General features: G+C 39.6%; 3 protein-coding genes across 3 annotated transcripts; 1 reads left to right on the top strand and 2 right to left on the bottom strand.

The window, feature by feature from the left end:
- Window positions 1–16,772: 16,772 nt before the first annotated feature.
- On the bottom strand, window positions 16,773–48,936 carry LOC138852766 (uncharacterized). The gene is made up of 3 exons (XM_070085469.1): window positions 48,800–48,936; window positions 19,664–19,859; window positions 16,773–17,459 (listed from the first exon to the last, which is right to left on the bottom strand). The coding sequence occupies exons 1-3, from the start codon at window positions 48,809–48,811 to the stop codon at window positions 17,140–17,142; spliced, it is 528 nt and encodes a 175-aa protein (XP_069941570.1). The 5' UTR covers window positions 48,812–48,936; the 3' UTR covers window positions 16,773–17,139.
- A 12,386-nt stretch (window positions 48,937–61,322) lies between these two features.
- On the top strand, window positions 61,323–86,717 carry LOC128688898 (protein O-glucosyltransferase 2). The gene is made up of 10 exons (XM_053776926.2): window positions 61,323–61,578; window positions 63,358–63,477; window positions 65,804–65,892; window positions 66,134–66,345; window positions 66,927–67,067; window positions 75,716–75,822; window positions 77,676–77,913; window positions 78,939–79,118; window positions 82,812–82,931; window positions 84,889–86,717. Exons 1-10 carry the CDS (start codon window positions 61,340–61,342, stop codon window positions 85,015–85,017), a joined length of 1,575 nt encoding a protein of 524 aa, XP_053632901.1. The 5' UTR covers window positions 61,323–61,339; the 3' UTR covers window positions 85,018–86,717.
- Window positions 86,718–90,941: 4,224 nt separating this feature from the next.
- Acat2 (Acetyl-CoA acetyltransferase 2) lies at window positions 90,942–119,255 on the bottom strand (the record flags this gene model as incomplete). Its single annotated transcript, XM_070085468.1, is given in 6 exon segments — window positions 90,942–101,414; window positions 105,598–105,760; window positions 109,548–109,739; window positions 111,647–111,876; window positions 117,017–117,216; window positions 119,143–119,255. Coding segments are annotated over 6 exon segments (1,017 nt in total), but the record flags the coding sequence as incomplete, so codon positions are not given.
- Between the last annotated feature and the right edge of the window lie 2,417 nt (window positions 119,256–121,672).

The raw sequence follows: 121,672 nt of genomic DNA on the forward strand, positions 1-121,672 counted from the left end.
ATCTGAGTATTATATATTATAATTATATTGCAGTCTATCATAATTTTTAAATAATTATCCATAATAATTGTCAAATAATCATATAGTAAGATTAACTTCGTTTTTGTCAAGATTAAACATTAATTTTTTACTGTTAATAGTTCTTGTTTAGTGTTATTGATAATGTACAAGACTCATCAAGTTTTGTGTGTACGTACTAGAAGAGTACTGTACTGATGTACAGGTGTGTACTGATGTACAGGTGTGTACTGATGTACAGGTGTATGCATGTATGGGTTAGTACAAACATCCAATTGATTGTTCCCACGTTCACAACCTTCAAAGAACTCACTAGGAAACCGTCCAGTGCCTGAGTTCCACGATACTATGTGGCCATTATCCATTAGGATAATAATAATAATAATAATAATTATTATTATTATTATTATTATTATTATTATTATTATTATTTTTATTATAATTATTATTATTATTATTATTATTATTATTATTATTATTATTATTATTATTATATTTTGTGAAGCGCAAACCCCGTGTGGGTCATTCAGCTAAAGGAGGGATGGATCCATTAGGATAAATGAACACAAAAATAAGTGCAATAGAGACAAAATGGATAACGTACGTGGTCCACATTATTATTATAATCAAAAAGAAGCGCTTAGCCACAAGGGCTATAAACGTGGTCCACAGAAACACGAAGGGACACCTGATGAGTTAGACTGGGATACAGATGATCTTCATGGAGCCAGACCTCATGTGGAAAATTGCATTTATCTGAATGTAACTAATTATGTACATAACAGTAAATGATAACAAAGATAATTATTATTTATCAATGTTACATAGACAAGTAGGAATTTGGGACACCTAGGTCGCAAAAAATGTCCCCCTTCGATAGCTACCACTGTCATCATCACTTACACCAGAAGGTGCTAAATTTACATTATGTGAAAGTCTTTCTGTAGCTTTACTAAGCCCTACTGTAGATATTTTCTCTGGAAGTCTATCTACAATTACTGCATTAACACGTTTTTTCTCATTGCCCAACCTGACAGTTACATAAACAGTGTCATACAATTGAGCTCTTTTATCTGAGAGAAAACCAGATAATTTTAAAGTTGTGGGATCTCCCATCTGTACTTTCATACCATCAAGACATTTACGTTTTATGAAAGTACAATGGGATCCCTGGTCCAATAATGCAGTTACGTTTTTTGATTTATGCCTTTTATCATCAATTTTTACCTGTAATACAGGTAAGGCTACTTCAGCAAAACCATCATTATTAACATTAGCAGCAATTTTTACATTAGCTACTGTTGTGTCAGGATTGTCAACACTATCATTATTATCAACATTATCATATAGACCCTTACACATGACTATATGGTGTCTTCCTTTGTGACATTGATAACAGAAGTTTAATTTGGCATAACAATCCTTTACATTGTGATTACCTAAACATCTGATACATCTGTCAAGTTCCTCCAATCTTTCAACTTTATCATTCCATGAATTGTATGCATTGCAATTCTTAGAAAAATGAGTACCCTTGCAGAAAAGACAATCTCTCCTTTCTTTGACTGGTTTCTTATTAACTGGGCTATTCTTAGGAAGGTACTTATTCTTCTTACTTAGTGGAGAATCATTATTTCTGATTCCTGTTCCTTGATACAAATTCTGGCCACAAAATAGAGCGAAACACCAACGTCAAAGACCTGGGAGTGATCATGTCGGAGGATCTCACCTTCAAGGACCATAACATTGTATCGATCGCATCTGCTAGAAAAATGACAGGATGGATAATGAGAACCTTCAAAACGAGGGATGCCAAGCCCATGATGACACTCTTCAGGTCACTTGTTCTATCTAGGCTGGAATATTGCTGCACACTAACAGCACCTTTCAAGGCAGGTGAAATTGCTGACCTAGAAAATGTACAGAGAACCTTCACGGCGCGCATAACGGAGATAAAACACCTCAATTACTGGGAGCGCTTGAGGTTCCTGAACCTGTATTCCCTGGAACGCAGGAGGGAGAGATACATGATTATATACACCTGGAAAATCCTAGAGGGACTAGTACCAACAGAATCTTTTCCTCTAATTCATAATACTGATTAATCATGAGATCTATTTCAGTCTCATCTACAGAGTTTACTAATAAATCTCCTTCGTATTTGTTGTAATATAATTTGTATGAATCATATCTATTACCTAAAGCATCTAAATACAATTTTCAATCATCAGTATTCACAGTTTCTTGATTCATTAATTCCAAACATTTATTATATGCCTTGGTTACATGACCCTTTCTAGCTTGCAATGATGCTTTCTTTGCTCTATATTCCATATGTTTGTCTTCTATATTAATTTCCTCATTTTCAGCCATGATGCAATGTATTAAATAAAACTTAATAACACTGATTATGTACTAAATTATGCACTTTATAAAGGTAAATAGTACAACTTACCTTTAAATAAATTCTAGCTACTTGAGCTTAGCAATTACATGTAAAAATTGTAATATAAATTTTAAATACACAATAATAATGTTAGCTAAACTTGAGCTTAGCAATTACACATGTAAGAAATTTATATATAAATTTTAAATGTACATTAATACAAACCTTTAGCCAGCCTTGGCTTATAAAAATTATTATACAAATTAATATAAATCCTTGCCAGAATTTCGCATAGCAAAATTAATATTATACACATTAATATAATTAGCAACACTTGCCTTATCAATTTCACATACATTGATATAAATCTTGGCCAGAATTATCTTATCAAATTAATATTGTAATAATTATAATCCACTACATATTAAGTAAAATTAATATTATACACATTAATATAATTAGCAACACCTGGCTTATCAATTACACATACACTGATATAAATCTTGGCCAGAATTGTCTTATCAAATTAATATTATACAAATTAATATAAACTTAGCCAGACTTGACTTATCAAAATTAATATTGTAATAATTATAATCCACAACACATTAAATAAATTTGTGAACTTAACATCCACCTCCTTCTGTCATTTCACATATAATTATTAAGTAATTAACTAATTAATGACTTCACTAATTACATCCGGTTCAAGAAGGACCAACGGGCAAATTAAATGTGGAAAATTGCATTTATCTGAATGTAACTAATTATGTACATAACAGTAAATGATAACAAACATAATTATTATTTATCAATGTTACATAGACAAGTAGGAATTTGAGACACCTAGGTCGCAAAAAATGTCCCCCTTCGATACCTACCACTGTCATAACCACAAGTTGCTCTGGACCTATTAATTAAATGAAATATACATACACCAGGAATACTGGTAAATATATAAATTTGTGGATTGTATATTAAAAAATGATTATATATAAATTCACATATACATAACAGAAGGAAAATATATCTTAATATCACTCACCAATTTGACTGGATATTAAGTTGTATCATACTCAGAAAAACCTCACTAACTAAATTTATGAAAACACTGGCCAGAATTATACACAAATCTAGAGAGCTTATCTGAGGTTCCTGGAGCTGTCTTGTCCAGTCGTCTGATATCTCAAGTTATGCAGGAATGCACATCCAACAATTTCGCCTCCTATTTGAGAGGTGTCAGCCCAATTTTAACCTCTAGAGCACGAAAAATTCTTCCCATTATATTAACGTTGTATCCAATTCAAAACCAAGATGGCGAGTCTCGTCTGCGCAGACGCAGGCTTTCCGTTTTCTATGACATAAATATTATTAAATACAGTATGGCCATCTATTTACATATAAATACTGAATTTCTGGAAAATATATACAGTATTTTCCACACCTCAACAGACGCCGATATTTAGAAATGTTGTCACACAAAAAGTAGGAAATTACAGTTTTGCTATTCTCATAATCGAACAAGCATCGCCCAACCCACCAACAGATAGGGTCATTAGAAGATTCACGTAAGGACACAAGAATGAGAAGGCAGTGCAGCAGACCTGGTGGCCCATGCTAAGCAAGTGCCTCTCTAATTCAACCCTTCTCGCTCACATATTTATCTAACGTATTTTCAAAGCTACTCAAGATTTTTCACCCAGTTAACCTCACTGCCACTCAGGTACCTTCCTGACTATTAAGGTAATGTCTTCCTATCCACGTGTACATTTGGAGTGAACACGGTCTCATGACTGCAATGCTTCCAATAAAATGTCCCAGGGTTTGCATTTTGTGTCTTCCAAATGAGCTAGAATACTCCAGTAGGACGATAAGTAGCACTCCACTATGGGTTCAATCACTACGGCAGCTTTAAATACTCCAGCATAGTTGGAGCTAATTACGTGGAGACTACCCTTTTGGATGGCATATCACAGTCACTGGACAAAATGTAACCACTGAAATATGAAAAAAATAGATGTGTTTCGGTCGTTTGGCGATCCCAGAATGATAACCCAGGTATCCTATAACCAAACCATACCCCGGCCGGGATTGAACCCACGGTCAGAGAGTCTCAAAACTCAAGTCAAGTATCCTATAACCCCAGCACCCTCTACCTCAACGCACGCAGGAGGCGCAGCAGGTCTTCCTCAAAATTCTCAAGAGGAAGAGGAGCTGTAGTTTAACTACCTTAAGAAAACTAGTAGCTATTGCTCAATCTTCCCAAGAGATCCAAGAGCAAAAGGTTTTTTAGCTCACTACACTCAAGAAGGCCAGGAAGCTGTAAATCAACACCCTCAAGAAGGCCAGGAGCTTTAGATCAACACCATCAAGGTGGTCAGGAACTGGAGATCAACACCCTCAAGAAGGCCAGGAACTGCAGATCAACAAAGTTAAACATTAAATATACTTATGCAGCAACACACTCAGAGAATCAAGACAACACAATACAAATAAGGTGTATAATATCGACAAATGTATAAAAGAGACACTAGAGCAACGTGAAGTTACTTTATTGTGGAAACTTTTCGCCCGCTGGGGGTTTTGTCAGTCAAATACATAGACATAAAGATCAGGGAAAGTATATATTAGCTTGGAGGTCAGGTGTTGTGTAGATGGAGGACATAAACTTCTCAGTGACGTCACCTGACAGCTGTCTTGATGGCCTGTAATTAATTTGGCCAGAACTTTGAGATTTTAACGCTTATCCCGTTCTGTAGAATTGTATTTAAGATAGATGACCGCAGATCCATAGCATCTGCGTTTCATTTAATCTTCTTCCTTGTTGATAAGCCTCGTCTCATTCCACCTTGTCGTAGCTATTCTTGTGAATAACATAGGTAAGATGAATAAGACACGTGTACAACACAGGCATTTTTTATGTTGCCTGTATGGCAAGTGAGTTTTTCATTGTTTCTTCCACATATTTCTTCTCATCCTCCACCTGGAGTTCATTACCTTTGTAAATTGTGAGTTCATTACCTTTGTAAATTGTGAGTTCATTACCTCTGTAACTTGCTCAGCTATCAAAACTTTGGAGTCCAGTCCCTGGACCAATTATGTACCTCTGTAATCTTTTGACTACCGCCCACAGGATGGGTATGGGGTGCATAATAAACATATTAAACTAACTAACTCCGCATGGTATTACGCATACCCTGGTTTTGGTTTCCGCAGATTCGCAGGCTTCCTGCTCTGTAGTTTAGTTCTGATTGTAATAATAATAATCCTACACTGTAAATGCATGAAACCTGGGAATATTAAAGCAGCCTCGTCTACCAGCACTGCAATTAGGGACTTAGCCAGCAGGAATCCTCCTTTGGGAAGGGTTTTCTGAGCAATAGTTGGAGAGTGCCTCTTCTGATCGAGTTCACACGTTGGAGTGATTTTGGGCTGTGTGGCTGTATGACCCTTGTAAGGTTAAGCGCTTGTCTTTGATTGTAATAATAATAATTTGGGCTGTATAGGAACCCATTTGCCTATTTCGTTGAAGAAATTGTTAAATTTAAATACGTACTAGGTTTCATGATATAATTTGTATAAGTTTATTCAGGTACAGGTACACATAAATACAGTTACGTAAATTATCATATATAGCAGCACATGTGTGGATTACCTAGGATAACCCAAGAAAGTCAGACAAAATGATTTATTTCCATTCGAGTCCTTGGTATTTCCATTGCGAGCGCCTTATATGATCGACATTCAAACATCTTCAAATCAGGTAAAATGTAAGTGCTGGCGCATTTGGGGGATATTGGTCTCTGTGATAAAACTAGGGACTATTTTTCTAATTATCTTTAAAATTTCAAAACAGGAGCATACCTAATGGAAGGCTGGAATTGGTTTTGGGCTGTGTGAGTGCCAATTTGCTATTTTTATTGTAGAAATTTTGAGTTTTCTTGTGATAACTTCTAAATGCCTCTTCTGGTTAGGTTCAGATCTTCTATGCTGATGTTTAACCGCTTTAGAAACTTATGCTGCACTCTGTAATAACATTTTGGGTGAAGTGAGGTAAAGGGGCCTGAGCTGATAGGACACGAGGGATACCTTCAAGGATCATTGAGGTAGAGAGAGCTAAGCTTATAGGACAAGGGGAATACCTTTCAATGATCATTGAGGCAGAGAGAGCTAAGCTTATAGGACACGGGGAATACCTTTCAAGGATCATTGAGGTAGAGAGAGCTAAGCTTATAGGACACGGGGAATACCTTTCAAGGATCATTGAGGTAGAGAGAGCTAAGCTTATAGGACACGGGGGATACCTTTCAAGGATCATTGAGGTAGAGAGAGCTAAGCTTGTAGGACGCGGGGAATACCTTTCAAGGATCATTGAGGTAGAGAGAGCTAAGCTTATAGGACACGGGGGATACCTTTCAAGGATCATTGAGGTAGAGAGAGCTAAGCTTATAGGACACGGGGAATACCTTTCAAGGATCATTGAGGTAGAGAGAGCTAAGCTTATAGGACACGGGGAATACCTTTCAAGGATCATTGAGGTAGAGAGAGCTAAGCTTATAGGACACGGGGAATACCTTTCAAGGATCATTGAGGTAGAGAGAGCTAAGCTTATAGGACACGGGAGATACCTTTCAAGGATCATTGAGGTAGAGAGAGCTAAGCTTGTAGGACGCGGGGAATACCTTTCAAGGATCATTGAGGTAGAGAGAGCTAAGCTTATAGGACACGGGGGATACCTTTCAAGGATCATTGAGGTAGAGAGAGCTAAGCTTATAGGACACGGGGAATACCTTTCAAGGATCATTGAGGTAGAGAGAGCTAAGCTTATAGGACACGGGGGATACCTTTCAAGGATCATTGAGGTAGAGAGAGCTAAGCTTATAGGACACGAGGGATACCTTTCAAGGATCATTGAGGTAGAGAGAGCTAAGCTTATAGGACACGAGGAATACCTTTCAAGGATCATTGAGGTAGAGAGAGCTAAGCTTATAGGACACGAGGGATACCTTTCAAGGATCATTGAGGTAGAGAGAGCTAAGCTTATAGGACACGGGGGATACCTTTCAAGGATCATTGAGGTAGAGAGAGCTAAGCTTATAGGACACGGGGAATACCTTTCAAGGATCATTGAGGTAGAGAGAGCTAAGCTTATAGGACACGAGGGATACCTTTCAAGGATCATTGAGGTAGAGAGAGCTAAGCTTATAGGACACGAGGAATACCTTTCAAGGATCATTGAGGTAGAGAGAGCTAAGCTTATAGGACACGAGGGATACCTTTCAAGGATCATTGAGGTAGAGAGAGCTAAGCTTATAGGACACGGGGGATACCTTTCAAGGATCATTGAGGTAGAGAGAGCTAAGCTTATAGGACACGGGGAATACCTTTCAAGGATCATTGAGGTAGAGAGAGCTAAGCTTATAGGACACGGGGGATACCTTTCAAGGATCATTGAGGTATAGAGAGCTAAGCTTATAGGACACGGGGGATACCTTTCAAGGATCATTGAGGTAGAGACAGCTAAGCTTATAGGACACGGGGGATACCTTTCAAGGATCATTGAGGTAGAGAGAGCTAAGCTTATAGGACACGGGGAATACCTTTCAAGGATCATTGAGGTAGAGAGAGCTAAGCTTATAGGACACGGGGAATACTTTTCAAGGATCATTGAGGTAGAGAGAGCTAAGCTTATAGGACACGGGGGATACCTTTCAAGGATCATTGAGGTAGAGAGAGCTAAGCTTATAGGACACGGGGAATACCTTTCAAGGATCATTGAGATATAGAGAGCTAAGCTTATAGGACACGGGGGATACCTTTCAAGGATCCTTGAGGTAGAGAGAGCTAAGCTTATAGGACACGGGGGATACCTTTCATGGATCATTGAGGTAGAGAGAGCTAAGCTTATAGGACACGGGGAATACCTTTCAAGGATCATTGAGGTAGAGAGAGCTAAGCTTATAGGACACGGGGGATACCTTTCAAGGATCATTGAGGTAGAGAGAGCTAAGCTTATAGGACACGGGGGATACCTTTCAAGGATCATTGAGGTAGAGAGAGCTAAGCTTATAGGACACGGGGGATACCTTTCAAGGATCATTGAGGTATAGAGAGCTAAGCTTATAGGACACGGGGGATACCTTTCAAGGATCATTTAGGTAAAGAGAGCTAAGCTTATAGGACACGGGGGATACCTTTCAAGGATCACTGAGGTAGAGAGAGCTAAGCTTATAGGACACGAGGGATACCTTTCAAGGATCACTGAGGTAGAGAGAGCTAAGCTTATAGGACACGGGGAATACCTTTCAAGGATCATTGAGATATAGAGAGCTAAGCTTATAGGACACGGGGGATACCTTTCAAGGATCCTTGAGGTAGAGAGAGCTAAGCTTATAGGACACGGGGGATACCTTTCAAGGATCATTGAGGTAGAGAGAGCTAAGCTTATAGGACACGAGGGATACCTTTCAAGGATCATTGAGGTAGAGAGAGCTAAGCTTATAGGACACGGGGGATACCTTTCAAGGATCATTGAGGTAGAGAGAGCTAAGCTTATAGGACACGGGGAATACCTTTCAAGGATCATTGAGGTAGAGAGAGCTAAGCTTATAGGACACGAGGGATACCTTTCAAGGATCATTGAGGTAGAGAGAGCTAAGCTTATAGGACACGAGGAATACCTTTCAAGGATCATTGAGGTAGAGAGAGCTAAGCTTATAGGACACGAGGGATACCTTTCAAGGATCATTGAGGTAGAGAGAGCTAAGCTTATAGGACACGGGGGATACCTTTCAAGGATCATTGAGGTAGAGAGAGCTAAGCTTATAGGACACGGGGAATACCTTTCAAGGATCATTGAGGTAGAGAGAGCTAAGCTTATAGGACACGGGGGATACCTTTCAAGGATCATTGAGGTATAGAGAGCTAAGCTTATAGGACACGGGGGATACCTTTCAAGGATCATTGAGGTAGAGAGAGCTAAGCTTATAGGACACGGGGAATACCTTTCAAGGATCATTGAGATATAGAGAGCTAAGCTTATAGGACACGGGGGATACCTTTCAAGGATCCTTGAGGTAGAGAGAGCTAAGCTTATAGGACACGGGGGATACCTTTCATGGATCATTGAGGTAGAGAGAGCTAAGCTTATAGGACACGGGGAATACCTTTCAAGGATCATTGAGGTAGAGAGAGCTAAGCTTATAGGACACGGGGGATACCTTTCAAGGATCATTGAGGTAGAGAGAGCTAAGCTTATAGGACACGGGGGATACCTTTCAAGGATCATTGAGGTAGAGAGAGCTAAGCTTATAGGACACGGGGGATACCTTTCAAGGATCATTGAGGTATAGAGAGCTAAGCTTATAGGACACGGGGGATACCTTTCAAGGATCATTTAGGTAAAGAGAGCTAAGCTTATAGGACACGGGGGATACCTTTCAAGGATCACTGAGGTAGAGAGAGCTAAGCTTATAGGACACGAGGGATACCTTTCAAGGATCACTGAGGTAGAGAGAGCTAAGCTTATAGGACACGGGGAATACCTTTCAAGGATCATTGAGATATAGAGAGCTAAGCTTATAGGACACGGGGGATACCTTTCAAGGATCCTTGAGGTAGAGAGAGCTAAGCTTATAGGACACGGGGGATACCTTTCAAGGATCATTGAGGTAGAGAGAGCTAAGCTTATAGGACACGAGGGATACCTTTCAAGGATCATTGAGGTAGAGAGAGCTAAGCTTATAGGACACGGGGGATACCTTTCAAGGATCATTGAGGTAGAGAGAGCTAAGCTTATAGGACACGGGGAATACCTTTCAAGGATCATTGAGGTAGAGAGAGCTAAGCTTATAGGACACGAGGGATACCTTTCAAGGATCATTGAGGTAGAGAGAGCTAAGCTTATAGGACACGAGGAATACCTTTCAAGGATCATTGAGGTAGAGAGAGCTAAGCTTATAGGACACGAGGGATACCTTTCAAGGATCATTGAGGTAGAGAGAGCTAAGCTTATAGGACACGGGGGATACCTTTCAAGGATCATTGAGGTAGAGAGAGCTAAGCTTATAGGACACGGGGAATACCTTTCAAGGATCATTGAGGTAGAGAGAGCTAAGCTTATAGGACACGGGGGATACCTTTCAAGGATCATTGAGGTATAGAGAGCTAAGCTTATAGGACACGGGGGATACCTTTCAAGGATCATTGAGGTAGAGAGAGCTAAGCTTATAGGACACGGGGAATACCTTTCAAGGATCATTGAGATATAGAGAGCTAAGCTTATAGGACACGGGGGATACCTTTCAAGGATCCTTGAGGTAGAGAGAGCTAAGCTTATAGGACACGGGGGATACCTTTCATGGATCATTGAGGTAGAGAGAGCTAAGCTTATAGGACACGGGGAATACCTTTCAAGGATCATTGAGGTAGAGAGAGCTAAGCTTATAGGACACGGGGGATACCTTTCAAGGATCATTGAGGTAGAGAGAGCTAAGCTTATAGGATACGGGGGATACCTTTCAAGGATCATTGAGGTAGAGAGAGCTAAGCTTATAGGACACGGGGGATACCTTTCAAGGATCATTGAGGTATAGAGAGCTAAGCTTATAGGACACGGGGGATACCTTTCAAGGATCATTTAGGTAAAGAGAGCTAAGCTTATAGGACACGGGGGATACCTTTCAAGGATCACTGAGGTAGAGAGAGCTAAGCTTATAGGACACGAGGGATACCTTTCAAGGATCACTGAGGTAGAGAGAGCTAAGCTTATAGGACACGGGGAATACCTTTCAAGGATCATTGAGATATAGAGAGCTAAGCTTATAGGACACGAGGGATACCTTTCAAGGATCCTTGAGGTAGAGAGAGCTAAGCTTATAGGACACGGGGGATACCTTTCATGGATCATTGAGGTAGAGAGAGCTAAGCTTATAGGACACGGGGAATACCTTTCAAGGATCATTGAGGTAGAGAGAGCTAAGCTTATAGGACACGGGGGATACCTTTCAAGGATCATTGAGGTAGAGAGAGCTAAGCTTATAGGACACGGGGGATACCTTTCAAGGATCATTGAGGTAGAGAGAGCTAAGCTTATAGGACACGGGGAATACCTTTCAAGGATCATTGAGGTAGAGAGAGCTAAGCTTATAGGACACGGGGAATACTTTTCAAGGATCATTGAGGTAGAGAGAGCTAAGCTTATAGGACACGGGGGATACCTTTCAAGGATCATTGAGGTAGAGAGAGCTAAGCTTATAGGACACGGGGAATACCTTTCAAGGATCATTGAGATATAGACAGCTAAGCTTATAGGACACGGGGGATACCTTTCAAGGATCCTTGAGGTAGAGAGAGCTAAGCTTATAGGACACGGGGGATACCTTTCATGGATCATTGAGGTAGAGAGAGCTAAGCTTATAGGACACGGGGAATACCTTTCAAGGATCATTGAGGTAGAGAGAGCTAAGCTTATAGGACACGGGGGATACCTTTCAAGGATCATTGAGGTAGAGAGAGCTAAGCTTATAGGACACGGGGGATACCTTTCAAGGATCATTGAGGTAGAGAGAGCCAAGCTGATAGGACACGGGGGATACCTTTCAAGGATCATTGAGGTATAGAGAGCTAAGCTTATAGGACACGGGGGATACCTTTCAAGGATCATTTAGGTAAAGAGAGCTAAGCTTATAGGACACGGGGGATACCTTTCAAGGATCACTGAGGTAGAGAGAGCTAAGCTTATAGGACACGAGGGATACCTTTCAAGGATCACTGAGGTAGAGAGAGCTAAGCTTATAGGACACGGGGAATACCTTTCAAGGATCATTGAGATATAGAGAGCTAAGCTTATAGGACACGGGGGATACCTTTCAAGGATCCTTGAGGTAGAGAGAGCTAAGCTTATAGGACACGGGGGATACCTTTCATGGATCATTGAGGTAGAGAGAGCTAAGCTTATAGGACACGGGGAATACCTTTCAAGGATCATTGAGGTAGAGAGAGCTAAGCTTATAGGACACGGGGGATACCTTTCAAGGATCATTGAGGTAGAGAGAGCTAAGCTTATAGGACACGGGGGATACCTTTCAAGGATCATTGAGGTAGAGAGAGCTAAGCTTATAGGACACGGGGGATACCTTTCAAGGATCATTGAGGTATAGAGAGCTAAGCTTATAGGACACGGGGGATACCTTTCAAGGATCATTTAGGTAAAGAGAGCTAAGCTTATAGGACACGGGGGATACCTTTCAAGGATCACTGAGGTAGAGAGAGCTAAGCTTATAGGACACGAGGGATACCTTTCAAGGATCACTGAGGTAGAGAGAGCTAAGCTTATAGGACACGGGGGATACCTTTCAAGGATCACTGAGGTAGAGAGAGCTAAGCTTATAGGACACGAGGGATACCTTTCAAGGATCACTGAGGTAGAGAGGACTGAACTCATGGAACACGGGATATACTTATCGAAGACTCAACAACAGACACACACACAATCATCAACAACAGACACACACACAATCATTACAACAGACACACACACAATCATCAACAACAGACACACACACAACCATCAGCAACAGACACACACACAATCATCAACAACAGACACACACACAACCATCAGCAACAGACACACATACAATCATCAACAACAGACACACACACAATCATCAACAACAGACACACACACAATCATCAGCAACAGACACACACACACAATCATCAACAACAGACACATACACACACACACAATCATCAACAACAGACACATACACACACACACAACCATCAACAACAGACACACACACAATCATCAACAACAGACACATACACACACACACAACCATCAACAACAGACACACACACAATCATCAACAACAGACACACACATAATCATCAACAACAGACACACACACAACCATCAACAACAGACACACACACAATCATCAACAACAGACACACACACAATCATCAACAACAGACACACACACAATCATCAACAACAGACACACACACAATCATCAACAACAGACACACACACAATCATCAACAACAGACACACACACAATCATCAACAACAGACACACACACAATCATCAACAACAGACACACACACAATCATCAACAACAGACACACACACAATCATCAACAACAGACACACACACACAACCATCAACAACAGACACACACACAATCATCAACAACAGACACACACACAATCATCAACAACAGACACACACACAATCATCAACAACAGACACACACACAACCATCAACAACAGACACACACACAATCATCAACAGACACACACACAATCATCAACAACAGACACACACACAATCATCAACAACAGACACACACACAATCATCAACAACAGACACACACACAATCATCAACAACAGACACACACACAATCATCAGCAACAGACACACACACAATCATCAACAACAGACACACACACAATCATCAACAACAGACACACACACAATCATCAACAACAGACACACACACAATCATCAACAACAGACACACACACAATCATCAACAATAGACACACACACAATCATCAACAACAGACACACACACAATCATCAACAATAGACACACACACAATCATCAACAACAGACACACACACAATCATCAACAGACACACACACAATCATCAACAACAGACACACACACAATCATCAACAACAGACACACACACAATCATCAGCAACAGACACACACACAATCATCAACAACAGACACACACACAATCATCAACAATAGACACACACACAATCATCAACAACAGACACACACACAATCATCAACAATAGACACACACACAATCATCAACAATAGACACACACACAATCATCAACAACAGAGAGCTGGTGTCGTGGGAGCCTCAATATACACACAGTTTTATGTAAATAAATCTTTATACAAACGGACAGGCAGTACAGTGTAATAGCATAACATTAACAGTAATAATATACATATTAATGAATAATATATGTGCTAGAAAGCATATAAAAAACTAGCGTTGACTAGTTTACAAACACAGTATAATACAAATGAGAGTGGGGGGAGTTCAACATAAATCTTGGAATATTATACAAGATATATATATATATATATATATATATATATATATATATATATATCTATATATATATATATATATATATATATATATATATATATATATATATATATGTCGTGCCGAATAGGCAGAACTTGCGATCTTGGCTTAAATAGCAACGCTCATCTTGCCATATAGGGCAAGTGAAAATTTGTGTATGCAATAATTTCGCCAAAATCATTCTGAACCTAACGAAAAAAAATATATTTCACTGTTTGTTTAGTGTTAAATTATTGTAAACAACTCTCAAATATATTTAGTTTGGTTAGGCTAAAACAAATTGTTCTTCTTATAATAAGGTTAGGTAAGTTTTCTAAGATTCTTTTGGAGCAAAATTAAAAAAAATTACATTAACATTAATGAAAAAAATGTATCTTTAAACGTATAAGAGAAAATTTTAGAAAGGACTTAATTTTAAATGAGTTCTTGCTAATTGACCAGTTTTGCATATTCGGCACGACATATATATAAATATATATGTATATATATATATATATATATATATATATATATATATATATATATATATATATATATATATATATATATATATATATATATATATATATATATATGTGTGTGTGTGTGTGTGTGTGTGTGTGTGTGTGTGTGTGTGTGTGTGTGTGTGTGTGTGTGTGTGTGTGTGTGTCTGTGTGTGGTGCCGAAGAGGTAAAACTTGCTATTTTGGCTTAAATAGCGACGCTCCTCTTGCCGAAAAAGGCAAGCGAAAATTTGCATATGCAATAATTTAGAGAAAATCATTCTGAACCTAACGAAAAAATATATTTCATTGTCTTTGTTTATTATTAAACTATTGTAAACTTATCTAAAATATACTTAGCTGGATTATGCTAAATTAAGTTGCGCTTGTTATAATAAGGTTAGGCAAGTTTTCTAATGTTCTTTTGGTAAAAAATTATTAATTTTTACATTAACATATATGAAAAAATATATCTTTAAAAGTATAAGATCATTCTTTTTAGAAAGGACTTAATTTTAAATAAGTTCTTGCTAACTGACCAGTTTTACCTATTTGCCACAACATATATATATATATATATATATATATATATATATATATATATATATATATATATATATATATTTTCAACAAGTCGGCCGTCTCCCACCGAGGCAGGGTGACCCAAAAGAAAGAAAATCCTCAAAAAGAAAATACTTTCATCATTCAACACTTTCACCACACTCACACATTATCACTGTTTTTGCAGAGGTGCTCAGAATACAACAGTTTAGAAGCATATACGTATAAAGATACACAACATATCCCTCCGTATATATATATATATATATATATATATATATATATATATATATATATATATATATATATATGTCGTGCGAATATGTAAAACTGGTCAATTAGCAAGAACTCATTTAAAATTAAGTTCTTTCTGAAATTTTCTCTTATACGTTTAAATATATATTTTTTTCATTAATGTTGATGTAAATTTTTTTAATTTTGCACCAAAAGAATCTTAGAAAACTTACCTAACCTTATTATAACAAGAACAATTTATTTTAGCCTAACCCAGCTAAATATATTTTAGATTTGTTTACAATAATTTAATACTAAACAAACACAGTGAAATATATTTTTTTTCGTTAGGTTCAGAACGATTTTGGCGAAATTATTGCATACACAAATTTTCACTTTTCCTATATGGCAAGATGAGCGTTGCTATTTAAGCCAAGATCGCAAGTTCTGCCTATTCGGCACGACATATATATATATATATATATATATATATATATATATATATATATATATATATATATATATATATATATATATATATATATATGTCGTGCCGAATATGTAAAACTGGTCAATTAGCAAGAACTCATTTATAATTAAGTCCTTTCTAAAATTTTCTCTTATACGTTTAAAGATATGTTTTTTTCATTAATGTTGATGTAAAAATTTATTATTTTGCACCAAAAATAACTTAGAAAACTTACCTAACCTTATTATAACAAGAACAATTTATTTTAGCCTAACCCAACCAAATATATTTTAGATTTGTTTACAGTAATTTAATACTAAATAAACACACTGAAATATATTTTTTTCGTTAGGTTCAGAATGATTTTGGAGAAATTATTGCATACACAAATTTTCACTTGTCCTATATGGCAAGATGAACGTTGCTATTTAAGCCAAGATCGCAAGTTCTGCCTATTCGGCACGACATATATATATATATATATATATATATATATATATATATATATATATATATATATATATATATATATATATATATATATATATATATAAATTATGAGAAAACTGGCTGCACAGATAAGGAAGATGTCTGCGAGTAGTATGGCAACCTTCAAGAGGACGCCTTGACGCCAGTGGAGGGCTCTTGGTCCAAGGAACTGGAGCTACTTTTGACATCCACAGATCAAACTTGCTTACCCTTCTATTTCCTAGTATGAGCAGAAGTAATTTCATATATTTTATCAATTTTGTGGCTATCACCAATAACCTGACTAGTCAAAGATTGGGCCGTTGTTACCAGACGGAGACTCGAGCCTCCACCACTCCTCGCTCTGAATAAAATACATTACAATTTTTAGTCTAGTGTGAAGAAAGGGAAGTAAGGACGCAAGCTCTTGAGCTTGTGTAGAGGAAGATTATACTGCTTGCGTCTCTCCTGAAGCCCCAGGATGATCTTGCCATGGTTCACAGTGTCGAAGAAAGGTTCCTTATAGACCAGTAGGTGCGCATGGGGCGGAGTTTGTACTCTGTAGTCTGAGAAGTAAGAGCGAGTCCTCTCCTCCTTAGAGGCTGGTCTAGGTGGCTTAAACCTTCTCAATGTCTCACTTGGTATCTCGTTCTGCTGCTGCTGCTGCTGCTGCTGCTGCTGCTGCACGCTCACACCTCCAGCTAAGTCTGCAGACAAGGAATTTATAAGAAAGTTGCGAAGATAGAAATTATTATGACAGACTTTAATCCCTTCAAGAGATGTGACTTGATGCTAGTGAAAGATTCTTGATCCAAGATTAACATTATAGGAGTCCTAACTTTCTTGGGATAAAACTTGGTTACTTCCCATTCCTCTGACACTGTATGACTCTACTGTTTTATTGTTTTCCCTTAACTATATAACAAAGTTTCTTCCTTAAGCTTCATGTAACTGTACAGGTTCATGAAGCCAGAGTGTGTGTGTGCAGGTTCATGAAGCCAGAGTGTGTGTGCAGGTACATGAAGCCAGAGTGTGTGTGTGCAGGTTCATGAAGCCAGAGTGTGTGTGCAGGTACATGAAGCCAGAGTGTGTGTGTGCAGGTACATGAAGCCAGAGTGTGTGTGTGCAGGTACATGAAGCCAGAGTGTGTGCAGGTTCATGAAGCTAGATTGTGTGCAGGTTCATGAAGCCAGAGTGTGTGCAGGTTCATGAAGCCAGAGTGTGTGCAGGTTAATGAAACCAGAGTGTGTGCAGGTTTATGAAGCTAAATTGTGTACAGGTTTATGAAGCCAGAGTGTGTGCAGGTTCATGAAGCTAGATTGTGTACAGGTTTATGAAGCCAGAGTGTGTGCAGGTTCATGAAACCAGAGTGTGTGCAGGTTCATGAAGCCAGAGTGTGTGCAGGTTCATGAAGCTAGATTGTGTACAGGTTCATGAAGCCAGAGTGTGTGCAGGTTCATGAAGCTAGATTGTGTACAGGTTCATGAAGCCAGAGTGTGTGCAGGTTCATGAAGCTAGATTGTGTACAGGTTCATGAAGCCAGAGTGTGTGCAGGTTCATGATGCTAGTGTGCAGGTTCATGAAACCAGAGTGTGTGCAGGTTCATGATGCTAGTGTGCAGGTTCATGAAACCAGAGTGTGTGCAGGTTCATGAAGCCAGAGTGTGTGCAGGTTCATGAAGCCAGAGTGTGTGCAGGTTCATGAAGCTAGATTGTGTACAGGTTCATGAAGCCAGAGTGTGTGCAGGTTCATGAAGCCAGAGTGTGTGCAGGTTCATGAAGCCAGAGTGTGTGCAGGTTCATGAAACCAGAGTGTGTGCAGGTTCATGAAGCTAGTGTGTGCAAGTTCATGAAGCCAGAGTGTGTGCAGGTTCATGAAGCTAGTGTGTGCAGGTTCATGAAGCCAGAGTGTGTGCAGGTTCATGAAGCCAGAGTGTGTGCAGGTTCATGAAGCCAGAGTGTGTGCAAGTTCATGAAGCCAGAGTGTGTGCAGGTTCATGAAGCTAGTGTGTGCAGGTTCATGAAGCCAGAGTGTGTGCAGGTTCATGAAGCCAGAGTGTGTGCAGGTTCATGAAGCCAGAGTGTGTGCAGGTTCATGAAGCTAGTGTGTGCAGGTTCATGAAGCTAGTGTGTGCAGGTTCATGAAGCTAGTGTGTGCAGGTTCATGAAGCTAGTGTGTGCAGGTTCATGAAGCTAGTGTGTGCAGGTTCATGAAGCTAGTGTGTGCAGGTTCATGAAGCTAGTGTGTGCAGGTTCATGAAGCTAGTGTGTGCAGGTTCATGAAGCTAGTGTGTGCAGGTTCATGAAGCTAGTGTGTGCAGGTTCATGAAGCTAGTGTGTGCAGGTTCATGAAGCTAGTGTATGCAGGTTCATGAAGCTAGTGTGTGCAGGTTCATGAAGCTAGTGTGTTTATACAGGTTCATGAAAAAAATATTCATTGATTGGTGTACACAGCATTGTCTAATGTTAGTTTGATAATTTCATTATGCACCTCATACTAGTCCTGTGAAGGGTAGTCATACCATGCCCAACCTCTAGACGATTGTCACCCCTACCCACACTATAGACAGTAGTCACCACATACTCATCCCGTGCAGGGTAGACACCTCATACTCACTTAAATGCGGCAATCAACACATTACAGAGAATAATAAAGGGGTGATACTTCTGAAGTTGTCTCGTTCACACTCGTTGTAGCTGCGATTAATATCCGGAGAGTCGATAGTATGAACAAGCGTCCTTAAACTAGTTGACTATTTGCCTCTCAATTCGTACGTACCTGAATGCTAGTAGACTACTGTAGGTCGCATTCTGGGAGTAGAATATCTTAGATTTTAAAATGAGCTGAGATATATATATCAGTCCTTAGCTCGTAAAGACATCGGTGCTAAAAAAAAAAAAAGTAGACTTACCAATAACTTGAGAGCTGGGGCCCCTTGCGAAATGATTTAGAGACCCAGTTAATAGTTCTCTGTTGAGGTCCGAGGAAGTGGTCTCTGTGGGCCTCGCCTGCAGCCTGGGCTGTGTGTTGGTTGTGGGAACAACCTGAGCAGCAGGTCGGCACATCACCGTTGGTACCACCATCACCACCACCACTCCTAACAACCTCTGAAAACATGCACAGAGATTACTGTCTGTAACATTAGTTAGTTACTTGGAGAATATGAGGTACAGTACCGTGGTTGCAGGGTACTACAAGGGACGTTATACAGCTGCAACAGTCAGAGTTTTAGAGATGATGGTTTACAAGTAAATCAGACACAGGTAAATCGCAGGTAAAAATCCCTTAGGGTGCGACCCTAAGTGTAGACAAATAATCATAGGTGAATATAGGCAGAAGCTACGTGAAGATTTACCCATAAAGAAATTGGAGCACGCATCAATAATTGGGCCTCTACCCTTCAGACAGAACTGTTTGCCATACTCCTTGCACTGAAATGCATCTATGTATCAAAGATTGACAGTTTAATTGTAACTGATTCTCTGTCATCCATAAATGCTCTCAACTCATTAAGCATAAATTGTGGCATGCTTGTGTCAGAAGCCAGACACAGGTATGGTAGGATTGTGGACAGTTGAGTCAGAGTGCACATGCTGTGGATTCCATCTCACATTGGTCTTCAGATGCATGATAGAACTGATAAATTGGCTAAGCTGTATGCTTTCAAAGAGGGAGTAGATTACAATCTTGGCTTGTCAGGTAGTAGTTTGAGAACAATAATACGAAAAGAACTTCAGCTGAATTTTATGGACTTAAGGCTCAGGGAGATTGACACCAGTGAGTCCATCTATCATCATTCTATCATGCAGGAGGAGCCACATGTCTATGGTGCATCCAACAAAATAAGCAGACTCTTGGATGTCACTACCGCCCGGCTCCGGCTGGGTTACAAGTATCTTTGGAAGGTTAAATCACCACCACCAGATGTAGACCAAACGAAATGTAAACTTTGCCAGATGGATTATTGTCACACCCTGCGTCATTATGTACTGGAGTGCGATAAAATTAATGAATTTAGAAACAACTCACTCAGAAGTGTTCAAGAAATGGCTAAGTATTTTATCCACAGTGGTACATTACAGACCATTCTGGAGAAATACCCTGACTTTGCTAGCTGTAAATAAAGCATTACCACATATGTGCATGTGTGTGTGTGTGTGTGTGTGTGTGTGTGTGTGTGTGTGTGTGTGTGTGTGTGTGTGTGTGTGTGTGTGTTTGTGTGTTTGTGTGTGAGTGTGTGTGTGTGTGTGTGTGTGTGTGTGTGTGTGTGTGTGTGTGTGTGTGTGTGTGTGTGTGAGTATGAGTGTGTGTGTGTGTATGAGTGTGTGTGTGTGTATGAGTGTGTGTGTGTGTATGAGTGTGTGTGCGTGTGTGTGTATGAGTTTGTGTGTGTGTGTGTGTGTGTGTGTGTGTGTGTGTGTGTGTGTGTGTGTGTGTGTGTGTGTGTGTGTGTGTGTTTATGTGTGTGTGTGTATGAATTTGTATGTGTGTGTGTGTGTGTGTGTGAGAGAGAGAGACTCAGCAATCAACATTTGCACCAATAACTCACTACAGTTGTGACCGGGTGTGGAAGTGTGAATTGCTCATTACTCTAAAATTTGTTCATGATTGCAGCCATGTATAAACGTAAGTAACCATTCTTACAGTATTCATTACCTTTGTAACTTGTGAGTTCATTACCTTTGTAACTTGTGAGTTCATTACCTTGTACCTAGTTCAGCCATCAAAACTTTGGAGCCCGGTCCCTGGACCCATTGTGTACCTCTGTAATCTGTAAATACCTTTGTAACTTGTAATGATTGTGACTAGACCTACCTGGAGTTCATTACATTTGTAAATTGTGAGTTCATTACCTTTGTAAATTGTGAATTCATTACCTCTGTAACTTGCTCAGCTATCAAAACTTTGAGGCCCAGTCCCTGGACCCATTATGTACCTCTGTAATCTTTTGACTACCGCAAACAGGATGGGTATGGGGTGCATAATAAACATATTAAACTAACTAACTTCTCGCCACATGGAAGAAACGAAGCTGGGTCCTTGCCACTGAGGTAGGTGCCACTTAGGGTAAGAGATTGTATTAATATTGGTAGAATTACAGACAATATGTTAAGTAGAAGGACACAAATGTAACTAATTTGACATTTTATTGTGGCAACGTTTCGCTCTCCAGGAGCTTTATCAAGCTGCAACGGCTTGATAAAGCTTCTGGAGAGCGAAACGTTGCCACAATAAAATGTAAAATTAGTTGCATTTGTGTCCTTTTACTTAACAGGGTGAGAGATGTCGCACTGTGAGGTCTCGGGTTACGTCTGAGATTTTCACCACTGTCTTAGTTTCAGTGGTGGCAGAGTAACGTGACCCCCGTAGTCACTAGTAGCGCCAAGGAAGAAATGTTTGGAAAGAGTGACCTGTATTTCACTGTTCCAGCTTTCCCCTCGCAAGTGAAAGCACATATAGGAGGTACAGTACATTATACCCACAGATTCATGAAACAGATGCATGGACAACGTTAAGAAACTTTTGTTAGGATGAGTTTGGCTTACCAATGTTTCGCTCACCAGGAGCTTTATCAATGAGCCTTGACTGGCTGACACACACACACACACACATATATATATATGTGTATATATATATATATATATATATATATATATATATATATATATATATATATATATATATATATATATATATATATATAATTGATAAATCTTTTAAAGTTGCTAGAAATACTTTTTACAATCTAAAAAGGGACAACCAGCCTTATTCAACTAAAAATATGTTGGTTCTCCCTTACCATGAAAACTTGGTTGATATGACTTCTCTTCTTAAGATTTTTAATATTAAAGTTGTATTCAAAAATCTTGATACAGTAAAAAACTTTTGATAAAGAATTCCCCCCAAAATGTTGATGGATGTGTCTATAAGATTCCTTGTAAAATTTGCGATAAAGTTTATTACGGTCAAACTGGTAAAAATCTCGAACTAAGATTAAAACATAAATATAGCATTAGAACTGGACAAGATTCCAATGCTCTATTTATTCATGTAAGAGATTTTAACCATCCAATTGATTTTCAAAAAGTTGAGAAAGTAGTATCAAGCAAGTCCATGGTCGACAGGAATATAATTGAATCTTGTTTCATAAAAAGCAGTTTTGACACTAATATGAATATTTCCTTTGGTTTATATAAATTAGATCCATTTATAATTAATTTGGGAAGAATTTAATAATACACCGGACAAATAATAATTTTTAAATTTTCTTGGGTAGAATAGTTTGTTGGTGAGTTGTGCAAAGGACCTGTCCAGTTGGGCCGGCGCGCGTCAGGTGTTTAACCGTTGTGGGATCTGATAGTGAGGTGTTGGCCAGACCCCTTATATAGCTTCCTTGGATGCTTTACTTTCATAGTTCCTTGATAATGTGAGTAGTCAAGAAAGCGCTTGGAATTTCTCTATTCTTTCAGAGTGGTTGTTTTGCAATATATATATATATATATATATATATATATATATATATATATATATATATATATAATATATATATATATATATATATATATATATATATATATTGTGTGTGTGTGTGAGCAAGCCTTCTTACGCTTGCTGTTCTTGTTCACCAAGCAGTAAATGTTCTTGTTCACCAAGCAGTAAATCGGTACCTAGGTGTTAGTTGACTGTCACGAGTCACATCCTGGGCTGGGTCAGGAACGAATAAAGTCACACTGCATGGCTTTCCTGGTTTATCCTGAGGTTAAATAATCATAAGCATGTCTTCTTTAACTAAGAATGTGGAACAGAATGAGGAATATACACAAAGATTTGGAAATAATATAGAAAAGTACATGTTTGACGCTGGAATTGTACACGAGTGGAACAAGTTGTCAAATGGTGTTAAGGGTTAGAAAAGTGTACGAGAAAAATTGCTTAGTCAGGTCTGCTGCAATCTCCTATCATATGTCCATCACCAGTGTACCTGGTAATGCTTTCCAGGATTATGGCCTTCCCTGACCAGGTCTCTGGTCAGGTCTCTCACCAGGTCCCTGACAGGGTGTCCCGGTTAATAAGTCAGCCTGTTGGTGCCTGCATACTGCTTGAAGCTCCATGTAAGCACATTATTATTATTATTATTATTATTATTATTATTATTATTATTATTATTATTATTATTATTATTATAACGAAGTGCTAACCAGTAAGGGTCGTAAGGACCTTAGTCCCGTTGAGGATTAACTATTGAGAGAAATGCGAAACTGACTCGTAAAACCTCTTAGCTGTCTTTGAGTAATTTCTGTCATATATGAAGTATGTTAGGAAGCCTTGAACCCCGTATGTTAAGTTAAGTGAGTTGTTCCAGTGTGTGCTAGTTGTACCCAAGCTTTGTACTGACGTTCGTCTAAGACCCTCGCTTGTGTAAGGAGTCCTCGTAGGCATAAATTGTTATGTACTTTTCTCTCCCTCTCTCCAGAAAGATTTTGAAAGATTTGGGGCGTTTCCAGTATATTTTTTTTTTTACTGAACAGGTGCAGTCAGTGAAAACTGTCTGAGCTATTTAGAGAATTGTTGTTTCGTCAGGTTTAAACTGAGTTCTTCATATAAGGTAACATTCCAGTAGACAGATTAGACAAAATATACATTGAAGATGATATTAAGACACCGTCACAATTTTTTAATAACTTCTGCTCAAAATTTAAAAGGGATGATATGATTTATACACAACAGCCTGGCTGGTCAAAGACTCAGCAGTAACTAGTGACCGAAGGATCGAGCCTCCTCCACCACCCTCACTCCTCGCCATGAATAACTCACACGGGTTTAGCGTTTCGTGAGATACAATACAATGAAATTCTGGTTATTTGACCTAGCCTCCTTGCACAATTGTACAAATTTTTTTATTTTATTTATATTTGTAAATTAGTTGTCTTTCTCTGTATATATATATATATATATATATATATATATATATATATATATATATATATATATATATATTACAAGGGGCAGTAGGACGTATATGTACATAGAAAGCTGGTGTTGGAAGGGAAAGGGCAGTGAGAGGTATTACGTGGTGTTAGTTGCATGACCAGTGAAGGTCCAGCGTGAATTAAACAAAGAAGTGAAGGATGTTAAACTAAAGATGCCGAAAAGTCGTCTAAATAAAATATATTAATACTTGGAATCGATCTTCAGATGAATGTTTACCGAAGATTCAGACGAATCAGAAATATATATAGTACCGAAGTAGACAGAAGATTTTGAAAAAAAAAATAGTAAATGAAAGATAGGTTGCAGAAGAGGCTTTTATTGTGCCAATGTTTCGCTCCGTAGAACTTTATGATGTCAAGCATTATTGAGCAGTCAAGTTCTGTAGAATTGAGGTGTTTGCAGCAGCAATAATAACAACAACAACAACAATAACAAGCAACAACAACCAGCCACACGAGATAATAAAACTATGATAAACACTTACAAACTCTACCTAAGATATTTTTACTCTAAGTTTTCCCTTCTGCCTCCTCTTCCTCCTTTCACCCTCTCTTCTACCATCACAAACCCTTCCCCATTCCTCTTTCTCCTCTTTTCCTTCAACTAATCCGTCCCTTCTCTCCCACCACACGCATTTCCACACACAAGCAACAAACAGACTTAAGACAAAACAGGTTGGGGGAACTCCCACAAGGTATTTCCATGCAAAAAGCTCTCCTGGCTTGCCTCAGGTAACGGGAAACCCAGTGATAAGTCAGCCTAGTGGTCCCTCACTGCTTCACACGACTAATGCTTTAACAAATTTACCGATTGCGGTTGCAAGAAAACGTTGTTACTAAGGTATACCCTCCAGGTATACCTTAGTAATCTCGGAGGGGTAACAATCCAAGACAACCCAAGAAACCCAAGCAGTATGGCTAAATTTCCATTTGCGTTCTTTCTAACTTAACTTGACCTAACGTAGACTAATATATGTGTATGATGCTTAGATCATTTAAAAACTGATGTACCCAAACACGTTAGAAAACCAATAATGCATTACTAAACAACAAAAAGGCACAATACAATGACTGGAACAATACTTAAATAACCCGCACACGGGAGAGAGAAGCTTACCACGACGTTTAGGTCCGACTTAAACCGAAAAGTCATAAGAATCAGAGGTAATAAATTACCAACGCTGCTCCAAGACATATTCTCTAAGGGAATGCTGTTAACTTTTCTGTCTGCCTGGGTACTAGCAGTACCATGCTGTTACTGTATTGGTCTCGCATGATACCTCCAGATACCAAAGTGGTCTCTTAATACAGGTCTACTGGTCTTATTGCTTGGCTGTGACTATCTGGAGATTCAATTAATATTTCCCCTTCATTCGATCTTGTTGTGGTTTGCCTATTGTACCTCCGCAAGCCATCTACAATTTCCCTCTCACTCTCTCTCACCTCAGATTTCACTTGTGACTCACGTCTCTCACTTGACCTCTTACTCATGATTCACCATTTCACCTATGCATTATTTATACTCATCCTCTAAGTCACAGTTCCTCAAAACTTTTACTTTAAGTCATCTTTAAGATAGCAACAGTGTAATAAAACCTGTCGTGATGATTGAGGAATTAGATACATGCAAGACCTCGCCTGGGTATCTTTACTGGAAGACGTATCACCAGCCACACTCTTATCTACCTTCTTATGCTTCAGATGCGTCAGCACTAAGGTATCGATTCACGAAATCGTAATGACACGATTGCAAACAAACCATACCACTGATCGCGGGTTCTATTCCCGCCCGTGGTATGGTTTTTTCACTAAGGTATTGAACACCAGCCTCCAGGCTGAAATGGATTGTCTCGTCTTTCACTGTCTTCTGTGTATAGTTCAGCAGTACCAAGAGACTGATTGCCTCATCTACTCTCTTTGTGCATCATCCCTCTACTGAACTGATCAAGACATTAGCTTGCGAAGCGTCTTTAAATAAAGATGCCCGGGGGTTGCATAAACATGTAATACCTAAGTTTATCGGTATTCTGTACCAAGTGGCATGTCGAATGCCACTTGAAAGTGTAATTAAGAGTACTGTTGTCACCTGAATGAACAATATGGCACAGGGAGAGGAACATTGGAGCACTGACTACCACATAAACATTAGTCCTCCATACTTGTTTACCCGCACTTTATGTGTAAACTTACCACACTTTATCGAAGTTATCCTGCGACCTTTATTATATACCTCGTACCCGTCCTGTAAACGGTAGCTGCTTTATACCCATGCTGAGGACGGTAGCTGCTTCATACCCATATTGTGGATGGTAGCTCCTTCATACCCATACTGTGAACGGTAGCTGCTTCATACCCATATTGTGGATGGTAGCTCCTTCATACCCATACTGTGGACGGTAGCTGCTTCATACCCATGCTGAGGATGGTAGCTGCTTCATACCCATGCTGAGGATGGTAGCTGCTTCATACCCATGCTGAGGACGGTAGCTACTTCATACCCATGCTGAGGATGGTAGCTGCTTCATACCCATACTGTGGACGGTAGCTACTTCATACCCATGCTGAGGATGGTAGCTACTTCATACCCATGCTGAGGATGGTAGCTACTTCATACCCATGCTTAGGATGGTAGCTGCTTCATACCCATGCTGAGGATGGTAGCTGCTTCATACCCATGCTGAGGATGGTAGCTGCTTCATACCCATGCTGAGGATGGCAGCTACTTCATACCTATGCTGAGGACGGTAGCTGCTTCATACCCATGCTGAGGATGGTAGCTGCTTCATACCCATGCTGAGGATGGTAGCTGCTTCATACCCATGCTGAGGATGGTAGCTGCTTCATACCCATGCTGTGGGTGGTAGCTGCTTCATACCCATGCTGAGGACGGTAGCTGCTTCATACCCATGCTGAGGATGGTAGCTACTTCATACCCATGCTGAGGATGGTAGCTGCTTCATACCCATGCAGAGGATGGTAGCTGCTTCATACCCATGCTGAGGATGGTAGCTGCTTCATACCCATGCTGTGGGTGGTAGCTGCTTCATACCCATGCTGAGGACGGTAGCTGCTTCATACCCATACTGAGGATGGTAGCTGCTTCATACCCATGCTTAGGATGGCAGCTACTTCATACCCATGCTGAGGACGGTAGCTGCTTCATACCCATGCTGTGGACGGTAGCTACTTCATACCCATGCTGAGGATGGTAGCTGCTTCATACCCATGCTGAGGACGGTAGCTACTTCATACCCATGCTGAGGACGGTAGCTACTTCATACCCATGCTGTGGATGGTAGCTACTTTATACCCATGCTGAGGACGGTAGCTACTTCATACCCATGCTGTGGACGGTAGCTACTTCATACCCATGCTGAGGACGGTAGCTACTTCATACCCATGCTGAGGATGGTAGCTGCTTCATACCCATGCTTAGGATGGCAGCTACTTCATACCCATGCTGAGGACGGTAGCTGCTTCATACCCATGCTGTGGACGGTAGCTACTTCATACCCATGCTGAGGATGGTAGCTGCTTCATACCCATGCTGAGGATGGTAGCTACTTCATACCCATGCTGAGGACGGTAGCTACTTCATACCCATGCTGTGGATGGTAGCTACTTTATACCCATGCTGAGGACGGTAGCTACTTCATACCCATGCTGTGGACGGTAGCTACTTCATACCCATGCTGAGGACGGTAGCTACTTCATACCCATGCTGAGGATGGTAGCTACTTCATACCCATGCTGTGGACGGTAGCTGCTTCATACCCATGCTGTGGATGGTAGCTACTTCATACCCATGCTGAGGACGGTAGCTACTTCATACCCATGCTGAGGATGGTAGCTGCTTCATACCCATGCTGTGGATGGTAGCTACTTCATACCCATGCTGAGGACGGTAGCTACTTCATACCCATGCTGAGGACGGTAGCTACTTCATACCCATGCTGAGGACGGTAGCTACTTCATACCCATGCTGTGGATGGTAGCTGCTTCATACCCATGTTGAGGACGGTAGCTACTTCATACCCATGCTGAGGATGGTAGCTGCTTCATACCCATACTGAGGACGGTAGCTACTTCATACCCATGCTGAGGATGGTAGCTACTTCATACCCATGCTGAGGATAGTAGCTGCTTCATACCCATGCTGTGGATGGTAGCTACTTCATACCCATGCTGTGGACGGTAGCTACTTCATACCCATGCTGTGGACGGTAGCTGCTTCATACCCATGCTGAGGATGGTAGCTGCTTCATACCCATGCTGTGGATGGTAGCTACTTCATACCCATGCTGTGGACGGTAGCTACTTCATACCCATGCTGAGGACGGTAGCTGCTTCATACCCATGCTGTGGACGGTAGCTACTTCATACCCATGCTGTGGACGGTAGCTACTTCATACCCATGCTGAGGACGGTAGCTGCTTCATACCCATGCTGAGGATGGTAGCTACTTCATACCCATGCTGAGGATGGTAGCTACTTCATACCCATGCTGAGGACGGTAGCTGCTTCATACCCATGCTGAGGATGGTAGCTACTTCATACCCATGCTGAGGACGGTAGCTGCTTCATACCCATGCTGTGGACGGTAGCTGCTTCATACCCATGCTGAGGACGGTAGCTGCTTCATACCCATGCTGAGGACGGTAGCTACTTCATACCCATGCTGAGGACGGTAGCTGCTTCATACCCATGCTGAGGATGGTAGCTGCTTCATACCCATGCTGTGGATGGTAGCTGCTTCATACCCATTCTGAGGACGGTAGCTACTTCATACCCATGCTGAGGATGGTAGCTACTTCATACCCATGCTGAGGATGGTAGCTGCTTCATACCCATGCTGAGGATGGTAGCTACTTCATACCCATGCTGAGGATGGTAGCTGCTTCATACCCATTCTGAGGACGGTAGCTGCTTCATACCCATACTGTGGACGGTAGCTGCTTCATACCCATGCTGAGGATGGTAGCTACTTCATACCCATGCTGAGGATGGTAGCTACTTCATACCCATGCTGAGGATGGTAGCTCCTTCATACCCATGCTGAGGATGGTAGCTGCTTCATACCCATACTGAGGACGGTAGCTACTTCATACCCATGCTGTGGACGGTAGCTGCTTCATACCCATGCTGAGGATGGTAGCTCCTTCATACCCATACTGTGGACGGTATCTCCTTCATACCCATGCTGAGGATGGTAGCTCCTTCATACCCATACTGTGGACGGTAGCTCCTTCATACCCATGCTGAGGATGGTAGCTCCTTCATACCCATGCTGAGGATGGTAGCTGCTTCATACCCATGCTGAGGACGATAGCTGCTTCATACCCATGCTGAGGATGGTAGCTCCTTCATACCCATGCTGAGGATGGTAGCTGCTTCATACCCATGCTGAGGATGGTAGCTGCTTCATACCCATGCTGAGGATGGTAGCTGCTTCATACCCATGCTGAGGATGGTAGCTGCTTCATACCCATGCTGAGGATTTTAGCTGCTTCATACCCATGCTGTGGACGGTAGCTGCTTCATACCCATGCTGTGGACGGTAGCTACTTCATACCCATGCTGAGGATGGTAGCTGCTTCATACCCATGCTGATGCTGAGGATGGTAGCTGCTTCATACCCATGCTGTGGACGGTAGCTGCTTCATACCCATGCTGAGGATGGTAGCTGCTTCATTCCCATGCTGTGGACGGTAGCTGCTTCATACCCATGCTGAGGACGGTAGCTGCTTCATACCCATACTGTGGACGGTAGCTGCTTCATACCCATACTGTGGACGGTAGCTGCTTCATACCCATGCTGAGGATGGTAGCTGCTTCATACCCATGCTGTGGACGGTAGCTGCTTCATACCCATGCTGAGGATGGTAGCTGTTTCATACCCATGCTGAGGATGGTAGCTGCTTCATACCCATGCTGAGGACGGTAGCTGCTTCATATCCATGCTGAGGGTGGTAGCTGCTTCATACCCATGCTGAGGATGGTAGCTGCTTCATATCCATGCTGAGGATGGTAGCTGCTTCATACCCATGCTTAGGATGGTAGCTGCTTCATACCCATGCTGAGGATGGTAGCTGCTTCATACCCATGCTGAGGATGGTAGCTGCTTCATACCCATGTCTCAGTAGTAGTACCAGTTCCTAGTAACCAGTTACAAGTAACCAGTGTACCAGTAGATGACTCACTACCAACCGTCTCTGCGTGAATCACTGAGTGTTTTCATATTGCTGCTGACCATAGCAGGATTTCAAACACCCCCTCACCCATAGTCACTCATGGGTCAGTCAGGCTAGGGAGCAAAGAGAGGCAGGACGGCTGTTGGCGCTTTCCCATACTTTCCGTTATATTATACGTACTACCAGCCTACGTGAGTATTCTTACCCTATCCACGTATCGAAAACCCACATGATAAATGGTGGCACCGGTGTGAGCATGGATTTAAGGGTATTTCAGACGTTAGAAGACTGTTTGTGGGTTGCCGGCAGGTCAGAGGTGCACCGTCTCAGCCACCACCCTGTGTACTCCAGCCTGCAGGCCTGTTGCAGCCGTTTTTCAAGCTTCCTGGCTTAGTTCATGTGCTAATTGCTTCAATCTCCGAGGGGTTGACCCGGATTTTGCAATTAAGCCAACCAAGCCAGACTGTGGAAGTGAACAACAGTCAGCCTATCATCCAGCCTGTCTCTTGTCATCCACCTGCTCCTTCATGCTGTGTGCATCGTTACACGTCTTCCAGTCAGCCATTCTCTTGGGTTAAGCCAGTCAGCCAGCCCAGCTTCCTAACCCAGCTGAGAGAGAGAAGTAAGCCACGCAAGTTCCTCTGAAGTATTGTTTCATATATCGCTTGTGCTTGGACGCTGGTAAGAGTGGTCTTCATCATCCCTGTGGCATTGTGGTTTAGTTAAGCCACCTTGTGCATGGTGAGAAGTGCGTGGCAGTGAGAGCGCACAGGGCCAGCTTGTTCCGCTGCCCCCACCATCTGCCACCCACCCGCCACACACTCTTCACTCATCTACCTGTGGCTGTTTGCACCCTTGTACCGGGTCCTAATACTGTTTTGGCTCACATAATTGGTCAAGAGATTGTAGCTGAGTGCCAACGATAAAGCCAGTTATGTGAGTTCACCTAGAAAGCGCATTTCTTCCGACGACAGTGTGAGTGTAGGCGTCATCTCCTGCATAGGACAAGCTTCACCTCATCACTCGTCACCATCACTTCTACCACTACAGACTTCAGTGATAATTTTCTGTTTAGAGACATTTTCTTGCATTTAAAGACATTTGCGTGTGTGAGACATTTACAGTGAATTTCTTGTGTACTCTAAGCCTTGTGTTTTCAGTGTAGACTCAGTGTTTCTTTGACTCATTAATTATTTTTGCAATATTTTTCAGTGTTATCGCTCATCTCATATTTTTTTATCTGTGTTTTTATGCTACTCTCTGTCTGTAGTAAGTATTATTGTGTAGTGTACCAGTCAGTCACTCCGTGTGAAGTAATTCATTTTTTTTTTATCTTGTATTCTTTCAGCATTGTATTCTCCAGTATTTGTCATTGTAGTTCATGCAGTGATATCCACCCCAGTATACCAAATTATCCATTTATTTCTGTATACCTTTTTTTCGTATGCCAGCAGTGTCTCATTCCTCTAATTTTTTCGCAGACTTGTGTACCATTATTTTTGCCAGCAATTTTTGTCGTATCAGTCACAGCAAGATTTTGTTGTAAGAATATACTAAAAAAAAAAAAAGAAAATGAATACGTGAATATGTGTGTGTGCCCTGCCACTTGTAAGTGTTGTGTGCCCCGCCACTTGTAAGTGTTGTGTGCCCCACCACTTGTAAGTGTTGTGTGTCCCACCACTTGTAAGTGTTGTGTGCCCTGCCACTTGTAAGTGTTGTGTGCCCCGCCACTTGTAAGTGTTGTGTGCCCCGCCACTTGTAAGTGTTGTGTGCCCCACCACTTGTAAGTGTTGTGTGCCCCACCACTTGTAAGTGTTGTGTGTCCCACCACTTGTAAGTGTTGTGTGCCCCGCCACTTGTAAGTGTTGTGTGCCCCGCCACTTGTAAGTGTTGTGTGCCCTGCCACTTGTAAGTGTTGTGTGTCCTGCCACTTGTAAGTGTTGTGTGCCCTGCCACTTGTAAGTGTTGTGTGTCCCGCCACTTGTAAATGTTACACTTCCAGTTTTGTTTCTTGTTTTATTTTTATTCATATTTTTCATATTTCTTTGAACAAATTCACTCTTAGTGTAATTTCAATTTCTTTTTTAACGTAAAGTGTTTTCTTTACTCTGAGTAAATTGTTTTGTCTAATTTACAATTAAGAGTTAAAGTGTTCAATCAGTTTTTCTTCATATTTTTATTTTATTATTTAATCAACATTTTCCCAGTGTAACTTTTATTACTGCATTGATTATTTCTGCGTCTTATTTTGTTGCACTTGTTCTGCAGTGAATTATTTTGTTGCACTTGTTCTGCAGTGAATTATTTTGTTGCACTTGTTCTGCAGTGAATTATTTTGTTGCACTTGTTCTGCAGTGAATTATTTTGTTGCACTTGTTCTGCAGTGAATTATTTTCTTTTATTGTTTTTATGCATTATTATTCTCAGTTCATTATTGTTTGAGTCTTGTTTTTCATTTTATTATTTTTCCTGTCATTGTCTTTGTATTATATTTTAATTTTGTTTATGCATTCTTAGAAAATATTTAAACTTCCCAGTTATCTCTCTTTGCATACAATTTAGTGATTTTATTTTATACTTTTTATATTGAATTACAATTTTATTAGTTAATTCCTTTATTAGCAAGAGTACAGACAGCTCATTTTGCATTTAATTCAGTCTCCAGTAATATTTTTTTACTTGTAAATGTAAATGTAATTTTTTTATCTTGTCCAGCAGTCCTTTACATTGAGTTGTTCTTCCTCTTGCAGTGTATCTTAGACATTTTTTTTTATTACTTCTGCAGAATTAGTTGCATCTCTTTTATTTCAATTTTAACATTTTATATCATTTTTTATTGTTCATTATTTTTGCCTTATTTGTTCTTGTGCAACTTCTTTGCCATTATGTCTCACATACCGTCAAGTGATACTTTAGTGAATGTCGACACTCAGACCTCTCAGGCTACTGCTGCTGTCATCATTCCTCACAGTTCCTTATCGACTGACAGACCAACCCAGACACTGAGACACTACACTTTTACTCGTGATTCCCTTGATGCGTTACCTTTATTCAATGGCCATGTACATAGTCTTGAAGCATGGTTTACTGTCATTCGTTCTCGTGCTAATGCTCTAGTTGAAGGTCCTCCTTCAGAGGAAAGTCTTATCAGACTTGCGAAAGAAGCTCTTCATCGATCCCCTGCTGCTGTTCACGTTGTTGATCTCCTTGATATGCGAGACTTCAGGAATCTTACTAAGTGGTCACAATATGAGGAACTGATTCGTTCTTTCCTTGTACCAGTAAAAACAGATGATCCATATGTCGTTTTTAGGGAACTAGTGAATGCTACACCCATGAATGAATCGTTGAGTGCATTTGCTGTTAGATTAGACAAACTTTTATCATCATTTATCAATGCTGTCCAGTCCTCAGCTTTTGTCCCTGACGAGGATAAACCATCCACAGCATCGTTTGCTAAAATAGCAGCTTTTGGAGCAATCAAAGAACTAATGCCGCCTGCTTACATGTGTGCTTATGAGGCTAATCCTCCAACTGTGACGATGGAACCCCTTACAGCCCTAAATCATGTACGTTCCTTGTGCCCCCAGGGTACTTTCCCATGTATCAAAAGTAATTTCACACCTATGCCTCAGTCTGCACCACCTCTTGTTTGCGCCACAGCGACAAATCGTGGTCGTCAACCATCTCAGCGATCACCAAGGACCAGTGTACAGAGTCATTATAAACCTCGTAGTATTCATAGTACATTCAGTAACCATAGTCAGCGGACTTGTTACAGCTGTGGTTTCCGTGGCCATATTGAAATTAATTGTCCTGATAGTCACCCTAAGAGGCGTCGTACTGATGATGAGTACCAGTCAGATCTTCCCTACTGTACTTATCATAGAATACATGGACATGCCACATCTGAGTGCAATGCTCTTTACAACCTTCAGTACTCTAGGTCTTTCCGTGGCCGTTCCAACCGCAGAACCCGTAGAGGAAACAGACATCGTGGTTCTCAAACCAGAACCAGGCTCATTCTTCCAATTCGGGGGAATTCGAGCGCCCCAGTCAAACCGTCCCATGGTGACAGTATGTGATAATGAGTGCACCATCCCCGTTCACAATTCCTTTGAAGCCTTAAGCAGTCTCGAGAATGAGAATCCTGCTGATGATGTTGCTTCACATTTCTCTGATGTAGATGATTTTGGGGATGAAGTGGAACAAATCTTTGCTGATGACAATCCACCTTTTTGTTTGCACATAACTTCCAATGCAACCATAGGCCCTATAGTGCAAGCATCGGTTCATAATGCGCCCATTCATTTGTTCATGGACTCTGGTGCGCAAGTCAATATTATCAGGTCTAGTTTGTTTAGGGATAAGCAGTTACGACATGTCCTTCTCGTAGAACCGACTCATGTGTCCTCCCTTAGTGGAGTAGCTGGTTCTCACCTGCGTGTCCGCGGTCGGACTTCCCTCATTTTTTCTATCCAAGGTAGAGACTTCACTGCTTCCTTCCTTGTTGTCGACCAGATTACTTTCCCTGGTGACCTTCTGTTGGGTTTTGCTTCCATGCGAGACTTGCGCATTGTGCTCGACCCTTATCGATGGCATGCCCAAATTGATGACTTGATCGTACCATTTTGGGGTTACCAGCTTGGATCCGAGATCTGCCATACTGCCGCAGAGTACGACATTCGAATTAAGTCCTTACAGGCCAGTGCATTTTCCAGTAGCGTACCCAAGCGGTCAGGCACTGGTGATCCTGTCACTCCTGTCTGTGTTCCTGCAACTTCAGACTTGCAAGATAGTGTCCAGTTACCTCAAGTGTCCGAGGACGCTCTGACTACCTTGAGTGCTGAGCCTATCCCTGCAATGTCTGCTAGTTCAAGTAGTAGTTTCTCCACAGGGGACGCCTTGTCGGAAAACAATTACTTGCAACTAGTAATGCCATCTCTTGTTGATGTCACATGCCGTCTGCAGAAAGACGTTTCTGTCGTAGCTAGTGCCCTTACTAGAGTGTCTGTTGTTGTTCCTAGTGTTCCAGATGGTGATAACGTCCTCGTTGACAGTGATTCCTGCAAAGTAAAAGGTCTATTTGTTGAACCATCCTTACATGTTGTAAGAGATAGTAAGATCCATTTCTTCCTAGCTAACACTTCTGGTCACAGTGTTCGTCTCAGAGCAAATACCAATCTTGTTGACCTTTCACTATCCTTACCCTGTTCAGGTAGAGGATGAGTTGTCACCTGACCAGTGGGTCGGTGCTATTTCTACCGGGGAGACCTCATCCACTTCACTGGATCAATCTGTTCCACCAGTTGAGGAGAAAGACTTAGCTCCCACTGACTTCCCAGATGAAGTCAAGCATTTGTTGACTCTGTTGAACAAACGTCGTAAAGCCATTGCCTTACCAGGTGAGAAGATGGGTATAACGAACTTATTGTCCCATCGTATTCCACTTGAACCTGGTACTAGACCTATCTATATACCTGCGTACAGAATGCCTCATTCACAAGTTGCTGTCGCAGAAGAATTGATCAATCAAATGCTTGATGATGGAGTTATTGCACCTAGCAATTCACCTTGGAATGCGCCCTTGATCCTAGTACCTAAGAAGGATGGTACTTGGCGCCCAGTGATTGACTTTAGGAAGTTAAATGCGAAAACTATTCCAGATCACTTCCCACTTCCTGTACTTGGTGTTCTTTTACGTAACATCGGAGATAACAAAGTCTTTTCAACCCTGGATTTGTTACAAGGGTTTTGGCAAGTCCCTCTTCACGAGGACAGCCAAGAGCTAACTGCATTCTCCACTCCTACAGGTCATTATCACTTCCTCCATATGGCGTTTGGATTATGATCCTCCCCTATCACGTTCTCAAGGCTCATGACTAATATTTTTAGAGGTCTCATAGGTAATGCACTTATGGTGTACTTAGATGACGTAATCGTCATGTCTAAAGACGTGGATACACACTTGAAAAGACTTGAGGTAGTACTTGGTAAGCTTGAAGAAGCCAATTTAAAGATCAAACTGTCTAAATGTCAATTTTTCAGATCAGAAATTAAGTTTCTTGGTCACGTAGTCACTCCTAGAGGGGTTACGACTGACCAAAGTAAAGTAACTGCAGTACTAAATTTTCCAACTCCCAAAACTGCTGATGCCGTAAGATCCTTCGTGGGCTTAGCAGGTTTTTATAGATCTTTCATTGCCAATTTTTCTTCCATAGCTGCTCCTCTAACTGAGTTGCTTAAGAAAGATGCTCCTTTTGTTTGGACCTTCCGTCAAGAAAGAGCATTCCAAACTCTAAAAGAAAAGCTAACATCTGCTCCAATTTTGAAATTTCCAGATTTTTCTAAGCCCTTCTATCTGACAACTGATGCTAGTTCAATTGGCATAGGTGCCGTACTAGCTCAGAAGACCGATGGCAAGTACAACGCAGTTGCATTTGCTAGCTGAGTCCTTACGAAGGCTGAACGTAATTATACAGTAACTGAACAAGAAGCTTTAGCAATAGTATGGTCTTTAAAGCACTTCCGAGACATTATTTATCAGTACTCTGTTCATGTCTTGACAGACCACCCTCCACTGATACCTTTATTCCAGAACAAACAACCTACTGGAAGGTTAGCCAGATGGACCTTGACTATCCAAGAGTTCAATCCCACCTTTGAACACTTACCTGGCAAGTCAAATGTAGTCGCAGATGCCTTATCGCGATATGTTAGTGTAGTAACTGCAGACCCTCCATTTAGTGCTGAAGATGTCAAGAATGCTCAACGAACAGATCCCATGTGGTCTGGTGTGATTCGATTCCTGCTCCAGGAAGATCTTATTCTGACTGTGAAGCCACCAGCACCCATCAGTGACTTTGTCATGAACCAAGATTTACTGTATCGAACAGCCGAGTTGGGTACTCCTAGCAGAAGAGTTTACCAGTTAGTAATTCCACAGTCACTAGTGAATGTAGCCTTACAGCTAGTTCACGATGTACCAGGTGTTGCGCACCCTGGTATGGATCGTTCAGTAAAACAAGCCAGATTGAAATACTTTTGGCCTCGTATGGCAACTGATATTTCTGAGTATGTTAAGAAATGTAGTGTCTGCATGCAACATAAAGGTAATGCTAATGGCCCTAATCCAATCCAAGTGTATCCAACCACTAGCAAACCGTGGGAAAGAGTTGCGCTAGATTTGTTAACTAATTTCCAATGTTCCCTCCAGGGCAACAAACATCTATGTGTTATGGTAGACCATTTCACCAGATATTGTGAGTTAGTTCCTATTGCAGATAAGACTGCCAAGACAGTAGCTAAAGCATTTAAAGAACGCATTATCTGCAGGCATACCACCCCTAAGTCCCTAGTAACAGATAATGGAGGTGAATTCTGTAATGAGATTCTTGAAAATTTGTGCACCTTGTACAAGATCTCTAAATCCACTATTGTTCCTCATCATCCTGCCAGCAATGGGTTAGCGGAACGTACCAATAAGAAAGTACTTGATGTCTTGAGAGCCACTATCAATCCCAACAGTGAAACTTGGGATGAAGTTATACCTGATGTGCAGTGTGCTATAAATTCTGCTTACAATGTTTCCATAGGTGACACTCCACATTATGCATTGTACGGTGTAGATAAACGTTTGCCTTATGAGCTGCTATATTCTAATCCGAAACCAAATTACAACCCTGATGATTTCATAGCAAATCGTACCAGCTTAGCTCAAAGTGTTTTTAGAAGAATCCGTGAAACACTTCATAAATCAACAGCAGAATTTACAAGAGTCGCAAACACTCGAGCAAAGCCATCCAAAATCAAAGTAGGTTCGAGAGTTATGCTGACTAACTTTAACAAAACGTCTGCAATGCCTAAGCTTGATCAAAAGTTTGTTGGTCCTTATCGAGTAGCTGAACATATCACTGGTAATAAGTATAAGGTTAGAGAAATTAGTACTGGTCAGTATAAAGAATCGCATTTAGATCATATGAAGTTAGTATGTGATGATAATGATGTTCCAACCCAGACTAATGTGACAGACTCTGACAATCCTCCTGATCCTGTACTCTCTACCTCTGATACTCAGTCAGACGATCAACCTGAATGTCATTATTCCCTACGTACACGACAGGTATTGAGAAATCCTCAAGTATCATTTGTAACTACCAATTCAGATTTGCCTCAAATACAGCATGAGTTAGCCAGTGAAACAGAGTTTGATCCTCCCAGAGATGACACCCATTCTGCATATATCAATCTCACCCTAGCAGAGTTGGGGTTAAATGTAAATAACCTGTATAGATGAATAATTACAGTATCAACTTATCAGTATTCAAGAATTTTTTTTTGTGTTCACGTTCTCTCTGAATTCTGAGAGTTAACAGTCTAGATTTGAGTGCACTGAATCTGCCTTTCTGTTAAACACTTCTTTCTTTGTATATATTCCTTCCTCAGAATCCGTAGATCACATGAATACAGATCGATCGATCAAATTCTTTTTATAACTTCTATTGTGTAATCTCAACGTTGAGTTTCATTCGATGAGTTGTGCTATATTAAAACCTGTATTGCATTACAGTTTCAGTTACGTAAGCTTCCATTCCAATATTCTACTTATGTATGTTATAATGTTCAATTGTTGTGTACTTTGACATTGTATAGAATCAGCCCAAGCCGTACACCTGCCGTCTCTAAGTTGTATTAGTTGTATGTCGGGATGACATACATTAGCGTCGCCGAGCTCTCAGTAGTAGTACCAGTTCCTAGTAAACAGTTACCAGTAACCAGTGTACCAGTAGATGACTCACTACCAACCGTCTCTGCGTGAATCACTGAGTGTATTCATATTGCTGCTGACCATAGCAGGATTTCAAACACCCCCTCACCCAAAGGCACTCATGGGTCAGTCAGGCTAGGGAGCAAAGAGAGGCAGGACGGCTGTTGGCGCTTTCCCATACTTTCCGTTATATTATACGTACTACCAGCCTACGTGAGTATTCTTACCCTATCCACGTATCGAAAACCCACATGACACATGCTGAGGATGGTAGCTGCTTCATACCCATGCTGAGGACGGTAGCTGCTTCATATCCATGCTGAGGATGGTAGCTGCTTCACACCCATGCTGAGAATGGTAGCTGCTTCATATCCATGCTGAGGATGGTACCTGCTTCATACCCATGCTGTGGACGGTAGCTGCTTCATACCCATGCTGTGGACGGTAGCTGCTTCATATCCATGCTGTGGACGGTAGCTGCTTCATATCCATGCTGAGGATGGTAGCTGCTTCATATCCATGCTGAGGATGGTAGCTGCTTCATACCCATGCTGAGGATGGTAGCTGCTTCATATCCATGCTGAGGATGGTAGCTGCTTCATATCCATGCTGAGGATGGTAGCTGCTTCATATCCATGCTGAGGATGGTAGCTGCTTCATACCCATGCTGAGGATGGTAGCTGCTTCATATCCATGCTGAGGACGGTAGCTGCTTCATATCCATGCTGAGGATGGTAGCTGCTTCATACCCATGCTGAGGATGGTAGCTGCTTCATATCCATGCTGAGGATGGTAGCTGCTTCATATCCATGCTGAGGATGGTAGCTGCTTCATATCCATGCTGAGGATGGTAGCTGCTTCATACCCATGCTGAGGATGGTAGCTGCTTCATATCCATGCTGAGGACGGTAGCTGCTTCATATCCATGCTGAGGATGGTAGCTGCTTCATACCCATGCTGAGGATGGTAGCTGCTTCATATCCATGCTGAGGATCGTAGCTGCTTCATATCCATGCTGAGGATGGTAGCTGCTTCATATCCATGCTGAGGATGGTAGCTGCTTCATATCCATGCTGTGGACGGTAGCTGCTTCATACCCATGCTGAGGATGGTAGCTGCTTCATATCCATGCTGAGGATGGTAGCTACTTCATATCCATGCTGAGGATGGTAGCTGCTTCATACCCATGCTGAGGATGGTAGCTGCTTCATATCCATGCTGAGGATGGTAGCTGCTTCATATCCATGCTGAGGATGGTAGCTGCTTCATATCCATGCTGAGGATGGTAGCTGCTTCATATCCATGCTGAGGATGGTAGCTACTTCATATCCATGCTGAGGATGGTAGCTGCTTCATATCCATGCTGAGGATGGTAGCTGCTTCATATCCATGCTGAGGATGGTAGCTACTTCATATCCATGCTGAGGATGGTAGCTGCTTCATATCCATGCTGAGGATGGTAGCTGCTTCATACCCATGCTGAGGATGGTAGCTGCTTCATACCCATGCTGAGGATGGTAGCTGCTTCATACCCATGCTGAGGATGGTAGCTGCTTCATACCCATGCTGAGGATGGTAGCTGCTTCATACCCATGCTGAGGATGGTAGCTGCTTCATATCCATGCTGTGGACGGTAGCTGCTTCATACCCATGCTGAGGATGGTAGCTACTTCATACCCATGCTGAGGATGGTAGCTACTTCATACCCATGCTGTGGACGGTAGCTGCTTCATACCCATGCTGTGGACGGTAGCTGCTTCATACCCATGCTGAGGATGGTAGCTGCTTCATACCCATGCTGTGGACGGTAGCTGCTTCATACCCATGCTGAGGATGGTAGCTGCTTCATACCCATGCTGTGGACGGTAGCTGCTTCATACCCATGCTGAGGATGGTAGCTGCTTCATATCCATGCTGAGGACGGTAGCTGCTTCATACCCATGCTGAGGATGGTAGCTGCTTCATATCCATGCTGAGGACGGTAGCTGCTTCATACCCATGCTGAGGATGGTAGCTGCTTCATATCCATGCTGAGGATGGTAGCTGCTTCATATCCATGCTGAGGATGGTAGCTGCTTCATATCCATGCTGAGGATGGTAGCTGCTTCATATCCATGCTGAGGATGGTAGCTGCTTCATATCCATGCTGAGGATGGTAGCTGCTTCATATCCATGCTGAGGATGGTAGCTGCTTCATGTCCATGCTGAGGATGGTAGCTGCTTCATATCCATGCTGAGGATGGTAGCTGCTTCATATCCATGCTGTGGACGGTAGCTGCTTCATACCCATGCTGAGGATGGTAGCTGCTTCATATCCATGCTGTGGACGGTAGCTGCTTCATACCCATGCTGAGGATGGTAGCTGCTTCATACCCATGCTGAGGATGGTAGCTGCTTCATACCCATGCTGTGGATGGTAGCTGCTTCATACCCATGCTTAGGATGGTAGCTGCTTCATACCCATGCTGTGGATGGTAGCTGCTTCATACCCATGCTGAGGATGGTAGCTGCTTCATACCCATTCTGTGGATGGTAGCTGCTTCATACCCATGCTTAGGATGGTAGCTGCTTCATACCCATGCTGAGGATGGTAGCTGCTTCATACCCATGCTGAGGATGGTAGCTGCTTCATACCCATGCTGAGGATGGTAGCTGCTTCATACCCATGCTTAGGATGGTAGCTGCTTCATATCCATGCTGAGAATGGTAGCTGCTTCATACCCATGCTGAGGATGGTAGCTGCTTCATACCCATGCTGAGGATGGTAGCTGCTTCATACCCATGCTGAGGATGGTAGCTGCTTCATACCCATGCTGAGGATGGTAGCTGCTTCATACCCATGCTGAGGATGGTAGCTGCTTCATACCCATGCTGAGGATGGTAGCTGCTTCATACCCATGCTGTGGGTGGTAGCTGCTTCATACCCATGCTGAGGATGGTAGCTGCTTCATACCCATTCTGTGGATGGTAGCTGCTTCATACCCATGCTAAGGATGGTAGCTGCTTCATACCCATGCTGAGGATGGTAGCTGCTTCATACCCATGCTGTGGACGGTAGCTGCTTCATACCCATGCTGAGGATGGTAGCTGCTTCATACCCATGCTAAGGATGGTAGCTGCTTCATACCCATGCTGAGGATGGTAGCTGCTTCATACCCATTCTGTGGATGGTAGCTGCTTCATACCCATGCTGAGGATGGTAGCTGCTTCATACCCATGCTGAGGATGGTAGCTGCTTCATACCCATGCTGAGGATGGTAGCTGCTTCATACCCATGCTAAGGATGGTAGCTGCTTCATACCCATGCTGAGGATGGTAGCTGCTTCATACCCATTCTGTGGATGGTAGCTGCTTCATACCCATGCTGAGGATGGTAGCTGCTTCATACCCATGCTGAGGATGGTAGCTGCTTCATACCCATTCTGTGGACGGTAGCTACTTCATACCCATGCTGAGGATGGTAGCTGCTTCATACCCATGCTGAGGATGGTAGCTGCTTCATACCCATGCTGAGGATGGTAGCTGCTTCATACCCATGCTGAGGATGGTAGCTGCTTCATACCCATGCTGAGGATGGTAGCTGCTTCATATCCATGCTGAGGATGGTAGCTGCTTCATACCCGTGCTGAGGATGGTAGCTGCTTCATACCCATTCTGTGGACGGTAGCTACTTCATACCCATGCTGAGGATGGTAGCTGCTTCATACCCATGCTGAGGATGGTAGCTGCTTCATACCCATGCTGAGGATGGTAGCTGCTTCATACCCATGCTGAGGATGGTAGCTGCTTCATACCCATGCTGAGGATGGTAGCTGCTTCATATCCATGCTGAGGATGGTAGCTGCTTCATACCCATGCTGAGGATGGTAGCTGCTTCATACCCATGCTGAGGATGGTAGCTGCTATTACTCTTAAGTTATTCCTCTCACATTAACGTGGGTCAGTCGCGAGGTGTTCTTCACAAGTTCTTCAGATCTTTAATATCTTGTCAGTAACAAGTAATATCTAGTAGATAATTAGTAATATCTAGTCAATAATAAGTAAGATTAGTCAATAATAAGTAAGATCTAGTCAATAATAAGTAAGATCTAGTCAATAATAAGTAAGATCTAGTCAATAATAAGTAAGATCTAGTCAATAATAAGTAAGATCTAGTCAATAATAAGTAAGATCTAGTCAATAATAAGTAAGATCTAGTCAATAATAAGTAAGATCTAGTCAATAATAAGTAAGATCTAATCAATTATAAGTAACATCTAGTCAATAATAAGTAAGATCTAGTCAATAATAAGTAACATCTAGTCAACAATAAGATCTAGTCAACAATAAGTAAGATCTAGTTAACAGCAATACAAACGTTAACTCGAGCCTTGAAGAAATGGCATAAATTCGCTGTTAAAAATACGGGACTCTATGGGTGGGGGATAATACATTTTCGAGCAAATCTGAATGATCTTGGCTACCTGGGGTATACCTGGGTTAGTAAACAAACTTGCTGGACGTGATCCTACCTGCCTAGGATCACTTATTTCTAAGTCATATATGAAAATTAAATATGTATACTCTCAGATCGATAGAGCAACTTCAAACCCCTAGATAAAATATTAATGTCTAACCAATTTTTAATCATGACCTATTTTTCGGACATATAGGTCTAATAACCCATTAATACACAGATAATACTTAATTTGTTTTACGCAACTCGTCAAGGCAGCCCATTTACACAAAACGTATACCTGGAGAGGGTTCCGGGGGTCAACGCCCCCGCGGCCCGGTCTGTGGCCGGGCCGCGGTCACAGGCTGTTATTGTTGGCCGCACTCAACCCGACGTACGAACCACAGCCCGGCTGGTCAGGTATACTGACTTTAGGTGCTTGTCCAGTGCCAGCTTGAAGACAGCCAGGGGTCTATTGGTAATCCCCCTTTTGTATGCTGGGAGGCAGTTAAACAGTCTTGGGTCCCTGACACTTATTGTGTTGTCTCTTTTCGTGCTAGTGACACCCCTGCTTTTCATTGGGGGGGGATGTTGCATCGTCTGCCGAGTCTTTTGCTTTCATAGGGAGTGATTTTTGTGTCAAGTCATTTACACAACGCGTCAAGAACAAGTCAGTTACACAACGTGTCAAATCAAAGCAATTAAAACCATTTTACTGTACATTTTGAAAGCTCGATATTCTCCTTACCATGTTATCATATTAATATGTATATAGTCTCTCAAGGAGATAGTTTAGTTACTGGAGTCACTCATTTTATTACTCATAAATTGTTGTATTGTTTTAATACTTTATGTAACTGGTAATAATCCCTGAGTGTACCAATAACTTAGCACTGAATTATGTATCAGAAGTAAATTGACCTTCCTACATATTAAAATTTTGATCTGGCGCAATGTCAGTTCAGAACTTAATATTTTAATAATTCAGGATATTTTAAGAGACAAGCAGTGTGGTTTGTTATCAACAAGTTGATGAATAAAGCGCATTTGTAACACTTTAGTAGTTTTTTTGCCTGATCTTTTTACCTACACAACAGGCGTCTTCAGGGGAAATGCTTTTGCAGTAACCATACCCATGTGTTGCAGGTTTTTGTAATTCTGATATTGTATACCATCAATTATAGAATCAGTAATAAGGACTGGTAAATGTTGATGCACGGAGGAGACGGCTGTCGATCCCGTCTCTTTGCTCTAGTCACTGTTAAAACACTCGATCACTCTCACAGTGCAAGACTTATTGCTTCACCCGAGGGCATAACACTGAACACTCGCACCACCAGACCATGGAACAATGTTTGGCTACACGCTGGCTGAGTGGGAATACTATGCAACCAATGTTCCTCAGCGTAAATGATTTACCCAGTCATTCTATACATATTGAAATATTGTTAATATTCACAAATATCATTCGAAGGAATAGTTTGGTAACAAGCTGGGTGAGTGGAAATACCATTCAACCAACGTCCCTCAGTCGTTCTATATATCAGAGATCGTCTTCTAGCAATATTTGTACACCGCTCACAATGCACGTTAACCTACTCACACTGTATACCCTCACCAGGAATAACATACTTTTAAAATGGAAAGCTGGCAAATGGCAGATGTCATCATAGTATTCAAACAAGGGAAAAGATGGGTAGCATTAAACTGTAACCTGGTTGCTGTTGCGTGCTTACTGCTGAAGGTTAGTTTAATAGGTTTATAAATACACCCCATACCCATCCTGTGGGTGGTAGTCAAAATATTAGAGGTACATAATGGGTCCAGGGACTGGGCCCCAAAGTTTTCATAGCTGAACAAGGTACAAAGGTAATGAATCATGTAACTAAATGTTGAAGGTAATGGGGAAAATAAGAGTGGTGTGACTTAAACAGCACAGGAAAGAGAGATGAGTGGGCTGCATGTATATGGTCTATTAATAAACCGTCTTTGACATTACGTCACACGAGAGTAATTCACAAACTGGAAGAACAGGCAGAGATAACGGGAAAGGCACTTGGCTGGATTCAGTAATACGTATAGAAAAGAAAACAGTGTCATGGCCCAGGTGGCATGAGGATCGACCAGTTTGACTAATGGTGTTTCACATGGAGGATCGATCCTATATAACTCTTTGTGTTTAATTATCCACACGATATTAACGCAAAACAAATATAATACTCCTTACCTGAACAAGCATATCCAGAATCTATAAAAAAAAAAAGTTCCAAAGATAGGTGGCCCGGTGGCCTGGTGGCTACAGCTCCCGCTTCACACGGAGGGTCCGGGTTCGATTCCCGGCGGGTGGAAACATTTCGACACGTTTCCTTACACCTGTTGTCCTGTTCACCTAGCAGCAAATAGGTACCTGGGTGTTAGTCGACTGGTGTGGGTCGCATCCTGGGGGACAAGATTAAGGACCCCAATGGAAATAAGTTAGACAGTCCTTGATGACGCACTGACTTTCTTGGGTTATCCTGGGTGGCTAACCCTCCGGGGTTAAAAATCCGAACGAAATCTTATCTTATCTTGCCACAAGACTAGTCCCTGAGCTAAGAGGAATGTTCTGCGAACCAAGACAAAAGGCTTTCTTACCTTACAACTCTACATGAGAGAAAATAATTAGAAAAGACATGATCATAACGTACAAGATACCGGCAATACTCTTAAAACACACACAGTTTGAAAATAACCGTGGACAAGGTTATAAATGAAGCTGAATATGTATTTTTTTTTTTCAGTAAGACTAGGTTAGGAAATGGAACGATCCAGATGAGGACGCGCTGGAAACAGATTCCATAAAAAATTGCTGGCCTATGAAACCGAAGATTGTATGGCCGTCTGTAATTAAGACGTGGGGGCGGGCCAGGAACTGAGACTCAACCTTCGCAGCCACGAATAGGTGAATACACACACACACATACGGGGAGATGTAAAAAGAAGTTAAAAACAGCATTTACATTAGTTTTGTAAGGTTATGAAGAGGATTTCGTCGACGCCTCCCCTTCCCTCTCTTCATCCCGAATCGAAGGAAGGGGGATACGGGAGTGAGGAAAGGGAATGTGGGAGGGAAGGGAAGGAAGGGCGGAGAAGGCAGTGTTCCACCTCAGCTACACTGTTAATTTGTAGTGTTGCATGAAGCTACGCAAGTTTTTGAGCGCTAAAAATATTGATGATTAATGCTACTTCTAATAATAATAGTAATAAATTTAATAATCTACAATAACGTCAAAATATAATGATGGAAGCGCTAAGCCCGTAGGTGGTCATGAAGTGCCTGGGGAGATGGGAGGCGATCAGGTTTAAGTCATAGGAAATGGGATAAGGTAGCTCAATCTCTTTGGATCAAGAGCCCTTCACAAGTAATCAAGGCAACACTCCTCCCGCCCCTTTCCCTTTTGGAACCATCGCCACGGCGAGGCGTAACCTGATGTCAACTGATCTGACTACCACCAGTAACCTGGCTGTCAAACGTTTTTACAGAGAGTACCACTAACACAGGCTCGCATTTTGCCTTGAAATTAAACTGACCTTCGAACCCATTAAAATTCTGAACTGGCGGAATGTCAGTTGAAAAGAATGAATTTGTAAATAATTTGTAAGTTAGGTACGTAGTGTGGCTAATGTAAGTTTATTCAGGTACAGGTACACATAAATACAGTTACATAAATTATCATACAAAGCAGCATATACATATATTACCTAGGATAACCCAAAAAAAAGATAGGCTGGGTCATTAGGTCTTATGCCTAGGAAGCGACTCACAACTGCCGAGTCAAGATATATAACAGGTGTATGAGACTAACACCCAGGTATCCTTGTATATCAAATCACAGAACGGGTGGGACTCAAACCCATGGCAGGGAAAGTCTTAAAACTCACAGTCCAGTGTGAGTTTAAGACTCGCCTGCCATGGTTTAAGCCACACCCGTTCTGTGGTTTTATTTGCAATCGTGTTATTACGATTTCGTGAGTCATTATGTGCATGTATATCAGTGCTAGCATACACCCATAAATAAGACACACTATGCAGTTTACAGCATTTTTGAGTAGGCTTTTCGTCCGCTGGGACTAGTTGAACATGGGTAGCAGGAGTAAAGTGCTTTGTTCATCATTATTCCCTCGCCTGAAGTTTGAACGCGGGTCCTTTTGGTTGTGAGAATGCTTCTAGGTCAGAAATATGTTAATTTTCCATTATAATACAAATTATTAAGGAATTCTTCACAAAAGTGTAAATTTTATTTCGCATGTCTGCCGCAGATGCAACATTCCCCCAGCGAAAAGCAGGGGCGCCACTAGTACACTGAGAGAAAATACAATAAGTGTCAGGGGCCCAAGACTGTTCAACTGTCTCCCAGCATACATAAGGAGGATTACCTATAGGCCCCTGGCTGTCTTCAAGAAGGCACTGGACAGTCGCCTAAAGTCAGTACCTGAACAGCCGGGCTGTGGTTCGTGCGTAAGTTCGCGTGCGGCCAACAGTAACAGCCTGGTTGATCAGAGCCGATCCACCACGAGGCCTGGTCTCAGACTGAGCTGCAGGGGCGTTGACTCCCGAAGCCCTCTCCAGGTATACTCTAGATATAATACTGCAGTGAATCCCTTCAAGTGGGTGTTTACTCACCGTAGCGAGCATGGCTGGCTGGCTGGTGTCCACTCCTGTACGGTGGAAAGCTCGGGTTAAACTACTCCCTGAAGTGTGCCCTGCACACCACCAAGAGAAAGGCCCTGAAGACGCTCCCTGTCACCCTGGATCATCATGAACTGGTTGGTGTACGTCATGGCTCTCACACGCTCATTGGTCCACTACTTCTCAAACACCACCCACTACCATTACAAACTATTATTCCCAGTATTAATTCGTACATCAGAGGCCCCTCACACACAAGGAAAAAAAATCATGGGTATTGAAATATAATGGACAACAAACTTCTGTTTAGACGACACGTTGTTCAGTTTTATTAAATATGTAGAAAACCCCTAAATTACTCCTTAAATATATATTCTGGAATGCACATTAAGGAGTATTTTTGGATTTGTACATTTAATAGAGGTGGATCCTGAGCGGTAAGTAATCTAAATTAGAGGCCTACTGCGTCTGATGGGTCTCTGTACCCATTAGCGTATGATCCCAACGGGTTTAGGGCTTTCCCTGGTGATGATGATGATGATAATAATAATAATAATAATATGGATCCCGATGATAAAAAATCATTCTGGTTAGTTTGTTGGCTCTGAAGGAGCGGATACAGGAAGGTCGTTAAGGCTACATATATATACATTGTTCTTTCATCATCAATAAACAATGATTAATTCCTAAAATAGATATTAAGTAAGCTTTTAGTGTATATACAGTGAGAAGGGGCAGAGGGGGAGGGGGGGTTGCTCTGCTCGTAAAAAACAGATGGAAACTTGAGAAAATGGAAGGCATAGACGAGACGGGAGAAAGAGACTACATAGCAGGTACACTTCAGTCTGGGGAACACAAAGTGGTCATTGCAGTAATGTATAATCCACCACAGAACCGCAGGAGGCCAAGAGAGGAATATGAAGAGAGCAACAGAGCAATGGTGGACACACTTGCTGAGGTGGCAAGAAGAGCTCACTCCAGCAGAGCAAAGTTGCTGGTTATGGGGGATTTCAACCACAGGGAGATTGACTGGGAAAACCTGGAGCCACATGGGGGTCCCGAAACATGGAGAGCCAAGATATTGGACGTGGTGCTGGAAAACCTCATGCACCAACATGTTAAGGACACTACCAGATTGAGAGGGGAGGATGAACCAGCAAGATTGGCCCTTGTGTTCACCCTGGGCAGTTCAGACATTAAGGACATCACGTATGAGAGTCCCCTAGGAGCTAGCGACCACGTGGTTCTATGCTTTGAATACATAGTAGAGTTGCAAGTGGAGAGAGTAACAGGAGTGGAATGGGAAAAGCCTGACTATAAAAGAGGGGACTACATAGGGTTGAGGAACTTCCTGCGGGAGGTTCCGTGGGACAGAGAACTGGCAGGAAAGTCAGTAAACGAAATGATGGAATATGTAACAACAAAATGCAAGGAGGCAGTGGAAAGGTTTATTCTCAAGGGCAACAGAAACAATGGGAAGACCAGAACGAGCCCCTGGTTTACCCGACGGTGTAAGGAGGCAAAAACAAAGTGCAATAGAGAATGGAAAAAGTACAGAAGGCAGAGAACACACGAAAATAGGGAGATCAGTCGCAGAGCCAGGAACGAGTATGCACAGGTAAGGAGGGAGGCCCAGCGGCAGTATGAAAATGACATAGCATCGAAAATCAAGACAGACCCGAAACTGTTGTATAGCCACATCAGGAGGAAGACAACAGTCAAAGACCAGGTGATCAGATTGAGGACAGAAGGTGGAGAACTCACAAGAAATGATCAGGAGGTATGTGAGGAGCTAAACAGGAGATTTAAGGAAGTTTTTGCAGTAGAGACAGGAAGGGCTGTGGGAAGACAGCACAGAAGGGAACATCAAGAGGGAATATACCAACAAGTGTTGGATGACATACGAACAATCGAGGAGGAGGTGCAGAAACTGCTAAGTGACCTTGATACCTCAAAGGCGATGGGACTGGACATCTCCCCATGGGTCCTTAGAGAAGGAGCAGAGATGCTGTGCGTGCCCCTAACCACAATCTTCAACACATCCCTTGAAACTGGGCAACTACCTGAGAAATGGAAGACAGCAAACGTAGTCCCCATATTTAAGAAAGGAAACAGAAATGAGGCACTAAACTACAGACCTGTGTCTCTGACATGTATTGTGTGCAAAGTCATGGAGAAGATTATCAGGAGGAGAGTGGTGGAACACCTGGAACGGAACAAGATTATAAATGAAAACCAGCATGGGTTCATGGAAGGCAAATCCTGTGTCACAAACCTTCTGGAGTTTTATGACAAGGTAACAGAAGTAAGACGAGAGAGAGGGGTGGGTTGATTGCGTTTTCCTAGACTGCAGGAAGGCCTTTGACACAGTTTCCCACAAGAGATTAGTGCAGAAGCTGGAGGATCAGGCGCATATAACAAGGAGGGCACTGCAATGGATCAGGGAATACCTGACAGGGAGGCAACAACGAGTCATGGTACGTGAAGAGGTATCACAGCGGGCGCCTGTGACGAGCGGGGTCCCACAGGGGTCAGTTCTAGGACCAGTGCTATTTTTTATATATGCGAACGACATGATGGAAGGAATAGACTCTGAAGTGTCCCTATTCGCAGATGATGTAAAGTTGATGAGAAGAATTAAATCGGATGAGGATGAGGCAGGACTGCAAAGAGACCTGGACAGGCTGGACATGTGGTCCAGAAACTGGCTTCTCGAATTCAGTCATGCCAAATGCAAAGTCATGAAGATTGGGGAGGGGCAAAGAAGACCGCAGACAGAGTATAGGCTAGGTGGACAAAGACTACAGACCTCACTCAGGGAGAAAGACCTTGGGGTGACCATAACACCGAGCACGTCACCAGAGGCACACATCAACCAAATAACTGTTGCAGCATACGGGCGCCTGGCAAACCTGAGAATAGCATTCCGATACCTTAATAAGGAATCGTTCAAGACACTGTACGCTGTGTATGTTAGGCCCATACTGGAGTATGCAGCACCAGTCTGGAACCCACACCTGGTCAAGCACGTCAAGAAGTTAGAGAAAGTACAAAGGTTTGCAACAAGGCTAGTCCCAGAGCTCAGGGGAATGTCGTACGAGGAAAGGTTGAGGGAAATCGGACTGACGACACTGGAGGACAGAAGGGTCAGGGGAGACATGATAACGACATACAAGATACTGCGGGGAATAGACAAGGTGGACAGAGATAGGATGTTCCAGAGAGGGGACACAGGGACAAGGGGTCACAACTGGAAGCTGAAGACTCAGACGAGTCACAGGGACGTTAGGAAGTATTTCTTCAGTCATAGAGTTGTCAGGAAGTGGAATAGCCTAGCAAGTGAAGTAGTGGAGGCAGGAACCATACACAGTTTTAAGAAGAGGTATGACAAAGCTCAGGAAGCAGAGAGGGAGAGGACCCAGTAGCGATAAGTGAAAAGGCGGGGCCAGGAGCTGAATCTCGACCCCTGCAACCACAATTAGGTGAGTAAAATTAGGTGAGTACAATTAGGTGAGTACAATTAGGTGAGTACAATTAGGTGAGTACAATTAGGTGAGTACAATTAGGTGAGTACAATTATTTGAGTACAATTAGGTGAGTACAATTAGGTGAGTACAATTAGGTGAGTACGTACCTTTGTTGTATGCCTTTATTAGCTGAGCTTAAATCTTAATAATTTATCTTCGCTGTTAAAAAATAATGTTTAGTGCAAAAAAATATATAAAAAAAAAATTCAGCCGTATCCTATTAAACATTTATATAATTTCTAGCTAGAATGAAACTTACTAATATTTATTTATCCTTCAAGGGGAGTGTCTTGATACTAGTGAAGGGCGTTTGATCCAAGGAATTGGAACTACCCTCCCCTTAGATCATACCTGATTCCCCAAGTGTTGTATGATCCCTGAATAAGAGAGTCGACAACTTGAATGACTCCTTATCGGTGTTTAGTTCTTCTCCGTGAATATAATAATAATATTAGAAATGATTAACCCCTAGGACATGACGGTGTCTTTCTAAATGTGGGTATGATGCCAGTTGAAGTATCAAGGATTGCCTCTCGTGACAGAAATACCAGTTTTGTGATAACTTTATTGAAAATTTTTCGACTAATATCTGCCCTCAAGAATTTCAATATTGCCATCAACACACTGAAACATTTCATGGGCACCACAATGAACCAACTAGTACTCGATTATTCATAACTATAATGGCTTTGATATACCTTTACCTTTTATGAGTTCCGAGAGTTTTTCTACTCCCGGAGCTCGGCCATGGGCCAGGGTCATCTAGTGCTTTCCTGGTCAACCAGGCTGTTGCTGTTGGCGGCCCGCAGCCCCACCTATCCATCACAGCCTGGTTGATCTGGCATCTAGTGAAGATACTTGTCCAGTTTCTTCTTGAAGATTTCTACATTTGTCCCAGCAGTGTTTCTGATACCTTCTGGCAAGATGTTGAATAATCTGGGACCACGAATGTTAATATAGTATTCCGTTATTGTGTTCACAGCACCCCTGTTTTTTTCACTAGGTTTATCTTGCACTTCCTTCAATATCTCTTGCTCCAGTATCTTATGGCAGTATACAGATTTGGAGTAAGGCCGTCAAGCACTTTCCAGGTTTATATTATCGTGTATCTCTCCTCCGTTCCAACACTTCATTTAATAGAGATGGAAACGAGATCTGTCTGTGTATTTTAACTTTTAGATGAGGTCATCTGCTGAAGAGGGTCTCAGTTGAAAACTCAAACACACAGACAGCCTATTACTCTTATTTATCTCCTGTAGCCTAGTCTCGTGCAGCCTGGTCTCGCACAAGGGTCTTGAGGTCCGCATATTGGAGTCTTTTGTTGTGGAACTGAGGCCTTCCCCTGGCTTACAAGTCTGTCTTGTACAAAATTAGTATTCACTCGTATATGACCTGTGTAAGTATATGCTAAAGCTTCCTAATAAATATAATAAACATGCAGATATATAAGGTAGAAGAGTGCGTAATATAGATGAGGTGAGGAATATACGCAGCAGAATGGAGTGAGTCTAGTACCGCAGTCCTCCGCTCTCTGGGGAAACTCCCGGAAAAACTGCTTCTGAAAGTGCACGTTTCTCTGGAGGAAGATCCAAGCCTTAAGGACCTCACGCGGGGTCTAGCAGTGTCTTCCTTGACAGGAGATAGTCAGGTTCAATCTGAGGAAGCGAATGATGCCTCCAATTTCCGGATTAGGAAACTTTCACTTGCATCAAGCTGCCTTTCCTTTAAGGGAGCCTCCCCAGACTTTCATGTTTATTCCAGTGAGTGGAAGATAACAACCAGTATTTTCCTTGTGTTGCTGCGGTGCCCGGGAGGCTAGCCTGTGTTAGCATACCACCACCATCACTCACTCTAAGTTACTACATACCCAGTGCAGATAAATGGTATAAAATATCGACACTTTGGACAAGGAAACACAAATACACTGTAATGCGATTCTTTATTGACTTTATAAAGTCCACTGTGTGGGCGAAACGTTGTCAATAAAAGAACGGCATTGTACTACATTTGTCTCCTTGTCCTGCATACGCAGTGTTGGAACTGAAGTCACCACACCTGCTTACGCAGTGGCAGTGTTGGCACTGAAGTCACCACACCTGTTCACCCAGTGGCAGTGTTGGCATTGAAGTCACCACACCTGTTCACCCAGTGGCAGTGTTGGCACTGAAGTCACCACACCTGCTTACTCAGTGGCAGTGTTGGCACTGAAGTCACCACACCTGCTTACCCAGTGGCAGTGTTGGCACTGAAGTCACCACACCTGCTTACCCAGTGGCAGTGTTGGCACTGAAGTCACCACACCTGCTTACCCAGTGGCAGTGTTGGCACTGAAGTCACCACACCTGCTTACCCAGTGGCAGTGTTGGCACTGAAGTCACCACACCTGCTTATCCAGTGGCAGTGTTGGCACTGAAGTCACCACACCTGCTTACCCAGTGACAGTGTTGGCACTGAAGTCACCACACCTGCTTACCCAGTGGCAGTGTTGGCTCTGAAGTCACCACACCTGCTTACCCAGTGGCAGTGTTGGCACTGAAGTCACCACACCTGCTTACCCAGTGGCAGTGTTGGCACTGAAGTCACCACACCTGCTTACCCAGTGGCAGTGTTGGCACTGAAGTCACCACACCTGCTTACCCAGTGGCAGTGTTGGCACTGAAGTCACCACACCTGCTTACCCAGTGGCAGTGTTAGCACTGAAGTCACCACACCTGTTTACCCAGTGGCAGTGTTGGCACTGAAGTCACCACACCTGCTTACCCAATGGCAGTGTTGGCGCTGAAGTCACCACACCTGCTTACCCAGTGGCAGTGTTGGCACTGAAGTCACCACACCTGCTTACCCAGTGGCAGTGTTGGCACTGAAGTCACCACACCTGCTTACCCAGTGGCAGTGTTGGCACTGAAGTCACCACACCTGCTTACCCAGTGGCAGTGTTGGCACTGAAGTCACCACACCTGCTTACCCAGTGGCAGTGTTGGCACTGAAGTCACCACACCTGCTTACCCAGTGGCAGTGTTGGCACTGAAGTCACCACACCTGCTTATCCAGTGGCAGTGTTGGCACTGAAGTCACCACACCTGCTTACCCAGTGACAGTGTTGGCACTGAAGTCACCACACCTGCTTACCCAGTGGCAGTGTTGGCTCTGAAGTCACCACACCTGCTTACCCAGTGGCAGTGTTGGCACTGAAGTCACCACACCTGCTTACCCAGTGGCAGTGTTGGCACTGAAGTCACCACACCTGCTTACCCAGTGGCAGTGTTGGCACTGAAGTCACCACACCTGCTTACCCAGTGGCAGTGTTGGCACTGAAGTCACCACACCTGCTTACCCAGTGGCAGTGTTAGCACTGAAGTCACCACACCTGTTTACCCAGTGGCAGTGTTGGCACTGAAGTCACCACACCTGCTTACCCAGTGGCAGTGTTGGCTCTGAAGTCACCACACCTGCTTACCCAGTGGCAGTGTTGGCACTGAAGTCACCACACCTGCTTACCCAGTGGCAGTGTTGGCACTGAAGTCACCACACCTGCTTACCCAGTGGCAGTGTTGGCACTGAAGTCACCACACCTGCTTACCCAGTGGCAGTGTTGGCACTGAAGTCACCACACCTGCTTACCCAGTGGCAGTGTTAGCACTGAAGTCACCACACCTGTTTACCCAGTGGCAGTGTTGGCACTGAAGTCACCACACCTGCTTACCCAGTGGCAGTGTTAGCACTGAAGTCACCACACCTGTTTACCCAGTGGCAGTGTTGGCACTGAAGTCACCACACCTGCTTACCCAATGGCAGTGTTGGCACTGAAGTCACCACACCTGCTTACCCAGTGGCAGTGTTGGCACTGAAGTCACCACACCTGCTTACCCAGTGGCAGTGTTGACACTGAAGTCACCACACCTGCTTACCCAGTGGCAGTGTTGGCACTGAAGTCACCACACCTGCTTACCCAGTGACAGTGTTGGCACTGAAGTCACCACACCTGCTTACCCAGTGGCAGTGTTGGCACTGAAGTCACCACACCTGCTTACCCAGTGGCAGTGTTGGCACTGAAGTCACCACACCTGCTTACCCAGTGGCAGTGTTGGCACTGAAGTCACCACACCTGCTTACCCAGTGAGAACACTGCTGGAAGTGGAACCACCATAGCTTTCTCAATATATATATCACTTCACTTTTATGAATGCTCGAGAAAACGCTATATCTATCCATTTTTCACATTAGTCACTGCATAGCTTTTTTGCGATTGTCTTAAGAGGTATTTTGCGCATAAGGGCATAATTTATTCCCACTATGCTCCCCAGGTCTGTTATACTAATTATTTTTATAATAGTATTTATCAAGACAGAGGAAATGGTCTACGTTGGAGACAGCCGAGGTACATACGTATTTCTGAAAGGCATTTTCAAAGGGTTCGTAAAACTACCCCCCCCCCACAGGATGGGTATGGGGTGCATAATAAACATTAACTAAACTTAACTAAACGTAAAATGGCAGAAGCAGTTGAGAGGTGAGAAGTAAGCTAAATATGTAATAACTCGTCAATGAAAGTGTTAATGGGGAGAAGAATGGTATCCCGAGTAGTGTCAAGCGTATACTGTGTCAAAGTGTGTACTCTAGGTGTCAAGTGTACGCCCTCAGTATGTCAAGTGTGCAAATTAAGTGCCAAACCCAAAAGGGTCATACAGCTACAGTCTCAAAGAGTTCCCTGGAACAGGGAAGAGGATGGCTTCGAGAGTGGGCAGTGATGACGGGGGGGGGGGGACAATGAACGTTACTGTGTTGCGAAATACAGAACAATGGAAGAGGAGCAAATAGAAAGGTCACTCCACGAATGTGTATGACTTCAAAGGTCCACATAGGTTGTAATCGCTGTATTTGAAACAATGAAGTGGAAAGGGATGCTTTAAAAAAAAGGACTAATAAGTTACCACGAGGCTTTACATGAAATCGTTGCTGTAGATGATATTGGTAACCGAAGTTGCTAACAGCATGAATCGTTCAGGCAAAATTCCTTCCTTGGATCGAACTTGACTGCCTCCCATTCCCCATGAATATTATTAATAATTATTTAGGGTATCAAGTTATTTTCATTTTAAAAATGTTAAAATTATTTGTATAAGTTTATCGTGTTAATGTCGAGTTATGGGGAGCGTGGATGTTAATAACTGTAAAGTTTGTTAGTTCAATATCTTTATTAAGCACCCCATCGCATCCTGTGGGTGGAAGTCTCAAGATTACAGAGGCACATAATACGGCCAGGGACTGGAACGCAAAGTTTTGATAGTAAACAAGTTACAACTTACTATTTACATGTTTATAGCTTGCTACAGTCCTAATCAGTTATTTATGCAGACGTGAATTAGGCCACAATCATAATAATAATAATAATAATAATAATAATAATAATAATAATAATAATAATAATAATAATAATAATAATAATATAATGTTTCAAGTCGTCCCCTTCTACAAACCAGACTGTCACTCCTAAACCCCTCTTATACAAAACTTTTAGAGCTGCCCCTGCTTACGTTTGAAATATAAAGCCATGTGAGTTAGTTGTTATATATAGCGTTAGTAAGCAAGTTTATTCAAGTATTGGTACACAAATACAGTTACGTAAATTATCATAGCAGCATATGTGTAGATAGGTCTAATATAGTACTCACTATCGATAATGAGGTATGCCACGAAACATCCAAGGTGGCAAATTGTTTTAATTCTTACTACACATCTGTTGCATCAACACTAGTTAGTAAACTACCAGCTGCATCAAATACCTTTAACACACTCTGATAAGTTTCAAATATACTATACCAATAAAGGGGCAACCCCAAACAGTTGTCAACTAGTAAGTGTAACTCATGATTTTAAAGAACTAAGCAGGTTAAACCCAACTAAGAGAACTGGCCCGGATAACATCCCGTCTAAGTTCCAAAAAGATGGTGCTCATGAACATTCAATCTCTATTGCGCACATAATAAATTTGTCCATCACCACTAATACCGTACCGGAGGGGTTCAAGGAGGCCAGAGTTACTCCTATCTTCAAGAAAAATAGTAGGTCTGATGTAAGCAACTATAGGCCTGTTAGTATACTCAGTATAATATCCAAAATTCTAGAGAGGGCGGTGTACTCTCAAGTAGTTAAGTACCTTAATGACAACAACATTCTCCATAGCTATCAATGAGGCTTTAGAAAATCTTACTCAACCGACACCTTCCTAATTAATCTGATGGATTACTTGAGAACTGAAATGTCAGTGGGGAACCTCATAGGTATGGTAACCTTAGACCTGCAAAAGGCCTTCAATACTGTCAACCACAATATATTATGTAAGAAACTTCAAGCTATCGGTATAGGTTCTGTAGACTGGTTTAAGTCCTACCTTAGCAACAGGAGACAAATTGTCAAAATCAACAAAACGGAATCAGAACCCCTGCCGATAGCATGTGGAGTTCCCCAAGGTAGTATCCTGGGTCCTTTATTATTCCTATGCTATGTTAACGACATGTCTATCAGTGTCAAGTGCAAACTCCTACTGTATGCAGATGACAGTGCTCTGTTAGTGTCAGGTAAAGACCCACAAGATATAGCTAATGTATTAACACTGGAACTGGAGTCCTGCAGCAAATGGTTAGTAGACAACAAACTATCATTACACCTCGGGAGAACTGAAGCCATTCTCTTTGGCACGAAACATAAACTGAGAAGGGTAAATAATTTTAATGTCCAGTGTAATGGGGAGCCCATCACTTCAGTTTCCTCAGTAAAATATCTGGGAATCCCCTTTGACCTATGCATGTCAGGAGAATTGATAGGGAACAGTGTAGTAAAGAAAGCAAATGCCAGACTGAAGTTCCTCTACAGACAAGCACAGTGTCTACCTACTGAGGCTCGCAGGACCCTATGTCTAGCCCTTATACAATGTCATATGGATTACGCTTGCTCTTCATGGTACTCTGCCTTGACAAAAAAATGAAAAAATAGACTGCAAATCACCCAGAACAAAATAGTAAAATTCATCCTGGATCTGGGTCCAAGAGAGCATGTAGGCCAGAATGAATTACAGAAGTTGGATAGAGTAAAACAACTGAAGCTAAATCATGTTTATAAAATTGATCACAAACAGTGTCCAGAATATCTTGCTGCCAATTTTGTCAAGGTTGGGAACCAAAGCAATCATAGTACTAGACTAGGGGGAGAGAGCACAACTTTGTAGTACCCACAGTCAGTGGCCAGGCTTCAAACACCTTTTATTGTACAGCAATAAAGGAATGGAACAGACTGCCCGCACATGTCAAATCCAGTCATAGCATGAACCAGTTCAAGAAGAGAGCCAAAAGGTGTCTGATGAATGTAGCTACAGAAAAGGAGGGGAATGATTTTTTATTTTTTAGCTAACACACGTGTAATTTTACCTTATTCCTAGTAATAACCCTCGTATTGTAGATAGTCTTAATGACCCTCGTGCAGTAGATAGTCTTTTTAGTATGATAATAAGATGTTTTCTATATTATAGAATAATAATAAGATATTATAACCTTTATATTATAATAATAAGTAAAAGGACCTCAATGGAAATAAGTCACTCTGTCTGACTTTTTTGGGTTATCCCAGGTTCTCTACACATATGCAGCTATGTATGATAATCTATGTAACTGTATTTGTGTATACCTGAATAAACTTACTTACTTACTTACCTAGGATAACCCCCCAAAAAGTCAAAGTGACTTATTTCCATTGGGGTCTTTGAGTTACAGGTGCAGTGTGGATATATTTTTCATTGAGCTTATTTAAGTGAGACTCAAAAAAATAGTTGTTAAATGATCCCTCCAATGTTTAGTGCATCCTATCACGCCCGCATCAAGTCATACTGCATCTAGCCACGCTCCTATCAAGCCACGCCCCTATTAAGCCATACCTCATCTAGCCTCAGCCCCTATCAAGCCATACCCCATCGAGCCACGCCCCTATCAATCCATACCTCATCTAGCCACGACCCTATCAAACCATACCTCATCTAGCCACGACCCTATCAAGCCATACCTCATCTAGCCACAATCCTATCAAGCCATATCCTATCCAACCACGTTCCTGTGAAGTCACTCCATCATGTTACTCTTTATTAAGCCTCGCCTCATTATGCCCCGCCCCATCAAGCCATGCATCGTGCCCCCCCCCCCCACGTCAAACCAACCCCCTTTCCCTCTAGCCACAGCCAATCAAGAAACTGACCTATGGCACCATGGCTTTCGTTTTACACTCGCTCAAACTCCCACCACTAGCCCATACCCACAGCACTGTTGACACACTGGTTTGGCAAAAAATAAATATAATAATGATCATATCACTTCCCCTTTAAGCTACAACGTTAATAATTCGAATACAGTCTACTCAAGGGAGATGCCTTGTTGCTGGTGATGGGCTCTGGATCTAAGGAACTAGACATCCTCTTGAACAGAACCCAGATACCTCCCATTCCCCAGGCGCTATACGACCCACATGGGTTTAGCGTACACTAAGCCTGTACCGGGAGGTGTAAGCTCAGTGTATAGTTACTAAGAATTTAGTTTAATTCCTGTTTTTTTATGATTTGGGTATCATTGACTGGTGAACAGGTCATATGCAGCCTTAATAACACTATAGTCGATAGGCTTTAAGCCCAACTAAACAAGTACTAAAACGGAACCTAGTTACTTGGTTTGACTATTGGATTCTTTGGTACTTTACACATATATTACTATATACTACAATTGTAGAGTCTAAACTTGTGTAAGGATCCGAATCATCTAATTTAATCCTAATGAAGATTGTCTTCAGTAGGAAATAACAAGAACTGTAATGGAAATAAATAACTTTGCCTGACTTTTTTGGGGGGTTATCCTAGGTAATTAATACATATGTTCAACTATGTGAATAATTATGCTTATGTGTACCTGTACCTGCGACAGTTTGAGTGGTTCTTTACAAGTAGTGTAGTCTCCCCTGGGCCAGAGAGAAAATGTGTCCAACAGTCACATCCCACAACGAGTGTGAGGCTGCAAGACACTTTCAACAACAGTATAAAATGAAGGCGGGCGTTTTATTCTTTCTTAGTGTGCTGTGTCACGTAAATGGAGGAAGTGAATTAGAGGTTGACTTGAAGAAAACTAAAGTATATGGACCAGGCTTACAACCAGATCAAATTGTGTACCCAGTACGATATTTCTTCATAGAGTTGTATGATATAGAAGGCAACAGGTAGGAGTCTTGGCACCTGTAACAATACTGTATATAGATATATGATGAATTACATTGTTTAATCACAGTTTATTATTATGAATGGGACTTCAGTAGTTTTATTCATCACAAAGATGTATTGTTTGCAAGTAGAACATTAGAGTGTACTTACTGGTGTTAATGAACTACGTGGGCGTGGGTAAGGGACGCCTCAAGTGGATGTTCAAGCATCTTATATAATTTTTCACTTTTACAGTAGTTTTATATAGCAAGATGTGCAGAATTAGACCTGGGAACATGATTTTCCACTAGTTTAATAATCCTAGACGCTAGTTTAATCATGTCATTGATTCGAGGAATAAATAATGTATGGTTGATGATGGTGTCACGGTGGCCGTGGAAGGTAGTAATTCAACGTTGCTCCTCGGCCATGAAATATATTTTAAATTGTACAATATTGTGTGGATCACAATTTAACATCTACACAACATTATAATTTTGTGTAGATGTTCAAATGACTAAACACATCCACTTAAAATAAAAAAAGGCACAATACCGTGACTGGAACGTTACACATCCACTTAAAATAGTCGAACCTAACTTAACCCACTGGATGCTCTTGTGTGTTTAGCGCTTAGATTTGATTATAACAATAATCATAGTAACTTAACCTTACTTAGCCATTGGTCTTTATTGTCATTAGCTGTGATTGGCCAGGTTGCAGTACTGAGTCTGACACCCCTCGTGAGATAAAATGTATATTTTCACGAATATCTCCCACCCAAGAAATATATTTAGTCTCATATGTTTATTTCGTTGTGTAGATAGCTTGTACATATCGTAAAATATAAAACATCCAATTTCCACTGAGGAACCTTCTTCATTTACACCAGCCACCGTGGCTCAATTTTTATTTAAGGACAAGGACCCCCAGTGGAAATAAGTCACTTAGTCTCACTCTTTTTTGGGTTATCCTAGGTAATTTACATACATACTGCTATATATGATAATTTATGCAACTATTTGTGTACCTGTACCTGAATACACTTGCTTATCTACTAAGCTTTGGGCACATAGCATGCATTTTCTATGTAGTTTTCTTGAGAACATACAGTTATGGGTTCATAAAAGTAAGATTATGTAGATTTAGTGTAGGGCTTGTATTCATTGGAGTCAAGGAGCTATTATCACTACTCATAATACTCCATAAACTAGCTTTTTTTCCATACTATTGTCAAGGTACCACATAACACTGCATAACATAGCTTTTCCAACTTAATATACATATAAGTGTAGTGGCTCAGGATGTGATTTAAATCCCTAAGTATGTCTGTAGTAGTTTCCATCCATAGTGTAGCTCCCATCACCCACAGTATGGCTCACACTACCCTCTGCCTTCAGTGAGATACCCAACACCCTCCTTACATAGTAAGGCTCCTACCACCCTACTCTCACAGTTAGACTCCCACCTCCCATAGTAAGGCTCCCATCACCCTTCTCCCTCAGTTAGTATCCTCTACCCTACTGGCAGGTGTTTGATTTCAGGTAGGGGAGAATAGTTACAAATCCTTGGATTAAGAGTCCTTTACCAGCATTAAAGTTACTCCTTGAAAGATTAAATAATTTAACAACATGTAATACTAGTTTTCCTTTAAGTTAATGATTTTATCTGTTCTTTTTATTAGTAAATTATAATTTATATGCTCTGTATTTTAACAGTATCTGGAACTAGGGGTAAAGTAGGACAGCAGTTTGTTTACTATATGGTTTAACTGATATGCATATATTTTTTAATGACAGAATCCAAAAATCTGTTGGGAATTCCATTACTGTGCAGATAGAAGGAGAGACCAGTCATGGAATATACTGTCGAAAATGGACACAAGTTCTTGATCGATTTGATGGATCATATATTGCCAGGTAATGCAATGTAATTTTCAGTTTATACTGTAGTAAATCAACTTTTAATACATTTTCCTCTTAAATCTGTGTGTACTCCTTGTAAGTCTATTTTTTATCTTGTACTCTTGTGATTATGGTACCTATTTGTAGTTAAAATAGTTATGTTCAAGTTTTCCGACTTTCAGAGTGTAATTTGTCATGTAAAATTTAAAATTTTTGTACTACATGCCTAGTCTTGGAACCCAATCCATCAATTTACACCTAACAAATGCTTTTTAGTACTGTTGTCACATTTTTTTGTTTGCAGTTGTTGCATCTTTTTCTCCCTGCTGATGGTGTTAAAAAGATATTTTTTGTTTCCACTTATTCTTTATGTGGCTATCATTGGGATCCATATTGTAGCATGCATTGCTTTTACTGTTCATATTTAGATGTACACAATGTACTGCTGATTACGTCTCCACTTCCTAATCACCAAATTATCACTTGAAACTAATAAAATCTTATTTGGGGTCAGTGATGAGGCATTGGTGAACAAGTTTACAATAGAGATTTTAACAACATTCAAGACATAAAACATAAAATCACTTGTCCATATATACCTACAAAAAGTTCAAAACCTCTGCAGTAAATGTTGTCTTTTAAAAACCGAACTTATCACAACAAAAAAACTAAATAGCCCTTGGCTAACCAACAGTATCTTTAGATCCATTTACAAGAAGCATTACTATGAAAAATATACAGAACTAGCAAAGAGGTATATAGTACATCAATGCTCACCAAGCTAATAAAGAATTTTACACATCCATATTATGCACTCAGGTTTAATTAAACCTGTTAGCATAACCGTTCTCTAACTACTTTGGAGAATTACAACAGAGAGCATAGACAATAAAAAATATCCCTTTGATATCCCGTGGATTCAGCTCACCTGAATAGAAGCTCCATACAAATATAAGGTCCAGAAATAAGAAACTGAACCATAAGATTCTAAAAGTTCCCTATCTGCTAACTTCACCAGATTCATGAGCCATGAAATTGGTACTAGAACCCACTGGGGGCTAGCTAGGAGTTAGATTTCTAGCTTTTAGAACTTGAGGACTGGTGTAGAATATGATGGTAACTTGCAAATCTTCCTATGTAGTTGATTGTTTAGAATTATGGAAAATATGCACACAGAATTTCAAAAATATTGTTAAAAATAAAAATCTGAATTTGATACAAACTGATTTAGATCAAAGATGAACGTCATACTGCGTACTTAATGTAATCTGCTTATCCGGTATTATACTCGTACACTTATTGCCACTGTTACATTTCTTCCCTGCTAATTATTAGAACTAAAATAGTCAGTACAATTTTATATTGCTTTCTTCATATTAACATTGCTATTTTAATGTATAGTTTTATTACTAAAAATTATCATTACATTTAATAAACTTAAATTTAATTATATTAAACTTATTCAAATAATCTACATCTATTCGACTATTTATTGTAATGTCAAGTAACTTTAAGTTCTAGTTTTAACATGCCAGAAATGTTTTGCATAACCAGGGGTTTTCTCAAAATGTATGAAATATATGTTACTTAATACTGTAATACGTAATGTTGAACATATTGAAAACCAATTTTTGTTACAGTTTTGGTTTAATAAACATTGTAAATAGTGTTTTTAGCATTTCATCATCTTTATATTTAAAAGTTGTCACTTTACTTCTAGGTTTTGCCAGCATGAAGTACAGTAGGGCCCTGCTTTACGGCGGTAGCCTGGAACTTAACCCGCCGTGTAAGTGGGGCCCTACTGTATGTACTAGTTTATCACTACTGCATTTATGTGATCCTGGCAACAATTTATTGCTAATTCTCCCAGATCCATTTCTCAGTCAGATCTTTTCAGTGTGCATATATGCACATGCATTGGCAGTATTTAAAGAATAAATATCATAATGTTGCTGCTGGAACAATTTACAGATAATCCGCACTTAAGAGAGGAATTGTATGGCTGTTTAGGTCCAGTCTGGATCATTGTCAGTCTTCCAGGATGGACCAAAATGACTTCAAAGGTTTCCTCCTCTTCTGTGTGCAGATTATTTGTGACTAGACAGTATTTGATACAGTAAGTGCTGTAGTACGTATTGGTATGTACAAGAATAACAGAACTATTCATGTACAAAAATACTATTTAGAATTTGGCAAGAGGCTAAGAGATAAAGTAATATGTTTCATGCATATGTTCATCCATCACTGGTAGTGTTAACTAGTTTATAAGCATCCTTCTTCTTGTTGACCTCTGCAGTTTAATAGTTTTCATTATTACAAACATTTTAAATTGCCATTTCAGATATCGCACCTACCAGACGTGTAGAGACCTAACTATTCATATCTTGTACAATAATCAACATGTTGCAGAGTCTCCATATAAAATTTTACGTAAGTTCTTTACAAATTGTTAATTCATTATTATTTCCTTTAAGAGTCCCTTATTGTGTTTTTCAGACTACCTTTAAAGTGCCATTTCACATTGACCTGTTTTCTTGACATGCATTTTATATTAAAAGCGATGAGTCAGTTAAATTAGAAATATTTCATGTAAGTCTGTGGTTAATTTTAAGTACATGTATTAGTATTTTGACTACAGGGATGTTTATACAGTTCTGTATCTTGCTTTTAGATCCTGTCTATTCTGAAGACTGTTATTGTCCAGTGGGAGACATCGTTAAATGGCAGGAACTGGCTGGGTGTCCATCTTCCTATCCACAAATTAATCAAGATCTCAAAAATTTCCATGATGTGGATTTTGAAATTGTTCTCAAAGAAGCTATTAAAAGATTCAACCAAGCAGGGTCTCGAAGCTTTTGTAACTATGTAATAAAAGATGACAAAGTTAGTGTTTTTGTTTTTTTAGTTTTTCCAGTATCATTGGTATGAGCATAATTAATAGTTCTGTCTTGTAGGCCTCCATTATAATACAGCTTTCTGTTTTCTTATATAGCTCCCTAGATCCTCTGGAATTTTATTAATGCATACTGTACCACTGTTCTTACCTTATAGTTTGTTGGCTTTTGATCCAAGGAATTATAAAATACTGTACTTCATAAATAGATTTATCTGTCTTGTTCCATGCCCATGTTTCCATATGTCAAGATAAGGAGGAGCACATTATTATACAATCTCTCCTTTTATCCTTAAAAATTTTTCAAAATTTTACCATATATTTTCCATGCACTTTTTTTCCTTCCCTCAATTGCATACCTTCAGCAGTGGACATTCTACTTCATCTGTCAAAGTATCAAGGAAGTTTGTGGTATACTTCATCTACTATTATGTGTGCACAGATGCCATTTATGTTTTTTCTATTTATTTTTAGCCCACTTTTTACAGGTAAGAACATGCGTTATCTATATCAGTTTTGATAAGTACATTAGTGTAAGTCTTGCAAACCTTTACTTTTTTCTTTTTTACAGGTTTATCGTAAGTGCTATGGTCAGCACGTTGGTTTCAATATGTTCATGGACAACATTCTTCATTCCTTGCTCAGAAAGATGTCCATACCTGATGTTGAGTTTATCATCAATTTGGGTGATTGGCCACTTGTAAATCCAAAGGTATGCTTTGGCATTGTTCATTTTAATACTGGAAAACAAATTATAAATGTGTAATGTATGTATTCCTGCTTATATGTGGCTATATACTATATATTTATAAAGTAATATGGGAAAACTGGAATTCATCTGGTTGGCAGCAAAACGCACATCTAAATTTAACCTTACCATACCACGGGCGGGGATAGAACCCGCGATCAGAGAGTCTCAAAACTCCAGACCGTTGTGTTAGCCACTGGACCAGCTAGCCCGTGGTATGGTTTGTTTGCAATCGTGTCATTACGATTTCGAGAGTCAATTTAACCTTACTTGACTGTCTTACTAAATGCTTAATTTTTATTAAAATTTGCATTACAATGTTAGGAATTCTCTGTATTTAGTGTATACACTTTATATACATTTTTTTTTTTTATCACACTGGCCGATTCCCACCAAGGCAGGGTGGCCCGAAAAAGAAAACTTTCACCATCATTCACTCCATCACTGTCTTGCCAGAAGGGTGCTTTACACTACAGTTTTTAAACTGCAACATTAACACCCCTCCTCCAGAGTGCAGGCACTGCACTTCCCATCTCCAGGACTCGAGTCCGGCCTGCCGGTTTCCCTGAACCCCTTCATAAATGTTACTTTGCTCACACTCCAACAGCACGTCAAGTATTAAAAACCATTTGTCTCCATTCACTCCTATCAAACACGCTCATGCATGCCTGCTGGAAGTCCAAACCCCTTGCACACAAAACCTCCTTTACCCCCTCCCTCCAACCTTTCCTAGGCCGACCCCTACCCTGCCTTCCTTCCACTACAGACTGATACACTCTTGAAGTCACTCTGTTTCACTCCATTCTCTCTACATGTCCGAACCACCTCAACAACCCTTCCTCAGCCCTCTGGACAACAGTTTTGGTAATCCCGCACCTCCTCCTAACTTCCAAACTACGAATTCTCTGCATTATATTCACACCACACATTGCCCTCAGACATATCTCCACTGCCTCCAGCCTTCTCCTCGCTGCAACATTCATCACCCATGCTTCACACCCGTTGGTAAAACTATACTCTCATACATTCCCCTCTTTGCCTCCAAGGACAAAGTTCTTTGTCTCCACAGACTCCAAAGTGCACCACTCACCCTTTTCCCCTCATCAATTCTATGATTCACCTCATCTTTCATAGACCCATCCGCTGACACGTCCACTCCCAAATATCTGAATACATTCACCTCCTCCATACTCTCTCCCTCCAATCTGATATCCAATCTTTCATCACCTAATCTTTTTGTTATCCTCATAACCTTACTCTTTCCTGTATTCACTTTTAATTTTCTTCTTTTGCACACCCTACCAAATTCATTAACAAATCTCTGCAACTTCTCTTCAGAATCTCCCAAGAGCACGGTGTCATCAGCAAAGAGCAACTGTGACAACTCCCACTTTATGTGTGATTCTTTATCTTTTAACTCCACGCCTCTTGCCAAGACTCTCGCATTTACTTCTCTTACAACCCCATCTTATTTTTTTATTTTTTTTTATTATCACACCGGCCGATTCCCACCAAGGCAGGGTGGCCCGAAAAAGAAAAACTTTCACCATCATTCACTCCATCACTGTCTTGCCAGAAGGGTGCTTTACACTACAGTTTTTAAACTGCAACATTAACACCCCTCCTTCAGAGTGCAGGCACTGTACTTCCCATCTCCAGGACTCAAGTCCGGCCTGCCGGTTTCCCTGAATCCCTTCATAAATGTTACTTTGCTCACACTCCAACAGCACGTCAAGTATTAAAAACCATTTGTCTCCATTCACTCCTATCAAACACGCTCACGCATGCCTGCTGGAAGTCCAAGCCCCTCGCACACAAAACCTCCTTTACCCCCTCCCTCCAACCCTTCCTAGGCCGACCCCTACCCCGCCTTCCTTCCACTACAGACTGATACACTCTTGAAGTCATTCTGTTTCGCTCCATTCTCTCTACATGTCCGAACCACCTCAACAACCACGGTGACATCATGCATCCTTGTCTAAGGCCTACTTTTACTGGGAAATAATTTCCCTCTTTCCTACATACTCTAACTTGAGCCTCACTATCCTCGTAAAAACTCTTCACTGCTTTCAGTAACCTACCTCCTACACCATACACCTGCAACATCTGCCACATTGCCCCCCTATCCACCCTGTAATACACCTTTTCCAAATCCATAAATGCCACAAAGACCTCTTTAGCCTTATCTAAATACTGTTCACTTATATGTTTCACTCTAAACACCTGGTCCACACACCCCCCTACCTTTCCTAAAGCCTCCTTGTTCATCTGCTATCCTATTCTCTGCCTTACTCTTAATTCTTTCAATAATAACTCTACCATACACTTTACCAGGTATACTCAACAGACTTATTCCCCTATAATGTTTGCACTCTCTTTTGTCCCCTTTGCCTTTATACAAAGGAACTATGCATGCTCTCTGCCAATCCCTAGGTACCTTACCCTCTTCCATACATTTATTAAATAACTGCACCAACCACTCCAAAACTATATCCCCACCTGCTTTTAACATTTCTATCTTTATCCCATCAATCCCGGCTGCCTTACCCCCTTTCATTTTACCTACTGCCTCCCGAACTTCCCCACACTCACAACTGGCTCTTCCTCACTCCTACAAGATGTTATTCCTCCTTGCCCTATACACAAAATCACAGCTTCCCTATCTTCATCAACATTTAACAGTTCCTCAAAATATTCCCTCCATCTTCCCAATACCTCTAACTCTCCATTTAATAACTCTCCTCTCCTATTTTTAACTTACAAATCCATTTGTTCTCTAGGCTTCCTTAACTTGTTAATCTCACTCCAAAACTTTTTCTTATTTTCAACAAAATTTGTTGATAACATCTCACCCACTCTCTCATTTGCTCTCTTTTTACATTGCTTCACCACTCTCTTAACCTCTCTCTTTTTCTCCATATACTCTTCCCTCCTTGCATCACTTCTACTTTGTAAAAACTTCTCATATGCTAACTTTTTCTCCCTTACTACTTTACATCATCATTCCACCAATCGCTCCTCTTCCCTCCCGCACCCACTTTCCTGTAACCACAAACTTCTGCTGAACACTCTAACACTACATTTTTAAACCTACCCCATACCTCTTCGACCCCATTGCCTATGCTCTCATTAGCCCATCTATCCTCCAATAGCTGTTTATATCTTACCCTAACTGCCTCCTCTTTTAGTTTATAAACCTTCACCTCTCTCTTCTCTGATGCTTCTATTCTCCTTGTATCCCATATACCTTTTACTCTCAGTGTAGCTACAACTAGAAAGTGATCTGATATATCTGTGGCCCCTCTATAAACATGTACATCCTGAAGTCTACTCAACAGTCTTTTATCTACCAATACATAATCCAACAAACTACTGTTATTTCGCCCTACATCATATCTTGTATACTTATTTATCCTCTTTTTCTTAAAATATGTATTACCTATAACTAAACCCCTTTCTATACAAAGTTCAATCAAAGGGCTCCCATTATCATTTACACCTGGCACCCCAAACTTACCTACCACACCCTCTCTAAAAGTTTCTCCTATTTTAGCATTCAGGTCCCCTACCACAATTACTCTCTCACTTGGTTCAAAGGCTCCTATACATTCACTTAACATCTCCCAAAATCTCTCTCTCTCTCCTCTACATTCCTCTCTTTCTCCAGGTGCATACACGCTTATTATGACCCACTTTTCGCATCCAACCTTTACTTTAATCCACATAATTCTTGAATTTACACATTTATGTTCTCTTTTCTCCTTCCATAACTGATCCTTCAACATTACTGCTACCCCTTTCTTTGCTCTAACTCTCTCAGATACTCCAGATTTAATCCCATTTATTTCCCCCCATCGAAACTCCCCTACCCCCTTCAGCTTTGTTTCGCTTAGGGCCAGGACATCCAACTTCTTTTCATTCATAACATCAGCAACCATCTGTTTCTTGTCATCCGCACTACATCAACGCACATTCAAGCATCCCAGTTTTATAAAGTTTTTCTTCTCTTTTTTAGTAAATGTCTACAGGAGAAGGGGTTACTAGCCCATTGCTCCTGGCATTTTAGTCGCCTCATACGACACTCATGGCTTACGGAGGAAAGATTCTTTTCCACTTCCCCATGGACAATAGAAGAAATAAAGAAGAACAAGAGCTATTTAGAAAAAGGAGAAAAACCTAGATGTATGTATATGCATGTGCTTGTCTGTGAAGTGTGACCAAAGTGTAAGTAGGAGTAGCAAGATATCCCTGCTATCTAGCGTGTTTATGAGACAGAAAAAGAAACCAGCAATCCTACCATCATGCAATACAGTTACAGGTTTCTGTTCCACAGTCATCTGGCAGGATGGTAGTACTTCCCTTGGTGGTTGCTGTCTACCAACCTACTACTTTATGTGTGATTCTTTATCTTTTAACTCCACACCTCTTGCCAAGACCCTTGCATTTACTTCTCTTACAACCCCATCTATAAATATATTAAACAACCACGGTGACATCACACATCCTTGTCTAAGGCCTACTTTTACTGGGAAATAATTTCCCTCTTTCCTACATACTCTAACTTGAGCCTTACTATCCTTGTAAAAACTCTTCACTGCTTTCAGTAACCTACCTCCTACACCATACACCTGCAACATCTGCCACATTGCCCCCCTATCCACCTTGTCATACGCCTTTTCCAAATCCATAAATGCCACAAAGACCTCTTTAGCCTTATCTAAATACTGTTCACTTATATGTTTCACTAATATTTTTTTTATTTCTATATTGTTAGTATTGGTCCTAACTTATGGCTACCCAAAATTTTAGGCAAAACTGTAGGTTTTTTCTGTGTAAGAAATATACAGCAACCTACAATTGTAAATATTGTATCTTCTTGGGAAATAATTATTTTGTCTTATCTTATTAAAGCACAGTTACATGAAAAAATTGTTAAATCATATGCTACAGGTTGGCCATCACTAATCCGGCATCATTGGGACCTGTAGTGTGCTGGATTACAGAGTGGTTAGGTTAAAATACACTTAATTAACCTATCAATAGAGACTCTGCTACATCTTTCTCATTTTCATCACTCCTTTCTCCTCCACTGGCTTGCTGCTGTGGATTTACAACCATCTGCACAATTTTTGAGTCAGTATAATGATGAAATTTGAAACTTTTTTTTTTTTTCAGCAAACTGGCCATATCCCACCGAGGCAGGGTTGCCCAAAAAGAAAAACAAAAGTTTCTCTTTTCAAATTCAGTAATTAATACAGGAGAAGGGGTTACTAGCCCCTTGCTCCCGGCATTTTAGTCGCCTCTTACAACACGCATGGCTTACGGAGGAAGAATTCTGTTCCACTTCCCTGTGGAGATAAGAGGAAATAAACAAGAATAAGAACTAGAAAGAAAATAGAAGAAAACCCAGAGGGGTGTGTATATATGTGCTTGTACATGTATGTGTAGTGTGACCTAAGTGTAAGTAGAAGTAGCAAGACATACCTGAAATCTTGCATGTTCATGAGACAGAAAAAAGGACACCAGCAATCCTACCATCATGTAAAACAATTACAGGCTTTCGTTTTACACTCACTTGGCAGGACGGTAGTACCTCCCTGGGCGGTTGCTGTCTACCAACCTACTACCTTAGGTTTATTAAGAAAAAATATTAAGAAAATCATCATTTAGCCAAACTGCAACCAACAATTTCCATTTACCCATCCTTCTGTTTTTATGATCTTTCTTTTCTTGGCTTTCTCTATCCTTCCTTCCTTCTTTCCCTTCTTCCCTCCTTGTAGATTTATTATCATTGGTAGCACCTTCACCTCACTACTGAAGGACCAGTGTTCGGTCCTGGGGCAGGTGGTGAAGTTATATATACAGTGGACCCCCGGTTAACGATTTTAATCCGTGCAAGAGGGCTCATCGTTATGCGAAATAATCGTTATGCGAATTAATTTTCCCCATAAGAAATAATGGAAATAAAATTAATCCGTGCAAGACGCCCAAAAGTATGAAAAAAAATTTTTTTTACCACATGAAATGTTAATTTTAATACACACAAACTGAAAAAGGCATGCACAATTACATGACACTTACTTTTATTGAAGATCTGGTGATGATTGATGGGATGGGAGGAGGGGAGAGCATTATCTTCTTACTGTTTAGAAGGGGAATCCCCTTCCATTAGGACTTGAGGTAGCAAGTCCTTTTCTGGGGTTACTTCCCTTCTTCTTTTAATGCCACTAGGACCAGCTTCAGAGTCACTGGACCTCTGTCGCACAACAAATCTGTCCATAGAGCTCTGTACCTCCCGTTTCTTCAAGACTTTCCTAAAATGGGCCATAACATTGTCATTGAAATAGTCACAAGCACGGCTTGCAACAGCTGTGTCAGGGTGATTTTCATCTATAAAGGTTTGCAGTTCAAACCACTCTGCACACATTTCCTTAATCTTTGAAGTAGGCACAATGGATTCCACAACTGGCATAGGCTTCTCAGGGTTAGCCCCAAACCCTTCAAAATCTTTCTTAATTTCCATACTAATTCTCACCCTTTTTACCACAGGGTTGGCACTAGAAGCTTTCTTGGGGCCCATGGTCACTTATTTTCCAGAAACACCACCGAAAACACTGTAATAATACGAAATATTCCGAGTGTATCCTTGGATGTTACCGCGGAGGCTGGCTGGTAAACAATGGGACGGCCGGCACATGTGAGGGCACATTGGACGCGTCTCGGACGAAAATCGGTATGCGGGTTTTTAATCGGTATGCGGGGCAAAAATTTTGCGATAAAAGTAATCGTTATGCGGAAAAATCGCTATGCGATGCCATCGTTATGCGGGGGTCCACTGTACTTCCTAACACTGTTGTCACCATTCACCTAGCAGTAAATAACTTATTTGGTGTTAGCCAGCTGTTGTGGGTCATCTTGGGACAAAGGACCAAAGGGCCTTGGGTTAACAATACAAATAAATATTATTAGCAGAAAAAGACAGAAATGCAATCACTAGTAGTATATATATTTTTTTTAACACACTGGCCGTATCCCACCACAGTAGGGTGACCCAAAAAGAAGAACAGAAGTCTTTCTTTTCACATTTGGTAATTTATACAGGAGAAGGGGTTACTAGTCTCTTGCTCCCAGCATTTTAGTCGCCTCATACGACATGTATGTCTTACGGAAGAATTCTTTTCCACATTTCCATGGAGACCTTAGTATATGTATGTTTATGAGAAATGAACATATGTTAGATCTCACCTAAAGTGATTGCATTTTGTCTTTTTCCACTCCTTGACAGTATTATATACAGTATATTCCTTGAATATATACAATTATATTCCCTCATGTATTTCCATAATTGACCATTTAATATTGCCACTATTCCTTCCCTAGCTCCAATACGCTCAGATACACCTGACTTAATCCCATTTACACCTCCCCACCGAACTTCTCTTACCCCCTTTAACTTTATTTCGCATAGAGCTAGGATATCTAGTTTCTTTTCATAAGTTGCACAATTACTTCTTTCTTCACATCCATGCTACAACTGTGCACATTCATACAACCCATTTTTAAAGTTTTCTTCTTTGTCTTTTTAGTAATTTATACAGAAGGGGTTACTAGCATCTTGCTCACGGGATTTTGGTCGACTTTTATAAAATGTATGACTTAGAGGAAGAATTCTTACCCACTTTCCCCCGAATATGAAAGGAAACACTATAAGAACAAGTATTAGTAAGAGATTAGAAGACTACTCAGATGAGTGTGTAGACACATACATGTACAGCTGCATGTGTAGTATGAACTAGATGTAAATAAAGTAGCACGATGTGCCTTTTATCGTATGTGCTTACAAGACAGAAAGAAAAGACACCAGCAATCCTGTTATTATGTACAACAACTACAGTTTTTTTTTTTTAACCGTATAATTATTTTCTTGGCTTTGATTCTATCTTAACAAAAAAGTATATACTATAAGAAGAGGTTCAGGTCCTGACCTAATATGGTAATTGTAGGAATCTACTTATTCTGTAGACATCCTTCAAATCCTATTTACCTTTTATTTACACCCCATTTTATCAAAACATGAATCTGACAGATTTGGAGAACCAATAAATAGATTATTGTGATAAATTTAAGTGCCAAACCCAAAAGGGTCATACAGCACCATTAAAGTGAGCTTCATCTGATACACACTACTAAATTCTTGACACAAACTGTTTCAAATTTCTCCCTCTCAGTACACTCATCCATGTATACAAGCAAGACTTTGCCAATCATTCAAGTCCTTGTACATAGAAATTACCATTTTTTTTTTTCAACAAACCGGCCGTATCCCACCGAGGCAGGGTGACCCAAAAAGAAAATCGAAAGTTTCTCTTTTAAAACTTGGTAATTTATACAGGAGAAAGGGTTACTAGCCCCTTGCTCCTGGCATAAATTATCATATACTTTCATATATAAATGATCAGTATCCACAGGTGTTTGTGCAAGGACTTTTCTTTAATAAAGTGAATTAATTTCTTTTTTTTTTTACTTCATTTAAAAATTAAGATTGTATATATCATTAATTGGAAGTAAAGATTAAATGCCTGCAACTAAAATTTTATTTTCTTGAGCAACAGCTGAAGCCACTTATACCCATCTTCTCATGGTGTGGTTCTGAAGACACTGCAGACATTGTTATGCCCACCTATGACATCACCGAGGCTACATTAGAGATGATGGGCAGGTACAGTTAGCAGATATTTTTCTTATCTTGTCTAGTTTCCAAATTTAAGAAAAATAGATTAACATACTTGTACTGAAAGACAAATTTAATAAAATGTAATCAGAAAGAAGAAAAAGACTTCGGTAATGATATTACTTTGTGTCCAAAATGTAGCTAAATCATAATTATAGGAGGTAGATATGTCTACTTTAATTACTTATAGAAGTACTGTCATGCATGGATTCTCCTTTTTCTTATCACAGTTCACACAATTTATTAATGAAGGACTACTCAGAGAGGTTCCTCAATGCCAGTGAGTTGCTCTTCATTTAAGGAATAGGACCTGCGTTTCCTTTCCTTGGATCGAACCTGAATGCTTCCCATTTCCTTAGGTGCTTTATGACTTACAGGTTTGGTGCTTTCCCATGAATGTGATAACATGAATGAAGGACTGATTTCTCATGTTGCTTATAAAATCCTTTGTTTTTATTGTATAATATGCTGCTGTATCATGATCTTTTTCTTTAATGTTTCACTGGTCATCAAGTGGAGGTCATGTCAACTCAGCTTTTCCAGTTTACTTTGTATTTGTTCGCATTGTATGAGGGGCGTGGACATCCATCAGGTGTGTGTGTGTGTGTGTGTGTGTAAGCATGTTAGGAGTTAGTAGAGACAAATAGTTTTGGGGACTTGACAGGCTATTGGAATGTGATCCAGGTAACATTTTGTGAAGAGATTGCAGTGTTCAGTACTCTGTATAAGATGTGAGATCTGAAGGTACTTCATGCTCTATGGCATTGTTGGCTACTGGCATTGTCATCTGTATTTCATAACTCTGATTATCAAATCACTTTTATGTAAGGGCTATCTTCTCCTTTCATCAGTTTTAATCAGATCATGATTCACAATTAGCTATTTGTTTCAGTGTTTTCTTGACAATGCTAAGTTATTCTCACATGTGCCATAGTTGCACAGAATAAGGGCTCAGGTACTTAAAATTAAACTAATTAATACTACTGCCCATCATTTCATAGAGAGAATGGAGCAAAATAGGATGACTTTGAGGGTGTTTAAATCTGTAGTGGAGGGAAGGAGGGGTAGGGATCATCCTAGGAAAGGATGCAGGGAGGGGGGTAAAAGAGGTTGTGTGTACAAGGGGCTTGGACATTCAGCAGGAGTATGTGAGCATGTTAGATAGGATTGAATGGAAACAAATGTTTTTTGGGACCTGATGAGCTGTTGAAGTGTGAGCAGGGTAATATTTTATGAAGGCATTAAGGGAAACTGATTAGCTGGACTTGAGTCCTGGAGGTGGGAAGTACAATGCCTGTACTTGAAAGAAGGGGTTTGGGATATTGGCTGTTTGGAGTTGCATCTAAACTGTCACATCTGGGCACCTCTGCAAGGACAGTGATCATGTGTGAATAATGGTGAAAGTGTTGAATAATAGTGAAAGTGTTTCTTTTTTGGGTCACCTTTCCTCGGTGGGAGACGGCTGACGTGTTGAAAAAAAATGTGTATTACAACTTGGAAAATAATAATTACCAGTTATGAACATCTAATTGTAATGAATTTCCATATTGTACCTTGGTGAGGTTAACAATATTTGCTCAGGTTGCTAAGAATCCACTGAGGCACAAAGAAGATATGTGGACAGTGCCTGTGCTGCTATATTCTGTTGTCTTTAATCTAATTATGTAATTTGATATAATTTGTAATTTTTCTCTTTTCTATTTTTGCCGTAATTTTTCTTTCTTGCATTCACCTCACAATATAATATTCTTGATAGTTCTTCTTCTATGTGTAGAGTATAAAGTTATTTTACCTTAGTTGTATCTCGTATGTAGCCCTATAGTTAAATTATTGGTTTGCAGAGTCAGTCTCGACATATTGTCTGTCCAGTCCAACAATGACATACCTTGGGAGCAGAAGAAGTCACAGGCATTCTGGCGAGGCCGTGATTCACGTCAGGAAAGGCTTGATCTTATCACTTTAGCAAGGAAACATGAGCATCTAATAAATGCTTCACTTACCAACTTTTTCTTTTTTAAAGATCAAGAAGTTGAATATGGACCTAAGGAGAAACATATCTCATTTTTTAAATTCTTTGATGTAAGTATTTTAAGCTATACATGCTATTTTAGCTATATGTGCATAGTTCCTAGTATTTTGGCCAATATCCTGAAGAAAATTATAGCATTATTTAGTTGGATAGTACTTTCTAGATGTTAACTTTGAAATATGGAGCTGTCAGATGAATTTAATAAAAAAAAAAGTTATCATAAGTGTAGTTGAAATTCTGTTTTCATTATAGAGTTTTGATCTTTCACCCTTCTACCAGTGAATCAAAAGTCAAGGATATAGAGAAAAAACTGCATGGGTAAGCAGCAATAGCTTGAGTGATGAGGTAGTTACCAGCAAGACCCCTCAGGTTGTGCGGTGATAGCAGAAAAGCTCTTGAAATAGTACATGTATAGGTAAACGATTTTTGTCATTGAATAGCTAGTAATAATTGGGATCCTGTAATACAGAACATCACATCTAGATCATTTTTCCCTAAAGTTACACATTGTAATAGATAGTACTTCAGAGTAGTGTATACACTAATGTATTTAGCTCAGTCAGAATTTAATTAAATATTTTTTACAGTGAATTTTGTTTTTGGAAACTTTCATAGTTACTGAATTATGCTCAATTACCCACAGAACACTTATGGAGAAAAAAGGTTTGCTATATATTCTATAAGTCAGCTTTGTTTCATTGTTTATGTTTACATTAGAGACATATTGTCAGTATATTATATTTCACATTGACTTTCATAAGTTGATTTATGAAAGCCTCATAGTTATGACCTTTTAACATTAAAATTGTGAATTAATGAATTTCTTAAATTGCTCTTTTATTTCATAATACAGTACTGTATAAACCCTTGCCATATTTATTAATAACTTATAAAACATTCCTTGTTGTTGATATAAATATTAATTTTTTAATACAGTATACTGTAATTTTAAACTAGTTCATCAGTACATAATATTTTTTCATTTTTTTTTTTTTCTTTTTAAATAAATTATCAATTTTTTTTCCCTTTTTATAAGTATTTTATGCAAGCTTGTAATTAAAGTTCATTTCCACAGTACAAATACCAGATCAACATTGATGGTACAGTGGCAGCATATCGTCTGCCATATCTGCTGGGTGGGAGCAGTGTGGTGTTGAAGCAAGACTCGCCTTACTATGAATTCTTTTATAATGACCTTGAGCCTTATGTTCACTTCATTCCTTTTAAGAGGGATCTCTCTAACCTGATTGAAAAGGTAACACCCCCCTCCTTTTTTTTTTTTTTTTTTTTTTAATACGCCTTTGGTGTACATTAATTCACTTTCACACTGTTTGACAAAATATGTTTTTCATTATGATTTTTTGGTGTATGTGTAGTATAGCATTCAATTTTTTTTTACATAAAAATAGGTAAAGGGAATTTGAATAGCTGTATTAACCAAAAAAAAAAAAAAAAAAAGTGCTTGAATAAGATAGTAATAGTCCAAAGACAAATAACAGAATGGCTTCCAGAGCCCCAATCCCTTCCCCCCAAATAGGTTGAAAATACCCTCCGTGGGTGATGTGAGTAAAGAAAAGGTAACTAACTATGTATATAGTATATAAACCTATAAAAGGAAAACATAGAAAAGAGTAAGGTGATGAGGGTATCAAATGATTTAGATAAAGAAAAATTGGATATCAAATTGGGGAGGAGGAGTATGGAAGAAGTGAATGTTTTCAGATACTTGGGAGTTGACGTGTCGGCGGATGGGTTTATGAAGGATGAGGTTAATCATAGAATTGATGAGGGAAAAAAGGTGAGTGGTGCGTAGGGAATGTATGAAAGTATAGTAGTACCAACACTCATATGGATGTGAAGCCTGGGTGGTAAATGCAGCAGCGAGGAGACGGTTGGAGGCAGTGGAGATGTCCTGTCTAAGGGCAATGTGTGGTGTAAATATTATGCAGAAAATTCGGAGTGTGGAAATTAGGAGAAGGTGTGGAGTTAATAAAAGCATTAGTCAGAGGGCAGAAGAGGGGTTGTTGAGGTGGTTTGGTCATTTAGAGAGAATGGATCAAAGTAGAATGACATGGAAAGCACATAAATCTATAGGGGAAGGAAGGAGGGGTAGGGGTCGTCCTCGAAAGGGTTGGAAAGAGGGGGTAAAGGAGGTTTTGTGGGCAAGGGGCTTGGACTTCCAGCAAGCGTGCATGAGCGTGTTAGATAGGAGTGAATGGAGACGAATGATACTTGGGACCTGACGATCTGTTGGAGTGTGAGCAGGGTAATATTTAGTGAAGGGATTCAGGGAAACCGGTTATTTTCATATAGTCGGACTTGAGTCCTGGAAATGGGAAGTACAATGCCTGCACTTTAAAGGAGGGGTTTGGGATATTGGCAGTTTGGAGGGATATGTTGTGTATTTTTATACGTATATGCTTCTAAACTGTTGTATTCTGAGCACCTCTGCAAAAGCAGTGATAATGTGTGAGTGTGGTGAAAGTGTTGAATGATGATGAAAGTATTTTCTTTTTGGGGATTTTCTTTCTTTTTTGGGTCACCCTGCCTCGGTGGGAGACGGCCGACTTGTTGAAAAAAAAAAAAAAGGATAAAAACATATGAGGAAGCTTTTTGTGCTCCATCAACAGGGAGAAAAGGCCACATTTATAAAGTGAGAATAAAATAATTCTCAGGTTATTAATAAGTTTTTCTTCAGTGGTAGAACAATTGAACAAGATACTAGAGAAGGTAAGTTTTACAACCGCCTGATATTAAAAAAATTTTATGTTGATTAAACACTGAAGATAAGATAGTTTTGTTCCTGTAGCTACAAATAGGTACTGGTAAGTGCATTAGTGATGCTGTACACTGTTGGTAAGACCAATCATTAAGAATAGAATCCAGTCACATGGGCATACTCTACTAATCCTGAGGAACCTGGAGTTAAGTTGAAAGGCTTACTCTCAGACTATGTAGTTTTCAAGCCAAAGAGCAATGACAGAAAGGTTAAATTAAATTCTGATAATATTTAAGAATGGTTTTGTTCTTATTTTTAATAATCTGTACAGGAGGGATTTGGGATAATTGCTGTTTAGAGTGACCTCCAAACTGTTGTATCTGCGTGCCTCTAGCAAGACAGTAATAGTGTGAATGTTTCTTTTTCTGGTCACCCTGCCTCTGTGGAAGATGGTCAGCATATTAAAAAAAAGAAATTAAAGAATTAACTCCATGGGGAGGTGGAGAAGAATCCTTCCTTACGTAGCCATGAGTATTGTTAGAGGTGACTAAAATGCTGGGAGCAAGGGGCTAACCTCTTCTGTATAAATTACTAAATGAAAAACTTTCGTTTCTTCTTTTTCAGGTCATCCTGCCTTGGTGGGAGATGGCTAGTGTGTTAAAAGAAAAAATAAGAATAAAATACCCTGTATCAGAAGTGATATAATCATGACATAGAAGATAAAGATACTCGGGTGCTTTGAGGAAGGGTTGCATTTGTCTTAGGGCTTTCTCATCTTCCCCAGTTGAGCGCTTATGTGCATAGGCAAATATCCTGCCTTTACAAGATCGATGCAGTGCCTACTGTCTGTTATGTCACTTCCACGATCCTTAAGACCTGTGTCCCTTATATTATTCATTTACATGACCTGTCCATTAGGGCTAATTTGTTGAATTATCACCTCTATTTATTACATCTTTTTTCTATTTATATTCACCCTACATTTTACTTTTCCCTCCCTCCTTGTGACATTTCAAATGATTCATGTTTGCTCTTCCCCAGCTTCCATGTGCAAAATCTTACTGGCCTCCTACACCTGTACATTCACTCTTTTTTGATCACTTCTAATCTCACTTTCATGCTGTTACAGTATACAGTGATGGTTCTAAATCCTCCAATGATGTTGGGTATGCAGCTGTTTTTCTTGAACGAGTCATCAGAGGTCATTTATTAAAATTGGCCAGTATTTTCATAGTGGAGTTATGTGCAATTCTCACTCTATCATCTACTTTGAGACCATGTCCACTGTACCTTTTCAGACTCTCAAAGTGTTACAGACTATCCAGAAATTTGACTGTCCCATCATTCTTGATATACAACTTTGGCTTTGTCTCATTTCTGAAAAGCACAGACTTATTTTACTGGGTCTCTGGCACTGTATAATCTTGTGGGTTTAGCTCTTAGTTATGATTGTAATAATACTGAGTCTCTGGACATGCTGATATTCAAGACAATGAACATGCAGACTCATTTGCTCAGTCAGCTATGCAAGACCTTCAGATTTCCCATTGGGGGGTATTTCTTACTCTATTTTTCATTGCTCACTCCCCACCTTTGCAACAGTTGGCAACAATGTTTACCTGCATTGGACCACAACAAATTGCTTATCGAATCACGTTCAGGATTCTGGCTATCTTCCACTCGTCAGGTTTACATATTGAATACATGCTATTTGCTCACAGATATCACATGGAGAAACAACTGGCAATACTCTGAGGACTGTCATGTCACTTTATCCATCCAAGATTTATATTAGATCTGTTGTCATGCCTGTCAGGGTGCACGCAGGATTTACTTTTGACATCTAAACCACCCTCACACATTCTCACTGACCTCATTTCTGAAAGTTCCATCTTTCATGCAGACTCTTGACTTTTTAACTATAATGTATTACATCAACTTAGATTTCAATTATGCATGCACTAGCCCCATCCTTACTAATCCCTAACTTTACACACCTGCCTCTCACTTATTCGTAGCCTTTCAACTTTCACACATCCCTCCCTGTTTGGCCATGATCATAGCAGTAATGGACACTTCTGTAACCAATGAACTTTGTGTTGTATCCAAATCAAATAGCCTAGCAAATTTTGTTCCATATTTCTGAAGTTCATTATATGGAGGGTTTACTGTATTATTACTACTACTAGTGTTAAACTGCGGATGATTATATAAACTTGTTTCCTCCAGATTGAGTGGGCAAGGACTAATGACAAGAAGGCACAAGCAATTGCACAAAATGGAAGGCAGTATGTGCAGGAAAATCTCATGCCAAAAGATGTGTATTGCTATCATGTTACCTTACTCCAGGTAAATTTTTTGTATAATTCAGCAGTGTATGCAAATATACTTTTTTGCTTTTCTACAAATTATTTAAATAACAGCATTCATTCACTCATTCCTTACATTTTAACACTTTTTTTTTATCTTACTAATTTATTGTTATTCAAATAATTTAATACACAGTATTTAATGTCATCTTTGGAATATCCATGCCAACAATAATGAACAGATTAAAAGCATTTGGTCCCCTGCTTACCACCAAGCCCAAATAAGGAAAAAAATCAAATATAAGAGTCTTACTAGACTTCAAAGAACTGAAATGGTGTGTATTTTCTAAGGCCTCTGTGACTAGCCAAAACTGAGCTTAGTTTTACTTCTCAAATGTTTTGATCTGTCCTGAACCATTGTAAAATCACAACTGAGATGAGAAACAGCGGAGACCAGAAGACAGGATGGGAAGGGGAGGCTAGGAGTATGCAAGAAGCAGACTCAGTAAGGTTAGTGAGAGTGCTAGCAGGAAAATATAATCAAAGTTGGTGTAATAAAGTTGTCATTGACAAAGTCAAGAGTAGCTTATATGGTATTCTAGTCACATCCTTCCTTGTTACTTGGCTTCTATGACTCATGGTATCCTACTTGGTCTCTTCCCTTTCTTCAAAATGAGAGGTGGCTTCTCACAGGGTTATGTTAAAATATCAAAAATGTTTAATACAGCCTCCTCACTTAGCGGCGTACTCGTTTACCAACAACTCACTTACAATGGGCTCTCTGACCAGTATGCATACCTAAATAATGTATATTTAGAGCTGATTTCCTCTATTCTGTTTATTACAATATACAGTGGAACCTCAAATTTCGAACGTATCGCTTATTGAACTCTTTGAAAATAGAACCCTTTTTGCGAACCAACTTTGTCCCTATTATCGAACTCGCCCCTAAATTTGAACCGCTGGGTACCGGACCTGTCCGGCAGCCCCCTCTGTCCGCGTCCCCACGCAGGCGCCGTGAGCCAGTCTGGTTTGTTGATGCTTGAGTGAACACTAACCTGCACTCTCATTCAAACATTTTACGATTATTTCATTATGTTTAGTGCTTGTGGGACTGTGAAATCTACAGTGGGCCAAAAGAAACTTGCTAGTGGTACCCCTGTGGTAAAAAAAGTGAGAAACACCATAGATGTGAAGAAGGAAGTAGTACAGAAATGGAATGATGTCCAAATGTTTGTGGAGAAGTACCACCCTGAGCAAGCTAAAAACAAGCCATCTTTGCAACAAGTTCAGTGACAGAACCATGTCCCATTTTAGGACAGTTATTTTGAGAGACAGGGGTCCAGTGACTCAAGCTGGCCCTAGTGGCATTAAAATACAGAAGAGAGGGATAACCCCAGAGAGGGCTGTGATACCTAAGTCCTCATGGAGGGATATTCTCCTTCCAAATACTAACCCCAGCTCCCTCTCTCCTCTTCCCTGTCTTCCAGATGCCATCACCAATCTTCAATAAAGGTAAATAAAATGTTATTTTATATGTTTATTTAAATCTATTAATACATAATTGAACACTATATTTGTTGTGTATGTAAAACTATAATTAATCTCTATAAAATGTATTTTTTTGTAAATATTTTTGGGTTTCTGGAACGGATTAATTGTATTTCCATTATTTCTTATGGGAAATATTGCTTCGCTTTTCAGACTTGTTGAAATTAGAACTAACTCCTGGAATGGATTAAGTTCGATATTTGAGGTTCCACTGTACAGTACACTACTGTATAAAAATTTAAAAATATACTAAAAATGTTATAAATGGTGCAAGGGTGACATCAAAGCAGTATGAAAAGATGGTTGACAAACCCACTCCCATTATAGTATGCTCCTCGTTAAGTGGCATATTCATTTAGCAATGCAGTATTGGGAACGGAACTCCGTCGTTAAGTGAGGAGACTGTAGTGTATATACTTTATTAAATTTTGAATATTATCCAACAGGAATGGAGCACACGGATTAAATCTAAGGTGGATGTGCGGGAAGGTATGGAATTTATACCGATCAAAGAAAATGAGAAGCGATTTGGGGACTGTAAGTGCCATCGCCTTAATCGACATGATGAACTTTAAATCAGAAGGTTTTACGTAATGTGTAATTTTTTCTAATTACTGAGCTCCAAATTTATTTTAATATTGTAAGCAACACTGATGAATAATCATATATTCTTATGGACAACAAATCTTGCACTAATGTGAATTTGTGATTCCAAATTCAAATATTGTTAATCTTTTTCCATTTGTTTTTAAAATTTAATATGCATGATCATTTTGACTTGCACAGTAGGTACTCTTCTTATATCCTTATGAACAATTTTCAAGAGTGTATTTGTAAATTGTTTGGAATTCAGAGCCCTAGTCCATAGACATCCATGTTATGATCAGAGGTGGATTCTTACCAACTGGTCGGTATTGCATACTATTTTGATATTCATTTCTGACCTATAATTTTCCGTACTCTAAATTGATTTTTTAATGAAATTAAAAACATTGTACAATATAGTACTCGATCACTTTCCCTCCCCTCCCTCTGACAATGCTCACCACTTCCTCCATGGCATTACAGCCCTACACCATATTCCACCTTCTTACTGTACTACATTAAAACATACTCCACTATCACACTGTTCCACCACCCACTCAGCATGCTTCACAATCCTACATTACTCCATTCTTCACAAATAACCCACATCTAGGAGAGAGACATTTTACTCGTATAACTATCTGTTGTCCTAAGTTTTTTTCCAGGCAAGTTTTGCCCTATGCCCATAGGTCTCCTATGTTCTCTTGATCTAACATATTACTACACATTAATTCTGCTGTTAGAACCATTATAATCATAACTAGGTACTAAACCCACAAGGGTCAGACAGTAGTACCACCATTACAACTTAATTCTGCTATTACCTACTTCCTTCTCCCATCCTATCTGGCCTGTTTTTTTTCTTCTTGCTCATTTCTGATTTGACAGTGGTACAGGATGGGCCAAAACTTAAGTTTCCTTGACTAAGTGCAGATTATTATTATTATTTTTTTTTTTTTTCACTTTTTGTGTGTGGTGGTATGACTTCTCTGCTCCACTATTCACACTACTCTGGCATAGTAAAAATGAATTTGGTGAAAAATAGCCAAGAAAACTACAAAAAATAATTTAAGAGTATTTTCCATAACTGAAGAGTAGCAGTCATGTAATTAATTGGTTCTAAAGTGCAAGTATTGTAAGTAGGGGACCTACTATAGATTGCATTGCCAGTCTTAACTTGCAAATAATTAAAGTTGTCCATAAAATATCTAAATCTTTGTTCAATAAACAATCTTCCCAGCAATTTGATTAGAAATGTTGTAAGTGGTGTACTTCTACTCTCTAGTAAATGATTTATGTGGTGTTGTATTTCATTATATTGTTTTATAATCAAGAGCTGATCAAACAGACTGCTTTAGGAACAGATCTTTTAAGATATACACATTAATTTTGAAAATAAATAAATAAATGGCAGTTTACTTAACCTTGCTCAAATTAACATTTTATGGCTCATCCTACCAAATCTAGCTTTATTATCTATAAAATGTATTATACTCAAATTATTTTTGTAGTTACTATATTGTATCAGTGACTTTACACTCTTGCTTGTTAGTACAATTATTGTTCATTATTTATGTTAAGTTACAAGCTCTAACCAAAAAGCCCAACATGTATATACTGTAGATATGGTGCTGTACAGGATGTGGACATGTATACATTTTGCACCCTATTAAAAAAAAGTTTTTGTTTACCTTGTACTAATCACTGTCCTTTATAATGATCGAAGCTTCAGTCCCTTCACTATGAAAATAAGGATGTCCAGCAGGGGCACAAAATAGATGTGACCATTTATTCTAATACTATAATTATGGGAAGCAAACCGACAGTCATACTGCACATGGGAAATGGGAGGCAATCATGCAACATCCAAGGAAGACTGGGATGGGTCCACTACCTTGGATCAAGAATTATTATTATAATCAAAAAGAAGTGCTAAGCCACAAGGGCTTTAGATCAAGAATACCTCACCAGCATCAAGGTGCCTTCCACTGAGGGATTGTGCAGGACAATTCTGAATTGGTGCAATAAATGAGTTTCATCTAAAAGTTCATAATCTGATATGGATAGGTACTGGTTGTCTGTATGAGATACTGTGTGTCTAATAAGTAGGCATGCAAGAAACTATCTACAGCCAACAGTAATGGTAGGAAATTGACTGAATTCTTAGTGTGGTTTAATTGTAAAGAGCTTGTTGGTTTTTTGTTAGAGTACATATATTAAGTGCTAAACCCTTGTCATACAGCATATGCTTCGAAGCAAGATGAAAAAAAGACTCAGAGAAGGGGCAAACCCTCCTGTTATATCAATGTTTGTACTGCAACATGAGTAGTCAAAAGTTCATTTCCCTGTACGTGTCTTGGGACACAAAAGGAGACGTCTTATTGTTGGCCAAAAAATGCAACATAAGAACAGATGAATGTGCAAAACAAAGGGATGCCAGAAATCAAAGCACTGAATTGCATGCAAAGTACAGTGTGTTGTTTGAAACTAACAAAAATAGTATGCAGCGAGACGATAGTAACAAGAACATACAGTCCCCACTATATCCAGCAAGCAAGAAAGAGAACCACCTTTTTTTCCCTCTGCAAAGAACAGAATTTTTACAAGAGGATAAATAAATATACAAGGTATGTAGCACGTAATGAAAGTAGTTTATTAGATTATGTATTGGTGGATAAAAGGTTGAAGGGTAGGCTCCAGGATGTACATGTTTATAGAGGGGCAACTGATATATCGGATCATTATTTAGTTGTAGCTACAGTTAGAGTAAGAGGTAGATGGGAAAAGAGGAAGGTGGCAACAACAAGTAAGAGGGAGGTGAAAGTGTATAAACTAAGGGAGGAGGAAGTTCGGGTGAGATGTAAGTGACTATTGGCAGAAAGGTGGGCTAGTGCAAGATGAGTAGTGGGGGGGGGTTGAAGAGGGTTGGAATAGTTTTAAAAATGCAGTATTAGAATGTGGGGCAGAAGTTTGTGGTTATAGGAGAGTGGGGGCAGGAGGAAAGAGGATTGGTGGAATGATGAAGTAAAGGGTGTGATAAAAGAGAAAAAGGTAGCTTATGAGAGGTTTTTACAAAGCAGAAGTGTTATAAGAAGAGCAGAGTATATGGAGTGTAAAAGAAAGGTAAAGAGAGTGCAAAAGGAGAGCAGATGATAGAGTGGGAGAGGCACTGTCAAGAAATTTTAATGAAAATAAGAAAAAATTTTGGAGTGAGTTAAACAAGTTAAGAAAGCCTAGGGAAAGTATGGATTTGTCAGTTAAAAACAGAGTAGGGGAGTTAGTAGATGGGGAGATGGAGGTATTAGGTAGACGGCGAGAATATTTTGAGGAAACTTTTAAATGTAAAGGAAGAAAGAGAGGCAGTAATTTCATGCACTGGTCAGGGAGGTATACCATCTTTTAGGAGTGAAGAAGAGCAGAATGCAAGTGTGGGGGAGGTACGTGAGGCATTACGTAGAATGAAAGGGGGTAAAGCAGCTGGAACTGATGGGATCATGACAGAAATGTTAAAAGCAGGGGGGATATAGTGTTGGAGTGGTTGGTACTTTTGTTTAATAAATGCATGAAAGAGGGGAAGGTACCTAGGGATTGGCGGAGAGCATGTATAGTCCCTTTATATAAAGGGAAAAGGGACAAAAGAGACTGTAAAAATTATAGAGGAATAAGTTTACTGAGTATACCAGGAAAAGTGTACGGTAGGGTTATAATTGAAAGAATTAGAGGTAAGACAGAATGTAGGATTGCGGATGAGCAAGGAGGTTTCAGAGTGGGTAGGGGATGTGTAGATCAAGTGTTTACATTGAAGCATATATGTGAACAGTATTTAGATAAAGGTAGGGAAGTTTTTATTGCATTTATGGATTTAGAAAAGGCATATGATAGAGTGGATAGAGGAGCAATGTGGCAGATGTTGCAAGTATATAGAATAGGTGGTAAGTTATTAAATGCTGTAAAGAGTTTTTATGAGGATAGTGAGGCTCAGGTTAGGGTGTGTAGAAGAGAGGGAGACTACTTCCCGGTAAAAGTAGGTCTTAGACAGGGATGTGTAATGTCACCATGGTTGTTTAATATATTTATAGATGGGGTTGTAAAGGAAGTAAATGCTAGGGTGTTCGGGAGAGGGGTGGGATTAAATTTTGGGGAATCAAATTCAAAATGGGAATTGACAGTTACTTTTTGCTGATGATACTGTGCTTATGGGAGATTCTAAAGAAAAATTGCAAAGGTTAGTGGATGAGTTTGGGAATGTGTGTAAAGGTAGAAAGTTGAAAGTGAACATAGAAAAGAGTAAGGTGATGAGGGTATCAAATGATTTAGATAAAGAAAAATTGGGGAGGAGGAGTATGGAAGAAGTGAATGTTTTCAGATACTTGGGAGTTGACGTGTCGGCGGATGGATTTATGAAGACTGAGGTTAATCATAGAATTGATGAGGGAAAAAAGGTGAGTGGTGCGTTGAGGTATATGTGGAGTCAAAAAACGTTATCTATGGAGGCAAAGAAGGGAATGTATGAATGTATAGTAGTACCAACACACTTATATGGGTGTGAAGCTTGGGTGGTAAATGCAGCAGCGAGGAGACGGTTGGAGGCAGTGGAGATGTCCTGTTTAAGGGCAATGTGTGGTGTAAATATTATGCAGAAAATTCGGAGTGTGGAAATTAGGAAAAGGTGTGGAGTTAATAAAAGTATTAGTCAGAGGGCAGAAGAGGGGTTGTTGAGGTGGTTTGGTCATTTAGAGAGAATGGACCAAAGTAGAATGACATGGAAAGCATATAAATCTATAGGGGAAGGAAGGTGGGGTAGGGGTCGCCCTCGAAAGGGTTGGAGAGAGGGGGTAAAGGAGGTTTTGTGGGCGAGGGGCTTGGACTTCCAGCAAGCGTGCGTGAGCGTGTTAGATAGGAGTGAATGGAGACTAATGGTACTTGGGACCTGACGATCTGTTGGAGTGTGAGCAGGGTAATATTTAGTGAAGGGATTCAGGGAAACTGGTTATTTTCATATAGTCGGACTTGAGTCCTGGAAATGGGAAGTACAATGCCTGCACTTTAAAGGAGGGGTTTGGGATATTGGCAGTTTGGAGGGATATGTTGTGTATCTTTATATGTGTATGCTTCTAAACTTGTATTCTGAGCACCTCTGCAAAAACAGTGATAATGTGTGAGTGTGGTGAAAGTGTTGAATGATTATGAAAGCATTTTCTTTTTGGGGATTTTCTTTCTTTTTTGGGTCACCCTGCCTCGGTGGGAGACGGCAGACTTGTTGAAAAAAAAAAAATTATTTACTTAATCAGGAGGAGGCTCTGAACTTGTAGGGGTCATATACTGCTTGTGAAATGGGAGGCATTCAGGTCTGATCCAAGGAAGGGGAGGATAAGTCCAGTTCCTTGGATCAAGAGTACCTCCCTTGACGGGGACAAAAGGCAAAATATTCTCACTACCTGATTTGAAAGGGACAAACTTCACATTCCTCACAATAAAAGCCCTTTAACTACAAGTTTCCCTGAATAGCAATAATAATTATACAGAGGCCTTTTAACCCATAAACTGTCCAAATATAGATCTATGTTCACGTGCGCAGTGCTCCGACCTTTATTTTCCCCATTTGAAATCATGTAAAAAAAAAAAAAAAAACAGATCTACATTCGGAGCCCCTCGTACGTGGACGTTGATCTACGTTTGGACAGTTTAAGGGTTAATTTTTTCACTATTAATTTTTTTACGAGATATCCCAAAATTTGTGTTGGTGGTTTATGGCATCACCTCTTACCTGGAAACACTCGTGCACAATTATAATAAAAATACATTAGTACGTATTATATACTGCTGAAAACTTTATGGGTTTCTTAAGGAAGGCTATATTTTTTTTGAGCTTGTACAAGTTTATAAACTACATGACTGGAAATGAAATATGGTGCAAGATTAATTTTTTTAATAAACTAGAAAAAGCATACACCATCACCTAATAATGAGAAAAAGGAATTCGTTCATGCTGCTTATGCAAGACTAAATACAACACTAATTTAAAATATCTGCAAACACCTACACCAAATATCTTAGACAGAACTAGAATTTTAACTTACAATGAGCAATTAACCATAAAACTTTCGAAATAATATGGCTACTGTCATATGTAGCAGCACAATTTTTTTAATAAAATATTGAGTTGCCAAGTGTTTTCACAATCACTCAAAACTGAGTGATAACTATATAAGAGGGACTAAATTCACTCATTCTCTAAACTTTTTACCTGGCCAAATATTAATATTAAAAAATTACCAATTAAAAACACTAATAAGTTTATAAGTGCCAGGAGATAAGGAATGTTATTTTACCTTACATATACATATAGTACCTGAAGTTAACATTAACAATAGTATAACTTTCAAAGACAACAGTATGAAATTTATAACAAAAATACATATATTTAAAAAATAACCAGTTATCACAATTATAACAATATAAACTCTTTAAGTGGCATTAAGCCTTAATAACTAGTTATTATTTATATTCTAATACTGTATAAATTTGATTAACAATGCTAAATATACTCATATATATATATACATTAATGATAAAACAAAATCCATGATGCAAGTCATAGCCATTCAATCTGCATTGCAGGGTTTTTAACTGCACACACATGGTACCAGTATTGAAGATAAAAAACTATCAGGCCAATACTGTACTACCACTTTTAAAGTAATGTAGAGAATTTACCTTAGCTCATCATTTTCTATATGGAAGACAATAAAACTACCCAATAACATGTACTATGCTCATTGAAATACACCTACCATCCGACTTACGACCGAGTTCGGTTCCGAGAAACCGGTCGTAAGTTGAAATGGTCGTAAGTTGAACTTTACTACTGAATATCAACAAAACATTTTTGTAATGACTATTTTATTGTTTTATTTTGGCATTTCATGTTTTACTTTACTTTTTATGTTGTTAGTACTGTATTTTATACTGTAAGGTTTAGGATAAACACTGTGTACAACACACAGTTGTTTATTTCCCAAAAATTTGGCATAAAAAACACGGTTGTAAGTCGAGTGGTCGTAAGTCGAGCAGGTCGTAAGTCAGATGGTAGGTGTATATAACTAAATTTAAAAACATTTAAAAAATAAAATTTCCCCTTTGTTATTCTTTCACATTTGGAAGACGATGAAGTTATCTAAACAGTATGTGCTGTGCATATTAAAATATATATTCCAAAATTAATTACCTGCATGAAATTTCAAAGTACATAGTGAAAAATTATTTTAAAATGTAGCGGTAAATCAATTACAAATATTATTTAAGGCATACGTAAATTACACTACCAGTACATATAGCATTACTTTTAGTATTCAAATAAGGTTGTCTTGCATGACTAAATACTGTTACATTTCACTGTAGGCTTACAATATATTCATATCAGACTTTTCCCATTACTAACCATTCACAATAGTGACTCATGCATAACCTGCACTCCCTTTCCTATATATCAAAATGATAATTACCAATTCCTCTTCATAACAAAATTACTGCTATCTTCTTAAACAATACCACTAGTAATAACATCAAGAATAAGAAATTGCTGCTAGTTACCATAAGTTAAATACCAATATATTATACTCTTACTTGTTTACCATATATATTGTACTCTTATGCACCTTCAATAATTCCTTATAATTTAGCATAAACAGAAAAACTTTAAGTCACATTTATAGCAAAAATAGTTATAAAACAGCTGCCTTGCTTATTCAGAATGAATGAGAGAGTACAGTAAATCGTTGAGATACTGTTACTTTGGACAGCCATCAATTCAAGCGCCTTGTATTTTCCTAGTTCCCAACACACCATTCTATAATAATTATTTTCTGCCACCAACAAAGAAAATAAATTAATTTAACTGCCTATCAATACTATCTAAAATAGTACCAACAGATTCTCTGTTAGCCTCTACAATACACACTATCCTCTATTAACTTAACAAATTCATGGAATAATACTAGACAACTCATGGATTACAAGAGGTTTACCTCAATTTATTGACATGGAACATGAGTGCAAAATAAAGCTAAGAAAATCACAAGAATGTCAAAAAGATACTCAACACTATTTATGATAATCATAGGCCAGTCAGGCCTATGATGACAAATTTTGCATAGCAAATGGCAACATGAAAAACAATGTGGAAACCCGTTATAAATTCTCAACTGAAAAACATGTAAGCTATGAAACAAATCTCTCCAAAAAATGGAACATTATTACCCTCAGTTAATGATAGTTATAAAAATTTAAATTCTTCACAATACAAGCTAACCAACAACCACAAATTCCTTACACCTAATCACATACTATCTCTACAATCCACTCTGATTTAACAAGTCACCTTAATCTCAGACACTTCCACACATTAAAAGATAGTGATAAAATTGTAATCAATGACCTGTCAGTACTATATAAAATAAATGAAAAACTTTTACAATTTATGTACTAAATGCCTACATCCCAAAACATTTAACTTCCTGTCAATTTGGATTTAGAACCCACAAAAATAAATGACACATAGGTAGTAGGTTGGTAAACAGCAACCACCCAGGGAGATACTACCGTCCTGCCAAGTGAGTGTAAAACGAAAGCCTGCAATTGTTTTACATGGTAGGATTACTGGTGTCCTTTTTTCTGTCTCATAAACCTGTAGAGAGAATGGAGCGAAACAGAATGACTTCAAGAGTATCAGTCTGTAGTGGAAGGAAGGGGGGATAGGGGTCGGCCTAGGAAAGGTTGGAGGGAGGGGGTAAAGGAGGTTTTGTGTGCGAGGGGCTTGGACTTCCAGCAGGCGTGCGTGAGCGTGTTTGATAGGAGTGAATGGAGGCGAATGGTTTTTAATACTTGACGTGCTGTTGGAGTGTGAGCAAAGTAACATTTATGAAGGGGTTCAGGGAAACCGGCAGGCCGGACTTGAGTCCTGGAGATGGGAAGTACAGTGCCTGCACTCTGAAGGAGGGGTGTTAATGTTGCAGTTTAAAAACTGTAGTGTAAAGCACCCTTCTGGCAAGACAGTGATGGAGTGAATGATGGTGAAAGTTTTTCTTTTTCGGGCCACCCTGCCTTGGTGGGAATCGGTCAGTGTGATAATAAAAAAAATAAAACCTGCAAGATTTCAGGTACGTCTTGCTACTTCTACTTACACTTAGGTCACACTACACGTACATGTACAAGCATATATATAGACACCCCTCTGGGTTTTCTTTTATTTTGTTTCTAGTTCTTGTTCTTGTTTATTTTCTCTTATCTCCATGGGGAAGTGGAACAGAATTCTTCCTCAATAAGCCATGCGTGTTATAAGAGGCGACTAAAATACCGGGAGCAAGGGGCTAGTAACCCCTTCTGTATAAATTACTAAATTTAAAAAAAAGAAACTTTTCTTTTTCTTTTTGGGCCACCCTGCCTCGGTGGGATACGGCCGGTGCGTTGAAAGAAAGAAAAAATAAATGACACCATCTTTAAAATGCTACACAATTAGCACAGCATTCAATTACCTATTAAGACCACGGACTATGAAAGTTTCAACACAATCATAAAACTCCTCTTCAAAAAACAGCACTATGGAATTAGGAACCAAACTGGTAACTACATCCTATCATAAGTAACATCAAAATGCAACCTTGAATTATCTTGCCTACACTATGAAATGGCAGCATACTGGGCCCTCTTATTCCTCATATTTTTAAGTACAGTAAACCTTCAATATAACACACCTTTCTACAATTGACTCAGCAATATAAAATAAAATTCACTGGGCGAACAGATTCAGAAACAACGGACAAAGTTACTCAGTTACAGAATTTTTGGTTATTGTTACTATCGAGGAATAATTTTTTCTCTATCCACCACAACTGCCATTAGTGGCCACCTGTTTTCCCTATTAGCTCATCATACCAAGGGTTTACTGTACTATAATATTACCAAATACCTCTAGTTTTTTCTTTTGGGCCACCCCACCTCAGTGGGATACAACTGGTACGTTGAAAGAAGTGACCTCATACTAATAACCTGCCGATGATACACCATCCATTGTTGTACAGGTGTGAAGCATGGGTTTTGAACATTGAAGTGAGAAGGTTGTTGGAGGCAGCTGAGATGTCATGTTTGAGGGTAATTTTTTTTTTTTTTCAACAAGTCGACCATCTCCCACCGAGGCAGGGTGACCCAAAAAGAAAGAAAATCATCCAAAAGAAAATACTTTCATCATCATTCAACACTTTCACCTCACTCTCACATAATCACTGTTTTTGCAGAGGTGCTCAAAACACAACAGTTTAGAAGCATATACGTATAAAGATACACAACATATCCCTCCAAACTGCTAATATCCCAAAACCCCTCCTTTAGAGTGCAGGCAGTGTACTTCCCATTTCCAGGACTCAAGTCCAGCTATATAAAAATAACTGGTTTCCCTGAATCCCTTCACTAAATATTACCCTTCTCACACTCCAACAGATCGTCAGGTCCCAAATACCATTCACTCCTATCGAACACGCTCATGCACGCCTGCTGGAAGTCCAAGCCCCTCGCCCACAAAACCTCCCTTACCCCTTCCTTCCAACCTTTTCGAGGACGACCCCTACCCCACCTTCCTTCTCCTACAGATTTAAATGCTCTCCATGTCATTCTACTTTGATCCATTATCTCTAAATGACCAAACCACCTCAACAACCCCTCTTCATCCCTCTAATACTTTTAGAAACTACACACCTCCTAATTTCCACACTCCGAATTTTCTGCATAATATTTACACCACACATTGCCCTTAGACAGGACATCTCCACTGCCTCCAACCGCCTCCTCGCTGCTGCATTCACAACCCAAGCTTCACACCCATATAAGAGTGTTGGTACTACTATACTTTCATACATTCTCTTCTTTGCCTCCATAGATAACGTTTTTTGACTCCACATATACCTCAACGCACCACTCATCTTTTTTCCTTCATCAATTCTATGATTAACCTCATCCTTCATAAATCCATCAGCCAACACGTCAACTCCCAAGTATCTGAAAACATTCACTTCTTCCATATTCCTCCTCCCCAATTTGATATCCAATTTTTCTTTATCTAAATCATTTGATACCCTCATCACCTTACTGTTTTTCTATGTTCACTTTCAACTTTCTACCTTTACACACACTCCCAAACTAATCCACTAACCTTTGCAATTTTTCTTTAGAATCTCCCATAAGCACAGTATCATCAGCAAAAAGTAACTGTCAATTCCCATTTTGTATTTGATTCCCAATAATTTAATCCCACCCCTCTCCCGAACACCCTAGCATTTACTTCTTTTACAACCCCATCTATAAATATATTAAACAACCATGGTAACATTACACATCCCTGTCTAAGACCTACTTTTACTGGGAAGTAGTCTCCCTCTCTTCTACACACCCTAACCTGAGCCTCACTATCCTCATAAAAACTCTTTACAGCATTTAGTAACTTACCACCTATTCCATATACTTGCAACCTCTGCCACATTGCTCCCCTATCATATGCCTTTTCTAAATCCATAAATGCAATAAAAACTTCCCTACCTTTATCTAAATACTGTTCACATATATGCTTCAATGTACACACTTGATCTACACATCCCCTACCCACTCTGAAATCTTCTTGCTCATCCGCAATCCTACATTCTGTCTTACCTCTAATTCTTTCAATAATAACCCTACCGTACGCTTTTCCTGGTATACTCAAACTTATTCCTCTATAATTTTTACAATCTCTTTTGTCCCCCTTCCCTTTATATAAAGGGACTATACATGCTCTCCGCCAATCCCTAGGTACCTTCCCCTCTTTCATACATAGGTAGTAGGTTGGTAGACAGCAACCTCCCAGGGAGGTACTACCGTCCTGCCAAGTGAATGTAAAACAAAAGCCTGTAATTGTTTTACATGATGGTAGGATTGCTGGTGTTTCTTTGTCTCATAAATATGCAAGATTACAGGTATGTCTTGCTACTTCTACTTACACTTAGGTCACACTACACATACATGTACACGTTTATTTACACACACTCATCTGAGTTTTCTTTGATTTTACCTTAATAGTTCTTGGTCTTATTACTTTTCCTTTTATATCCATGGGGAAGTGGAATAAGAATCTTTCCTCCGAAAGCCATGTGTTGTAAAAGTCAATTAAAATGCCGGGAACAATGGGCCAGTAACCCCTTTTCCTGTCAAGATTACTAAAAAGAATAAGAAGAAAATTGTCAAAGTGGGAAGTCTGAATGTGCGTGGATTTTGTGCAAATGATAAGAAAGAGATGATTATGGATGTTATGAATGAGAAGCTTGATGTCCTGGCTTTAAGTGAAACAAAGCTGAAGGGGGTGGGAGAGTTTCAGTGGAGAGGAATAAATGGGATTAGGTCAGGGGTTTCAAATAGAGTTAGAGCTAAAGGAGTAGCAATAATGTTGAAGGATAAGATATGGCAGGAAAAGAGGGACTATAAATGTATTAATTCAAGGATTATGTGGAGTAAAATAAAGGTTGGATGTGAAGTGGGTTATAGTAAGTGTATATGCAACTGGAGAAGAGAGAAGTGTAGAGAGAGAGAGAGAGAATTTGGGAAATGTTGAGTGAATGCGTGGGGAGTTTTGAACCAAGTGCGAGAGTACTTGTGGTTGGGGATTTCAATGCTTAAGTGGGTAAAAATGTTGTGGAGGGAGTAGTAGGTAAATTTGGGGTGCCAGGGGTAAATGTAAATGGGGAGCCCTTAATTGAGCTATGTGTAGAAAGAGATTTGGTAATAAGTAATACATATTTTATGAAAAAGAGGATAAATATACAAGGTATGAAGTAGCACATAATGAAAGTAGTTTGTTAGATTATGTATTGGTGGATAAAAGGTTAATGGGTAGGCTCCAGGATGTACATGTTTATAGAGGGGCAACTGATATATCGGATCATTATTTAGTTGTACCTACAGTTGGAGTAAGAGGTAGATGGGACAAGAGGAAGGTGGCAACAACAAGTAGGAGGGAAGTGAAAGTGTATAAACTAAGGGAGGAGGAAGTTTGGGTGAGATATAAGCGACTATTGGCAGAAAGGTGGGCTAGTGCAAAGATGAGTAGTTGAAGAGGGTTGGCTGAGTTTTAAAAATGCAGTATTAAAATGTGGGGCAGAAGTTTGTGGTTATAGGAGGGTGGGGGCAGGGGGAAAGAGGAGTGATTGGTGGAATGATGAAGTAAAGGGTGTGATAAAAGAGAAAAAGTTAGCTTATGAGAGGTTTTTACAAAGCAGAAGTGTTATAAGAAGAGCAGAGTATATGGAGAGTAAAAGAAAGGTGAAGAGAGTGGTGAGAGAGTGCAAAATGAGAGCAGATGATAGAGTGGGAGAGGCACTGTCAAGAAATTTTAATGAAAATAAGAAAAAATTTTAGAGCGAGTTAAACAAGTTAAGAAAGCCTAGAGAACGTATGGATTTGTCAGTTAAAAACAGAGTAGGGGAGTTAGTAGATGGGGAGAGGGAGGTATTAGGTAGATGGCTAGAATATTTTGAGGAACTTTTAAATGTTGAGGAAGAAAGGGAGGCGGTAATTTCATGCACTGGCCAGGGAGGTATACCATCTTTTAGGAGTGAAGAAGAGCAGAATGTAAGTGTGGGGGAGGTACGTGAGGCATTACATAGAATGAAAGGGGGTAAAGCAGCTGGAACTGATGGGATCATGACAGAAATGTTAAAAGCAGGGGATGATATAGTGTTGGAGTGGTTGGTACTTTTGTTTAATAAATGTATGAAAGAGGGTAATGTGTGGTGTGATTATGAAGAAGAATTCAGACTTTGAAGATTAGGTATGAAGTCACTAAAAGTATTATTCAGAAGTCTGAGGAGGGGCTGTTGAGATGGTTTGGAGAAGATAAAGAATAATATGAACAGAAGGGCATATAAATCTGGGGTGGAGGGAGTAGGGTAGGGGTCATCCCAGGAAAGGCTAGAGGTAGGGGGTAAAAGAGGTGTTGAGCTAATGGGGGGGGGGGGCCTGCTTTGCATGGGTCAGTAGACCTGCTGCAGTGTTCCTTCTTTCTTATGTTCTCATGTAATATTTATGAAGGGATTCAGGGAAACCAGTTAGTTGAACTCGAGTCCTGGAGGCAAGACATACAGTGGGTGCACCCTGAAGGAGGGATAACCAGATGTTGCTGTTTGGCAAGTCATCTGAACTGTGATGTCAATGCACTTCTTGCCAGAAGTGCACTGACATCACAGTTCAGATGACATACTGAATGAGCAACTTTTCTGTCATGTCACCCTGCCTCAGTGGGAGGAAGGAAGGGGGGGGGGTGAAGAAGTAAGAGACAGAGAGAGACAGATAAATAGATAGACTCGAATCCTGGAACTTTGCCTGCACAAAATATCCGCACAGATATCCATTATCAAGCAATCACAATTAGGAGTATGCCGAAGTATCAGTCAGTATTGGCCTAAAACCAATTACTGGTATCCAAAAAAAAAAAAAAAAAAAAAAAAAAATAAAATAATAATAATATCGTCCCATCACTAGAAATACTAATATTAAAAAATGACAGATCTCATTATACATAATTTTCCAAACAACCAGAAATGCAAATTCCTATACCTACATATACACAAAATTTTAAGTAAAATTCACAGGAAATACACATCCAAGAAACGACAAGTTATCTAATAAAATTCGTACTCTTTAAAATCTGCTGTTATATACTTAGCTACTCTTACTAGCTCTATACCACTTGTTGTTTCATCTATATTTCACACACACAATCTGCGTGAGAGAAAACCAGTAAACATTTCAAGACAATTATAAAAATCTATAATCAGAATCATAATATATTAAAACTAGGAAATGCAAACCAGTTATATCAAAGTCATTGAAAAAAAAATGATCTTACAAGCCCTTCTTACATGCACTTGTGCACTAAGAATTTAAATATACTGAGAGAATTAGATACAGTATCAAAATATGAGATACAATAGTTATAAAAATCAAAATTACAATACTTAGAGAAACTTTCACATGTATGACTATCTTGAAAGTTGACCTCAAAAACAAATACACTTTGGATCTTGGTAAGAAAGCAAATGGAAATGAGAGATTCCTACTGAGATTCATCTGTTGCAGTACCAGACTAACAAAGATTTAAATCTAACTTGAGAATCCCATCTACATGTACAAAAAAGTATTTATAATATATTTTAATTTTTATACAAACATCACAGCCTTATAATATTTTATCTATGACTAATTCTAAGTAGGTCTCTTTAAAAGCTTCTCACATAACAAGCTTATCAGGAAGTTTCCACAACTTACAACTGTTCTGGATGAAATATGCACTCTGAACACCTTAATGTATTAACTTGTTTATACAGTTAAGATTTAGTTTCTGCCAAAGAAAGTTTAATACCAGATCAAGAGGGAAGTACTGATTACTTTTGTAGGCTTTTCCAATTATAATGCAACTATCAAGTCAGGTGGTTCATGTAGGCTATATTTACACATTTCTTGTTCTACAAATATTAATTCCCTCTCCAAAGTTTAGATTACTTTTGCATTCTACAGTATAGAGATGGAAATCTTACTTGATTGTTTATCTAGTCTTAATATATTACTGCACCATGTTTATTGCAAAAAATGTTTTCATATGCACATACTATACTGCTACAAGATCTTATTAGTTGCCTCTTCAAAAATTTCCCACAATCTAAGCTAATCTGAAAACTTTGAGGTAGCCTGACTAATTGCCATTAAACAAATTATTCAACTACTTACTCAATAAAATACAATGCAACAAAACCGTCTTCCTGGAATGTGGAGGAAAGCATTTATATAAAAAGGTAATGTACAGAAAATTATAAATTACTCTAATACAAACAATTTAAGGTTAACTGGAATTCATGGAATGTAATTAAAAAAAAAAGGCCAACGCTGTGACCTGGTGAGTGCAGAGACATTAGCATTAAAAGTCATGGTAATTAAAGTGGTTTGAAAAATGACCCAGAATTATTAAAACACAAATGTGTATAAATCTCCTCACTGTAAATAATGTATCTATTATAATAAAAATAATTTTAGATAAAAATCACTTGTATATATAAATGTATTCATGTATGTATAAAAGGCACCATATTTGAGCTTTAAGATACTGTATTAGCAAGCCAAAATTTTAAAAACTCTCCATATCATTTTATACATACGAGATCCCCAGAAATCACATTTGAAAAGCAATTACAAAACTATCAGAAACTTTCTACACAAAGAGCAATGCCCATTCCTCCACCTATGCAGAGTGCAGCCACTCCTCGCTTCTTTTTCAGACGTTGCATTGCATGAAGCAAAGTCACCAGAATCCTTGCACCTGCAAAAGGTAAAAATTCAATTTAGTATTTTGTATAGCACCATCCCTCTATATGTACAAATGGCTTTAACCCATAAAATGGAGGTTACGTATACAATATAAATTTATATAAAAAAAAAAATCAAATTCCTTAATGAATTTTTTTATAAAGATAAAAGAAAACAGTTCTTGGCTTGAAATGTAGACAGAAGGAATCCAATCAGAATTCTTTAAAAGCCTTACATTTGCTCAGTTATATATATATATTTTTTTAACAAGTCGGCCGTCTCCCACCAAGGCAGGGTGACCCAAAAAGAAAGAAAATTCCCAAAAAGAAAATACTTTCATCATCATTCAACACTTTCACCTCACTCACACATAATCACTGTTTTTGCAAAGGTGCTCAGGATACAACAGTTTAGAAGCATATACATATAAAGATACACAACATATCCCTCCAGACTGCCAACATCCCAAACCCCTCCTTTAACCCTTTGACTGTTGCAAGCCCCTTTCTGAAACCGTCATTCTATGTCGCAAAATTTTTTGGAAAAAAAATTTTTTCTTCTTATGAAATGATAGTCTTTTCCCAATGGTAATGACACCAAAAGTATGAAATTTGGTCGAAAACTTACGGAATTACGCTCCCAGGAAGTTAGTGGTTTCGGCGACGTATACTCATCGGCAATTTCGCCGATTTTGAGCCGTTTTTTGGCCAATTCCGTTGTTCCAGTTGGCCAACCTCATAGCTATTTCTTTAGAACTCCATTTTTTCTATCAGTTGAGTACAAGAAACTGCCCATTTACCGATTTGAACTATCCAATAAAGTGGTCAGAAATTGGCAATTTGGCCAATTTCACGCAAATTAAAAAAGATGCCAATTTCAAAATAGGGTCCAGAATAAACAAGATAGACATTCTTGGCACTAAAATAACATATCCTCTCTTCATTAGTCACATCTCTAGCCCCTCTTGTATTACTATTGCTTTCTATTTTGATTTTTTATTCATACAATAAATACAAAATTTACTGTTATGCAGACTACTGCATTATTGTAAAAATGGCATAAATAATATCAGTGCACTAGTGAAAGAATATTAGACTCCCAGGTTGACATGTATTGGATGTGTGGTGTGAGTTGCTTACTCCTGAACATTGGTAAAAATCAAACATTTCCGCTACTGAGCTCAATTTCAAGGTCGTTTTCATCGTGAAACTAATCAAAATCACCTCTATTTCTGTAATATGTTTTCCATTTTATCATGCGAGGCCATGAAAACGATAATACAACGATAAATACTACACGAAAATACACCTCAAAGCCAGCATTTTAATCCAAAAAAAAAACCGGTCAGTTTTTTTTTTTCCTCATTATGCACTCCGTGCTGCAGGATTTTTTTTATGTGGTGCACACTGACCACACAAACCCATTCTCTCACATGTGGGCCTACCAGCTTTCTCCTGCTTGATTTGAAAAAGCTAGAATTTATGCGTATTAATACAACTGAAACACTGGCTCGTAAGACATATATATAAAACCAAAACAGTCAAAGGGTTAAAGTGCAGGCATTGTACTTCCCATTTCCAGGACCCAAGTCCGGCTATATAAAAGTAACTGGTTTCCCTGAATCCCTTCACTAAATATTACCCTGCTCACACTCCAACAGCTCGTCAGATCCCATATACCATTCGTCTCCATTCACACCTATCTAACATGCTCACGCACGCTTGCTGGAAGTCCAAGCCTCTCGCCCACAAAACCTCCTTTACTCCCTTCCTCCAACGTTTTCAAGGACGACCCCTACCTCGCCTTCCTTCCCTTACAGATTTATACGCTCTCCATGTCATTCTACTTTGATCCATTCTCTAAATGACCAAACCACCTCAACAACCCCTCTTCAGCCCTCTGATTTACACTTTTATTAACTCCACACCTTCTCCTAATTTCCATACTCCAAATTTTCTGCATAATATTTACACCACACATTGCCCTCAGACAGGACATCTCCACTGCCTCCAACCACCTCCTCGCTGCAGCATTTATAACCCAAGCTTCACACCCATATAAGTGTGTTGGTACTACTATACTTTCATACATTCCCTTCTTTGCCTCCATAGATAATGTTTTTTGACTCCACATATACCTCAACACACCACTCGCCTTTTTACCTTCATCAATTCTATGATTAACCTCATCCTTCATAAATCCATCCGCTGACACATCAACTCCCAAATATCTGAAAACATTCACTTCTTCCATACTCCTCCTCCCCAATTTGATATCCAATTTTTCTTTATCTAAATCATTTGATACCCTCATCACCTTACTCTTTTCTATGTTCACTTTCACCTTACTACCTTTACACACACTCCCAAACTCGTCCACTAGCCTTTGCAATTTTTCTTTAGAATCTCCCATAAGCACAGTATCATCAGCAAAAAGTAACTATCAATTCCCATTTTGTATTTGATACCCCATAATTTAATCCCACCCCTCTCCCGAACACCCTAGCATTTACTTCTTTTTACAACCCCATCTATAAATATATTAAACAACCATGGTGACATTACACATCCCTGTCTAAGACCTACTTTTACCGGGAAGTAGTCTCCCTCTCTTCTACACACCTTAACCTGAGCCTCACTATCCTCATAAAAACTCTTTACAGCATTTAGTAACTTACCACCTATTCCATATACTTGCAACATCTGCCACATTGCTCCCCTATCCACTATATCATATGCCTTTTCTAAATCCATAAATGCAATAAAAACTTCCCTAGCTTTATCTAAATACTGTTCACATATATACTTCAATGTAAACACTTGATCTACACATCCCCTACCCACTCTAAAACCTCCTTGCTCATCTGCAATCCTACATTCTGTCTTACCTCTAATTCCTTCAATAATAACCCTACCGTACACTTTTCCTGGTATACTCGGTAAACTTATTCCTCTATAATTTTTACAATCTCTCTTGTCCCCCTTCCCTTTATATAAAGGGACTATACATGCTCTCTGTCAATCCCTAGGTACCTTTCCCCTCTTTCATACATTAAACAAAAATACCAACCACTCCAACACTATATCCCACCCCCCTGCTTTTAACATTTCTGTCATGATCCCATCAGTTCCAGCTGCCTTACCCTCTTTCATTCTAGGTAATGCCTCATGCACCTCCCCCACACTCACATCCCAATACTTCACTATCCATTTTATTGCAACATTTCGTCACATTAGTGATTTTTTTTATTTTTTCGGTGCCCCATGGCCTGGTGGCAAAAGCTCTTGCTCCACATGGTGAGGGTTCAGGTTCAATTAATGGCAAAGGGGTGGAAACATCAGGTGTGTTTCCTTACACAGGTTGTCCGTGTTCACCCATCAGTATAATGCGTACCTGGGTGTTGGTCGACTGGTGTGGGTCGCATCCTGGGACAGAACTGATTTAATTTGCCCAAAATGTTCAGCATAACAAGGGGCTTTCTATATAGTAGTATGTCACTGATGTCAGCTATGGTCTGTATACCTTGTACATGTACTTGTAGTAAATAAAGATAAGTCTTCTTCTTCTTTCAACATACCAGCCGTATCCCACCGAGGCAGGGTGGCTCAAAAGAAAAAACTAAAGTTTCTCTTTTTAAATTTAGTAATATATACAGGAGAAGGGGTTACTAGCCCCTTGCTCCCGGCATTCTAGTCGCCTCTTACAACACGCATGGCTTACGGAGGAAAAATTCTGTTCCACTTCCCCATGGAGGTAAGAGGAAATAAACAAGAACAAGAACTAGAAAGAAAATAGAAGAAAACCCAGAGGGGTGTGTGTGTGTATATATATGCTTGTACATGTATGTGTAGTGTGACCTAAATGCAAGTAGAAGTAGCAAGACATACCTGAAAATAAAGATAAGTATTATACTATTTCATTACTGCTTTCTCCTCCATTGGCTTGTTGCTGTGTCTTACAACCATCTGTACAATTTCAGAGCTGAAATTAGCACTTGATTAGTGATTGCCAGATCAGTGATGGCCAACCTGTACTGCTTAAAAAAAAATAAAATCCTAATGCCTAATCAGTAGCTGAAATGTTGAGAGATAAAGACTATAAAGCAGGATGACTAGTGTATTAACCACCACTGTCTATAACAATTTAAAAGAATTTTAATTTTAATTAACCTCAAAAATATTGCTAATATTTCATACCTGAAGCTCCAATTGGATGCCCTAATGCAATAGCACCACCATTAACATTAACTTTTTCTACGTCAATACCAAGCTCTTGAAGTACTGCTAAGCTCTGGGCAGCAAAAGCTTCATTCAATTCCCACAAGTCCACCTCATTTACACTCCAGCTGGCTTTTTTCAACTGAAAGAACAAAGATATTTTATTCTCAAGATGTTTTGAACATTGGTATTACCAATAATGGATTATATACACTAACTAATTTACAGTGAGACAGCAATCTCCTCCTCAGGCTGACATTTAGCATTCATTACCACCACAGCAGAACCATAATGAGCCCTAAACATTCTCTGTGGAAGGAATCCACAGGCCTTAAAAATTATGTGATGGTGATAGGTGATAGTACTGGTAGGTGATAGTGCCTCCCACATGTCTGTGCAAGCATTGTATAAAGTCACAGTAACCCTCTGCAAACACTTTCATATGAACAGGTAACCCCCAACCAGAATTTAAAACAAGAAATGACTGCCTTAGGTAATCTTTTATAGATTTTTTTGAGGTCTCCCGAACAAAACCCTACTTATTCCTCAAGTTCTTCAGTTCACGTAACATGGATTTCACATAAAACGCAATTTTCAGTAAAAGAACCACCACATTAGGCAACTGTCTACTGTGCTGCAAGGTGCATTCCAGTGACAACAGCAGGAGTCTGGATAATTAATTAAAAGTTCTCCATTTAGACTTACTTTATCAATGTTCCAATTAAAAAAAAGTTAAATAAAACAATCCCTAGTAAATGATATTAGCAATATCCACTATAGTTTTATCTAATTTATATGGAACACAAGATATTTAACACAATGCAGGATGGAAAATTAGAAATATACAACAATGATATGATTTCCACACCTAAAAAGAGCCAGAAAAAAGTAGACAGATGAGCTACAAAATCACTCCCAGAGCTAGAAAAAAAGCCTGCAAGCATTACTCTATCTTTTGCTGATAAGAAAACAGGAGACACGATAACCACACAAGATTATATACACTAGAATTGATAAGGAAGGGTTCCTAACACCAATAAGTGGCAAAGACAGGGTACTGAGAGGATACTAGAAAGTTCTTCACAGTGGTAAAACAATGGAATGGGTTACAAGAAGTAGTAAATGCTATAACCACTGGAAATTACAGAAAGATAAAATTAAATACTGCAGAAGACACCACAAGCAACAAGTTTAACTCTGCTCCCATAGCTACAAAAAAAAGAAGAATAAGGTAATTATGTATATAGTTACAACTGTAACAAGCCAATTTCAAACTAAGAGAACACACCACTTTTCCATTAACTTATTTATTTGAAACTAGTTAATATCACCAGTAATCAATTACAAAGAATTTTTTAACACACTGGTTGTCTCCCACTGAGGTAGGGTGACCCCCCCCCCCCAAAAAAAAAAAAAAAAAACACTTTCACTTACTTCATCACTGTCTTGCCAGAGTCGTGCTGACACTACAACTCAGATGCCCCTCCAAACTGAGATATTCCCACCCCCCTCCTTAAGAGTGCAGGTACTATACTTCCCAACTTCAGGATTAAAGTCTGGCTAACTGGTTTTCCTCATTCTCTTCATAAATAAATGTTACCTTGTTCATACTCAATACGTAAAATCATAAAAAAACACTTACCTCTACTCACTCCTAACACGCTCACAAATGCCCGTTATATGTCCAACCCCATCTATAAATATGTCAAACAAGGACAGCGACATCCTGCATCCTGTCTAGTGCCTACTTTTACTGGAAAATAATCTCCCTCTCTCCTATATACTTTAACTTAAGCCTCACTATCATAAAAACTCTTAGCTGCTTTCGGTAACCCACCACCTCGCAACAACTGTCACACTGTTCTCCTATCTACCCTGTCATATGCCTTTTCTAGATCCATAAATGCAGTGAAAATTTCCTTACCTTCATCTAAATATTGCTCACTTGCATGCTTCAATATTAACACTTGGTTTACACATCCCATACCCTTCCTAAAATCTTGTTCACTTGCAATCTTGCCCTCCGTTTTACCTTTAATTCTTTCAATAATTACTCTACCACACTTCACATGGTCGGTGGAATACAGCCAGTTTGTCAAAAGACGACGACTTCACATGGTATACTCAACAGGCTTTTTCTGTTGTTTTGTTTTGTTTTTAACCCGTAAACGGTCCAAGCAGATCTACATTCATATGCGTAGTGCTCCAAAAGTAGATCTATGTTTTTTTTACATATTTTCAAATATAACCAAAAAAAAAAGTAGATCAAAGTTTTTTTGCACATTTTCAAATGTAAAAAAAAAAAAAAAAGATATACTTTTTTACATACTTTCAAATGTTGAAAAAACACATATATACGTTTGGACCGTTTACAGGTTAACAAGTCGGCCGTCTCCCACCGAGGCAGGGTGACCCAAAAAGAAAATACTTTCATCATCATTCAACACTTTCACCTCACTCACACATAATCAGTGACTTTGCAGAGGCACCCAGATACAACAGTTTAGAAGCATATACATATAAAGATATATAACATACCCCCTCCAAATTGCCAATATCCCAAACCCTTCCTTTAAAGTGCAGGCACTGTACTTCGCATTTCCAGAACTCAAGTCCGGCTATATAAGAATAATCGGTTTCCCTGAATCCCTTCACTAAATATTACCCTACTCACACTCCAATAGCTCGTCAGGTCCCAAAAACCATTTGTCTCCATTCACTCCTATCTTACACGCTCGCACATGCTTGCTGGAAGTCCAAGCCCCTCGCCCACAAAACCTCCTTTACCCCCTCTCTCCAACCTTTCCGAGGATAACCCATACCCCGCCTTCCTTCCCCTACAGATTTATATGGTCTCCAAGTCATTCTACTGTGATCCATTCTTTCTAAATGACCAAACCACCTCAACAACCCCTCTTCAGCCCTCTGACTAATACTTTTAGTACTCCATACCTCTTCCTAATTTCCACACTCCAAATTCTCTGCATAATATTTACACCACACATTGCTCTTACAGGACATCTCCACTGCCTCCAGCCACCTCCTACCTGCAGCATTTGCAGCCCAAGCTTCACAACAGGCTTATTTCCCGATAATTCTTATACATCTTTTTTTTGTCCCCTTTTCTTTTATACAAAAAACTATGAATGCTCTCTGCCTATCCCGGGGTACCTTTCCCCATTTTCATACATTAACTGAACAAAGGCATCAACCACTCCAAAACTATATCCCGATCTACTTTTAACATTTCTGTCTTTATCCCACCAATCGCAGCTGCTTTACCCACTTTCATTTCACCCACACCCTCACACACCTTTTCTACCTACATCTGGTTCTTCATAACTCCTAAAAGATGTAATACCTCCCTGGCCAATGCACGAAGTCCCTGCCTCCCTCTTTTCTAAATTAAACAGCTCTTCAAAACATCCTCTCCATCTTCCTAATACCTCCACCTCCTTACCTAATAACTCTCCTCTTCTTGTATGCAAACATTTTCTTCCCTGCCCCTCTCTACCTCATCATTCCATCACTTGCTCGTCTTCCCTCCTGCACCCACCCTCCTATATTCACAAACTTCTGCTGCACACTTTAACACTGCATTCTTAAATCTACTTCATACCTCTTCAGCTTCATTTCCTATACCCTCACTAACTCATCTTTCTCCCAACAGTTGTTTATATCTTACCCTAACTTAACTACCTCCTCAAATTTATAAACTTTCACTTCTCACTTACTCTCATGCTGTTCTTCTTGTACCCCACCTACCTTTCAAGTCTCTTAAATAATGATCTAATTTATCTGCTGCTTCTCTTATAACATACTCGTCCAGAAGTCTACCCATTAACCTTTTATCTACCAATACGAAGTCCAAAAAACTGATGTCATTACTACAGAAACTATACCATGGTAAACCAAATTAGCATACTCACTGCTGCTTTAATAGCTGGAATTGGTCCAGTACCCATAATGGTTGGATCGACTCCAGCCTGAGCCCAGGCTACAACAGAAGCCAAAAGCTTGATATCTCTACTCTTAGCTTCCTTCTCGCTCATTAACACCAATGCTGCAGCACCATCATTGATACCTGATGAGTTTCCTGCTGTTACTGTGCCAGTTCCATCCTGTGAAATAAATACCAGTAAATGATAAATCTATGGCAAAATCTGAAAAAGCATATTTAGTTTACAGTACAGTGGACCCCCGATTAACGATATTTTTTCATTCCAGAAGTATGTTCAGGTGCCAGTACTGACCGAATTTGTTCCCATAAGGAATATTGTGAAGTAGATTAGTCCATTTCAGACCCCCAAACATACACGTACAAACGCACTTACATAAATACACTTACATAATTGGTCACATTAGGAGGTGATCGTTAAGCAGGGGTCCACTCTATTTATAAACTGCTGAGAACAGCTGAAAGTACCAGTCACACATTCTCCAAGTATATATGTCCCACGAAAAGTAACTTCATCCAATATTACTGCATATTATGCAGATTAATAATAATGCGACTTTATGAATGTTCATGTAAATCAATAGAGAGAGCAGAGGCTAATACTCAATGTATATTAACAATTCAAAATTTACATTTAATGATTTTACGTAAACCGAGACAGTTTGTCTATAGTAGTAGTAATAATAAAAATAAAAATAATAATAATAATAATAATAGTAATAATAATAATATTTCTGTCACAGAGGTAGGGTAACCCAAAAAAGAAACTTTCACCATTAATTATCACTGTATGGTTTACACAGCACTTGGAAAAATGAGGAAATCAGGTTGTATCTAAGAAGGAAAAGAGTACCTCTAATTATTCAAATCAATACATTTAAAACTCCAAGTATCAACACACATTACTGGTTTTGTGTGTAAGGAGTGTGGACATCGAACAAGTGAGTACATGCATGTTAAATAGGAGTAAGTGGAGGCAAGTGGTTTTTGACTTCACATATTGTTGGAATGTAAGCAAAGTACCATTTATTGAAGGATTCAGGGAAACCAGTTAGCCAGACTAGTATCCTGGGATGAGAAATGTAATTCCTGCACTCTGAAGGAGGGGTAGGGATATTACAGTCTAAAGAGGCACCTAAACCGTAATGTCAGCATGCCTCTGGCAAGACAGTGACAGGGAGTATTGAAGGTCTTCCTTCCATTTTGCTTTACCCTACCTCAGTGGGAGACTGCCAGTATGTTTAAAAAAATAAAAATAATTATCACAAGTCATCATTTCATATGAGAGTGTCATTTAAAGATAAAGGAATGAGGCAATTTAATCCAGTATAGCTTTTCATATGCCGAGTAAAAGAAATAGAAATTTTCCTTTGATTTTAAAATATATTTTTTATAGTTTACTTAAACTAATAGCAATTATCTTACTTTAGCTCATTTCAAAGTCCAGCCCTATGACATACAGTGCTACTACTCCCAAGATGCAACCCCTGTAAGTTAACACCTAGTATATATTTGCTGCAAGGTTAAGTGGCAGATTTGAAATAAGATTTGCCCATGTATCTCGCACCACCTGGGAATCGAACCCAAGTCCCTTCAGTTGGGAGCTGATTATCATTATTATTATTTTAATACATGGGCCATCTTCCACTAAGGCAGGGTGACCCAAAAAAGAAGAAACAGTAGTGTTTCTTCTTTTAACATTTAGTAATTTATAAAAAAGGTGTTACTATCCCTTTGCTCCCAGCACTGAAGTCGCCTCTTATGACATGCATGGCTTACAGGGAAAGGGTATTCATCTCTACTTCCCTATGGAGTATTATTTGTATGGAGAAACACTAACCCTGAATGGGCCCTACAGCTCCTGGGTAATGTGAAGCAATCAGGTTTGATCCAAAGAAGGGAAGGATGTCTCCAATTCCTTTTAAATTATGAGCCAAATGCTTTAAACCTAAGCTAATTATTCAATATGATTAATGTAAAATATCTCTGGTAATCAATTATTGATATGAGAGTATTTGACATTTAAAAATATAAAATTTAAAAATTGCACAAGAAAAAATGATAACTTACAGTAACAAAGCAAGGTTTCAATCTAGCTAACCCATCCATGGTGGAGCCTTGCCGTGGATATTCATCCATTTTCACTTCTGTTGCACCTTTCCGGCCCGGAACCAAAACTTTTACAATCTCCTGGTCAAAGTAACCTGCTTGTTGAGCAGCTTCTGCTTTTTCTTGAGATTTAAGGGCAAAAGTATCTTGCTGCAATCGTGTTAAATTCCAAGCCTTTGCTACATTCTCAGCTGCAAATTAAAATTGAAATATAATAGTGATTACTATACAAGGTAAGGTAGGTCTTAATAATCTTTCATGTTCAGAATCACCTTTTTCAACTGTCTAAATTAGGTATTGAAAACATCTAACCAAGACAAACTTATTTAAATAGTCAACAACATGCCCTTCCTAAGAAAATGTGCATTTATAAGTGTTTTACATTTACCAAAGAAGCAAATACATGTATTGGTATTTCAACAATCAATGCCATGAGAAAAAAGCAAATTAATGGTTTTTTTTTTTTTTTTTTTTTTTTTTCAACAAGTCGGCCGTCTCCCACCGAGGCAGGGTGACCCAAAAAAAAAAGAAAGAAAATCCCCAAAAAGAAAATACTTTCATCATCATTCAACACTTTCACCACACTCACACATTACCACTGCTTTTGCAGAGGTGCTCAGAATACAACAGTTTAGAAGCATATACGTATAGAGATACACAACATATCCCTCCAAACTGCCAATATCCCAAACCCCTCCTTTAAAAGGCAGGCATTGTACTTCCCATTTCCAGGACTCAAGTCCGACTATATGAAAATAACCGGTTTCCCTGAATCCCTTCACTAAATATTACCCTGCTCACACTCCAACAGATCGTCAGGTCCCAAGTATCATTCGTCTCCATTCACTCCTATCTAACACGCTCATGCACGCTTGCTGGAAGTCCAAGCCCCTCACCCACAAAACCTCCTTTACCCCCTCTTTCCAACCCTTTCGAGGACGACCCCTACCCCTCTTTCCTTCCCCTATAGATTTATATGCTTTCCATGTCATTCTACTTTGATCCATTCTCTCTAAATGACCAAACCACCTCAACAACCCCTCTTCTGCCCTCTGACTAATGCTTTTATTAACTCCACACCTTCTCCTAATTTCCACACTCCGAATTTTCTGCATAATATTTACACCACACATTGCCCTTAGACAGGACATCTCCACTGCCTCCAACCGTCTCCTCGCTGCTGCATTTACCACCCAAGCTTCACATCCATATAAGAGTGTTGGTACTACTATACTTTCATACATTCCCTTCTTTGCCTCCATAGATAACGTTTTTTGACTCCACATATACCTCAACGCACCACTCACCTTTTTTCCCCCATCAATTCTATGATTAACCTCATCCTTCATAAATCCATCCGCCGACACGTCAACTCCCAAGTATCTGAAAACATTCACTTCTTCCATACTCCTCCTCCCCAATTTGATATCCAATTTTTCTTTATCTAAATCATTTGATACCCTCATCACCTTACTCTTTTCTATGTTCACTTTCAACTTTCTACCTTTACACACATTCTCAAACTCATCCACTAACCTTTGTAATTTTTCTTTAGAATCTCCCATAAGCACAGTATCATCAGCAAAAAGTAACTGTGTCAATTCCCATTTTGAATTTGATTCCCCATAATTTAATCCCACCCCTCTCCCGAACACCCTAGCATTTACTTCTTTTACAACCCCATCTATAAATATATTAAACAACCATGGTGACATTACACATCCCTGTCTAAGACCTACTTTTACTGGGAAGTATTCTCCCTCTCTTCTACACACCCTAACCTGAGCCTCACTATCCTCATAAAAGCTCTTTACAGCATTTAGTAACTTACCACCTATTCCATATACTTGCAACATCTGCCACATTGCTCCTCTATCCACTCTATCATATGCCTTTTCTAAATCCATAAATGCAATAAAAACTTCCCTACCTTTATCTAAATACTGTTCACATATATGCTTCAATGTAAACACTTGATCTACACATCCCCTACCCACTCTGAAGCCTCCTTGCTCGTCCGCAATTCTACATTCTGTCTTGCCTCTAATTCTTTCAATTATAACCCTACCGTATACTTTTCCTGGTATACTCAGTAAACTTATTCCTCTATAATTTTTACAATCTCTTTTGTCCCCTTTCCCTTTATATAAAGGGACTATACATGCTCTCCGCCAATCCCTAGGTACCTTCCCCTCTTTCATACATTTATTAAACAAAAGTACCAACCACTCCAACACTATATCCCCCCCTGCTTTTAACATTTCTGTCATGATCCCATCAGTTCCAGCTGCTTTACCCCCTTTCATTCTACGTAATGCCTCACGTACCTCCACCACACTTACATTCCGCTCTTCTTCACTCCTAAAAGATGGTATACCTCCCTGGCCAATGCATGAAATTACCGCCTCCCTTTCTTCCTTAACATTTAAAAGTTCCTCAAAATATTCTCGCCATCTACCTAATACCTCCCTCTCCCCATCTACTAACTCCCCTACTCTGTTTGTAACTGACAAATCCATACTTTCCCTAGGCTTTCTTAACTTGTTTAACTCACTCCAAAATTTTTTCTTATTTTCATTAAAATTTCTTGACAGTGCCTCTCCCACTCTTTCATCTGCTCTCCTTTTGCACTCTCTCACCACTCTCTTCACCTTTCTTTTACTCTCCATATACTCTGCTCTTCTTATAACACTTCTGCTTTGTAAAAACCTCTCGTAAGCTACCTTTTTCTCTTTTATCACACCCTTTACTTCATCATTCCACCAATCACTCCTCTTTCCTCCTGCCCCTACCCTCCTATAACCACAAACTTCTGCCCCACATTCTAATACTGCATTTTTAAAACTATTCCAACCCTCTTCAACCCCCCCACTACTCATCTTTGCACTAGCCCACCTTTCTGCCAATAGTCGCTTATATCTCGCCCGAACTTCCTCCTCCCTTAGTTTATACACTTTCACCTCCCTCTTACTTGTTGTTTCCACCTTCCTCTTTTCCCATCTACCTCTTACTCTAACTGTAGCTACAACTAAATAATGATCCGATATATCAGTTGCCCCTCTATAAACATGTACATCCTGGAGCCTACCCATCAACCTTTTATCCACCAATACATAATCTAACAAACTACTTTCATTACGTGCTACATCATACCTTGTATATTTATTTATCCTCTTTTTCATAAAATATGTATTACTTATTACCAAATTTCTTTCTACACATAGCTCAATTAAAGGCTCCCTATTTACATTTACCCCTGGCACCCCAAAATTACCTACTACTCCCTCCATAACATTTTTACCCACTTTAGCATTGAAATCCCCAACCACCATTACTCTCACACTTGATTCAAAACTCCCCACGCATTCACTCAACATTTCCCAGAATCTCTCTCTCTCCTCTACACTTCTCTCTTCTCCAGGTGCATACACGCTTACTATAGCCCACTTTTCACATCCAATCTTTACTTTACTCCACATAATCCTTGAATTTATACATTTGTAGTCCCTCTTTTCCTGCCATAGCTTATCCTTCAACATTATTGCTACTCCTTCTTTAGCTCTAACTCTATTTGAAACCCCTGACCTAATCCCATTTATTCCTCTCCATTGAAACTCTCCCACCCCCTTCAGCTTTGTTTCACTTAAAGCCAGGACATCCAGTTTCTTCTCATTCATAACATCCACAATCATCTCTTTCTTATCATTTGCACAACATCCACGCACATTCAGACTTCCCACTTTGACAATTTTCTTCTTCTTATTCTTTTTAGTAATCTTTACAGGAAAAGGGGTTACTAGCCCATTGTTCCCGGCATTTTAGTTGACTTTTACAACACGCATGGCTTACGGAGGAAAGATTCTTATTCCACTTCCCCATGGATATAAGAGGAAAAGTAATAAGACCAAGAACTATTAAGATAAAATCAAAGAAAACTCAGATGAGTGTGTATAAATAAACGTGTACATGTATGTGTAGTGTGACCTAATTGTAAGTAGAAGTAGCAAGACGTACCTGTAATCTTGCATATTTATGAGACAGACAAAAGACACCAGCAATCCTACCATCATGTAAAACAATTACAGGCTTTCGTTTTACACTCACTTGGCAGGACGGTAGTACCTCCCTGGGTGGTTGCTGTCTACCAACCTACTACCTATAAAATTAATGGTTATTGTCGTAAAAAGAGACACGAGTATGAAATTGGGGGAGTGAGAAGAAAGAAGTGAAGAAATCTGACAACTCTACATCCTGTACATGTGATGGGCGACATGATGATCAAAGACGAGAATTAAGACAAAGACGGAAATTATCTGGTGAAATAAAGCCCCTGGCAAAGAACATGATAGGAAGGGATGAAGGCAGAGAGCTACAGGATGGAGTCATTGTTCCAACCCTTAAGTATGGACATGAATTTATTTTTAGAGCAAAGGATATGGATAATCAGAATCGTGCATGGTGTTATACACAGAATAACAGCTAATAATGCATGAAAAGATTTAATTAAAAAAAAAATTGTGCCTCTAAAGATCAAGAGTGTAATTTCCTACTTTTAATTATGTATGAGAGTTTTCAGGAAAAACAATTCAGATCTTATCCCATTTAATAAAAAAAAAAGCTTTGGAAATTTATTTAATCAAGCGGGAAATTGGGCAGTACAGTCAAACCTCGGTTTTCGTATGCTCTAGCTTGTGTAAAACTATATTCTCTATAAAATGTATTTTTTTTTAAATATTTTTGGGTGTCTGGAATGGAGTAATTGCATTTACATTATTTCTTATGGGAAATATTGCTTTAGTTTTCATACAATTTGTTTTTTTTGTCAGACTTTTTTTTGAACGGATTAATCATGAAAACCGAGGTTCCACTGTACTGTAACTATAGCAATGATGCTAGTCCAATAATCTACGTGTACTTGGATTTGAGTACAGCCTCTCCTCATTAGCAAAGTACTCATTTACCTACCACTCGGACTTACGACCAGTTCTCCAACCAGTATTCAAACCTAAGTAATGTATATTAGATCTGATTTCCTCTATTCTGCTTATTACAGTATACAGTACATTTCTGTATAAACATTTAAAAATGTAATAGAAATGTTATAAATGGAGCAAAAGTGACATTAAAAAAAATATCTATAAATGGTTGACACAAACCCACTACCAGTATAGTATGCTTCTTGTTTAATGACCAATTCGCTTACCGACCTACTCTTAGGAACAGAACCCCGTCGTTAAATGAGGAGAGGCTGTATGCTGTACTGCACAAAGTTTATGCCAATTAATTAGGGGGGGACTAAAATGCAATTACTGTGCAATTTTTTGTCCCTACCTGTTACTCCCATGTGGCAACCATGGAATGCATCCGTTAATCCATCTACCATCATTGTATCTACCATCGTTGCAGATCCCATCTTAACTGGTGAACGTAGGTGCAGAGCATGAGGAGCCTGACTCATGCTTTCCTGACCACCACAAACCACAATTGATGAATCTCCTACCATTATCGCCTGGAAACCTAGCGATACAGATCTGTGCATGATTAAAAATAAGAATGATTATTTGAATAGTCACATTTCAGTAACTCAATATTCTAGGCTTCCCCACAATATTTTCATGGTACTATTTTAGCAATTAAATTTAAAAATGCCTTTCAAGATTGCATACACAAAATAGGTTTGTCCGTTCAAAATAAATGACTTGATAAAGTATGCAAAGAAAAAACTAATTCTCATGAAATATTAAACATATTCCTACACAATAGTCACGGAATTCAAGTACCATACTTATAATAATTATGATCAGTTAATAACTTTCAGCATACCTGACAAGCAAGAGCATTACTGAGACCATCATTTGACAAAAAAAAAAAATTATGATTGCAATGTCCAAATAAAATATATGAATATGAAAGTAAATAATAATAAACATTCTAACATCAGCACATTTAAATTTGTGCATTCAAATAACAAAACTATTGAAATTAACCTAAAAGTTTTATAGTGTATATAATAAACAGCTAGTCATTCAGGCATTAAAAAGCTACATAAACTTTAACGAACAATATCATGCATACTGCAGATTAACTTCAAGGTGCTAACTTATTTTTATCTGATTTTAACCCCTTCAGGGTCCAAGGCCCAAATCTGAAGTGGTGCCCCAGTGTCCAAGAATTTAAAAAAAAAAAATTGTTATTTTTTCCTATGAAATGGTAGAGAATCTTTTTGTGAAGGTAATAAAACAAAAAGTACGAAATTTGATGGAAAATTGATGAAATTATGCTCTCGCGAATTTTGAAATGTCAGCGATATTTACGAATCGGCGATTTTGCCGAATTTGACTCCCATTTTAGGCCAATTACATTATTCCAGTCAACCAAATTCTTAGCTATTTCACTAGTACGTATTACTTCTATTCTATCGATTGAGCACAAGAAATCTCCAAGTCAACTGTTTCAACTACAAATTAAAGTGATCGGAAATTGTTAATTTGGCCAATTTAACACAAAGTTCAAAATATTCCAATTTCAAAATAGGGTCCAGAATAAACACTGTAGGTATTCCTGGAACTAAACTAACATTTCCTCTGTTCATTAGTTACGTTTTGAGGCTTTACAAATAAATTCCATTTTGATTTTTTATTTACAATGAATTTTTATTCACACCAAAAAAAGAAGATTTACTGTTATGCAATACTGTAATAATTGTATAAATATCACCATATTTGTGAATGCATATTAGACCCCACCAGCTGGCGTGTATTAGACGTGTGAGGTTGTTTGTTTACTCTTGAATATCGGCAAAAATTTAACATTTCTGCTACTTTGAGCTCAGTTTCAAGCCATTTCCAGTGCTAAAACCAATAAAAATCATCTCTATTTCTGTAATATGTCTTCCATTCTATCAAATGAGACCAAAAAATCGCAAATACAACTATAAAAAACATACGAAAAAACACTGCAAAGTCGCTGTTTTAATCGAAAAATCATGATTTCAGTTTTTTTTCTCTCATTATACACAGTGTGCTGCAGGATCTGTTTTATGTGGTGCACACATACCACATAGATGTATTCTCTCATATCTAGGCCCAAATGTACCACTCACAGTTTATCAGAGTGAGCTGAGCTCATGACGTAGATCTACGGTTTGGACCCTGAACGTAAAGCCGTAGATCTACGGGACGGACCCTGAAAGGGTTAAGTTACATTTTAGAGGTGCTACTTTCCAGCATTCATTTAAATGACAAACTGTACACTACTGCCATTATGCATCAAGTATCAAGCTAGAATAAATTAATCTACCCAGTTGTACAACAAGTATGTTATTTTCATTTACAGAATTTTAATCACCAAGGACAGTTAACTATTTTTCCTGACCAAGAAACTTAAGAATTATGTTCCTAATTGGTATTTTTATGGCAGCATGAATTACAAGCCATAAAACTAAACTGCTGACTTACTTGAGACCTGAACCACAGAGCATGTTAACAACTGAGGCTGGCACTGTGTAAGGAAGACCAGCACCAACTGCTGCTTGACGGGCTGGGTTCTGACCTTGTCCTCCAGTCAGTACCTGCAGAGAAAAAGTTTGCATATGTAAATCCATCGATGCAGAATACAGGTGTCCATAGTAATTTTCAAATTTCATTTTTTATTTTTACACTATGATAAAACATGGAAAACTGCACTTCTCTGAATATGCTAGGATAACTATTGTAGTCTTAAGTTCTCTGACAGATAGATTGGACATAATCACCCAGTAAATGTCCCCTGTGCCCACCCCTTGATATCATGCCTTGCCTTTTAAACTTATTGTAGGCCTTTGCAAAGGATTATGTTTTCCATATACCAGTAGCTAACATTAAAATACTCCATACTAGAATAAATTATGGCACTGGAAAGGTCACACCAGCTATGTTGGCCAATATGTGGAATAAACTGTACAGGTTCAGATTTCACTGATTAGAAAGTCATGAAGCTCAATATATAAAAATTTGGTTAAGGTGTCATGTGTAGAAACCTAATTTTCTTTATTATAATTTTGTGGTAAAAAATCTGAAAGATGTTTTGCAGTCTTCTTACCCACTTTCTCCAAATTATTTTTTTTTTTAACATGCTGGCCATCTCCCACCAAGGCAGGGTGACCCAGAAAAGCAACACTAACCATCAATCACACAATCATTGTCTTAGCAGAGGAATGCAGATACAACAGTTCAGGTGTCACTCCAAACAGCAAACATCTCAAACCCCTCCTTGAAAATATTGGCACTGTACTTCCCACCTAAAGGACTCAAGTCCGGCTATCTTCCTTCCTTTCCCTTATTTGTTCCTTCAAGCCAATTTAGTTATTCAATTCAGGTTTCTTTTTTTTTTTCAACAAGTCGGCCGTCTCCCACCGAGGCAGGGTGACCCAAGAAGAAAGAAAATCCCCAAAAAGAAAATACATCATCATTCAACACTTCCACCTCACTCACACAGAATCACTGTTTTTGCAGAGGTGCTCAGAACACAACAGTTTAGAAGCATATACTACATATAAAAACACACAATATATCCCTCCAAACTGCCAATATCTCAAACCCTTCCTTTAGAGTGCAGGCATTGTATTTCCCATTTCTAGGACTCAAGTCAGGTTATATAAAAATAACCGGTTTCCCTGAATCCCTTCACTAAATATTACCCTGCTCACACTCCAACAGATCGTCAGGTCCCAAATACCATTTGTCTCCATTCACTCCTATCTAACACGCTCACACATACTTGCTGGAAGTCCAAGCCCCTCGCCCACAACACCTCCTTTACTCCCTCCCTCCAACCTTTTCGAGGACGACCCCTACCCTGCCTTCCTTCCCCTACAGATTTATACGTTCTCCATGTCATTCTACTTTGATCCTTTCTCTCTAAATGACCAAACCACCTCAACAAACCTTCTTCAGCCCTCTTGACTAATACTTTTATTAATTCCACACCTTCTCCTAATTTCCACACTCCGAATTTTCTGCATATTTGCACCACACATTGCCCTTAGACAGGACATCTCCACTGCCTCCAACCGCCTCCTCATTTACAACCCAAGCTTCACGCCCATATAAGAGTGTTGGTACTACTATACTTTCATACATTCCCTTCTTTGCCTCCATACATAACATTTTTTGCCTCCACATATACCTCAATGCACCACTCACCTTTTTTCCTTCATCAATTCTATGATTAACCTCATCCTTCATAAATCCATCCGCTGACACGTCAACTCCCAAATATCTGAAAACTTCTCTTCTTCCATACTCCTCCTCCCCAATTTGATATCCAATTTTTCTTTAACTAAATCATGTGATACTCTCATCACCTTATTCTTTTCTATGTTCACTTTCAACTTTCTACCTTTACACAAACTCCCAAACTCGTCCATGAACCTTTACAATTTTTCTTTAGAATCTCCCATAAGCACAGTATCATCAGCAAAAAGTAACTGTCAATTCCCATTTTGTATTTGATACCCCATAATTTAATCCCACCTCTCTCCTGAACACCCTAGCATTTACTTCTTTTACAACCCCATCTATAAATATATTAAACAACCATGGTAACATTACACATCCCTGTCTAAGACCTACCTTTACCGGGAAATAGTCTCCCTCTCTTCTACACACCCTAACCTGAGCCTCACTATCCTCATAAAAACTCTTTATAGCATTTAGTAACTTACCACCTATTCCATATACAGTACTTGCAACATCTGCCATAGTGCTTCCCTTTCCTATATCATATGCCTTTTCTAAATCCATAAATGCAGTAAAAATTTCCCTACCTTTATCTAAATACTGCTCACATATATGCTTCAATGTAAACACTTGATCTACACATCCCCTACCCACTCTAAAACCTCTTTGCTCATCCGCAATTCTACATTCTGTCTTACCTCTAATTCTTTCAATAATAACCCTATCGTACACTTTTCCTGGTATACTCAGTAAACTTATTCCTCTATAA

This window comes from Cherax quadricarinatus, chromosome 16 (genome assembly GCF_038502225.1).
Source record: "Cherax quadricarinatus isolate ZL_2023a chromosome 16, ASM3850222v1, whole genome shotgun sequence".
Taxonomy (NCBI): domain Eukaryota; kingdom Metazoa; phylum Arthropoda; class Malacostraca; order Decapoda; family Parastacidae; genus Cherax; species Cherax quadricarinatus.

Coding starts and splice junctions, on each gene's coding strand:
- LOC138852766 (XM_070085469.1), bottom strand. Junction 17,460..19,663: donor CCCCAGCTCTCAAGTTATTG/GTAAGTCTACTT, acceptor CCTTGTCTGCAG/ACTTAGCTGGAGGTGTGAGC.
- LOC128688898 (XM_053776926.2), top strand. CDS start 61,340: ATGTGTCCAACAGTCACATCCCACAACGAGTGTGAGGCTGCAAGACAC. Junction 61,579..63,357: donor TATGATATAGAAGGCAACAG/GTAGGAGTCTTG, acceptor TTTTAATGACAG/AATCCAAAAATCTGTTGGGA. Junction 82,932..84,888: donor ATCATGTTACCTTACTCCAG/GTAAATTTTTTG, acceptor ATTATCCAACAG/GAATGGAGCACACGGATTAA.